Source organism: Magnolia sinica, chromosome 16 (genome assembly GCF_029962835.1).
Source record: "Magnolia sinica isolate HGM2019 chromosome 16, MsV1, whole genome shotgun sequence".
Taxonomy (NCBI): domain Eukaryota; kingdom Viridiplantae; phylum Streptophyta; class Magnoliopsida; order Magnoliales; family Magnoliaceae; genus Magnolia; species Magnolia sinica.
The window spans coordinates 73,203,723-73,347,901 of NC_080588.1; the positions used below are offsets into that span (position 1 = coordinate 73,203,723).

The window sequence follows — 144,179 nt, forward strand, 5'->3', positions numbered from 1 at the left end:
TATAGATGTACTCATAAATTGTGTGTGCATATGTAGTCCCAAATAAAACCAACTAATTGTGTAGCCCACTGTTCTCAAGTCACAAGACCAAGATCAGATTGGTTGAACAATCCTAACCTCTGATTCGTGGACACTTGTTTGTGGGTATAGGACCATTGGATATTTTTATTTTTAACCATCCAATCAATTTGTAGGAAGATTTAAGATTATGATGATGAAAAAAGACATTTTCTGAAATATCTGGATTTTTCAATGATAATTATCTAGAAAAATTGACGGTTGAGGGCTTGGGTTATGTATTCCTTGTAGTTCCCTTAAAACTAGCTGCTCAGAACTCTAGCTTGCATTAATCAATCATTTTGCACAGGGGAAGACATGATGTTGCAGGGCTTCATAGTACCTAAGGAATCACAGGATAAAGTTGCGAATTTTTTTTTTCTATGGTCAGCCTGCGGAACTCAAGCATGGTAGTGTCATTATGGCAGCCATCACCAGTGGCACAAATTCGTCAAATCTGATCCATACCTTATTTTCTTCCCACAAATACGTTGAGATAACAGTTTATTAACTTGAATCCCTTCATGATCAGGTTAAACCTTGGATTAAGACAAGTCTCGATCCAGGTTCCGGTGTTGTTACAAAGGTATTGTGTTAGGATCTGTGGATTGGAAAGATATTGTGAGAATGCAAAATTTTTCTATTACTTTTCCTGTAAATATTGAGATATGGCTTTTGCATTTGTTGCAGTGGGCTGCAAAAGTATTTTGAAACAAGGTTTCCAAATTGTTGGTTATGGCTGCATTACATGTATTGGGAATTCTGGTGATCTTGATGAATTAGGCTCTTCTGCAATTTCAACAAAATGGTAGGCGTGAAATACATGGGAATTTCAGATAATGGCCGCACTACATGTATAGGGGTTTGTTTGGTTGCACCAAACATCGTGATATTCATGATTAATCAATCTACTTTGTTGCAAATTTTCATGATATTTGGTGTAACCAAACAATACTTTCAATCTAATGGGAAACTAAAAAGGTAAAGGAAAGGACAATGTCCAATCTGATGAAAATTGTGGAAAAGGGAATGGTTTCATTTTCTCTAGATCTGAGAATGGAAAAGGAAATAGCCCTTCATAGAGGGAATATGAGGAAAAGGAAGTTGATTTCTTCATTCCTTCCGTCTTTTGCAAAGAAGGAAACCATCACATCTGAGTTTGGTTTTATTTTCTCCATTACTGTTTTATTTCCACCAATCCAAACAGCTATGTAATTCCAACAAGCACACGATATCTCTTTGTAAAAGAATTTAGAAACAAACCCGAAAACTAACTCTGAAGCTTGAATCTAAGAAATTGATTACATATATAATTGCATATGAAAATCTCTGCTTTCTCTAACAGCTCACTAACTCTACCCTAATAGATTCCTCAATCTGTGCTATCTCATCAGCCAGCTGCATCTGTGAAAATCTCTGCTTTCCAAAAACAGCTCACTAACTCTGCCTTTTTTTTCCTTTTCTAATTGCAATTGTATTCTGTGAAGAAGATTTGGATAAGGCTTAGATGATGATAGTGATTTTAAATGTTGGTATAAGGCTTAGATGATCATGGATTGTAACCATTTGTCCTCTCTGTCCTACCGCAGATGCCATGGACAAAAAATTGCACTGCTGGATGATAGAAACTGCACTGGGAGGGGCCATGTTAGGGGAGATTATATGTAGAAGCAGAAGAAATGGTAGGCTAGAGCCATTTCTCTATAGCATGCCTCCCACTGATGTCTCAAATGGGAGATTGATCAGACATTCCTATACATCTAACCAGTGCACCAATTTTTTGTCCCAAAAATTCCATTTGGAGTGTCCAAATGGGGCTTATTTGATCTTGCAACCTGTTTGGACACACCCTCAGAAAGGGCTTTTGAGTTTAAAATGCCATTTTGATCTTAAATGAGCAGATGTTGTGCATGTGTAAGCACTTTGAAAACGCCCCTTAACCCCCTTAACAAAATAGTACTAAAATGCTGACTCTTATGGAAAATGCAGGCTTGAAATTCCCCTTTTCTATAAACCATATTATAATGAAGAGCATCCAAACGGGCCTAATAGAGGGTGAAGGTTGATTCACATGCACACACAAATTGGGCACAATGTGTTTGCCAGTATGTTTTTGTTTGTCCGCACTCATGTGCCGATATGTATATAACTCTGTGTATGCAATTTATCTATGCTTGTATAGATGTGTGTAATATGTTGGGGTTATGCTGATGCATGATCTATTAAAAAAAAAAAAAAGAGTTGATGAAACATGAATCATTTACAGTCACAGAAATTCATGATTCATCCTTCATTAAAAAATTTGTCTATCAATAAAAAGTTAATCTGGGGCAAGCCTGCAGCCCAATGGCAGAGGGAGCATGTTTCGACATTGATGTCTTGGGTTCGAGCCCAACTCACCTATTTTGGAGATAAAAATAAACTGTATCAGCTGATAGTCATGTTTAATCTCCCACTGCTTATATATTTAGGACAACGTGCATATAATTACTTCATTTGTTTCAGTAAAAAACTACATATTTAATAAGCAGAAATAAAATAAATGAAACTTCTAAAAGGCCAAAGGAGCAAGGTCCAAGGCTTAAATAACATATACTGTGGCTTTTCTCCAAATACATCTGACATGATGACTTGGAAGCGTTGGAGGCATTTCTTCATTTTTGGTTAATTCTTATAGAGAAAAATACAGTTAAGAGGGTAATTATTGTCTTGGTTTTGCAGATGTGAATGAAACATCCCCAAACTCCACACACAGCCCATGGCTGTCTATAGCAGAGAATATGCAACAGGACCTACACACTTCTTTTCAAAATGTGATGAATAAGATGCAATCCCAGCTTTCTGGAGAAATAAAACCTTCATTTGTAGCTTGAATCGGCAAAGTTTACTTTCATGGGTAAGAATAGGACTTTCTTTGTGTCTGATTTTCCTGGTTATAGATTTTTCTTGTTACGATCATTGTAGAGTGATTTTCATGGTCAGATATAAATGCTATAATTTGGAAATATAACTTATAGGGGTTGACCAGGAGGATGTCCCCTTTGGTTAGAAGCTTTTTTGTTTCTGTGGTGGTAAACATTTTCTTTTCTGTTTACCATATCCTAGCTATGATAAGGATTCTTTTCACCATTTCCAGTTGTTTTTTTTTTTGTTTTTTTTTTTTTTTTTCTGATAAACTGATTTAACCTATTTTCTGAAGGTTAGTCTTTGCTTGGAAACGGTGTATTTTCAGCTACAAACAATGTTTTCATGAGAGTTTTTTTTTTTTTTTTTTTCATTTACTACTATGGAAAAAAAAAAAAGAGCATCTGTAATTAAAAATGGATTGACAGTCAAATATCTTTTGCATTTCTAATGTAAGCCTACATCTTTGTGATGTTGAAGGCCAACTGTTAGCAAGAACTTTAGAATCATAAGGCAAGTATTATGCCTTCCTCTAATTAATATTTCTAACTAGATACTACTAGTAAAATGCATGTGCGTTGCACTCGGGAAATAATTCAAAGTATGCAAAAGAATAATAAAAACCATGGATCGCTCCATGATTTATATGATCGGGGTTAATCTGTGTATGATGATTGCTCGCTGGGGACCAAAATGTGTCCAAAAATGGATCCGTCCATACATGAGTGAACACTTGTTCTGTCCATTGGATGGTATACATGTCAAAGATCCAGCTCATTCATCAGGTAGTGTACACTTTGCACACGCCCTGGGCCAAAAAATCCTAGCACACTGCACATATATTCAGGCCAAAGATCATCTAGCTCCATTTGTTTGTGTGTGCCCACACACATGCAGGAAGGACTTAGAAGTGTTGTCTATAGATGATCTTGAAAGCCTAAAAACTTGCCAATGACTAGTTTTGAGTCAGAACTTTGGAAAGTAGTTGGCCAGAATTGTTTGCCTGAAACAGACGGAAGAAAAGTGATACTTCTTGCTTGATAACTGTCATTATCATTTACATGCTATGTCTTATCCCATTAAGCCTGAGAAGTCAGTCTCAGCCAATATCTGTTAATTTCACATGGACCATCGGAGGGTTCTTTTCACTAGTCATTCTTCGTGTATATGCATGACTCACCTGATGATACCAGCTTGTCTTCTGGATCTGGGTCATTTTCACTTGCAGCCTCATTTTGTTAACAAGCCCCAGTACCACGGGTTTTCATTACCTCATTGGTTTCAATGTGGTACTGGTTTTACAAACTTATTTTGAATAATATTCAAAGCCTTCCAAAACCAGGAGGTGTGATGTTAAGCAACGATTGGATGTAACACCGCCTTATGGATGCCTATCATGTCCCTTGCATTTTATATCGAATAGGAGATCTGTGACTGAGGAAGAAAAAGAACAAGCATGGCAGTTAGCTTCAGCATTCAAAACTGTCAAGCCTTCTTTTAGAGCAGTCATGCGACCGACTCATGTTTGCAGAAGATTTTATATGGAAAGCTTTAGAACTTTTTCCTCCGTCCATTAGTAAATGTTAGTAATTCTTCAAACTTTTGTTGGCAATGATTTTGTTTCTGTTTATAATCTGGTATTTCTTAAAAAATGATTAAGCATCTGCTAATTCCTTTTTCTTCAATGTTTACTTGGTTACAGGTCGATTGCCTTGAAGTCTTATTATATCCACGTCCATGCTTATGTGACCAGTGTATTGATCTTGAGGTTATTTCTTATGCATTTGGTTTCAGATTCAGTGAAAACATTATCACCGATCCTGGTTTCGTGGATATATTTCCGGCCTAACGAATTCCATAACATATGCAACATCTTCTTAAGCCCATTTATCGCACCATGTCTGGTGCATCAAAGGAACCACTAAGATCCAGAGATATGGTAAAAGAGATGTATGTAATCATCTACAGCTGATGTGCACTTGGTGTCCTGATGACGCCGACAAACCTAGCATGTCGATGCGTCTGTGTGGATTAATTAACAAATACATATGGACTGACATGCTTCATTTTAAAATAAAATAGGCATTTCTTTTGGTTGCAGAAGCACAGATTGACTTGAGCAAGAGCACAATTGACAGAGAAGTAGTGGAAAAGGTCAGTACCATTGCTTTAGTTTATGTTATTAGATGAGCCTATATCTTGCTAATCTTAAGTAGTTTCATAAGGCCATGTTTGGATACAATTCTGATGATTCTTTATGAGTGTTCATTCATATTATAAAAAGGTATGGATTTCTAGATTCCATGTTTTATTAACCTTCTATATCCTTGATGGATACAAACATGTGGTGGTTGTGCTTATGAGATCTGCAACTATTTTTCTAGAGGGATCCAGCCATAGCTGAGCAACAGCCCGAAAGTCACATGGATTAAATTGGACTGATTAAGCATGAAATGTCATGGTATTTGGGCAAAAAAACGCAGCCTGTAAGTTGGACTTGGAAGGAACACAATTGCAATTGGGCTTCTTGTGCATTATGCATAGTAGAAAAAATCCTTTTTTAATTCAAATCCTTGTGATTAAACAGAATGTTCAAAATCATTTTTCTGTTATTTAAGTTATATTTCTTTTTGAAATTTCGGTAAGGATGCATTCAGATGGATCCCTTTTCATGATGGCATAGTTTTCCATGGTTAAGGCATGCTTGATATATGTTATTTTCTGTTTTTCAGATTTTGATGCCAAGGATTGCATCTCACAACAATGGTAGAGCATTTATTGCAAAGTAAAGCTTTTATCAATTCTAAAGGTCATTTAACCAAGTCTTTTGGTTTTGCAGAGTATTTGGATTTGACCCAATACATGGATTTACATCATAATAGATTAGGCAAATCACCAAGGAAAACAAACAAGCGAGATTAAATCCATGGATCCTCTATGTATGTAACCTCTCATGGATTAGATTTGTTAAAATAGAGATGAAAGAGAGTGTGAGTTGATCCAAGCCTCCCAACTCTCATGGGCGCCATTGAAGATGGATATGATGGAGACCGCATTAACCATCTGATTTTGTTATTAGTCATGGACAGCTGGTCATTTTGTTTTCGCCATGTGTATATTCCATGATTCACCACCATTTAAGAAAATGAGATGGTAGTGTAGCCCCACCAAGAAACTACCAAGAAAAACAGAAAAGTAGCAAAGTCTCTCATCAACATCTAGGGGAAGTACACTTAAATTACATAAACCAGAAACATTGGTGTGCATGGAAACTTGACATATATACATGGGGCTAAAGGATGTGAAACCAAAAAAAAAACCCGTGACTCTTTCCCTCCATAGAAACCCATCTACATGATAGAACATGCATTTGGGTTCTCATCACTGAACATGGTGGTGTACTGATCTTCCTGTTTAGTCCCAGGATTAGAAGAGCATGGGCCTCAACATTCCTGACATAACCAGGAGGTGCTTTCTTGTCATAGGCTAAAGGTGCACACTTCCAGGTTATTGTTTTTGTGGATGCTTCCAAAGTAGAGGAATTTTTAGAAGTTGCTTCCAGGCCTTTGAGAAGTTGCTTCCAGGCTAAAGGTGCACACTTCCAGGTTATTGTTCTTATAATGATTCGCCTCAACAGATTTTCGTTTCTTTAGGAAGCCAGAAGGTGTTCCTGCTATTGGAAAATTCTCAAACATGCTGAAGTTCATTGCTAAAGTTCAAACATGCTAAAGTCCAATTTAGCAAATGATTCATACAACACCTCAATTCTAAGATTGGTCAGCCTTGCGAAGCAGCCGTAGATCCAATTTCCAACCCTTACATATCTTAGATTCTGGAGGTTACTTATCTGATTGAGTAGTGGATGCCTTTCAATAAGATATCCTTCTAAAGAAGTCTATGTGTATTGATAATTTCTTGATAGTTGAATTCTAGCATCTTGATCTATTAGCTTACAGGTTTGTCAATTGATGGCATTATCAGATATAAAAATTGGTATGGATGTTGTTTGGATTGAATCACAGAAGTTGGATTCTCTGAAGATGAAGAAGCGTAAGTTTGACCATGTTTTCAGGTATGAATTTGACAGTCCCAATTGGAATAAGTTTTTTTTAATTAAAATATTTTTTCATTGATTCTCATAATCTCATTTGCCCTTATTTCCACATCCATATTAAAGACCATTAAACAAATGGTTCATATTGTCTGCTGATTAGTGTAAGTTTGCATGGCAGTGTATTACATGTGTGCTGAGCCTAATGTCCTAGACTATCTAGAGGGATTAGAGTGACCATTTGGTAAAATCAGTGTTAGTATGATTTATGTGGTAAAAATTCATTTTTTATGGGGAGTTATTTGAAACTCTCGGGGATTATAATGCTGCATACCCAGGCACACAAAAAATTATGCACTTGATCATATGCATTTGTTAACTTTAATTCGTATAGGCATGACTAAAAATGACTACAATGTATTCACAATGTGTTATGTGCTTGATATGTAGGCCTTTGATTTCTCTAGTGTGGTATACATTCAATAAATAACATACTAATGCAATCATTCGTCTTGTTTGTTTGTATGAACTAAAAATATGCATTTTAAAATCTACAGTGTCTTGTTTGACTTACTTCTTGACATGTTCGTTCTCTTAAACTTGCAGATGGAGACTTTGACAGTGACCGTTGTAGATGGGTACCAATGCTGCTTGGTTGAAATGATGCGTGGACAAAGAAGCTGGAGATAGCTGTATTGGACAAGCTAGGAGTGGACCACATGGATGATTTTTTTGATGCATTCAGACAATTTTCAACCTATTATTGTAAATATTATATATCTGATTGCAACATTCTTTGAGTTTCAAATATTAAAAAAATACAGGTTTCAATTGAAAGTGCTCTGGTTTGTCAAGTTACATGAATGTTGAGTTTGTCTTTAAATGAGTTCCAAGACAATGATTTTAAGATGAAGACCTCAACCAGAGAGAAGCTCGAGCGCTCCAAACAGGTAACACAGCCTCACTTCCCTAAACCAAACCCTAAGGTATATGACCCCTATCTAACTTAAAACTTACTTCACAACATCAAGAAATTTCTTTGGTAAGCTTAAGTAAGAAAAACACTTGGAATGTTAGAGGAATGAAAAATGCATTACACTGACAAGTCAATTATATCAATTTGCAATCGAAGATGGTTCGATACCATCGATAAATTGTCCCAACAACAGAATCATCTATCTGCTAGGCATCTCGATAATATCGAATACAGTTCGATAATATCGAAATTCAAACTTCGATATCCATCGAACTGTATTTGATAATATCGACTCAGGTAACTTCCTCTAAACAGAAAACATTTTAGAAGTGTTCATCGATGACATTGAGTAATCTTTGATAACATTGAGAGTAAGTTCTCGATAAAATTGAAGCATACTCGATAACATCGAGTAATTGGAACATTTTGTCTAGCAAGCTATATATACATATCATCATATCAAATGACATCGAAGACCATTCGATATTATCGAAATTCAAATCTCGATAATATCGAAGGAGGCTCGATAATATCGATTAATTGGACAAAATCTTCCGGCAGCCAAAGGTACATAATTGTAAAGAGAATCCAAATGGGATCGATCCTCCTCTCGATAATATTAAAGTGCACGTTGATAGTATCGAGAGGTGATTGATAAAATCGAGCAGAAACTGTTCTACACAAACCTGAATTCTTATCTATAGGTAGTCGATACAATCGAGTATGTCTCAATAATATCGAAGTTCAAATCTCTATATTAATGAAGACTGCTTGATAGTATCGACAATGTCAGTTTTTCTGCCCGTTTTATTACCGATGGGATTCATCTTCTATAAATACCTAAAGCTGCCTCTTGTGAAAATGAGCTAGAATCCAAGAGAGTTTGAGTCTGTTACTCTAAGATCTATATCCCCTTACTCTCTCTCTCTCTCTCTCTTTCCCATTAGAGTTCATCATTCAATCCCTTGCTCAAGCATCAAATCTGTATCATTTATACTTGGATTGAATTATGAACTCTAGCATTCATTGAGTGTCCAACCAAAACTGATCATCCTTGGAACTCTTGAATGCACATAGCTCATGGGAACCTTCTCTAGTGATTTAAATCATATCTTTTAAATAGAGAAGATAAAAACCCTAAACCTCACAACCGCAGAGCATTCGATAAAGCATCATCAATAGGTTGTGGTTCAAAGGAGCTGAAGAGTCTTCGTCATTGTCGAAGTTCTTCACATTGTGCAAGAACGGGACTCACTAACTTACCTTGTAAGTATTTAGAGTCTAAAGTGTCTAAAGCCATTTCCTTGTATAGGATTAGGATTCAGAGTGTGAATGACAGACTCGCTAAGACCTCAGTGGAGGCCTCTGTCGGGAGAGTACATGGTTAGCCTTGTGTAGGCTTCCCATATTGAGTCATTGTGTAGGACAGTTAGCCTTGTGTAGGCTTGGGTTGCCTTTGGTAGGCTCCCAGTTGAGTCCTTGTGTAGGTCGGGTTGCCTTGTGTAGGCAATGATAGGTTGCCTTGTCTAGGAACCTTGTGTAGGTTGTAAAGGTTTATGGTGAACCTGATTTAAAACCATTGGATAGTGAAATCCAGTACACTCTAGGAGAGAGTGCATCCATCGGGAGTGGAGTAGGCAAGTAGTCGAATCACTATACATGATTGTGTTTAGGATTGTTTTGAGTACATTTACCTAGTTATTCTTATGTTCTTCATATGTTTACAATGACGCATGATTTAGTTAAATGTACAGGTTTTGATAGAGTCACATCCCACACACATTATACACTATCCCTATAGGCTTTGCTTTTATATACATATCTTGTATTAGCCTATGAGAATTAGACCCTCTATTAACTTGGAAGTGATAGAGTTACTTTGTCTTATTTCATTTGTATTAAAAGTTAGTCATAGTCTATTGTTAATAGATAACAAGTTTTTGAGAAGTCCTATTCACCCCCTCTAGGACACTTAGTCATACTTCATACTTCAATACTAGCAGTTCTACCGTAATTTCAATTGGTATCAGAGCGGGTTCCTCTTGAAGGGTTTAACAACCTAGAGGGAGATCTTTAAACTGAAGTTAGAATTATGACTAACAGAGAGGGAGAAGTGTTAATTAACATTGAGGAGATAAGTGAATACGAAACACTCATCTCAGAAGTAGTAGAAGAAGAAAACATACATGATGCTTTTGATCAACCCTATTCTCATAGCATCAAAGTTCTTAAAAGGCTTGGCATTGCTGAAAACAAAAACAAATAATTGCAAAAAGATCTTGATAACACACTGGATATTAATACTCATTTGATCAATGATCTTCAGCAATATCATTCCGACAATGACAAGCTTGAAAGAACAACAGCAAGTTAGATTTTAGAAATTAAAGAACTAAACAAACATATAAATCAATTAGAATCTGAAAATGACAAACTGAAATCAGATAACTCTCATCTAAATATTGAAAATCTTAAATTGAAAATAAATGTAGAGAGATCTAGACATTTGGATGAAGTAAGTCACAAGTTTTCCCATAGTAATGAAAGACTAGAAAGACTTCTAGGAATGGGAAGAAATATTAAAGATAAGAGAGGTCTAGGATATGAATCATCGAGCCCTTCTCTTACATCACATGTGACTAAATGTGTTGCATCAAGTAGCAACACAAGAAACACTCTCCGGTTGGAACATGCAAAAAAATTCAAAACAACTAAAAATGTGGCAAAAAGAACTCCAAAGAATATATTTGAGGAAGAAAGAAAAAGTCTTATTCCACCTAATAGGATTGAAAAGGTGGAGTTACTAAAACAGGTAGCTCAACTGAATCAGAAAACTGAAGATTTGATGAAACAAGAAAATTTGATTCAACCCAAAAGACTCAAAGAATTCCTTGTTTATCAACCTCGAGGAGAAAAACAAAAGAAAACATCCCCTCCAAAAAGGATGATAAACAAATGGGTAATAAAGAATAAGAACAACTGCCTCGTAATTCATACCATGCTGAAAGCAAGCAATAGTTTGAAATGGTATCTTCATAACGGTTGCTCCAGACATATGACTGGTGATCAAACTCAATTTTGTGAATATTCTGAATTCAATGGTGGGCCGTCACATTTGGTGATGGGAGCTCCGCCAACATAATTGGACGGGGAACAGTAACCGGGCCAGGGTTGCCCAAAATTGAGAACGTTCTTTGTGTAGAAGGATGAAAGCACAACCTTCTAAGTATCTCTCAAATCTGTGACAAAGAACATTCTATCTCATTCTCTAAAGATATGTGCAAGATCTCAAATTTTCAAGGAAAGCTAATTGTGAAAGGTCTTCGTGCTAATGATAATTGTTATGTAATTGATAGCATAGGAGAGAGTACCCCATCCATGAGATGCCACATGGCATTAGATACCGAGTCCAAGCTATGGCATCAAAGACTTGGACATGTACACTACAGGAATTTGGCAAAGCTATACTCGATAAACTTGGTGAGAGGACTACTTATGATTAAAAAGAAAGAAATGATTGTATGTTTAAGGGTAAACAAATTAAAATTGACCACAAAAGGACAACCACCATTGCAACCTCAAAAGCACTTTATTTGCTACATATGGATCTAGTAGGTCCCACCAAGGTTGAGAGTCATGGCAAAAAGAGATATTTCCTGATAGTGGTAGATGATTACTCTAGATTTACTTAGGTCGCCTTTCTTTGGGAGAAATCTGATGCATTTGATGAATTCCTAAAAATGTCTAAACGACTCTAGAATGAAAAGGGATATTGTATCAAAAGAATAAGGAGTGATCATGGTGGGGAATTTGAGAATGAGCGATTCTAAAAATTCTATGATCAAAATGGAATCCAGCATGAATTCTCAACCCCCAAAACACCACAACAAAATGGAGTAGTGGAAAGAAAGAACCGGGTGTTGCAAGAATGGGCTCAGTAATGCTAAATGACAAAAACATGGCTAAAAGTTTCTGGGCTGAAGCTGTCAACACTGCCTACTACATAGTAAATCGAGCGTATCTTGGAGTAGGATTAAACAAAACTCCGTATGAGTTATGGTGTGGAAAAATGCCTAGTGTCAAATATTTTTGTGTCTTTGGTATTAAATGTTGTATACTTAGAGATAGAGAACACCTAGGCAAAATTGACTCTAAAAGCGACGACGGTATTTTTCTCGGATATTCTCTGAACAGTCATGCTTATAGGGTATACAATTTAAGGACACTCATTATTCAAGAAACTGTCAATGTGGTTGTTGATGACCAACCTCATGACGACAATGGTCCTTCAATTGAAATAGAGGATGATGTGGAACCATGCATAACAAACAAACCTAATGACAAATTCACCTCCCCTCCTGAACCTCAGTTGTTAAGTAATATACCGTTCATTAAGGATCATCCTCCAAATCAAATCATTGGAGATCCTAATGAGGGTGTAGAAACTCAATGACAACTTGAGGGTATATATAGTCATTTGTGCTTCACCTCAAGATTGAACCAAAGAATGTTGTAGAGGCATTACAAGATGAATTTTGGATTGCAGTCATGCAAGAAGAATTACAACAATTTATAAGAAATGAGGTGTGGCAACTAGTTCCTAGGCCAAAAGACACAAACATTATTGGAACTAAATGGATCTTCAAAAATAAATCCGATGGATCTAGGAATATAGTAAGGAATAAGGCAAGACTCGTGGCACAAGGATATACTCAAATCGAGGGCATTGATTTTGATGAAACATTTGCCCACATAGCTCGTCTTGAGTTGATTCGTATTCTCATGTTCATTACATGTGCCCTTAAGTTTAAACTATTTCAAATGGATGTGAAAAGTGACTTTCTTAATGGTATTCTTGAGGAAGTAGTGTATGTAGAACAACCAAAAGAATTTCTAGATCCTAAATCTCCTCAACATGTATAGCAGTTAAGCAAAGCTCTCTACAGTCTTAAACAAGTACCCCGAGCATGGTATGAGTGCTTAACTCAATTTCTGCTCAACTACCAATTTTGTAGAGGGAGTGTTGACAAAACGTTATTCACAAAAAGGACAGGGAATACCTTACTTATTGCCCAAATTTATATAGATGATATTGTATTTGGTTCCATGTGTGAAACTATTGCTCATGAATTTGCTCAACTAATGAAATCTGAATTCGAAATAAGCATGGTAGGTGAGCTGAATTTCTTTCTTGGTCTAGAAGTTAAACAACTAGCTAATGAAATCTTTATATGCCAATCCAAGTATGCAAAAGAATTAATAAAATGATTTGGACTTGAATCTGGCCTCACTTATCATACTCCCATGAGCACCACACTCAAACTTTCTAAAGATATTTCTGGCAAGAGTGTGGATCAACACTTGTACCATATCATGATAAGCAGCTTACTATATTTAACCACAAGCCGACCCAACATTGCATTTAGCGTAGGAGTATGTGCTAGATTTCAGGCTGAACCTAAAGAGTCTCATTTATTAGCGGTTAAAAGAATTATTAAGTTTGTGACTAGAACTACTGATTTCGGCCTATGGTACCCCTTTGACACTTCCACTATTATTGTTGGGTACTCATATGCCGACTAGGCTGAAAATATTGATGACCGTAAATTAACAAGTGGTTGTTGTTTCTATATCGGCAACTGTCTTATAGCCTGGCATAGCAAGAAACAAAATTCTTTATCCATATATACTGCTGAGACCGAATACATTGCAGCCGGTAGTTGTTGTGCACAGCTTTTATGAATAAAGCAACTGTTATTGGATTATGGTATTACTCAAACTGCGATGACACTATATTGTAATAATACTAGTGCCATTAATATCTCAAGAAATCTAGTTCAACACACTAGAACCAAGCATATTGATATTCGACATCACTTCATACATGAACTTGTTGAAGATAACATCATCATTCTAGAGCATGTGCATATAGAGCGTCAATTAGCTGATATACTAACAAAACCATTAGACACCAATAGATTTGGAGACCTTCAAAATTTTGTTGGAGTGTGCACGGTCTAAATCTTGTCAAATAAGCCCACTTGATTTTTTTGTTATATCTAAGGATCTACAGCCTCATAATTTTGTATCTATTTTATATATATTCTTATTTTCCCTTAGATGCATTGATTATCTTTTTTTGCTTATTGTTTCTAACATATGATTACAACACAACATGGTTAAGGACAAAGGCAAGGCACCTGCAAGAGGAGAAACCTCCTCTAGAAGAGTCAATAGTCGTCCTTCTCCTTACTCCAATCCTACTGCCATGGCTATGGAAAATGAAACTGTCTTTGATTGATTGGTCAAATCCTTCCTCATCGTACCATACAGGATTGACCTATATCCTATATCTAGGGTCCATTGGGTGGCATAACATACTATACCTAGGAGGTGAGGTTCAATATGACCTCATTCATCAATTTTTTGAATTCCTGTCATGACACTCAGGATGATCCTCCATCGATCAGCATCAATTACATGAACACAACCAAGGAGATCACTCCTTTAGTGCTGAGTCAACTTCTGAGCCTTAAAGTCACACACATTTCCCTAACTAATCGTCGCTTAAATTATCTAGGTGTTTGGCGTGAAGTAACTAGAACCTTGTGTGATGGCTCAACAATTCCCAGGAACAAAAGAAACTACCTATCTTCCTCCTATTTGGACTCAACTATTCACAACCCCAAGTGTAGGATCGCAACTTAGTAATAACTCAGTAAGACCAAGGTCCAATCCACAGGGACTAAACTCGTGCGTATTCTGAAAGTAACTAGAAGCAGAACTAGAAGAAGATCTAAAACTAAATCTGAAATTATTTGAAAGAGTAATTGTGAATTTGTAATTGAAACTTGTGAATTTAAAGGTAGGAACTAGGGTGTCAAGGATCCACTTGTAGCTATCAAGATGCTACCTTGCTTGATTCAAAGAACACAATTGGAATTGGAGTCATATCCTATCCAATTGGAAGATAAAGCAATTCTGAACTTTCATTGACCTAATTCTCAATGGAAGATAATTGTGATGAGTGGAAGGGATTCCATCACCCTACCATGCCCCGGAGACTATGGTGAACAACGGGATTTACCAATCTCATAATCTTAGAATGGAAAAGAAGATACTCAAAGCAATCACAGCATCTATTGTAATTTGAGTCGCAACAAATCAGAGAAAATTGAGAATATTTCTTAAATTCAAACTAGAAATCAATGAAGTTCAATAAGAACAAGAATCAAAGCAAAATAAACATCCAAATACGCTACAAGCTTCACCTCTTAGCCCTAGTTAAGAGGTTTAGCCAACCATAGACATGATTGAAACCAAATTTCTTAAACAAAGCATGAAAAATAAACTAGGGAAAAAGAAAACCTCTTTGGCGGTGGCTCCACCCATGTGTATGCTCCTTGAGACCTTTCCAAACCTTAGAAAATGCTTTGGAGCATCATAGGGGATCTTATTTATAGTTGTGGAACTCCAACTTTCGCACCTAGTTAGAAAATTCTAGAAAATGCCTCAAATTTACGCACTCTTCGCAGTTTGCTAAATTAAACTTCACTTTGCGTAGTTTTCCAAAATATAGTTCACTCTACACAGCTAAAATAGACCCGAGTTTCAGAATATGCTTTTATAGGACAATTTAAGAAATATGTTTGTTTTCAGGACAATTTCAGGATTCCTTTTCTTCACTTCAAAATCTTTAATTCTCTTCATTGCTCACTTGGTCTTCTTGGATCTTTGGCATGTGAATTTTTCATTAATAACTTCCAAATCTCCAAATCTTCATTTAGTAATCTTTTGAGCATAAATCTTCCTTTTGACATCAATTTTACCTTAAGCTCTCGAAATCACCTCGCCCATGAAAAAATGCATAATTAAATCGATTAAGCACCATCACATTTATAAAACTAAGGTATAAATAGGAAGAAATATGCAATATTTGACCCTCAACTTCAACCACAAAAGTACTTCACAATATACTAAGTACCAATGTGTATCCATGCGAAGTTTCCGAAGATATGCTCTCTCCATTTGTTCTTAATATTTTATATGATATCTTTCAGGGAATTGAAATATGCCTACCCACTCTCATTTTGAGACAATTGATCCTAGTCGTCAAAGGCATTCATTGCACAAGCCTCCCTTTTCCAATCCTCATTTGCAAATTCTCCATGTTCCTCAGATTACCATCTACCCATGATACTGTATATCCTACGGTTTGCTTTACCAAGGAAACTCGAATCCAATTAAATGTGTTTGCGACTATGTTTGAGGACACCCATGAGGGCAGGAGTGGAGAAGATGCTCAAAAAACTCCCATGGCTACTGCTTAAGACTCGTGTCGCACCCCAGTGACTGCTCCAAGTCCTGTCTCACTGGACGCTTCCTTCGCCAAAATGATCTCGTTCGTCATCTTCTTGAAGGTCAATCCAATGTGGAAGCTAGCCTCCGGCAGTGCGAGAATCATCTCTCCGAGATTGAACTGCGTCTTGATGCTTTTCAACATACTAGGGAGCACATCATGGAGTTGCTCCTTACTCGTCACACTCATATCCCTCCTTATGAGGGTGGGCCTTCAAGATGATGTTCCCTGAGATCTATGTTGATGCTGCCATCATAATACTACTTATTTTGGATACTTTTGCCCTTAAGGGCTTACTTTTTGGATGATGTTGATACTACCCAAACTTGGGGTAGTTATTTTGGTTAACTTTTGTCGTTTAATGATGATATTTTTTATGATGTTCATGTCATTCATTCTGTTGATTGATATATCTCCTTCATGACATGATATTATCACATTATGTTCACATGTTTTCTACTTCTACACTCTGAACTTATGTGATTTTACTATTCTCCCTCTAACCTGGATTTAATTGCCACAATTCCATACTTCATTTTAAATAGCTTGTTTCGTTGATTACCCTTTGCCAATGACTGACAAAAAGGGGGAGAACCATATGCTCCCTAGTTTCCTTTTTTTTTTTTTTTGTCTTGAATATTTTATGTATAGGAACTACGGGAGAGCATGAACAAAGGGGGAGCTACAATCAACTCTAGATTAGATTTTTTTTTTTCATGTACTGAGTTGTTTGTAATAACCTAGGATTGGTTAGTTTGTTTTATCACGTAATTGACAAAGGGGGAGATTGAAAGTGCCCAAGTTTGTCAAGTTACGTGAATATTGAGTTTGTCTTTGAGTGAGTCCCAAGACAAAAATTTCAAGAAGAAGATCTCAACAAGAGAGAAGCTCGAGCGCTCCAAATAGGTAATAAAGCCTCACTTCCCTAAACCAAACCCTAAGGAATATGACCCTTATCTAACTTAAAACTTACCTCACAACATCAAGAAATATCTTTGGTAAGCTTAAGTAAGAAAAACACTTAGCCTGTTAGAGGAATGAAAAATGCATTACACTGGCAAGTCGATTATATCGATTTGCAATCGAAGACATCTTTGATATTATCAAAGATGGTTCAATACTATTGATAAATTGTCCCGGTTTGTCTAGCAACAAAATCATCTATCTGCTAGACATAACAATAATATCGAATACAATTTGATAATAACAAAATTCAAACTTCGATATCCATTGAACCATATTCGATAACGTCGACTCAGGGGACTTCCTCTAAATAGAAAACATTCTAAAAGTGTTCATCGATGACATCGAATAATCTTCGATAACATCGAGATTAAGTTCTCGGTAAAGTCGAAGCATACTCGATAACATCGAGTAATAGGAACATTTTGTCCAGCAAGCTTTCTATACATATCATCATATCGAATGACATCGAAGACCATTCGATATTATCGAAATTCAAATCTTAATAATATCGATTAATTAGACAAAATCTTCTGGCGGCCAAAGGTACATAATTGTAAAGAGAATCCAAATGGGATCGATCCTCCTCTCGATAATATCAAAGTACACGTCGATAAATCGAGAGGTGATCAATAAAATCGAGCAAAAACTGTTCTACACAAACCTGAATACTTATGTGTAGGTAGTCAATACAATCAAGTATGTTTCGATAATATCGAAGTTCAAATCTTGATATTATCGAAGACTGCTCGAGAGTATCGACAATGTCAATTTTTCCACCCATTTTATTACCGTTGGGATTCATCTTCTATAAATACCTAGAGCTAGCTCTTGTGAAAATGAGCTAGAATCTAAGAGAGTTTGAGTGTGTCATTCCAAGATCTATATCCTCTTACTCTCTCTCTTTCCCATTAGAGTTCATCATTCAATTCCTTGCTCAAGCATCAACTCTATATCATTTATGATTGGATTGAATTATGAACTCTAGCATTCATTGATTGTCCAACCAAAACTCATCATCCTTAGAACTCTTGAATGCACATAGCTCATGGGAACCTTCTCTAGTGATTTAAATCATATCTTTTAAATAGAGAAGATCAAAACCCTAAACCTCACAACCTCGAAGCATTCGATAAAGCATCATCAACAGGTTGTGGTTCAAGGGAGTTGAAGATTCTTCGTCATCATCGAAGTTCTTCACATTACGCGAGAATAGGACTCACCAACTTACCTTGTAAGTATTTAGAGTCTAAAGTGTCTGAATCCCTTTCCTTGTGTAGGATTGGGATTCCAAGTTTGAGTGACAAACTCGCCAAGACCTCAGTGGAGGCCTCTGACAGGAGAGTACGTAATCCTTGTGTAGGGCAAGTAGTCTTGTGTAGGCTAGGGTTGCCTAGTGTAGGCTTCCCATATTGAGTCCTTGTATAGGATGGTTAGCCTTGTGTAGGCTTAGGTTGCCTTTGGTAGGCTCCCAATTGAGTCCTTGTGTAGGACGGGTTGCCTTGTGTAGGCAATGATAGGAAACTTGTGTAGGTCCTAGAGTCAACCTTGTGTAAGTTGTAAAGGTTTATGGTGAACCTGATTTAAAACCATTGGATGGTGAAATCCGGTACACTCCAGGAGACGGTGCGTCCGCCGAGACTAGAGTAGGCAAGTAGTCGAACCACTATACATGATTGTGTTTGGGATTGTTTTGAGTACATTTACTCAGTGTTCGAGTTGTCGGTATCGCTACAAGTTTCGCTGGCCAGAGATAAAGATATAATATCGTTATCGCCGATAATTGGAAATGCAGGGGAAAAGGGGGAAACATGGAGAAAATGGTGGAATTTTTCAGTGAAACTTCATGACATGTCTAAATACACATATTTACATATTTGGGAATGAAAAAATTATAAAAAGAATGCATTAAATAAGAAGTTTCCATTTAATGGGGGCCAAAAGGCATGCGTTGTTGTAAGAATCACTCAAATAATAATCAAAATGAGTTTATGTAATACAAATGTAAGCTTATAACAATTAAGACATGCAAAAGTAAATGAATTTTTTTAAAAAAAATACATTTATGGCCACATTTCATCCCTACATAGAATGACGAGCTGACTCGTAATCATTGTTCGAATCTCATGGCCGTTGAGAGCAGTATTGTGGCCCACTATGAATGTGCGCAGGTTATCCACACTAGCCATCCATTTTTTCAGCTCATTTTAATAGTTGTTTCGAAATTTGAAGCATGTCCAAAGCTCAAGTGGACCACACCACATGAAACATTGGTAATAATGATTTTCACAGTTGAAACCTTGGTAGGGCCTACAGTGATGTTTATTTGTCATCTAACATGTTCATAAGATCACAAAGACATGGATGAAGGAAAAACACAAATAATAGATTGATCCAGATTTTCTTAGGCCTCATGGAATTTTAGACGTTATAATTTCAATTCACTGTTTCTGTGGTGAGGTCCACTTGAGATTTGGATATAATTGGTTTTTGGGCTAAAGCCCTCAAATTATTTGTTAAAATGGATGGATGGAGTGGATAAAATATGTAAATCATGGTGGACCCCACATAATTTACTCAGTATGCAAACACATATGTACTCGAGTCGGTAGGGACGCGGCTTAGCTACGATGGGTTGAGCAGTGAGATTTGCCACCGTAGTGACGTGTAGCTGTTATCTGGCCCCACCATGGTTTATGTTTCGTATCCACACCGTCCAACCATTTGAAGATATCATTTTAGTGTACAAGATAAAGAATGAGTCAGATCCAAATCTCTAATGAACCACACCACATGAAAACAATAATGATTGGATATCCACCGTTAAAATCCTCCTAAGGCCCACTGTACTGTTTATTTGATATCCAATCTGTATGATTACGTCATACAGACCTAGATGAGGGGAAAAATCAAATATTAGCTTGATCCAATACTTTTATAGGTCCCAAAAAGTTTTTAATGGTCTACGTTAATGCAACACTATTTCCTATAATGTGGTCCACTTGAGATTGGGATATACCTCATTTTTTATCTCATACTCTAAAATTGTCTCGAAAAATAGATGGACGGTAAGGATACAACACATACATCATGGTGGGACCTACAGAACGTTATGGTGGCCCAACGAATTGTTTAATGGTGAAAATCATTATCTCCACTGCTATTTGTGGTGTGGTCCACATGATCTTTGGATATGATTCATTTTCTGGATAATCCCTAAAATAATCTCTAAAAATAGATGAACGGTGTAGATATAATAAATACATCACTGTGGGGCCCACGTAACTTTAATCTCCTTTGAACCGTTCGTACAACTCAGAGCTCGAGGAGCGTCAGTGCTCGTCTGCGCATGCCACGTACCTACAGCAGCTATATAGCTACTGTGTGGTACACCACCCATTCCACTTCCCTTTTTTTGATAAACTGACATCGACCATGGCGATTTCGATGGGTTTTCTGTTAAAACTCCCAAAATTCTCTCCCTAAATTCCGATTTTTTTTCAAATCCCAAATCAAATCCCCGTAAGCCTAAGTAGAATCCAGTTTCCTTTCAAAGCTATTCCATTCGAAGGAAAAAGGGGATTTTAGGTTTTTCGTTCTTGTGAAAGATCCGATGCTGTTGACCATGATTAGACAACCAAATCCAGCCGAAGGCCACTCCTTAGGTAGATCTTGAGTAAAAAGGTAAGAGAGCTTTAGCTTCTTCTTCTTCTTCTTCTTCTTCTTCTTTTTCTATATTTTTTTCCGAATAAGAGGGTCGTCACCTAATGTCGCCGAAAACACGGCATTTGTTTTGCCTATTTTATCGAAATCTACAGGGGAGTTGGCTGATTTGGCCAGTGATTCGAAAATCTCACCGATAATATCGAAAATATCGGCGACATCCGGAAGAGAAACAAAATATTGGGGTTTCGGTATCGCAGGTCTGGCGACACCGATAATATCAGCAATATTATCGATATCTCGCCGATAACTCAAACACTGCATTTACCTAATCATGCTTATGTTCTTCATATGTTTACAATGATGCATGATTTAGCTAAATGTACAAGTTTTGATAGTCACATCCCACACACAATATAAACTATCCCTATTGGCTTTGCTTTTATAAACATATCTTGTATAAGCTTATGTGAATTGAACCCTTTATTAACATGGAAGTGATAGAGTTACTTTGCCTTATTTCATTTGTATTAAAAGTTAGGCATAGTCTGTTGTTAATAGATAACAAGGTTTTGAGAAGTCCTATTCACCCTCCGCTAGGACACTTAGTTATACTTCATACTTCAATACTAGCGGTTCTACAGCAATTTCACCAATCGAAAGAAAAAAAAAATCTGGCTTTTGCCAATAATTGCATGGCTTTTAACGTCACTTCTAAAAAAAGAAGGGTTCAAAACCATTCGTAAATAAGAAAAAGTACTGTTCCCAAAAATGAAGGATTTAGAATTGTGCCAAATTTGAAAATTTGCAATAGTTTTCAATTGTCCCTAATTTTTTGTGATGCCCTATTTTAGGAACAGTTGAAAATTATTCCGAAATTGAAATTTTGCAACGGTTTTCAACCGTCCCTAATTTTTTGCGACACCCTACTTAGCAACGACTGAAAACCGTTCCTAAATAGTTCAAGAACAATTATCAAGCATTCTTTAGGGATTTTGGTGTAGTGATAGTAATCCAAATGGAGGTTTTCTAAAGTAGAGGCTTGTAGTTAAGCGGCTTGTAGTGCAAACAGTTTTCTCTGTGTGCTCTTTTTTTTTTTTCATCTTTTGTATTCTTTTGGCTTTGCCGTTCTCATTAATAAATTGTAATCCTTCAAAAAAGAACAAGAAAAAAAGAAAGAAATCAATGTACTTCATTTTGAGCATCAAGACCACTTTGGTTGCAATTTCAAGAAAATTACCCAATGACCAACCTCCATGTCTCCCAAACTCCATTGAATTTTCAGCCCAAACTAGAGTCATTTGACAACCGAGTTATGGTCAGCCTTATCCCAACTAAATGGGGTTAGCTACATGAATCATGTTCCACCATTCCCCTCTATCAAGTGAGGAAAACATCATGGAAGTTGAATTCTTTTGATGCTTCTATTCTAGTAGACGACTTCTTTCCCCTTTTTATTCCATTTACTCGTAAATTTTATGTATTTAATTTATCTCAATTATTATGGCGCTGAGTTACCCTTTCAGTGGTTGGAGCTGACAATTTCCATGCCTTTCTGCTTTTCACAACTATGTAGAGCAAATTTATTTCATACAATGCCAAGAGGTATATATATTTACTAGAGTTCTACTACGTTGTTTGATTTTTAAATTACAACGGTAAATGACTGTAATTGTGTGGTGATATCACTTACATTTGACAGGAATGATGATTTTAATACATTGTTTGTTTCACCCATAAGTCACACTAAAAATAGTGGTTTTATAGTGTGAACTTTCTTTACAAGTATATTTCTCTCGATTTGCGAGCCATTTCTATTTAAACAAACACCTAAAAACCATAATAATGGCTTATTTGCTTTGCCTTTCATAGGAAATTGGCAAACCAAAGAAGCCCTAAATATTTATTGGTAGGGCAAGTAGATTGCAGTGAATGTGCCATTCCCACTTCAAAAGTCATCATGGTATATTCATCAGGTCTACTGCAATGCTGCAAAACAAATGAATGGATAAAAAAAATTATTCATCTTCGGCTTCCATCTGTTAGCATGCTCACACCCTCAGAGAGTGGCTTCATAATTAGAGTTGTACACAAGTAGAGTTAGCTCGGTAGCTCGCTCGACTCGACTCGGATCAAAGCTGAGTTCAAACTGAGTCAAGCTGATTTTTGGAGTTCGAAATAAGTTCGAGTCGAGTTCGATCTTGCCCCAGCTCGACTTGACTCGACTCGAATACTACTCGAACACGGCTCAACTCAGTACAGGGTATATATACCCTTCAAAAATATCCAGCAGTTTAGGATTACATCTTTATCAGACATTTTGTCAAATATCCAACATGCTCGGTCTATGCTTCCAAATTTTGAGTGTATATGGACCAGGGCATTGGTTGTGACAAGCGTGAGTTCGACGCATCTCTCCTCCATATGTTCTGCCACTGAATCCGCTAAGTCAGCATCCCGTGCAGGCACTCCAAACACCCAAGGGGCACCTTCCACATCTCCCCACATCCCATACCCCGCAATCATAGCCATCCATGACACTGCATTTTTCTCCAGCATTTCATTGAACAGTTCTCTGGCGGCACCAACATCCCCCAAATTCGCATACCTAGCAACCATAGAAATCCAAGGAATGACATTCCGCTCTAGCATTTCATCAAACACTTGTCTCGCATCTTCCATCAGGCCCACCTTAACATAATCTGAAACCATCGCCCCTGCAGCCTTGCCACTGCAGTCAATCCAACGCACGGCTCAAACTCGGCTGAGCCGAGCCCGAGCTGGGACTCGAGCAGTCCGAGTCAAGCACGAGCTGGGCAAAGCTTGACTCAGCTCGACTCGTGTACACCTCTAATCATAATGCAATGAAATAGCTACCCCTCTCGAATCCTTACATCAAGGTGGCGGCCAGTTCTACCTTAGATACGTCTGCCAGGAATCACAATCCAGCGTGTACACCATCCACTAGGGCCCACCTGATGATCATATACTCACCATTCTTTGAAACATCCATCTACTCAGTTTTGAAATGGGATCACCTGCTTAGTGTCATAATGCTCCTCTTTGCACGTTTGAGCATATATGTTACAGTCCTCTACAAAATATTAGTTGATATTTCTTCTTCATTTTCTTGAGCGCTTGAAATTTCTAACATGAAAATCACAAAAATACTAGCCCGACTGACATTATTAACAGTGCAGATTCATCCCACTATGATCTGTACCCCTAGGAATTTTCTCAATGATGATGGTTGAAGGCATGTCTTTTGAATTTTGATCAAATGCCTACAAATAGTATGATCAGGGCAGAGACGGAAAGATCAAAGGACTAACAAAAAAAAAGAAGAAGAAGAAGAAGCAGAACATCTCATCAGAAGATCCGAACAGGTGAACCAACACCAGCATTGCTACATGAGTTCTTGAATGGGAACAATTACACATTAACAGACGAGTTCACATCCACTTCAAAGTGACCTTTTTTTAAAGTCTCTGTCAGTCTCTTGTCGATGGGATGTGGGCGTGTGCATCATAGGCTTCTCCTTGACTTGGAAAATCTGACTGAGATGAACTTGAATAATTTTCTTACAGGGACGAATTATCTCATTACAAGAGCACACAACGTCTTCATGGGAATGGAAACAAACCATAGACACGAGAGTTCACACCAAGCGTTACATCAGGATGGTGGAGGCCTCTTCTTTTGAGGAGGAAATTTCAAATCACCCTCCTGTGTCCTCCAAACGCCCAAATCTGTCAACAAAGATAATGCTCCCAAGCTTGAGTAAAATAGCATTCCAAAACACATTGAACAGCTTTGCTGTCTTAATAATCATTATTGAACTCAATAGTTACTTTGCTAGCTCTCTACTTTCTGAATAAATGCATCGGTTTAAATGTGGAAAACTAACCTTCAGGTTCCTGTCATAACTTCCTGTACACAGCGCACTTCCATCAGATGACAATCCCAAACAGGATATTCGACCCTCATGCGAGTTCTGTAGCGATCCTAAGTTCAGAACTACCTGACATGAGGAAAACAAATAGTTATATATTTAAAAAAAAAAAAACCCTTCTCGCATATACCCCCATCAAATGACAAAATGAAATTTAACTTTCAAGATATCAACAAACACCGGAAAGCAAATAGCATGCATAGACCAATTAGAGTCCTAGAGTTCATGGTTTTTACTTTGTAATTGCATGCAGACGTATGTGACAAAGGTGATGGATCAAGGCCATCCGATCATCTGATCAGGACCCAGATTGGGCCTAATTGCTGGCAGGCATATCCCAGAGTGCATACAAAGTGTAAGCCTATTAAGGTTCAAGACCAACGATCAGATCCATCCAATCATCCAAATTGCAGAACTGGACAACATCAAGGGTCCAGCTTGAATTGATTGATGATCTGGACCCAACCATGGACCCTGATGAAATCTCTGGACCAATTGGACTATGCAACAACTCAATTGGATTGAATCGCCCTGATTGATACCAGTTGGACTGTGTGGTCTGTAAGTCCAACCGTACATGCTTTTAGGATCCATGCACAAACCTTATACATATGATGGTTTTGTTCCACTGTACACCCCCCTGCAACCATATGGTTAGACAATAATGGATATTTTTAGGAATTCAAGTAATGATTAGAGTCCTGAGCTGTTTGGAGTTTTATTTGGGAAAATATTTTGGTGCAACTCTTAGATAGTGGCCCACGCACGGTCTATTGCTAGGCCCAGAGTGATAAGCACATGCCACATTTGTGGTGGTATAGTCGAGACCATCATGGCCTTCAAGACAGTGATATCAAATCCCATCAACAAAACGCCCTGATGCTTTTCTATGAATACCCCTATAAATCAACAACACTGTTGAGGGTCAAATATTGCATATCAGACTCCAGTTATTGCCTGGATTTACGAACATGGTACTGTTTAACGGCCTGATTTAATCGTGTTTGTGATGCAGGGTGTATTTATGAGCTTGGATTGAAATAAGATGCTAAAAGCATGGATTTAACACTCATGAGTCACCAAGGCAAGGGATGGACCCCAGGGGACCGAGATCGAAGAAATTACACACCACTGATTCGAGAAAATCAGGTTACTCATGTTAAACGGGCCCGAAAATCGTCCAGAATGCAAGATCACAGGGTTCCCACCATTCATTCGGCTCGTAACTTCATGCATGGCCTGAGAACCATAAATTAACCGTACACGTCAAAATTCAGCCATCGGATCCCTGTGAAAGTGGCCCAACGGACAAATCAGCCCATAAAACAGTGATTTGGTGTCTGCCTGATATCTGGATATGCTTCAATTTTGGTCCCAACTGTTAAAATGAGCTGAGAAAAGAGATGGTCGGAGCGGATTTATCAAAAACATCAAGGTGGATCTAACGTGTACGGTCCGAGTGCACAGAAGGTGCACAACTTGTGGTGCACCGTATCGCTTGGGTCGGTCAGCGGGCGCTGACCCAACCCAGCTTCTGCATAAGAACAGCATTCGCACCATGCGGACGCTGATCTGCATTGTGGGCCCCACTCATCATCCGGTTCGATGATCCGAACCGTTCACTTGTCTCAGGAGTTGGCCACGACCCTCATCTAGGTGACCTTTCAAGACCATGCAAGCTGTTACAAAATTCTAGCCGTTAAACGTAAGATGGACGGCGGAGTAGACAAGCTCGTGGGCCACACCGATTTCACTCCAAAAATACTCCTTCCCGGATGGTTTTTCGTCCTGAAACCAATGGACGGAGTGGATTTTCCATTTGGCTTCAATAAATGGGCCAACACAAGTAACAGAGTCGACTTGCGGCGACTCTGTTTCGCAACAGGGAGCTGCGGACGAATCATGTGGGCCACCATCATACATCAACGGTTCGATCCAGACCGTCCATTAGGAGCCCAAGGGCCCTATAAACATGGCGTAGGTGTCAGAATAACAGAATGAAGCGAAGGACGGCTTTTGATCTTCCAAACACAGAATAGACGGTGTAATAAAATAAAATGTGGGCCACCATAGTTTTGATCCCAAACTGATCAGGTCTAAATGGTTTTTCCTAAGTAATCCACTGAACGGACTGGATTTTTCGAACAACATCATCTATGGGCCCCACCAAACACTAGCGCAAGAAGAGTTACACATGTCTGCGCGTCCAGACTGTTACACGACTGTGGTGATGATCGCATGGTCTCGATCTGGACCATCCATCGGGTAGACCATCCCAAAACGTTTCAGGGGTCGTTGATCTTTTGGAAAGAAAGCAAGGACAGAAGGGAGTTGGGACGTTGTTTTCTTAGTTGCGAAAAGGCTACGAACCGACTCCTCATGTTGCTGCGTAATGCTTTACGCACAGACTCTCCTCCGACTCCCAGACTCTCCACCGACATTCTGGCTACCTATAAGATGAGAAGAAAGAGAGAGAGCAAAGGGATCCAATCCATTCCTTGGACGTCTGCACAGAGAAAGATAGTTAAGAGTTTTTTTTTAAAAGTTTTTTTCTTCTTTTGTTTTAGAGAATTAGCCTAATCATGTCGAGCTAAACCTCTTAGCTAAGGCTAAGAGGTGAAGCTTGTAGTGTGATTGGGGTATTAGTTTTGCTTTGATTTATGTTTATTGAACTCTCATGGATGCTAGTTTGATTATAAGGAATGTTTTTAGTTTTAATGGTTTGTTGTGACTCAAATTACAATAGATCTGCAATAGCTTGAGATATTCTCTTTTCATGTATTGAGATTGTGAACTTGGGAACCCTGTTATTCACCATCGTCTCATGGGCATGGTTGGGTGATGGAACCCTTCCTAACTTTCACAATTCTCTCATGATTGGCTGTGAGATTGGTAAATTGTTGTTGTTTGTCATAGTCTCCTGGGCATGGTTAGGTGACGGAATCACTTCCAAATCTTCGTCATTCTTATCTATTGATGATTAGACCCATGAGAGGTTTAGAGATCTGACAAATCTCTTCTTACCAACTGGATGGGATAGGACTCTAATTCCAATTGTGTCCTTGAATCAATGCAAGGTAGCTTCCCAATTGCTGCAAGTGGATTCTTAGCACCCTAGTTTTCCACCTTTAAATTTACAAGTTTTAGATTAATATTTCACCATTATTCTCCCATACTCACTTGATTTAGATTTCATCTTAGTCTAGTTCTAGTTCGAGTTATTTTCAGATTACGTACATGTTCTAGTCCCTTGGGATTCGACCTCAGTCTCACCTTGTTTATTACTACATCACAACCCTATACTTGGGGAGTGAACAAACATGTAGAGGAAAATTTCATGCATTAAAACTTTTTGTGCTTTGCTGGCGTGTTTCCATAATAAAATTCTCGTTACCTTTCTCAAAAATATTAAAAAATAAAATAAAATAATAAAAAAATGCACCATTTTCATGACTCGTAAGATTTATTCATGTAAAGTGTGAATTCTAACATTCCCCTTCAATAGTAACTACTCTTTCAGGATCATCATAAAATGTATGGAGTGTTAGTTGTCATGTTTGATACCGACACATGGCGGTGTAATATTGAGACAAACAAGTGTTGAAAGTTCAAAATATTTAAAAGAAAAAAGGGAAAAAGAAAAAGAAAAACAGCATACCTGAGCCACTAAGGTGTCCCATACATAACAGTCACCATTTGAGTACCCAACAAACAGAAGCCTGCCCGATATGGAGAAAGCAATGGAGGTCACGGTAGGGACATCATTATCACCATGCTGCTGATAGTAGTTTTGAAGCTGGTGACCAGTCCTCATGTCAAATAACCTGCATGTACCATCATCTGAACCAGTTCCAAATCTCTGCCCATCTGGAAAGAACTTGACAGTGTTAACATCTCCTTCATGGCCATGGTATGTTTGAACTGCTCGACTCGCAATGCGAGTGTCCCACAATCGAGCAGTTGTATCGCAGGAACCAGAGACGAACATCTTTGAGTTGGAGCTGTTGATCGAAACACTGAAAGAAACAAAAAAGTTCAATGGGAGCACCTCAAAAGTATGAAACTTTAAATACAAAAAGAAAAGGACACAATAATTGCATTAGCTATCGACTTAATACGAGTCATATCCATTGAGATGCACAGTGTGTCCACACAGATTCATGTATGCAGTCACATGACATCCGAGCATCTGCAGTCATACAAATACAAATTGCATACGTTTAGATACCAATCGGGTATCCTAGCAATGGTTAGTTTAATTGGTTTGGGCATACTATATCAATCACCACTGTGGCTCAATCTGCGATCTGCACTATAAAATTGTACAGTTGGCATGTATCTAATATATTTAAACCATCCAGATCATTGGCCTTTACATGGTTTGAAACCCACAATTTCACTGGTTAGATCTTCCGGTTGCCTCATTGGTGGACATCTAATGGGCGGTAATAGCAAATATTCAACGATCTGCATGCAAAAAGAAAATGGCCATCAATCCTAGGCTAGGATGTTCTAATCAATATTTCCTTTTGGGTGATGACCTATCTACGGTGGGCCACACAGCTCAATTCCCAAATCCCAAATGCCTCCCCACAGGCCTGATAAGGCTACATCATGTCTCCCATTAGTTTTTCACTGTTGAAGAAATGGTGGTGGCTCATCTCCTCACATGTGGCACTGATGTACCACTATCCAGACCAACCAAACTGTGCATCTTGGAGCTTATGCTAAAACCACACTGATCAATAAATCCTAACCACAAAATTAGCGGCTATCAAATACATGGTTAAAAGTAAAATAATGAGTTGTCCAAATTCAAAGGGGTAAATTAAATGGTTAAAATTTTCTCACAGCAGAGTTTTTTTTTGTTCTTACTATGCACCATCCTTAGTTGGGTCATTGATTTGGACAGTCTTGATTGCTGTACAACTATGCTACATGTGCGCTTGAAAAGTCACCACGATTTCTTAAGTGTGAAAGTAACACAGGAGTTGACCACCTCCTAGCCTTCCTAGCCCACTATAGTGACACATGTTACAAACTGGTTTCTCCAAAGAGATGGCATGCAGCCTTTTGCAAGCCACCACGTGTGCCATGATGGCACATGGGTACAAGATCCAATCAGTCAATTAGGTGGGCCCCACTCTAAATATACACTTGCACACAAATCAGGCCACTAAACTTGTAAAGCTGGGCACACTTCACAAAGAAAATGGATGGTTTAAAAAATAAATAAATAAATCCTCAAGGTTGTTATAACATTGTGGCCCACGTAAAGAACATATTAATCCAATTTTTAAGGTATCTTCTGTTGCCCTTTCATTATCATCCAATCAACAATCTAGGTCACCAATAAAAAGCCCACAAATACATTAAATAATAAAATAAAATAACTTGTAAATACAAGATGTATTTGGGACGAGTTCCGTTCCACATCACCCATTGTTGTCAAATAGCATAAGCGATTGTATGCGACTCAAGGGGGCTGTCCACACATGCGATCACAGGTCATCACACAGATTTGCATTTTTTAATCACATAAGTGATGGCATAATCGCTCATGCCATGGCATAATGCCCAATGGTTATAAAACCACATATGCCACCATGGAATATGCAGTATGTGCTCCCAAAATGGCGTATGAATGCGATTGCATATGACAACACTGATATCACCCCAATTCAGACCAAGTCAGCTGATACAGTACAAGTCACTCCATGTATCCTCATTTCAGATGGGTATGCCGGATTGCCCATGACACCACAATTCAGACTGAGTCAGCTGATACAGTACAAGTCACTCCATGTATCCTCATTTCAGATGGGTGTACCGGATTGCCCATGAAACCAGTTCGCATTGTGCGATACTTAACGGCCAATACTTAAAACCTCGGATCCTAGTTAAGTATGGCATCTCTAGACTCTCTTCTGGTCGGGTAGATAATCTTCGAAACCAAAATAGTTTACATTAGAACTGCGCATGAAATTTTAATCGGTTCTCACTAGCTACATTGCCATTAACTCTTGTAGAAAAGATATTTGATCCATGCACACCTTCATATGGAAGTAACATGGATTATTGGGAGAAAAAAGAAGCAATTGCAAAGACAAAAGGATGATGAACATCGGAGACAAGGACAAAAACATGGTGCATTGTGAAACTCGCACTTACATGCATACATATACATATAGAGACAGATAGATAGATAGGTTTTTGCTGACATCCCCACCTTATGGGGACATTATCAACATCCCCAAACCTTTTAAATGGCACACCAAGTGGCCTATTGTTGATCCGAATCAGGTGATCCTAAGCTTCTGATCAATAGCATAAAAATGGATAGTCAAGATTGACTAGAGAAACAACATAGGTCCATTCATCATCTTGAAACATCTACTAGATAGATCACACTTTGTATTTTCTGTGATTCTAAATTAACACTTTGATTTGATGATTCTAACCAATTGATTTATGGCTCATAGTCAACAGATGGCAATAACAAATTGGCCCCATTCAAAGGGTTAGGATCATCCAATCGGTGTGATTCTTGCACCATGGCTCGCTCCTAATTGCATGGATGAATGAATGGTTCAGATCAATGATACGTCACCCCGTGTGCAATTTAAAAGGTTTGGGGACGTTGCTAACATCCCTATGAAGGTGGGGACGTTAGCAATATGTGTGTGTGTAATTTATGGAAAACATTCATATGCAGTTGACAATATTTCATCTTCAATGTTGTTGAGTTGTATTGGTTCCACCATGAATCCAGGCCTTCCACTAAAAAATAAATAACAATAACATCTAATTTTTATAGCCCAATGGTCCATGACTCAGATGGGAAACACCACCGGGAAACAGTTGACATGGGACGCCCACCCATGGTTGTACTGGGGCCCACTTGAGATGTAAAATGGGCTGATTTTTGATGTCCCTTTATCCAAGCTCAATGAAGCAAGTGAATGAATTGGGTTTCATACACGCAACATGGTGGGGCTCTAGATAACTAATGGTCAGCGCCCCCCTCCTATCTGTTTCCCTTGGTGTGGCCCACATGAGACATACGTAAAACCACCCTGTTTCAGACAAATTTAAGAAACAATGTGATAAACCCAAATCAAATCAAATAGGAAGATGTTAAGCTTCTACAAGTCTGGACCCTAATATCCAAAAAAATTTAAAATTTTAAAAAAGAATCTAGAAAGTACCAAAGTATAAAGAATTATAGAACATCCTCAAGAAAGATAGAAATAAAATTCTCATCTTTCAGAAAAACTTAAATAAAGACATTTACAACCTTTTCATCAAGGGCTTCCTATTCGGTTGTCCTAATGACAGAAGAAGAAAAGTCAAGATCTAATTTGAGACCAATAGGGGTAGCTCACCCTACATAGGGTTAATATGCCTTTTATGAATTCGCAGAAAGGATTGGGAATCAAGAGAGTAATCCCATCTTAGAATCCATGAAAGGAAATTACCGGCAAAGAAATATAAAGAATGGAATTACTCTAGTGTGGAGAAGAATTTGGTTTAAATTCTTCAAACTTAGGACGAACGGCTGAGGGAAGAAGCTTGTAGATACTCTGGGTCTCTACTCATGGCTCAGTGGTTGACACTCAGTGTTTCAACTCTGAGGTCATAGGTTCAAGAACCCCATTGATGAAATAGGCCCCCAACCCTTTTCTTCTCCCTTCTCCGATGACGCTCCTTCTCTGATGACGCTCCTTAGCCTTCACCGATAATCATCGACTTTCTTCTTATTCATTCATCTATGGCTACAGATCATACCATCCGAGCAGATACAGAGAATCATTACCCTACCCTTTCCAAGGAACCAGAGTGGAAAAGGAATGGACAAAGGTGGTTTCTAGAAGACGTTCCCAGGTCCCGGTAGCTAATAGCCGCGGCAAATATGCTCATTACCCTACCCTCTTCGTTAAAGGATATCCGCAAGGTTGGTATCCTCTAAATCTAGGGAAAAAAAATTTGGCCATGCGGGTGTAGTAATGGAGGTTATTATGCCCAGGGACCAGGGTGTGCCGAATCGGTTACGTATCGGCCGTATCGGCCGATACGTAACGGTAACGGTGTGAACCGTTACCCGTTTCGGGGCCGTATCGGCCGATACGGGCCCGTTACGGGGTGTAACGGCCGTAACGGGCCCGAAACGGTAACTTTTTTTTTTTTCATTTTTAGCTCGTTTTTTGCTGTTTTTTTAAAACCTTTTGCTTTCAAACTGTTTTTCACTCCTTCTACTACTAATTTCGACCAACCTTAGCTAGGTATTTGAGATAAAAACACATTATATCACAAATTTTTTTGAATCAAAGCTCGGTGGGCCATTTTTCAGAAATTCGTCAAAAATAGGTATTTATACTTTTTTTAATATGTTTTGCTGTTTTAATCATGTCATATGATGTGTTAATCATAGTAGAACATGTTAATGTACATTTTACAGATTTGGGGTGCCATTTAATAATTTTTTAATATTTTTTTCTATTTACGCATGAATTTTGGCCCCTTTTTTTAAAATTCGAAAAATCAAATTTTAATGGTTGTTTTGCTGTTTTAATCATGCCATTTGATGTGTTAATCATAGTAGAACATGTTAATGTGCATTTTACAGATTTGGGGTGCCATTTTATATTTTTAATATTTTTTCTATTTACGCATTTATTTTGGCCCTTTTTTTGAAAATTCGAAAAATCATTTTTAATGATTCTTTTGCTGTTTTAATGACATCATATGATGTGTTAATCATAGTAGAACATGTTAATGTGCATTTTACAGATTTGGGGTGCCATTTTATATTTTTTAATATTTTTTTCTATTTACGCATTTATTTTGGCCCTTTTTTGAAAATTCGAAAAATCGTTTTTTAATGATTCTTTTGCTGTTTTAATGACATCATATGATGTGTTAATCATAGTAGAACATGTTAATGTGCATTTTACAGATTTGGGGTGCCATTTTATATATTTTTTATATTTTTTTCTATTTACGCATTTATTTTGGCCCTTTTTTTGAAAATTCGAAAAATCATTTTTTAATGATTCTTTTGCTGTTTTAATGACATCATATGATGTGTTAATCATAGTAGAACATGTTAATGTGCATTTTACAGATTTGGGGTGCCATTTTATATTTTTTTTATATTTTTTTCTATTTACGCATTTATTTCGGCCCTTTTTTTGAAAATTCGAAAAATCATTTTTTAATGATTCTTTTGCTGTTTTAATGATGTCATATGATGTGTTAATCATAGTAGAACATGTTAATGTGCAATTTACATATTTGGGGTGCCATTTTATATTTTTTAAATATTTTTTTCTATTTAAGCATTTATATAGGCCCATTTTATGAAAATTCGAAAAATCATTTTTTAATGATTCTTTTGCTGTTTTAATGATGTCATATGATGTGTTAATCATAGTAGAACATGTTAATGTGCATTTTACATATTTGGGGTGCCATTTTATATTTTTTTCTATTTACGCATGAATTTTGGCCCTCAAAAATAATTGCAAACACCTAAATGTAAGATATTTTCATATTACATTCATTCTAATATATCTATCATTGATAGTAGATAGTTAGAAAATTAAATATATGAATTTTGTAGTCAAATTCAGGTTATCTGGTTCATAAATTCATCAGATAGTCCGATACAACTTCTCACCAAAGAGTGGACCGTTACACCACCATAAACATGTTCCAATTTATAAATGAATGCATATTTGGAATGCTTAGAATATTCCGGATTTAATCCATATTTTTTCATATTTTTTTGACAAAAAAAAAATTTTGCACCGTTACGGGCCGTTACGCCCCCGTATCACCGTTACGCCCCCGTATCCGTATCGGTTTTGGAGGTCACCGTTACGCCAACCGATACCGATACGGGATACCTTGCCAGGGACAGAAATAGTGGAGAATATCGGGGGTTTGCATTGATTCGTATGGGGAGTGAGAAAGAGTTAGCAAGGGCGGTGGATATGCTCCATGGCGACAGTTTTGATGGCAGAAAATTATTAGTGCAAAGGGCTCATTATGGACCCGAAACTCTCCCCAATCCTCCCACTCGCAAAGGACTAAAGCCTACCCTTCTTGCAATTGCTCAACAACAAAACGGGTCTCCCTCTACAGCCGATACTACGTTCATAGCTGCTCCTAATCTATCTTTTAAAGATGCCTTGGTTAAGGGTAAGAGTGTTATCATGGGTCCTTCCTCCCGGCCTCCGACGCCGGAGGAGCCCATCATCTCTTATCCTCAGCAGAATCACAAATCAGAAGGCGATTCTACCTTGGACGGTACTCTCTTCATTGATCAAGCTAAGTTTGAACATAACTAGGCTGAACTGGTCAAATCTATTGTCATCATCACAAAAGAAGGAGCTTCTATCCATTCAGTGAAAGCCTGGATTAAAGATAAAACTGGTTTTCAATATGGGACTTCTGATCCAAAACCTATTGCCTCTAATGCGCTTTGGGTTAAAATTTGTCCCGGTCTTTCCCCCGACCTTCTGACGATGGCAGGGAGCTCCCTCGAATCTGGCCCAATTGTCAATATCATACCATGGGAGTTTTCCATATTTGGTAAAGAGAACATATGGGTTCTAATATGGGACGTTCCGTTGGAATTCTGGTACGACGATTTTCTCATATCCACTGCTTCCTCTCTGGGCTTTCTTCTGGAAATGGATCCCAAAACCAAACTTAGTGTAGAGCTTGGCGTTATCAGAGCAAGGATTCGAAGGAAGAAAGGCATTCCCTTCCCCGAACACATTCGAGTCAAGGCTGATAATCGAATAGTCCTTCTCCCAGTCCAAAGGGAGGAGCCTGGATCCAATCATCTTAAGTGGGGAGACATTTGGAGTTCCAGAGACACCGATTGTCTACATCAGGTTCAGTTCGAAAATCGCAACAGGGAAGAAGGAATTTTGTCTCCATACTCCGGACGAGTACCGATTCAAGGAGCTTTTAATTCTTCTGCTCCCGCAGACCATCATCATAGCCATTTGTCGCCTTTCAGTAAACGTGGCAGCTCCCCGCCTCATTCCCTTGTCTGTCAATCTGAGGAGCCTCGATCAGCGCGTGAGAAAGAACGGCGTCTTACGCTTCTACCAACACGTGGCTCCTCTTGCCCTACTCTGCAACGTTTGACTAATCCGACGATGGAGAAGCAACCACGTATGTCCCCTCCATCCCATTCCCCGAGCATTGACAGTCGGCCCATCTCGCCCGCCCTAGCCCCTGCTACAGTCTATGAGCGCATCCCAACCCTACACGTGGGCTCTCTCGATGCTTCGCACAGACTTACATCTCTCAATGAGATCGGGTCTATGGATCAGGGTCCGCTTTCGACCTGATTCTGTCTCCCACATAACAAATGGCCCTCTATCTCTGTAGTCAACTCCATTCCCCTGCTTCCCAGGACTAACGTACCCCGGCGCCCCGACTTGCCACATAATCTTCACCTCGGGCCCACGGAAGACAATCAGCCCTACGGGGACCTCTCTGAGAGCCTGATTTCAGATTCTCACGGTACTGATTCCTGTCCTTCTTCTCCATCCACTTCAGCATCTAAGGGATAGGACTGGGCAGACATGGGTCCTCTGACCCTATTTCACGAGGAAAGGCCTCCTGAGATCATCAAAGCTGAACTTCTCCAGATGAGAGCTGATTCCTCCCATCAGAATCAGATTGACAATTTGCTATCTCCCACGATAGGTAAAAGTCCCGAGGAAATCTTCAACAAGATGCAAAATAAGAGGTGGATCAGGGACACAGTTGGCCATGTGGGTCGGTCCTTGGGCTTATCATTTGGCACCTGTCCAGATGATTATATTGGTCTCTTCCAATATATTGAAGACAGAGGAAGACCTCTCCCTCCCTCGAAGACTACAACTAAACATCCGACTCGATCTTCTTCCAATAGGGAGCTTTTTAATTTGCAGTCCACGTCTATGGCATCTCCCGCGTCTTCATCTAGACGTGGAAGAAAGGTTACGCGGGGAAGTGTGGTGTCCCAATGAAAATCATCTCCTAGAACGTTAGAGGGGTGGGGTTCAGGCAAAAGCGGTGTCTCATCAAGGACTCCATTAGGCGTAAGAATCTGGATGTGTTATGTCTTCAGGAAACTAAAGTGCCTTCCTTCTCAGATAGGCTCCTGTCCTCCTTATGGCATTCCAATGATGCCAAATTCGTGGCTCGAGACGCTGACGGGTCTTCAGGAGGTATTCTCATCGCCTGGAAATCTTCTCAATGGGACCTGCATCATTCGGTCAAGGGCGTCTTCTCGGTGGCAACGATCTTGCAAGGTAAGTCATCCAATTTCCATTGAATTATTATTGTTGTTTATGGTCCTAATGATGATTCTCTTAGACCGTTCTTCTGGGACGAATTGTCGGTAACTAGACAGTTATTTTCAGGTCCCTGCTGCATGGTTGGGGACTTTAACGTCATCTGTTTCCCCGAGGAACATTCCCGCAGAAGGAGTTTCCTCACACCTATGCGTGCATTCTCCGATTGGATTCAGCAACAGGAATTGGTTGATCTTCCTCTCTCTGCTGCCAAATTCATTTGGTCTGATGGACGCCGCAACTCGACCCAGTCTAGGCTTGATAGGTTCCTCCTGTCCACGGAATGGATCGACGCTTTTCCTTCGATAGCCCAGATTGCTCTTCCTAGATCGACTTCCGACCACTGTCCGATTCTTCTCTCGTCGGAGGAAGTTAACTGGGGCCCAAACCCTTTCAAATTCAATTCTGCCTGGATGGCGATCGATGGGTTCAAACAGAGGGTTGAGGAGTGGTGGTCGTCTTTTCAAGTTGAAGGTTTTGCTAGCCATTCTTTGCTATGTAAACTCAAACTTTTGAAGGAAAAAATCAAAGTCTGGAAGGTAGAAGAGTTCTATAAAAGAGACCAAGAATCTGATGCCCCTCTTTCAGAACTGCAGTCTATCGATTCCATTGTCGACAGAAATGATTTACCTCTTCATCTCCTCTCCAGGCGCATTGAAATTATTCAAGAATTATCTTTCGGGGCCCTTCAAGACGAAATCACTCGGAAACTCAAAGCAAGGGCAAAATGGAATACAGAGGGTGACAGAAACACGAAGTATTTTCATAATGTTGCAAGTATGAAAGCTCGAACTAAAGCTATTTTCAACATGATAGTTGATGAGAGGCTTCTCGATGACAACAACGAAATTGCCGCTTGTGTTGTTTCCCATTTCAGATCCATTTATACGACAGAGGGCTGGAATAGACCTCTTCTTAAGGGTATTCCTTTCCACTCTCTTCTTGCTGATGAAGCGGATTCATTGGAAATCCCTTTTTTCTGAAGAAGAAGCTCAAGAGGCTATCAATGCGATGGGAGGTGATAAATCCCCGGGCCCCGACGGGTTTCCTATGATTTTCTACTAAATATTTTGGAACACGGTTTGCAATGATGTTGTGAATTTTCTCCACGAATTCCACATCAGGAATAAGCTTTCCAAAGGTCTTGGTGCATCCTTCATTGCCCTTATTCCCAAAGTGGCTGGCGCGTCTTCCTTCCCCGAATACAGGCCCATCAGCCTCATTAGCAGCCCTTATAAAATTCTAGCCAAGATCCTTTCCTCAAGACTCTCGGCAGTCATGGGTAAACTCATTTCTAAGTCCCAGAATGCATTTATCAAGGGGCGACAAATTATAGATGGTGCGCTGATCGCTAATGAAGTCCTCCACTATTGTCATAAGTCAGGGCAGAAATCTATATTCCTCAAATTGGACATCGAAAAGGCGTATGACCATTCCGATTGGAGCTTTTTATTCTATATGCTTAATCGATTGGGTTTCGGTGATAAATGGAAGCGATGGATGAAGGCGTGAATACAATCGGCACATTTTCCAGTCCTCCTAAACGGCACCCCTAAAGGCTTCTTTCCTTGCTCTAGAGGGCTTCGCCAAGGAGATCCTTTATCCCCTCTCTTATTTCTCATGATTGGAGAAGCCTGTCTCAAATGATTTCTAAAGGTAAAAGTGCTGGTCTCTTTAAAGGAACTGCGATTCCAGGCATTTCGTCGACAATCTCTCATATTCAGTTCGCCAATGATACCCTTATTATGGTGGAAGCTGACGATGATTCCGTGCAAAACCTACAAAAAACTCTAAGATGTTTCGAAGCCGTCTAAGGTCTAAGAATTAACATGTCTAAATCCAGAGTTTTTGGAGTTAATTGTTCTGACGAGGAGCTATCCTGTTTTGCTGACACCCTCGGGTGCTCCCTTGCTTCCTTCCCGACTTTCTTTGTGGGCCTTCCTTTAGCGTTAGCCCCCCCCCAAAGTCTATGTGGGACAGAGTGATTCAAAAATTTAACAAAATGCTTGCTACTTGGAAGAGCCGATATCTGTCTATCAGGGGAAGACTAACGCTTATCAAAGCAACATTGTCCAACACGCCTGTCTACTTTGTCCTTATTTAAATGCCCCCCTGATGTCCTCAATAGAATCGACAATTTGAGAAGAGATTTTCTTTGGAGCGGAAAGGAAAATCAGAAAAAAAATCCACCTTTTGCACTGGAAAGACGTTTGTTCCCACTTTAAAGAGGGTGGTGCTAGCATCAGGTGTCTAAAGACGATGAATCGAGCCCTTCTTGGCAAATGGTTGTGGAGGTTGGGTACTGAGACGGATGCTTTATGGAATTCAGTGATCAAAGGCAAACATGGGTCTTCTCCCAGGGGTTGGTGGACCAAAGATTCCTCCAGGTACAGAGCTTCCTCTCTTTGGAAAGGAATTTTGCGGGCAAAAAATTTAGTCATCCAGCATATCGGCTTTCAGATTGGAAACCGCACTGCCATTAGGTTTTGGGAGGATCATTGGATCGGTGATACAACCCTTAAAAACGGATTTCACAACATCTACCGCATCGCTGTCCTGAAAGATCACCCGATTCGCTGCTTTTTTTTCTCAAACCGAGGCTGGTATTGTGTGGGAAATCAACAGCTTAAGAAATTTGAATGATTGGGAGTTGGAGGAATTCGCCGCCCTTCTCAATTGTCTATCCATGGCGCCGCCTATAAGGGACGAACCTAATAAATTATTTTGGAAGGGAGATAAATCCAGCCAATTTTCAGTGAAATCACTTTACTCTCCTCTCCCACCCCACTATCCCTACTTCTTTGGTGCATCCATTTATTTGGAAAGATCAGGCTCCCCCCAAGTTTATCTGTTTTGGTTGGTTGGCGGCCCGGAAGAGGATCCTTACGATCGACAATCTGAAGAAGCGAGGCATGCAACTTCCTAATATTTGTCTTTGTTGTATAAACGATGAGGAGTCAGTGGATCATTTATTGGTTCACTGCCCTTTCATCTCTCTCATCATGCTGGATTTCTTTCGAAGGTTCGATGTTTTTGGCTGTCTCCCTGGCACTGCTCCTTTATTAGCTTACTGGCATGGATTTAAGCAGGGGAAGACTAAAACGCGTATCTGGAGGATGGCGATTCTCGCTATTTGGTGGTCTGTTTGGGTAGAAAGGAACGACCGATGCTTTAACAACGCTCAATCTTCTACTCAAGCTGTTGCATCTCAGGCTAAAAATTTTCTATTCGAATGGGTGGCTAATGTTTCTAGTCTTAAGGGTTGTAATCTTGTGTTTTTAGGCGTGTAACTCTAGATCTGCCGCCTCAGCAGATCTTTGTTGTTTTTCCCTCTTTAATGAATCGTTGCTTTTGGGAAAAAAAAAAAAGAACCTATGTGGTGTAAGAGTGTGTGGGTGTGTAAGTGTAAGAGTGTGTGTGTGTGTGTGTGTGTGTGTTGACCTTTCAGAAAAACATAAGAAAAACCAACCGGGGAAGCTAGAATTGAAAGAAGAATAAACCAAGAGTGTTTAAACTGAAGATTTTAACAGAAAAACACATTCTCCCAAGCTTTTACCTTGTAGAGGCCTACTGCTTATTTGATGTTGAATTCCAGTAGGTTATCAAGTACATTAGCACCCAGTAATATTAGAATTGAGATTTCTTGCGTAAAGCATAACCTAGATAATAATAGAAAAAAGAAAAAGAAAAGATCTATCTCACTGAATATTCTACGCAAGAAGAATCTGATGTCATGAGGAAATGTCAGTTTAAGTTAGCTTAAAACGTTTCATTGGTAACGAGTTGGATTCTGGTACCTCTCTGAAATTACCTAATCTGTACTCAACATTGAGATGCTACCTAAAAATAAATTTTTAACTCCATCCATGTCATTGGAAAAAAAAAAAAAAATTTCCAGATTTTTACATGTACCTCAATACATCAGCAGTGTGCCCTGATGGAAATTCACCTCCAAAAACAGAAATCCTCTGGCCTGTAGTAACATCCCATAAAACACATGTCTGATCGCCAGAGCTAGTAATTAGGCGAGTTTCCTCATCCGGAACATATTGACATGACGATACATAGCCCTTGTGCCCACTCAGCATTCTTGAAATTTGAAGGTTCCCATCCCTGTCAACTGGGGAATTAAGATTGAAAATAGAGCATGCACTATCAAGGCCACCACAGGCAACGGACTGGCCATTGGGAGAAAAGGCGCATGTCATGACCCATGCACAAGGTAGTTTTATTGCGTGTGTTTTCTGGCTTGTTAGAGCATTCCATACAATTAATCTCCCATCTTGAGATGCGCTGACAATTCGGTTCTTTTCAAGAGTCCAATCCAATGAGTAAACCTGTCAGATTTTGATACATTATTTTCAAATGCACACATTCCATGTCAAGCTCAACTAGTCAACTGTTAGAAGCTGGCTCACTAATTCAATATAAGCGATGCATTTTCCATCAAATGATCAATATTTATGAAGATCAAGGAATATAATGAGTGAGACTATCTATAATAAGTAATTTTTTAGAGATCTATCTACAATAAGTGATAGAAATCCCTGTCCACAAACACTATTGTACACACGCTATACAAATTCCTGTCAGCGACCCAACCAAGCAGCTTGGTGTCACATACAACTGGAAAAATCCATGCAGCTAAAATGACGAATCTAATTGTGCATGGCAAAGAACTAGGGAAATGCAAAAGAGAATAAATCATAGATATTAAATTAAGAACATAAATCATGCTTAGTTAATAAGAGTGCTTAACCGCAATAATATTAGTGATGTAGGTGACTTTGAATCTTAACACTTTCTAAGTCAACTTAGAGACTGAACAAGTTTCTCCAGAACTCTCATGCTCTACTCACACCCTCTTCTTATCTAAGTTAAACTTAGGGCATGTTTGGATCATAAGACGTTTTGCTTCAACTACTTATGCCTTAAGTAGCCAATCTTGGTTTTCTACTTATTCAGCGTGTAAGTATGTTTGGTAAATAGCACGCTTACCAGCCAAAATGTATAAAAAAAAAAAAAAAAAGTTTGTTTGGGGGTAGGTTTTTAGTTTAGGACCTTGGATCATAATAAATCTATCCTCAATCAAGATATACCATAACGGTTATGTAATGCCCGTTACGTTATGGTAATGGTAGTGCCGTTACGTGATATGAGGTCTGGGATCGACAAAGGAGTGAAGGCACCCACAACTCATGACATTAGGGGAAAGTGGACATATGCGGAGTATTGGGATGTGAAGGTGTACATGGCCACCTTTAGACCCATATTGCAAACCAAAGGATGCATTATTATGTACGACGGTTGGACTGTCCCAACTAGACGTAGTATGATCAATTTCATAATGTGATGCCTTTTGGGAATAGTATTTCGTAAATCAATTGATGCATCAGAGGCAACAAAAAACATAGATTACATCTCTGTCCTTATTAATAAGATGATGGATGACATCGGATTGAAAAATGTGGTGTAAATTGTGATCGATAATGAAGCAAGGAAACGGGAAAAAAGTTGATGGAAAATGTAGCACATTTTTTCTAATCCCCATATGTTGCGCACTGCATCAACTTCATCTTAGAAGATATTGAAAAGAAGAAGAATGTCACAAAATTCGTTAAAAGGGGAAGGTAGGTGACAACATCCATCTACAACCACAACCAACTAGTTGTCATAATAAGGAAGTTCACGAACGGGAGAGCTTCTTAAGCCTGCGCCAACTACATTCGCAAAAAACTTTATAGTACTTGAGAGTTTGTATCAGTATCGGGGAGAGTTGAGCAACATGTTCACTTTCTTAGATTAACTCAACATAAAATATGGGAAGAAGACATTGAGGACACCGATTGAAGTTGTGGCAAACATCAGGGACAACAAATATTGGAAAAATGTTGCAAACATCCTCAAGTTGATGAAATCGTTAACCTCTCTGTCTCCTCTCAATCCCTCCCTCCTCTCTCAATTCATCAATCTCTCTCTTTCTCTATTTCTCTTTCTATTTTCTCAATCTCCCAACCATAGTAGCCACTGGCCGCACCATCCCTAAATCTCTCTTTTTCCTCGTTCTCTCTTTCCTTCCTTTCTCCTTAAAACCCAGATGAAAAAAACGCAAACCCTAACCTTAACCCTAAAAAAATGAAACAGAGGAATGAGGGAGGAATGAGAGAATGAAGGAGGGACACACCATTGGAGAGACATTTAAGCGAAAAGCCGAAAGCTTTTTTTTTTGCTAAGACCATAAGCGACGTTAAGGTATTAAGAAACTTTTAAAAGGGAGTTTACCAAACTAACTTTTAACAAATAAGAAGCTAACTTGCTACTCGCATTTTTTAAAATTAAAAAAAAAAAAAAAAGTTACTTATTAAGGTGCATCCAAATAGGTGCTTATTCTCTTATAATGCCATTTCTACAAGCTACTACAAATCTTGGATCCCTAGGTATTAGGATGTATTATGTTGATTTTTAGGGTATCAAAGCATTTCCACACCACCTTGGGGAATGGCAAAAACCATGAACAAAATGCCACGGGATCCCATTAACATGGCCATAGTGAGTTATCAATATGCATGTATCTATTATGTGTGTGATTGGTTTCACATAACAAATTCCCAAATGTAGTATTTTCACTTAATCTTCTTCTTTTTATCAATCATCATCATTTAAGCCTCATACCAACTAATTGGGGTTTGGCCATATGAATCTTGTTCCACCATGCCACCATCTTAAAATGTCATATTCTTCTTTTTATCAATATAAGGGAAAAAAAAAAAAACCAAGGGTAAAGAAAATTTTATGGAAAAACCAAGGGTAAAATGCAAATAACAACTCGCCAAAGAAGTAACTAAGACATTACAAAAGGATACAGGCCCAGCCCCTAAGATGTTTTCCATATACCCTGTGAATCCCTTTGAAGACAATGCCCAGGGATTGACATAACACCTCCCTCGACCAATCACCTTATTAACCAATTCGCTTTTATTATTGAAAGTCCTATAATTCCATTCCTTCCAAGTGGCACATAGACTTGCTAAAAGAAGTAGGTACCAAGGCGATTTTCCCTTGCAACCTTTACAGACAACCATGCATGCCTCAAGGAGCATCTCCATATGGTCAGGCATCAACTACGAAATCCCAAACTGATCAAAACACCATATCCATAAGCTGGATATGAACAGAAAATGAAAAACATCATAGCTAAAACACATAACAACTTTCCTGTTATGAAAACAGCCAATTCTTAACACCTTATCATGACTGACCAACCAACCAAAACCTGTAAGACTTGGTCACCATCGTCTTAAAAACTGTTACATAATGGCTGTAGTGGTAACGGTAAAGGTGGGCCCATTACACAATATATGGCAGTAATGCCTGTTCTAAACACACACACACACACACACAAAAGACTTGTAACAGGCTTGTAACAGGCCGATATGGGGCCAATACATTTTCTTTCTTCTTCTTTTTTACCATTAACGGCCGGTATCATAACAGCCATAAGGCTGACCATTTCGGCCACCATTATCATTATTGGATACCTTGCTGTGTACCCTTTATCCCGTTGGTATAACCCTACACCCAACAACAACAAAAACAAAACTAAAAAAAACTAAAAAAACAAAAAAAAACAAAAAAACAAAAAAACAAAAACAAAAACAAAAACAAAACAAAACAAAACAAAACAAAAAACCTATAAAGAAATTTGTCTGATTTTATTTTTTTTTAGAATCCCAATTCTAGGGAGTGTTCATAGTATCAGTATCATTACATTTGTCACTAGTTAGAGACATAGAAACATGTATCGATATCACCAACATAATTGCCAATACCTGGAAATGTATCACTACTTGAGGGAACCATTTTCACATTCATTCACACCGTTGCATGATTTCAATTTCATTTACACCAAGATGATGGGATGTTACAAAAATCAAGCCTATGCAATCATTATGTGGGACACCATATAAATTTTTTCACAACCACCAAAAAAAATATATATAGGATTTTGTTTTAATTACGAAATTAGTGGGCCTGCTTTTATAAGCCACCTAAAACTTGGAATTGCCTTATTTTGGGCCAAGGCTGTCATCATCTTATCTCGCACACATATGTCATGTTTAGACTATTTAAGAGCATTCAATTCATCATACTCATTTTCCAAAATAATTTCGGAAGTCCAAAAGTCAAAATCCAGGCTCCCAAACACAATTTCTAAAATCCAGGATCTGGAAAATCCATGCTGCCAGACAGAAACCAACATCCAGGATTTCAATGCCATGCTCCCAAATGAAACAAGGCCTAAAAATCAACATAACTCATACGGACGAAAATCCTAGTTTCCTACTGAAAAGAAACACCGATTGATTCATACAAGTACCTGAATAAAGGAAACATTTCAAGCATCAGACATCAACTTAAATATGTAGTAGAAACCCAATAAGATTTTACAAAAAATAATCATAATTCTACCTTTCCGGTATGCCCCTGCAAAGTCCTACAGCAAACCAGGTCCGTAGGGCCGAAGGTCACTGGCGTTCTTCCATGAGCCCTCGCATAACCCGCAACTGCAACAGACAATACCAAAAGAGGAAGAAGAAGATCTTAGAGCATTGAAGAAAGAAAAATGCAAAATGGAAGTCACGAGATGACGAAATTCTTACTGTCTGTGTCCAAAAGGAGAAGGCGCCTCTCTCTCAGCCGCTCTCTGAGAGAGTTCACTGTCGCCGTGGCGGCAATGTGCCGCTCCTTCAGCTCTGCAACCGACATCTCAAAAACGCTAACCCTGACGAGAATCAAAGTTTTTCGGCCATGAACGGGTCGTTTTGAGCGCGATTGAAGGGCTGACTTTCGATCTGGGAGCTCGAAATATGAGGCAAGGAGGGCAATCTGAGAGGGAATGAATAAGGGTGATGATCTAGGATTAAGATTTTTTAGGAGAAATGAAAGAGAAGAAGAAACGAGCGAAAAGCAAGAACGGCGAAGGGAGGAAGCCCAGGCGACAGGTCAGAACGCAGTGGGTGGGAGCGTCTGGAGGTGGGGTTAATGGTCAGGAAGATAGTGTGAAGGGGTGGAAGCCGCCGGTCCCACCCGCTTCCACGTGTCTTGTTGTTATGGGGAGCGGATTGGATACTGAACGCTTCAGCAGCTAAAACGCTACTGAAGTGACGTGGTGAAATTCAGTTGGTTGAATGCCATGAGCGTGTTCCCTCACAATTTATGCTCTTTTCCTTAGAGTTATGTTTGACGGCTCTCTCCGTTTGCGGTGCACGCACTCGACCAAACAAGGGGTAAACGTTATTTTCAGCTCATCTCTTTTCTTCACTCCCCTAATGAAATGACATCACCACTTTGCATGGGTGTTAGATGTATGTATTGTATCCACACCATCCATCCATTTCGTGATATCAGTTTAAGGCCTAATGTAAAGGGTTAGAAAGATCCAAATTTCAAGTGCACCCCACCATAGAAAACAATTGAAATTGAATGCCTATTATTAAAATCTCTTTGGGCCACAAAAGCTTTGGATCAAGCTAATGTTTATGCTTTACCTTATTCTATGTCTTTTCTAACTTATAAAAAGTTGGATCTCAATTAAACATCATGGTCAGCCACCAAGAAGGTCTCAACGGTAGCAATCACCTCCTACTATTTTCGGTGGTGGGGTGCACTTGAACTTTGGATCTGCCTAATTATTTTGCTCACTCCCTAAATTATCTCTCCAAATAGATGGTTGGTGTAGATATAACACATACATTATGGTAGGCTCAAAGAACGGGTGACGTGACATCGGTAGCAAGAATAGCTACCGTCTGGTTCAGTAGCCAACCGGCGCCCCAACTCTGTTTAATTTAAAGAATTAAAAGTCACATCCGCAGCAATTTACAAAAATGCGGCCACACGAGTATTAAAAGTAGTAACATGTCTAGGTGGCACCCACCGTAATGTTTTTGATAAATCTATACCAGCCATCAGTTTTTTTAAATTATGTTACAACATAGACCTAGCAATGATATTGATCCAAACTTTTAGTGGGCCACACGATAGGAAAAGGTGAGGATTAAGCTTCCACCATTGAAATATTCAAGTGGCCACAAAAGCTTTGGATTATGTTAATGTTTTTATAATTTCAGTTCATCTCGGTAGGAATGACCTCATGAACCATATGGATGACATATATACATCATGGTAGACCCACGAAATTTTCAACCACAGAATTCCGCCACTTACTGTTTCCAAGCTGTACGGCCCACATGAGTCTTATATCTGCCTCATGTTTTTAGCCTACATTATCACATGATATGAAAAAAAAAATGATGGACAGAGTGGATTTCTCACAAATATCATTGTGTGCCCCACCTAGCTTGCCGTGGAAAGAAGCTCATGCGGATGGCTTTGGCCGCAATTGGATACGGATTGGAAAAGGAAGGTGGTTGGCTTCTGAACCAGACGGATGTTACGTCACCAAGTTCTTTGGGCCCACCATGATGTATGTGTTGTATCCACACCATCCATTCTTTTGGAGAGATCATTCAGGAAGCAAGTAAAAGAATTAGGCAGATCCAAAGTTTAAGTGGACTCTACCATATAAAATAATGAGAGGTAACGGCCACCGTTGAAACCTTCCTAGAGCCAACCATGACGTTTATTTGAAATCTAACTTTTTTATAAGTTGAAAAAGACATAAAATAAGGTAAGGCATAAATATTATAAATATTAACTTGATTGAAAGCTTGTGTGGCCAAAAGAGGTTTTAATGGTGGGCGTTCAATCTCCATTGTTTTCTACAGTGGGGTGTACTTGATATTTGGATCTTTCTCACTCTTTGAATTATGCCCTGAAACGTTATCATAAAATGGATGGACGGTGTGGATACAATACATACACTATGGTGGCTCCCATAAAAAGTGGTGACGTGACTTCCACAGGGGAGCACAGCTAAAAAAAAAAAGACTTATGCTAACCCAACCAATTGTATTTCACCACGTTACTTCAGTAGCGTTTTAGCCACTGAAGTGTTCAGTATCCAATCCGCTCTTGTTATTATGAGCAGCGGGGTCTCATCCGCCCGTGAGCCTCGGTATGGCATACTGTACTGTACTCCAACTCCAGCTCAGGGTGCTTCCTGCAAGTGGGGGCCATTTTCGATGATCCGGGACGCGGATTATCTACTGACAGGTTGAGTTGGGAGACTGCCTACTGAAATGACGTCACCACGTTCTTTGAGACGCGTATTGATGTATGTGTTTTACATCGAGAGATCATTTCAGGGGAAGCGTATTGGCTAGTGTACATCACACCACGTCATTAAGTTTCGTGGGTGAGGTATGTGTTATATTGAAAACGTTTATCCATTTGACGAGCTCGTCCTAAGGCTTGAAGTGAAAAATAAGATAGATCTTACTATTAAGTAGACCACATTGCAAAAACCAGTGGGGAATTAAACGTCTACCATTGGAACTCTTTGCGAAGTTAAAGAAGTTTTGTATCAATATGAAATTTATTTTTCTTCTTCATTTAGGTATTTGTGACCTTAGGAACAGATTGGATGTAAAATAAATGTTACGGTGGGCCCTACAAATTGTTTAATGATGAAAATCAATATCACCGCTACTATTTGTGGTGTGGTTCAGATAATCTTTGGATGTGATTCATGTTTTTGGGTAATGCTTTAGGGCGTGTTTGGCTTCACGTATTGGTTGTATTGTATTGTATCCAATATTGTTCACGTATACGTTGGACGATATTCAGAATACATCCAGCGGAGACGTGCCACGTATTACTCTAGCATGTATACAATTTCATGTCAGATCAATGTTTGGAAACGATCGGATAAGGGCCACACGATGTATATACGTGCATGCAGTTGGGCCCACTCACTATTCCATTGAATGATCTGAGCCGTTCATTCACTTCAGAGGGTGGGCATTACCCTTGCCTAGGTGTCCTTTCGTTTCTATGCAAATTATTGCAGAATCTCAACCGTTAAACATGAAATGGATGGCGGAGTAAACACCCTCATGGGCCATGCTGATTTCACTACAAAAGCACTCCCTTCCGGATGGTTTTTTGTCTTAAATCCAATGGACGGAATAGATTTTCCAAGAAACTTCAATAAGTGGGCCACCAAACTTCACAGAGTCGACGTACATCGACTTTGTTGCGAAATAGAGTTTCCGTCTTTTCGTTGTGGGCCACCATCATGCAGTGAAAGGTGGATCTGAACCGTTCATCAGGTAGAGGGAGAAAAACCCATCAAAAGATGTTGACCTGTCATGGCCATGTACTTCCTTATGATCGCTACAATGATCAAAAGAAGACTGTTCGGCCGTTGTTTGAACTTGATTGTCTCAGTGGGCCACATCATCAAATGATCAAAGCTCACCATTCATGGTTTAAATTTCGAGAGGAAGATGATGGATGGTGTGGATTTGTTAAAAGACGGTCATACTAGGCATTACCAACAACACAGTGAAAGAAGAAAATGCTTTCTTCCTGTTTACGTCTAATTGAACGTCCGGCCGGTTGCGCGATACAATTCCATCGATAATGCAAAGTGGTTCTTGGGTGTATTCGCACGCATTGAATGCGTCGCCCGCCGTTCGTTTCCAAACAAGGGACATGTCCCATCAACCCCACTAATACGATACTATACACTCGAAACCGTGAATCCAAACACACCCTTAAAATGAACTCTAAAAAGAGATGAATTGGTATAATAAATACATCACTATGGGGACATGTAACTTTGATCTCCTTTGAACCCTTGGTACAACTCAGATCTCGAGGAGTGTCAATGCTCCTCTTCTTACGACTAATACCTACAACAGCTATATTACACTAGCCAATACGCTTCCATTGAGTAGCGAGACTGCGTATTGAAGTGACGTCACCACGTTCTACAGGACCCACTGTAATGTATTGATGTATGTGTTGTACATCAAGAGATCATTTTAGGAGGTGTTTGGTGCATGGCATTGGGAAGGATTAGAAGGGTTGAGATTAAAAAAAATATAATTATTACATATGGTAAGGATGGTCCCTTGTTACATGGGAGAAGCTTAATTCAATGCTATGTTTGTAATACGGTGGTACATTGAATGGATATACCCATCATCACTTCAAACTATTGAGAATAACACATATGTGTTATTTCCAAACCGTTCATTTGTTTTGTAACCTCATTTTATGCAATGGGCCTAAAAAAGAGGCAGATCCAAAACTTATGTGGCCCCAATGAAATTTTCAACGGTAGGTATTCAATCTTCACTACTTTCTATGGTGGGGTCCACTTAAGCTTTAGATCTACTTGGATTTTTTGGCCCTTGCCCAAAATGATCTCAAAAAATGGGTGGACGGTGTGGATATAGCCCACACATCATAGCGGGACCTACACAACTTGCTAACATTGAGTGGAATTGGCATGGGACTCAATGCAATTCCATCTAATCTGATTCCAAGCTTTTCCATTCTTCCCAAACATTGAGTGGTATTGGCACCGCACCAAATGCAATTCCATCCCGCGTAATCCCATCTAATACTATGTGCCAAACGCCCCCTTGGAAGGGGATTGGCTGGTGTACCTCACACTGCTGTATTGACCACAACAAGTTCTGTAGGTCTTATCATGAGGTATGTGTTATATCCAAACCATCCATCCATTTGGCGAGCTCGTCTTAAGGCTTGAGATGAAAAATAAGATAGATAGATCTAACTATCAAGTGGACTACATTGAAAAACCAATGGGAGATTGAACGTCTACCATTGAAACCGGGGTTATTGAAGTTTTGGATTAATATAAAAATTTTTCTCTTCATTCATGTATTTGTGACCTTATAAACAAATTGGATGTAAAATAAACGTTATGGGGGCCCTACAAATTGTTTAACGGTGAAAATTATTATCTCCACTGCTATTTATGGTGTGGTCTAGATGATCTTTGGATATGATTCATTTTTTGGATAATGCTCTAAAATGAACTCTAAAAAGAGATGAACGGTGTAGATATAATAAATACATCACCGATGCCAATTCGCTTCCATCCAAAGCTGCTCTAATGGACCCTACCACAGAAAATGGTGAGGAGAGTGATGGCCACGGTTGAAAACTTCATAGTCTACCGTAATGTTTATTTGAGATCCAACTTGTTCGCAAGTCAATGCAGATAAAGAAAAGGACCACTGTATACAAAACCTTTTACCCAACGATTTTTACGAAGCAATACAAACTTAAGTTACCAACTTAGACTAGCACCTGCGGAAAGCGAATTTGAGGATGAAACTACCCCTTACATCCTTTCGAAGACGAGCGCTGACGCTCCTCCAACCGAAAGTTGTACTAACGGCTCATAAGAGATCAAAGTTACATGGCCCCACAGCTATGTATTTATTATATCCACAACGTTCATCCATATTTCGAGATCATTTCGGAGCATTATCCAAAAAATATATATATATTCATATCCAAAGATCAACTGGACCACACCACAAAGAGCAGCGGGAAAACTAATTTTCACCGTTGAAAATTTTGTTGGGCCCACCATAACATTTATTTTCCATCCAATCTATTCATAAGGTCACAAAGGCCTGGATGAAGAGGAAAAAAAATAATTCATAATGATCCAAAACTTCTGTAACCCCTAAAAGGGTTTCAATGGTAGACATTCAATTCCTCACTGCCTTTTACAGTGTGGTCCACTTGATAGTTAGATCTGTCTTATTTTACATCTCAAGCTTAATATGAGCTAACCAAATAGATGGACGGTTTGGATATAACATAGACCTCATGATGGGACCCACAAAAGGCGGTGGGGATTACAATAGCAAAAAAATAATAATAATAATAATAAAATAAAAAGGAACCTATGGCTACGGTTTTCTATAGCTACGGATTATAACCGTAGCCATAGTCGTAGCCCCTGCTTTTTAATAACTGTAACTCGGCGATCAATCGCGACTCCCGCAATTCCACCGCAAGTCGCTGTCCCGATCGGCAATCAATCGCGGATTCCGCGATTCCACCCTTGATCTATGGCTACGGATTATAACTATAGCTATAACTGTATCCCTATCCAATTTTATTTTTTTTTATTTTTTATTTTTTTTACATTGGAGAATTTTATTCTACTTACATTTTTCTCTAACACATATTTATATAAATATATATATATATATATATATATATATATATATATATATATATATATATATATATATAAGCATATAAAAAAAATTTATCTCTTTTTTTCATTTCTTTCTTTATTCATATAACAAGAATATCAACACAGAATCGGCAGGAATGACCGTGAAATACATGAAAATGACCGTGAAGTGAAGTGAATTGACAATGAAATGCGTGGAAATGACCATGAAGTTGAAGGGAATTGACCGTGAAATGCATGGAAATGACCGTAAAGTGGAGCGAATTGACCGTGAAATGCATGAAAATGACCGTGAAATGAAACGAAATCGCCGGGATTGACCGTGAAGTGAATGGAAATGACCGTGAAATGCATGGAAAACATACCTAAATAAGACTTTAATTTCATTACTAAACTATGGAGGTGTCTTAAAAGATTACTTTGTGGATCTCCTGAGGAATGCTTTGAATGATGCTTGAAATGTTCGTTCCAATAAGCACATTGCATTGAGAGGTATGTTTTATACTTTATACTTATTAGATGTGTTCTACACTTTGGAGATATCCATGTTGTCACTGCGACTTACATTGGGGATTTGGAGAATGTTGTTGGAAATTCTAATTATGCTATTTTCTTTCCAATCAAAGGGCCGCGATCATTGGCAGATGAGATGACGAACAATGATTTTGAGCGGGCCAAACTGGAAATTGAGGGGGACAAACTAGAAATTGAGCGGGCCAAACTAGAAATTGAGGGATACAAACTGAAAATTGAGCGAGACAAACTGAAAATTGAGCAGGCCAAACTGGAAATTGAGGGGGACAAACTAAAAATTGAGCGGGCCAAACTGGAAATTGAGCGGGACAAACTGAAAATTGAGTGGGCCAAACTGAAAATTGAGGGGGACAAACTGGAAATTGAGCAGGCCAAACTAAAATTTGAGCTGGCCAAACTGGAAATTAAGCGAGACAAACTAAAAATACAGTAGGACAAAGTATAAAGTTCATTTCATCATCCACCAAAATTACAAAGTATGCTACACATCCACCCATGCACTTCCGGCAAATATGAAATTGAGTAGGGCAAACTAGAAAATCAGCGGGGCAAATATGAAATTGAGCGGGGCAAACATGAAATCAGTGGGGCAAACTAGAAAATCATTATGCCCACTGTTTCCCGTGGTATGATCCACTTGATATTTTGATATGCTTCAATTTGGGGCTCAACCTCTTAAATTAGATACAAAAACGGATGGATGACATGAATATACTACATGAAACAGATTGGCTACTCCCCCTGCCACCAGCCAATGGCTGGTGTTCGGTGCTCTATGGGCCCTATCAGATTCCATTGAACTTAAGTGGGGAGTTCCACACATCCAAACAACCCCTAAGGCATTTCATCAAAACCAACTAACTATGTGAGACACCGAGGAAATGAATTGATGGCAGGATAGGCATACTCATTCAACTAAACAAATAAAATAAGAAAACCCAGCTGATCATGGATACAGATTGTATAAATGAAGGATAAAGAAACATAAGATTTACTAATAAAGCGAGCAACAACATGCAAAGTATGTATTTTAGTACTAGTTAAAGTATGCTTTTTAATTAGTGGTAGTTAAAAACTATGTCTCTGCCTAAAGTTAGAACAGCCAGTAGTTGGGCATATGCAACCATCCACCTGTGAATAACTCAGATTCCAATATAACCAGCTAAAAGTCAGTGCAACCAGAACCAGCACGGTGGAAGTAGCTTTCCAACAAAAGGTTAGGTTCAAATTGACACAACAACTTAACCCATTCGATTAGTTTGCAATAGCCTTAAAAAATTACTGAAATAACAGTATTCCAAGCATGCTATGAATTGGACTAAGCCATGTGGCATAATGACTATAATCTTAAAGCTTAGAACAGTCCAAAAGGGTCATACCCTAGCCAAAGGTGCATCTAAAATCTTATCCAAAATCAGGACCACACACTCCTAGGAATTGAGTGAGGCAACATAGGAATTGAACGAGGCAAGATAAAAATTGAGCAAGGGAACCTCGCAATTGAGCAAGACAACCTAGGAATTGAGCGAGGAAACCTAGGAATTGAGCGAAGCAAGCTAAAAATTGAGCGAGGGAACCTAGGAATTGAGCGAGGCAACCTATGAATTGAGCGAGGGAAGCTAGAATTTGAGCGAGGGAACCTATGAATTGAGTGAGGCAACTTAGGAATTGAGTGAGAGAAGCTAGAAATTAAGCAAGGGAACATAGGATTTGAGCGAGGCAACCTACAAATTGAACGAGGCAACCAGGAATTGAGCGAGGGAAGGTAGAAATTGAGCGAGGGAAGCTAGAAATTAAGCGAGGCAACCTAAGATTTGAGCGAGGAAAGTTAGAAATTGAGTGAGGGAACCTAGAAATTGAGCGAGGGAAGCTAGAAATTGAGCGAGGCAACCTAGGATTTGAGTGAGGAAAGCTAGAAATTGAGCGAGGGAACTTAGGATTTGAGTGAGGAAAGCTAGAAATTGAGCGAGGGAACCTAAAAAATGAGTGAGGCAACCTAGGAATTGAGCGAGGCAACCTAGGAATTGAGTGAGGGAAGGTAGAAATTGAGCGAGGGAAGCTACAAATTGAGCAAGGCAACCTAGGATTTGAGCGAGGAAAGCTAAAAATTGAGCGAGGCAACTAGGAATTGAGCGAGGCAACGTAGGAATTTAGCGAGGTAACCTAGGAATTGAGCGAGGGAAGGAAGAAATTGAGCGAGGAAAGCTAGAAATTGAGCGAGGCAACGTAAGAGTTGAGCAAGGCAACGTAGGAATTCATCGAGGCAACGTAGGAATTGAGCGAGGGTAGAAATTGAGCGAGGCAACTTAGGATTTGAGCGAGGAAAGCTAGAAATTGAGCGAGGGAACCTCGAAAATGAGCGAGGAAACTTAGGAATTCAGTGAAGGAACCTAGGAATTCAGCAAGGGAACCTAAGAATAGAGCGAGGGAACGTAGTAATTGAGCGAGGGAACCAAGGAATTGAGCGAGGAAACCTAGAAAATGAGCAAGGAAACCTAGGAATTCAGCGAGGGAACCAAAGAATTGAGCGAGGGAACCTACAAATTGAGCAAGGCAACTTAGAAATTCAGTGAGGGAACTTAGAAATTGAGCGAGGCAACCTACGATTTGAGTGAGGAAAGCTAGAAATTGAGAGAGGGAACCTAGAAATTGAGCGAGGCAACCTAGGAATTGAGCGAGGAAAGCTAGAAATTGAGCGATGGAAGGTAAAAATTGAGCAAGGGAAGCTAGAAATTGAGTGAGGCAACTTAGGAATTGAGTGAGGCAACGTAGGAATTCAGTGAGGTAACATAGGAATTGAGCGAGGGAAGGTAGAAATTGAGTGAGGGAAGCTAGAAATTGAGCGATGCAACCTAGGATTTGAACGAGGCAACCTAGGAATTGAGTGAGGCAACATAGGGATTGAGCGAGGGAACCTATGAATTAAGCGAGGCAACATAGAAATTCATCGAGGGAACCTAGGAATTGAGCGAGGGAACCCAGGATTTGAGCGAGGCGAGGGAAGCTACAAATTGTACGAGGGAACCTAAAAATTGAGCAAACCAACCTAAGATTTGAGCAAGGCAATCTAGAATTGAGCGAGACAACCTAGAATTTGAGCCAGGGAAGCTAGAAATTGAGCGAGGCAACCTAGGATTTGAGCGAGGGAAGCTAGAACTTGAGCGAGGCAACCTAGGAACTGAGTGAGGGAACCTAGAAATTGAGCGAGGCAACCTAGAAATTAAGCAAGGCAATGTAAAAATTCAACAAGGCAACTGAGAAGTTTAGTAAGGGAAACATGAATTTGAGTGAGGCATGCTTGAAATTGGGTGATGACATGAATTGGAATGAACTTTAAATGTAATTGACCTAGCCTAACAATTTGCTCTTTGGTGAATTTGACCGAGCAGTTAATGAAATTGACCAAGATTTACATGAAATTTTCTTCGATGAATTTGACCGAGCAATTAATGAAATTGACTGAGCAGTTAATAAAATTTTCCGTTACATTACATGAATCCGTGGAAGTTCCCCATCATATTCTTATGATATCTCCGTCAAATTTATGAATTGCTTAGGGAATTTCACCAATCATGAACCGAGAAGTAGGTCAAATGGACCAATACCTTTCGCAATTTGGGTTTATAGTTTACTCAGTATGCACTTATAGTGCTGAGTTAACTGAGTTGGGCACACCCAAATCCATAACTCAATTGGCAGACTGAGTGGAGATACCTTGTGTCAACACTTGAGGTTTGGGTATGGATCCCTAGCGGGGGCGGCTAACATGGAGTGTGTGTACTGACATGGGTGTGTACTAACAAGCTAACCCAAAAAAAAAATTAATAGTAAAAAAATAATAATAACAATAATAAATAAAACTGAGTTGGGCCCGCCTTGAATGTATGTGGACCATCCACGACGTTCATCCGTTTTTCCATCTAAATTAAGGGTTTCAGCCCAAAATGGTGGCATATCGAAATATCAAGTGGATCACACCACAGGAAACAGTGGTTCCACCGTAGAAACCTTGTTATGGCCCCACAATGATGTTTTACTTGTAATCCATCATGTTCATAGGATGATTTTTGCATGGATGAACTGAAAACCTAGATGCGAGCTTCATCCAGCAGTTCAATGGCCCACAAAAAATTTATACCGTTTAGGTAAATGTACTACATTATACCTAGTGCGTACTTTCTTTCGTGGAGGGACCATTTTAAAAAAAACGCCCTAATGCTGATGAATAGAGAGGGTGGGATCCAGCTAGAGCGTGGTGCGATCCAAGCAACAGATGTAGTGGTGGAGTTTTCATCTTTTGTTTTTTTTTTCGAAAATGGAGCGAGGAAAGGGAGGGAGAGGTAACGACGCAGCAATGAAAAGTGAAAAGGAGGGGTAGTTTCGTCCTTTAATTTGCTGTCCGCACGTGCTAGTCTAAGTTGGTAACATAAGTTTGTATTCCTTCATAAAAACCGCTGGATAAAAGGTTTTGTCTACAGTGGTCATTTTCTCATGCAGATATGAACGAAGGTAAAGTACAAATAAGAGCCTTTTGGTAAACTTCTGTGGCTCCAAGAATTTTTTTTACCCGTACACGTCCAATCTCCACTGTTTTATACAGTGAGGTTCACTCCTGATCTGTCCAAATAGATAGACGGGATACAAAACATACATCATGGTGGGCCCACATAACTTGCTGACGTCACTTCTACTCAATCTGGCAGTACCTAATCCGCGTCCGTGATCCAGGGACTGATGGATCTGATGGAACCATTGTCTCAGATCTCAAAAAAGTCTCCCGGATTCCTGGATGCTCGACCTTCAAAATTTTCAATCTAGGGACAAACTTGGATACTCTGCAGCGGGTGATTGATGATGTGCAGGAGTTCAAATTTTATTTGGAAATTCCATCGGTGGCATACAATAGGTGACGATGAATGACTCTGTTTTAATGTACGATGAACTAAAGGTTAATTATCTAATTATCTACAAAACAAAAGGTGACGATGAATGACTCTGTTTTATCGTACGGAATAGAATATGGTAGAGCCATCACTCCGCAGCATATGAGGCCGGAAGATGAATCAATAGAGGCCGTCAATTTATTGGACTCCACAATGGACGGCTCATACATCAACAATCATGGCCATTGGACGAAACATGAACTTGGGCTTGTCCCGATTAGCCGATGAGTCAGGATTAGGATGAGTTGATTTGGTAGCCTGACATAGTTTCATAAAATTCAATAGATACAAAACATGGATCTAAGATTTGAGGACCCTGGTTCGAGTCTGAGTCACCCCTCGAATTGAGTCTTGGATGAATCAGCACAACTCAGTCTGGGTGACTCATGGTGTTGAACTGGATCGAGTATGACCGAGTCCTTGTTGATTTAACAAGTCAGCATCCAACTCATCCAACTCGTCAATCCATCGTCAATCCATGACTGCCATTGGCGCCCACTCATCAGTGAACTTCGGGTCAGACACTAACCAGGTGATCCTGAGTACATAATGCCATGGACTGATATCTTTTGGCTGTCCATTTTTTCATAGATATGCAGATAGATTTGTGGGCCCCTCTCATAGATGACAGACCAAGATTGCATTTGAGCTTTGAATTACCTCTTCAGTGGCTTGCATGAATCGCCATCTCACGTGTACCCCACCTGATGATTGGACCAACCTGAGATGTACGCCGGTGAAACGTTCACAGTGGCCCACCTAACGATTAGTTTAATATCCTTGTAGTTCCATGTTTAGGAGGCCTACATGCAAAATCAGATATGGATCCTAACCGAACCCATGCCTCAGAGATGGCCATTGATATGGTGACCCCATCTATGTGCAACGGCCAGGATACCATTCAGTGTTTTTTCTGTGCATGTGGTCTGCAAGCAAGCCTGATTCTAGGTCCATGACAAAAACTCGGCGGGGCCACTGCATCAACGACCTGGATCTCACACAGGATTCAGTATCCTACTTCAGCGAATAGTCTGGTGCATTTTTTTGGCAGCCAGTTATTTTTTCAACAATATTTTACAACAGGCAGGTGAGTCAGACTCTGATTTCAGATTTCACAACTCACATTGGAAAATTGCAAATTCAGTAGGAAAGATACTGATAAGTTATTATTCAAGGAGGTATGATTCTGCACTGATGCAGATCTGGGCTTAAAAGCATCGGGTGCTCTTGTAATTTATGGGACAATTCAGAAGTATGTTCAAAACAACATGCTCTGTGAAGTGGAAGTCCATGTTTCTGGTTATATTTTTGGCAGCTGAGTCGACTCAGTTAAGGTAATACCAGTTTCCGCCTGCAAAGAGGAAATGCAGATTCAACAATGAAGTCACAAGGAGCTGAAATGGAAAACTAGGAAACATTCATGAAAGAGGTGCTCCAATGGTACCAGTAACCACCATAAGCTTACTATTGCTACCAGGAGACGTGGGACCCACATGATGGATGCAGGCTATCCAACTCATCCATTAGATGAGTCACACCTCATATTGCCCCCATATGCCAAAAATCATCTCCCAACAATCAAGTGGGCCGCAACATGAGGAACATTTGTGAGAGAGGACGCCACCCTTGATTTGTACAGGTCAACCACATGAATTGCAGAACAGGCAGAGTTTTGCCCTGACCCTTAATCCGGGTCAGATGAAGGGTCAGAACTGCCTACATTCCATATAAATAACATGGTGGGCCCTGCATGCAAATCAAGGATCAGCATTCCCTTCCAACTTGTAGCCTATGGTCTGGCCCACCTGACTCATGGATCAGCCTAATATCTGGGCTAAGGGTAACATCCGATACCCCCTTGTTTATTATAGGGCTATGGAGTCACTTTCACTTTAAGCTTAAAATGTAAGCATGCTAGCACGTTTTACTAATAGGCTTTTCAGCCTAAGCTTGCTGGCTTCAAAGCCCTTGTATAGGTAACATGCACTGACTCATCTGATGGACAGGTTGGATTTGATTCATGCATCCTGTGTACCCCACATCTATGCGGGACCACCTTAGCTTACAGTGTTACCAGTACCACTTAACTGCGCCCCTTCATGAAAAGATAAGCTTCAAAAAAAAGAAAAAAAAAGAAAGAAAGAAGAAGATGTCTTCATGAAAAGATAAGCTTCAAAAAAAAGAAAAAGAAAGAAAGAAAGAAGAAGATGTAGCCGCATCCATGCATGCAAGCCGTGCATGAAAGCATGCAAATGGGATATGGTTATGAACATGTGATGTATTTAAATGGATTGCAAGATATCGAACCTCAAGATATTTCGTTATCAGTGCCGTGGTACTGAAATTAAATCCCTCGACTGCCTCTCCTTTTGTGCGAGATAAGTGGAGTCGCTTCCTAACTCGAGATGCAAGTGACTGTAATTGCATAGGTAAACATACACATTTCATACATGACAAGAATCAGTTGTGAGACAGAAAGCAGGAGCAGCAAGAAAAAGTAGTACTAAATGCTGCAGCTGGCAGGGCTTCTGTGGTGGGCACACTGTGCTTGGTGTTTGGAAGATCATGGTAAACAGAACCAGTACCACACAGGCTTCAGTTTTCTGGCACTTCCAGACCTAAATCACAAGCAAGGTGCGAAAGGCGAGTCCTTTCCTATTCAGATCTCACCCTGTGATTTGGACCCTTCCTATTCTTGTCTTGCTTGTGATTCAGGTGCAGCACATCCCATCTTCCATAGGAAGCACGGACATTAGGGGTGGCAATGGGTCGGATCGGGTCTGCCTACAGGTCAACTGACCCAACCCGCTTTGGAGGGGGGTCCAGGCCAAGCAAAATGGGTAGCGGGTGGGGCTTGGGCTAGAAATAAGACAAAATAAATGGGTCGGGCTTGGGTTGAATCCTACCAGACCCAACACACATATAGGTTATCAATGGGTTGGGCAAGATGACCCGACCTGACCTGACACAAAACCCAAAATAAAATAAAGAAGAAAAGTATAGATTTTTTTCATGGGGGCATGGAAATCCATTGTTTGGGCTGGTTGTGCATAGCCTGAGTGACATATTCCATTCTTAAACCTGAGTTGGGTCATAGAGGGTTGGGTCAAGTTAGTCAAGCCCAAATCATTTACAATTACATGGGTCGGGTCAGTTTGGGTGGGGCTTGATGAATTTTTAAGTGGGGTCAGGTAGGGTCAGAAGGTAAGGGGTCGTGGGTTGGGTTTGGGCAAAAACTCTTGGCCTGTTTTGTAAATGGGTCAGGCTCGGGCTTGGGCTGATCCAACATAGCCCAAACCCATCCCATTGCCACCCCTAACAAAGACAGAGACATACCCAATGCTATTTAGTGATGGAAGTCGCTAAGATCCAATGCGTAAGTGCTGCCACAAGTAGAAGATTCATGCGACTACAGAAAAACGCATCATAGGCTTCAAAGAGGAAGCTTTAGATAACAAACCTTCCCCAGCTCGACACCCCACTGGTCAAAGGAGTTGATCCCCCATACAAATCCTTGGACCGCAATTCTATGCTCGTAAATTGCCAACAACTGAAGAGCATGAAAAAAGGTCATGATTATTACAATTCGGAAAGCAGATATCTTGTATTTTCAACAAATTAGAAACAAGAAAAGCAACTATTATTATGGCAGGCTAAGGGACAGACACATGCATGCATGTGAATTGCAAACATAAAATGCATTAAAGGTAAGAACTTGTGCATGCACCACACCCTTGTATTATGCCAATTGTCTATGTATGAAGGTGTCTTTCATGTATCAGCAGCAGTACATTCAGGTGTCAGCAGGTAAACTTCGTTGAGATAAGATCAGGACCCTCCTTTCATTTCAACCAAGATTTGGGGCGGTAAAGACACAATTCGAAGTTACAGTTGTGCCTTATTGGAGGGTGCATGTACGTGTGGGCAGGGCAACTTGGTCGAGATAAGAACAGGACCTTCCTGTTTTCATCCCAACCAAGATTTGAGGCAGAAAGATAACAACATAATGATTGAGACTAAAATAAAGATGCCCATTTGTCCTTGACCACAATTCTGTCACTATTCAACATCATAATAATTCCACTGCAGACTCAATGGCAGGTAAAACACATCCCCTTGAATCATCAATCACCTTGTTATTAACACTGGCAAATTTTGATTCTTGCAACCAAAATGATATTGATTTTCCTTCTTCTAAGAAATTATTTAAAAGCAAGCAGGTGATTGGGGTACCAAACAACCACTTGCACTAAATACATCGATATCGACAACAATGAAATGACAAACTTGAAAGTTCCAAAAAAATTCCCCATGATTTGCATTAAAGTTGAAACATTAAAGTGAAAAGAAAAGCTACTAGCTTTTCATAAGACCAAAATGTCAGAAACCATGTACAAACCTGTCCAATATTATAAGCATTTAGAGAAGGAAGTAAAAGGCTGAGGGATGGCCGATTCCCAGAGAATGTCTGCAAAAGGCAACTCAAGATTTAAGTCTAGATGTCTAAAAGTAGGCCATGAAATTTGGAGCAAGAGTGAAAAATTAAATCACCTTGTGAGGAATAAGATAGTCAGGGACATTCTCACTTAGCAGCTCCTCTGGGGTCTGAAAATTATCCAAATTTGAGAAGATATTGTGGTACTTCATGCACTATGCAGAGAAAGTCACAGTTCCAACCAGTTGGACCACAAGTTACAGTCCACCCAGCAAATAACTTCCAACCTATTACATGCATGAGATTTCCAACCCATTCAGTAGTTTTGCTACACCATGAGGATCACTTTGTGCAAAAAATCAGCCATGTCCACTCATCGAATGGTCACACTTGTATTTTATCAATGGATAGAAAATATTTTCAATGGTGTGGTCCACTTGATGAGCGGATAAGGCTGATATTTTCAATTGGTGAACCTCATGGTGGAGCCAACCTATCGGAAGGTTTAGATGTCAAAATGCATTTAACAGGTTGGAAGTTATACACTGAATGAACCATAGGTTGTGGTCCAACTGATTGGACTTGAGACCTTCTCCACCATGCATAAGGAAATAAGCAATAGGAAAGCACAGAGGCTTACCTTCCCATACGCAAGAGCATCTGGTTGTGCAAAGAAGTTTGACATGAGCTCATCATGGTTACTAACCACTTCTCCTGCAAAATATATCAAGAACAAACTGATATACTGGAGAACCGCTGTTTGTATAAATCAAAATATGGTCAGTTGTATCATCTGGACCATTATCAGTTGTACTTTTTCTACCAGCATTCTTTTTACTGCCTTTTTTTAAAAAGTACCTTTCAAGTACACGGGCTGTTGACTCTTCATGACACCAATAAAATCACAAGGAATAACACGCCCCTGAAAGTTCCAAGAAAAGTTCTTCAAGAATCCAATTGGATTGATAAATGATACCACTAATGAATTAGAACAGAAACCACTGGAAACTAACATCAACGAATAGATACAGCTAAGGCTACTCATAAGAGTAGGATTTCAAATTCTACTCTCCAAGGTGTGGGGTGAGTTGTGTGATCTGTGCATCCATGAGGATTCAGGACAGCCCCACCATGCATGTATTTTGGGCTAAACCTCAGGTTGGTACGATCATCTGGTGGGCCACATGTGCATTGAATGCAGACATTTGTCAATTCTTTTTAGTTGTCCATTTTCTGTGTGCATGTGACCCACCTGATGATCAGACCAGCTAGATTTTCTGCCCAATGCACATAAAAGGTGGAGCTCACCTGATGAATGTCCCAGATCTTGCAGGATTCAAAGCCCTATTCTCACAAGCTGCCTTCGGATTTCTCCAACGAATAGTAATCAGGTAGACAAGCATTGCTAACATATATCCATAATAACTCTGGCGATTAGCTCAAGGCAGCACATCTCATAACATAAGAAACAATCATAAATAAACTAAACATTAAGCTCAATGTTCTCCATAAATGAAATCAGACAAAATTTGAAGATCTGAATTGAAATTTGCTAGTAACAGTAAACTGTATTGAGATGCACTTATAAGTACGTGAACATTTCTTCCACAGACATTTGAATTACCTGATGGATTAGCTGGTAAAAGCTATGCTGACCATTTGTGCCTGGTTCACCAAAATCAATTTCACCAGCCTCAAAGGGAAGTGGGACACCATCAATGGATACGCCCTTCCCATTACTCTCCATGCTAACCTATATCAGAAAATAAATTAAGGTCAAGGCCAGAAATGAACATGAAAAATACTTGGAACTTACAAGCAACAAAGAAAGCAATATCACATACCTGTTGAATGTGTGGAGCAAGTTTCTCCAGTGCCTGTGAGTATGGTAAGATTGCCTGGAGAGAGATGAGAAAGTTTTATAGTTATGAGTATGGTTGCTTGACATTTTCAAACCAAATAGAAAGGTTATATAGGTCAAGCTTTGAATTCAATTTCAGAGAACTAATAAATACTCACTCTAGCAGGATACCCCAAAAACGAAACGTTCCATACACTCAACAAGCCCAAGAGCACCTGATTGAATGTGGGCAATGCAAACATTGTCATCACAGTTTTGTGAATATAATATCCCAGAAAATGGTCAAGACTTACAGGTATGTTATTCTCAAATGGTGCAGAATGGAAATGGTCATCAATGCTTGAAGCTCCTTTCAAAAACCTTCAGGAGAAACATCTCAACATCACATACAACTACATGCCAGAACCATGTGAAACTCAAGAAAAATAACACGTCTCAGAGGCAGTTTTGACATATCCAATAGGAAACAAATTGCGCATTGAATATGGTGACACCAGCAGATGAAGAGATTGCAAGTGCAAGTTGTTATGGTATTGGAAAAGCAAATTTAGATTTATTTATTTTTCAAAACGTGACGTACTTCATCAAGAAAAACTGAAGAAAAAAAAAAAACAAAGAGACAGGTGGCCAGCAACAAGCAACACTCTTGTCACTCCACTAACCTGCCATCAAAGAAAGCAAAACAATCCAAAATTCTCTTATCCTCGACAAAACCCACAGCTTCCTGCAACGACTGAAAGAACCTTTGCCAGAAACTTCTACATACCAGCCCACCCTAAGGTCTCTAATTACAGTCACCTCCTCAGTCTTTGAAATAAGAGTATTGATGGTAGCATTCACACCCCAACTCATTTTGGATTTGTGCTGTACTCAGAGAAGAATTTTACAACATCCACTTTTATGGTATCCCAACCAACTTGTAAAAACGCCACAGAGAAACCATCCAGCCCTGGTACTTTTATCCTTTACGATATCAAAGACCACTTTTCTAACCTCCTCTCATCAAAGCTTCTTTCAAGCACCCTAACAACCCATTTGGCAGCAACTAAAAAGAAAAATCATCCAGCAATATTCTCCAATATTCCTCTTTGGTATACAGTTTGGGGTAAAATTAAACCATCGCATCCCTGATTGGATCCTGATAATCAATAAGTGAATCATTAATTTGTAGCTTATGAATGTAATTTGATCTATGCCTGTGTTTTGCCATCCTACGAAAGAAAAAAGCCATATTTTGATCTCCTTCGTTCAACCATGTTGCCCTAGATCTTGACCTCCACAAAGCTTCCTCTCTTCTTAAAAAATCATGTACAACTCTTGAAATTCTCCCATTCTAACAATCCCTCATCTAGTTCAATACCTTCCTCCTCTTCCCTGTGGATTGAATTGATCCAGCTTAAAATTTCTTCCTTTCTTTGCTCATCTAGACGAAATATATTTTTGCCCCATTCTCAAAGTTTCAACTTTAGAATTTGCAGCTTTTTCAAACACCAACACAGGCCTCAGAAACACCGATTGCACCAACCAAAATAAGCGTCTTTCCCAATCCACCAATACAAGAAACTTGTCAAGCTTACGCACGGCAAGACCTCTTGGTTGTTTAACCAGAGAATGACCCCACACAAAGGAATGTTGATCAAATTATTCTTTGCAACAAACTGTGAATTTCCTCATCGAGATAAGATATGGTTGTGCCCCATCTTCTCATAGGGACACCAAGGAAGCTCCACCTTGCCATGGCGCTTGCCAACTCTACCAATGCAAGTGCAAGCTTGGGTTATTTGGGCTGCACACCGCAGTTAATGCCCATTAGAACTTCTCCCTGGCAACTGAGCACACAACTGAAACTGAGAAGAATCCTACCATTCATCCTCGACCAAGACCTTGTCCCTCTTCCACATTACAACAATACCCCCAGCAGTATTGCAACCCACAACTCATCGATGACGCTACTGTTCACAATTTCCAGCTTCCTGCAACACTACTATCAAATTTCTTTATCTGAGGGAGTCTTTGACCACAAGCATCTGATCAGGATTCCCTAGATCCCTCAAATTCCACAAAACTATCTTCATTTGGAACAATTTTACCCCCCTTTCTTTCCTCATTCCTTCTCCTTGACTTTAAATCCTATGCATCAGCAGTCTCAGCGTGATTAACTGAAGAACAAAAACTGCTTCCACCATGCCTCTTTGATTCCCACCATGCTCTACCAAATTCATGAATACGCTGTCCACATCTTCTATCCCTTCAAAAGAAAGGCCAAGCAAGCCACTAATCTCACCCTAAGATCTTCATCTATCTTCCTTCATCACTAATGCATTGGCTAACTTCTTGAGATTATTCTCACCCAAGACTGCCTGAACCCAGCTACCCATCAACCCATTCCATCCATGCTTTTTAGGACCAAGGGAACAACCAAAATGGATGAATATTCCCCTGAGAAGAGTTAGGGGAAGAGGATGATACTGACCTGGAAAAGGTAGTAATTGGAGATGGACGAGAGGATGGAGCCTAGGAAGATGACAGAAATGGTTCTTCCATTGCCATACCAGATGAAGATCATGCTTCTTCACAAAAATCTTCACCACAGTCAATGAGAGCCTCAATCAACTGCACCTGATTGTCTTCTACCACTGGCCCTCTGTCCTGATCTTGATAGACAATAGTATTCTTAACCTCCTCCCTCTCACAAACATGCACATCCCTTTGAGAGCTTTTAAAGTATCACATACCTCTCTCAAACCTAATTTTTTTCCACCTACACCTGAGTCTTCAATCATCCCGCGTCACACATGCGAAATCTCATGAGAAGAAGACAGCTCATTTTCCCCACTAGAGACAATTCGTGGTGAATGGTCATTGCCGGCAAGTATGGCGTGACGAGCTCGGGCAGGTGGATCAAGGATTCATCTATGTACAGAGCCTCCTTTTTCTGGAGATCTATTGCTCATATGGTGGGCAAAGTTCTTCCTGAGATAGGAATGTCAGTCAGCAGTCGGGTTAAGATGAGTTTTTGGGATGACATTTGGTTACTTAGGGGAAGCCACCCTCAGATCCCAGTTTCCCCGTATTGTGAGCCTGCCAAACCAGTCTATCTTGATTGTTAATTGCTTCTCCATCCAGGATAACAACGGGTGTGGCTTCCTCCCTATCGCCAATATTTATCCAAAGTCGAGGTTGAGGAGATGGCGAGATTACTTTCTATCCTGGAAATTATTGGCCCTAACCCAGTAGCTCTGGATGAACCCTTCTGGTAAGGGGAAAAATCGGGTAGCTTTACAGTGCAGTCTTTCCTCAATGTTATTCATGAGAAAGGCCCTGGTATCAGATGCTCTCATGCAGGGTTTATTTGGCAGTATCAAGCCCCTCCGAAGGTGGCAGCCTTCGCTTGCCTCACAGGAAGAAATAGGATACCAACAGTGGATAACCTCCATAAAAGAGATGCCTTTTGTGTATGAAGGAAGAGGGATCGGTGGTGCATCTTTTCATGAGCTGCCCTTATGTTATAGGAGTGTGGGATAGCATTCTCCCTGCTTTCAAAGTGCCATGGGTTATGCTGAACTTCATAGAGGAGCTTTTTTTGTCTTGGCACATAGGGGGGAGCAATTCCAATGAAAGGCGGAATTGGCATCTTGCTTTGTTGGCAGTATTGTGGTGCATTTGGATGGAGAGGAATGAAAGATGTTTCAGGGCTAGAAGTGAGCCTGTGGGGTCCACAGTTAGAAAGGTGTTTTTGTTTTATCAGGGAGTGGGGATTGGAACCCTGGGGGTTGCTTGTTTTCACATTTTTCTTTTTGTTTTCTTTTAAGTCTTTTGGCTCTTTCAATAAAATTATCAATTCTCGAAAAAAAAAAAAGGGTACCAAAATAGACCTCTTTCCTTGAATGGAGTGAGATTGAGAGACATGTCTGCAGTCTGCACTCCACATGCAACAATCTATCCCCATCAATATGACTTGGGAGATTGCGACATGTGTCACCAGCTTTTAGAACATTTGAGATTGTTTTTCACACTTCCCTAATCTCCAAAGAATGAGCATGGAAAACCTCTGCTAATGTTCTTGAACACGCCTCCCCTTATCTGATGGGAAAACCTCAACTGACATTACATTATTGCACCAACATTCTCCTTCGAACCCACAAAGCAGCTAGCATTATTGTTGGCCGGATGTGGGACCTAGTGGTACACATCAGCCCTAGCCTTCACCCCTGCAGCTACACCACTGATTGTCACCTTCAAAATGAATCCAGAGATGAAAATTGCCCCAGACATCTTGCAGAAGACTCCCTTTACTACCTCATCTTCACTCTTGAGTGCTCTACCTTCAACAATGAACAGGACTACCAGCTACCAGTTAACGATTCCATCCCCACTTCATGTCTTCAACATATTTGGGATCAACTTCCAAGACCAGTCCAATACAGGAACCCAGGATATAAACATTTCCACATCTGAAGCATGGAGCAGAACTCCCCAAAATTGAAACCAAGTTGACTTTCCAGATGAACTGGCTGCTTCACTACAGTGATGGAGACTCTTCACTGGTCCTTTGGGGAGCACTCATCCCTCATTCAGGAATCTCACAGATTCCACCTCTGATGGTCACATAAAATATTCAACTTCTTAACCCACTAGAATCACCATTTTCCACTAGTCATTTGCCCACTTTTGCAGATCCTCCACCTTAGACTTCTTCAAATTCGCCTTGCCTACAGAAAGCTTTGGTTATTCATCAAAGAATCCTGCCGACATTGTTTTTACGTCCAAAGTTTCTTTTGTCACCCCCCATGAGACCAGACTACCCTTGCCTCTGCATACATTTCTGAATATTTTTCCCATGTCTCAACAATTTCCTCTACCAGATGCCCAGCCCTTATTTTTGGCTCCTTGCACTATTGGGTCTTCAATCCAATTACCACCCCGTCCATGGAACCTGCAATTTCATTTTCATTCTTACCATATTTTGCTAGATACCATCAAAACCCAGTCTCACACCTTCCGACCTTCTGAGATATCAACGAGGTACAGAAATCTCACAAATGGCAATTCTTTGAAGCTGGCTAGTACCCATATTTCTTGGAATGATTGTTTCAGTAGTCTTCCATACTCCTTAAACAACAACATCATCAGCTCTCCATTGTGGATCATATCCCGCCACAAAAACAGTAAATGCGTGTCACTTTTTCCCCGAGGGATTCTGCTTCTTCACCAGCATCCACTCTCCTTCACTGATAATTGAACTGAGCATCATTCTTCACCGAATAGGCCGTAAGATTTCACAATTAATTCTTGAGGAACCAAGCACTATATATATATATATATATATATATATATATATAAAATCCTATCACCAATTCAGCAGATAAGCTAACATTATTCTTAATCGCAGGTCTCAACTAAGTCAATTCTAGAAGTGGGATGCTGATCATGTGGGTCATGATAGAAACAGAGATGCCAAGGGTGCCCAAATGCTTCTTCTTTTTAATTGCTTATAATTCATGCAAGCAAACAACTGCAACTAGATTTAAAAAGAAAAGAAAAGAAAAAAAAAAAAAAGATAAAAAGAAGTAACTTCATCCCTAGTGGTAAAAGAAGTTTCTCAACGCCTAACAGATTGCATCACTGAAATACTCAAGAATTGATTGCAAAAGCAAAGATAGAGACTATCCGAAGAACACCACCAATTGCATAGTCCTTCCACATTCTTTCCCACCAACGGTTATTCTTACAAACAAAAACGGAAAGAATTTATCCTGACATAAATAAGAAGACTGCTGTAAATGTGAGTGACCATACTTCTGAACAACTGAGAAACCATATTGAAGAGATAAAGGCAGCACGCCCACAGCACTGCAAACTGCAATAAGTCACTATCAATAGGAGACTTGAAATAGACCAGGAACTCCAATGAGCATTCAATTCAAACTGAATAGCTATCAGAAACTATAAAGCATAATGGATATACTAACCACTATAGCGACCTCCAACCCAATCCCAGAATGCAAAGGCATTATTAGGATCTATCCCAAACTTTTCTACAAGCTGCATCAGGAAAACATATATCAATGAGAATAAGAATTTTTTAAGATGAAACAAAAAAGAACGATGTTCCAACAACTACCTACCATGCTCCAAACTATGGACCTCAAGGTGAAAAAAAAAAATGAAAAGAAAAGGAAAAAAGAAAAAGAAAACCTAAAATCACAGCTATAAGCAATGAAATTTTTCCAAAGATAAACAAACAATAAACAGAAAGCCTTAATTAGCATCAGCTATCAGTAAGCTGTAACAGATTATAAAAGAAGGAAGAGTACCAGTCAAAGTGGGAAGTGTGAGTTGAATGCAGCAAATTTGAGACTTTGATGCAATGGAAAACAGCAGACTGTTTCTTTACATTAAGGGCCAAATATATTGCATAACTCACAGCAGACCGTCATGTGTAGGAGCTAACAAACAGCTTCACTCATTGAATGTGCCCCATGGACAGCCACTATTTCGTCAGGATAAGCTGTTGGAATAACTTGGCATACTCGAGAATTAATGCAGTAGATGATGTAATCGATTATTCACACAATGCGATTCCACATTCAGTAACTGCAATACATCAGCAGTGGCTGTTGTTTCTTGATAAACCCTTGTAATAATGTGTAAGATCAGCACTTGGCCAGATGAGTGAGCACTGAGTTGAGCATATTTGCTTCCCTTCTATGCTCTAAAAAACCCTAAAGATAGTCCTGTACCCATTAGCAAATTATATGTGCAAATTTTCTTCAAAGTTGAAGAGAAACATGACTCATGTAATGGCCTCAAAGAGCACTTCATACAGAAAACTAACAATACCTAAGCACCTACGTATTCCCAACCATCAGAAATCCTATGATTCTTTGGGCCAGCAGTTTCCTAGCTGTGTCCAGAATGGTTTAGATTCTTCAACCCCTTCAGAGGTGAAGGGATCAAACAGTTGATAAACAAAAGGTGAAAATTCTCCATAATGAACATACACAAGTCTGCTTCTATTTCATAAGAGGAACATGCCTAAGACAAAGTAACTTCCACCCACCATGTTTTACCATTATAATTTTCCTAATTACAGGCACACTATCATCTTCTTCCTTTCTGTAGAGGCAGTTGTCTCCTTTCTTTCACTGTCTCTGAATTGAAAAAGATTCCAACAACTCTGCCTTCTGAATCCTGCTCAGCCATTCCCAACTCATCCCAGGTTCCATCTTCTTCTCTCTTTTTTTTCTTTTTCTTTTTTTTTAAATAGAAAAAAATCAACATACATATTATTAAAAGAAATAATCTATTAAAAAATAAAGGAGTAAATCCAAGGATGCTCTAACACAAGGAGAAGGAAACAGAAGATGAAAATAATAATAATCTGAAATATAAGAAGCATCTATTGAAGATAATCAGAGGAAAAGTAAAATAAGCACAGAAAACAGTCAATATACCAGGGACCATGATTAACCAAAGTAAGATTGAAACATGAAGGTACCATGAGATTTGTACTGACGGCCACCATGTGCTTTGAAACAGCCTGAGGCCTGACAACAGTAGCACCAAAATGCATGAATTTATTGCAAAGAAAATAGTTATGACAGTCCAGACCCCATCACTAAAAAGTCTGAATTAGCTTATCACACTAACCCCAGAGCAGAAGAGATCCACTCCCTTAATGTTCGAGCATTCAACATAGTTTCAGCTGTTGTAAAAGTCTTCGAGACCACCACAACTGCATTTATCACGAGAAGAAACGCCAATGAATAGGATACAAAGTCAAATAAATAAATTACATGAATTCAGTATTAAAAGAAATAAAAAACTGACAGTTACCTAATGTAGTTGCAGGGTTCAACCCTGTGATACTTTGAGCAACATCAATGGGGTCGACATTTGCAAGACTACAGGGAAATGTCCATGTAAGATAGTGCGTAAGATGTACGCTATGAACCGAAATGCAGCATGACAAGGCCAAAGACATCGTGCAAGATGCAGCAGAGAAATGCAAAAGCAAGGACTGGTGCCCTAAGTGTAAGAACAGTGGAAACTGCCAGGCCGACTGCAAGCAACTAGGAGTGGAAAACTGGAGCATTTTCTGCATCGGTGGATGAAGAATCGCGAACATAAGAATTTCGGTCTGGGGATTTCACATCTTGCAAATTGGGGGATGGGATTATGTAAAAAAATGTTAACTCAAAAGGTATAAGACATCCATTTCACTTGACCATCTCATCATCTTGAATTGCGTTGCATGATCTCTAAGCAAAGAACTTGAAATGAGGTCCCTTTCAAAAGCATGGATTCATCAAGTTGCTAAATTTCTTTTGAACAAAGATAAAAAAAACAAGAAAGATGCTAAATTTCATGAAGAAACCAAAACCAAAATGGTGCATATACACAATAAGACATCTGGATATATGTGAGCAGCCATAAATAGAATAAGAGGGAGCCTTTTACTATAAGCAAGATAACTATGGATGTTCCACAGACAAGCAAGCATGATAGTGGTTAATGTTCAATAACATGAATTTGGTTTTCCCACAGATCATGTAGTAGTATTTTCATGACGCCAGTAAACAGTTTGTGATAACCACAATAACATGCACTAAGAGTGCTGGAGCCTAACATGGAAGAAATAATAATATCCATACTTACAATCGCAGTTGGCGGCCTTTTGCACATCCTGCAGCCTCTGGATCTGTAAGATTTCAAATTAGATCACAGCAATTTTTTATTACAGAAACATTGCAAAAACTTCTACAAGAAAAGCAGAAAAAAACAACCCTGCTCTGATTCATTTCAATATCAGAATAAGAAACCCAGCCTGCACTAATAACAGAATGTTGATACGGAGTGTATAAAACCAACCTGTTTGAAGAGCAGTGTGTACAAATAGGGGACCCAAGAAGCTGCCACCAATACCTACAGCAATAACATCCTTTAATGCCTTTCCTGTAGCACCAACCTGCCACAGCCACCCCATACTTGACATCTAGACATGACGTGTCAGAAACCTGTTTGCAATTAACATGAGTTGATTTTTTTACCCAGGAGCCACTGCGAATTCTCTCGGTAAACTCATTGATTTTGTCCAGAACTTTCCACACATCTGGGACCACATTCTTCCCATCACTGTAGATAACTGCATCCCTTGGAGCTCGCAGAGCCACATGAAGCACTGACCTATTCTCAGTTTTGTTTATCTGAAGTACCCCAAAAGTTATGTAAAAAAGAATGTCACAGACTGAACAATTTATCAAAAAAAAGAACTCCCAGAATTGTTAGTACAAAAAAATAAAAAAAAACACTTATGGGAGGAAGCAAACAGCAACTGGAATCTATGTCTAAAGAAAAATTTGTTGCCTGCAATAGGATCAGTAATTGAAAATAAGGGAGCCTTCCTTTTCATATAAAAGCTTGGAATCCAAGAAGAACTTGACATACCCGTTCTCCATTGTACATGCTGTTGATCTTCTGCTTAAGATGAGCAGCCTGCAGTGGAACACCTGAAGGATGATTAGGATACTATATTGATATGTGTCAGAAGAAAGATAAAAGGAGTCGACCACCTCCGCCAGTTTAAAGAGCTTTTCCATGGTTTCTTGACAGGCATGCTGCTGAGAAGAGTCCAGCAGTAACCCATCAAACTCACTGTGAAAGAAAACCCAACACAGCATACGAAGGTTAACAATACAAGACAATTCAACAGTTAATTCCAATAATTCATCATGTACTCTATCCTTTGCTATATAACAGAAACAGCACACATATTAAAATAAATAAATAAATAAATAAGAAGAAGAAGAAGAAGAAGAAGGTTCCCAAGGATCCAAAGAGAGTCATACACCATCATTGACTTGCACCGTTCAGCATCGCTCATCAGATCACGTAAGTGTGTCTTTTTGATATCCTCGGCATGACCCTATATAACAATAGAACAATATAGTCGCTGTGTAAAAAGTTACATAATACTTTTATAATCTACCCTACATAACATGCAAATTGTACCTTTAAGTCCTTCCATGGCTCTGTGTCACTGATGAGAGTGGAAGAAGCCATTGGGGTCTGCAATCATCACGCAAAATTAGAACAGCCAATTCACCTAAGCAAAACAGTATCTGCAGCTTCTTCTTTTTTTGGCCGTTGACAGTTTCTGGCTTTGGTTTTTTCTTAATGAAACTACGTTATCAGTTAAAAAGTAAGAACGACTTCCTGATTATCAAGTACATGCAACCTATATACCTATAACCAACAAGCCCATCTGGGCACAAACTTGGTATGTCGCCCCTCAACTGATCATCATGGCTTGGTGCAAAACATACGTGACAAAGGCCCTTCAGCAGACAATTAGACTATAAAAGACCCCCCTACACTTAAGGGGTGGCCCCTCACATGTCAGAGACTCAGAGCTCATTTTGCTCAAATGCATTTGACACAGCTAAGGAGAACTAAGGCACCTTGACTTTGCCGTTAGTTAAAAATTCACATGGAAGGAATTTCTAAAGGGCTACCACTTCCTATATTTCAAGTTCACATTGGCATACCACACTTAAAGGCACTTCTGTGGAGCAGCCCAATAGAACTCCCTCAAGGTCACATATATGGCTATAATTCATAATGATGTGTTTCGAGTCCAAAATATAGCACATTGCAGCCAGGGCTGCAATTGAATTTGATCCTAGCTCACATGTACCCAAGGCTGGAATGGAGACAGAATATTGGACATCATTTTGCTGAAACTAATTGCCAATGCCTTCTATCATGAACAAATAATTTCGAATTTTCATACATGGAAAGCAAGAGTGATCTCCCTACCCCGATTAACATTAATTACCAAATAACATAATGCTGATATATGGTGTGCATTTTATCACAGTTTACTAAATTGTGGCCAGTCATCCACAGTATGCATCAAAGGCTATCAACAGGTCAGTTACTGGTGTGCCCGCATCCAAACCTAACTCAAGGGAATTGGATTCAGGTATGTCAGGTTCAGGCACATGTACCATATATGAAGTACAGATTCCAAACCGGATAGGATTCAGGTACCTGTTGGGTATAGAGTCGAGTCTTAGGGTATGATTTTAAAGGCCAATCTATAGGGTATGGTCCCCATCCAGGATGGGCCCATCAGGCCAATGGTCTAGATCACAGAACCAAGTGCTCTATGATAGAAATTGAAAATCCTAACCCTTCCATTGGGCCCATCAAACCAACAGTGCTTCACAGAGCCATGGGCTCCACTTATAAACACTAAGAACCTATGACAACGATGAAGCGGAGGAGAAAGAGGAGAAGAAGATTGGAGGCCATTACCACCTTATTAGCATCCAACTGGTTGGTGAAAATAAGCAGTGGTACCTGTTAGTTTTAGGAATGAGGACGAGGAGGAAGAAGGTTCGGGTGACTTGGAAATTTAGAATAAGTTGTCTTAATATAGTACATATGTATATAATACAATTCAGGTACCCAGTTCAACATAGTATTTTAATTGACTCTAAACCAACTCAAACCCAACTCAATTTTGACAGCCTTGCCTTGGCATACACGCACGTTTATCAAGACCACCCAAATCACTACCCCCATTGGGGGGGGGGGAGCATAGCCTAGACATCATACTGATCAAACAATCTTAATCATCCAAATTCGCCCATGGAATTCAGACAGCTGATCCATTTGATGGCCACCAACTGGGCAGTTAGGATCGTTTGATCAATGCAAGCTTCAGTCAACGCTCCATCCACAGTGGGGCCAACGATTCAGGCAGTGCAATTGCCATTCACATACAGCAAGTGCAGTGGATAAGGGGTCATTTGGATGCCTGTAAAGTTTTGAGTTGTAAACACTTCAAACCTGAAAATAGTTTCATGTGTAAACTATTTACAAGCTATTTTATTTGGCTTTTAAGTGGTAATGTGCTTACAAGTAAACAAATTATGCGTTTGGCAACCTTGTAAACTGTTTACAATGTATCGTGTAGGTTTTCACACCAACCAGAGCTTAAGGCATTATATCCCTACAAAATATACAAATCACATACAAAATGGCTTGATTTTTTGGGGCCCTAGGAGAGCATCAAAGTATGCACATGCTAGATGGACTGGATGTCCTACACCCATCACAATGGGCCCCACACACAATCTGGAAGGATTTTAATGATGTGCATCCCATCCCAAATGTTCACTCTTGTGGCCCATCTAATGATCAATTTGGTTGTTTTCTCGGCACTATCGGAGAGCATCAACGGACACACATGATGTACATATTAGATGTACTATACACATAATGGTGGACCCCACACAGTATAAGTATGTATCAACCATCGTGTTTTACTATGTATACTGTATTTTCAGTTGTAAAGACTTTTACATGTAATATGAAACATTGTTTTTTGCCTAGGAAAACAAGATGAATTTAACTGTAAATTGTTTACTACTTGTAAACACTTTAGAGGCAAATTTTGCCATCCAAACACTTGCCTATAAAGTGTTTACTTGTAAACCTTTACAACTAATGATTTTACAAGCATCCAAATGACCCCTAAGTCACAACATTTTCATCAATTGTAACTCTTAGCAACCCCTCCAAAGTTGCTGATTTTCAACACGTTCCATTGAAATGGTTATTTATAATCAGATATATAAATAAAGGAAAACACCTGGGCACCTCGAGCTAGGTGCCTTCCAAGGTTACTTTCACTAACATAGGAGAAACAACTTGGGGCTTGTTTGTTTCACCAATTACCACAATAATGTAAAGAAAATGTGCAATGATTACAAATTACTTTACCTATCTCTTGACAACAACTGCATTGTACCACTGATTCCCACATTTGGTTTGTCAGCAGTAAAATTGCAATGATGTCATTTTTACATTATTTTAATGTCAAATCATCACCAAAATACATTGATGTCATTGTTTGGATTCGAGATTTTTGGAGTAATTATATGAAAAATCACAATGATTACAAATTCATTTACTTGTCTCCTAAATACATCTACATTTGACCGACAATTTCCGTGTTTGGTTTGATAGTGGTAAAATTATAATGATGACACATTTCTCTTACATTACTAAGGAAATTGGTGAAACAAACAGGCCGTAACACATGTATGAAATCCGCACCGTCCACCACATATACCACCTCTTTTTAGGCATTGATCCCAAATTCCAGATGATTCACACTTGTGGGCCATCCCAAAAAAAAAAATGTACCTAAAACCTCAAAGTTCACATGTTATGGCCCACCTGAATTTTGGAATATAGCGATTTTTGGGATAATTCTTTCATCCTGATGAGACACATCAAAAGAATAGATTGGGTGCCATATTAACACCAAGGCGGGTCCCACAAAAAACTAACAGTGGGTGTTCGATCCCAACAATTTCTTGTGGTGTGGCCTAGCAAAGTTTTGGATGATCATGATTTTTAGGTTCAATGGTCAGAATGGCGCATCGTACCTGCTGGACGGGGTGGATCTCATGAAAGATCCATACACGTGGCTCTAGGTTTGTGAAAGTAATGCCAGTGAGTACGTAGAGCAGCTCATAAATAAAGGGAGCTGCTATTTACACCCAGCCTTATTGATCGATAAACCCTTCTTTCAGTTGTCGATAATTGAACAAACACATATTGGTATCATCACAGTCATCAGCTGTACGGAAAAGAGTGTATTTATCAATAAAAGCTGCTGATTTTCAACGCATTCCGTTGAAATGGTTATTTATAATCACACAATCCCACAAAGGGAGCTTCTATTCGCACCCACCCTTATTAGATACACCCATTTCTCCACTTTACATCGGTATGAAAAAGGGTGTATTTATCAGCTAGGACGGTGAAGATATAAAAGAAAATGAATCAAAATCAAAATCGCGAGAATTTTGGTGTTTGATGGGATGAGATGAAGGAAGATGAAGTGGAGAGGATACCGTTTTTAATCTGAAACAGAAGCCGATCGGATTTAGATGGAGCTGAGGCGAGTCGTTCTCCGCCCGTTTTCTTCTTTATTTAACTGTTCGTCGACGGGATTGAGCTAAAGCTACTGGGCCCCACGTCACGTGACTTCCGTGATGTGGGGCAAACACATCACAGTGGGCCCGCCCACAGATCTTGCCGTTCGGGCTTGGAGAGATGCCGGGTGCGCGTCGGCGGATTTACTTCCAAAGCCTTCGGCAGAAAGTTCCTGCGATGGAAACTTAGGTGGGCTGATTGTGATGTTCGTGAGAAATTCACCTTGCCCATCCATCTCGTGAGCTCATTTCAATAGATGGGACAAAAAAATGAATCCAATCTAGCACTTAAGTGAGCCGAAAATATGAGAATCGAACGTCCACGGTTGAAATATTTATGGGATCACAAAAGTTTTAAATCAGAGTAATATTTGTGTCTTCAGTTCATCTAAGTAGTAATGACGTTATGAATGGTATGGGTATAATTTTAGCATCAAGGTCGAACCTGGGAGGTTTCAACTGTAGAAATTTTCTTACCCACCTTTTCCTTTAGTGAGGCCCACTTGAGTCTTGGACGATGCTTACTTTTAGTCACAAGTCCTAAAATGAGCTCACACAACGGACGGACGGATCAAATTTCTCACAAACATCGCGGTGGCCCCACCTATGTTTCCAGCGCAGGAACTTCCTGCCTAATCTTTCACAAGAAATCGGCGTCCAGTCAGGTCGGTGGTGTGTGGTCATCCGCTTCGTCGTTGGCTTTCTTAGCCGGGCCCCACACGAGCGGGTGCGAGTTTCCCGCTGTTACCAGGAATTCCTGCAACACCAGGATATGTAGGGCCCACCCAAATGTCCAACGTAATCCGTACATCATCTTCTCCAGATCATTATAGCATGAGATCCAAAAATTAAGGCAGATCAAGTACATAAGTGGGCCACACAATAGGAAACAGTAGGAAAGGAGACACGCCATTGAAATCTTCCTGGCATTCACCGTGATGTATATATGGCATCTAACACGTTGATAAGGTTATTCCCACCAGTATGACTGGAAAACACAAATAAAAGACTTAGATCAAAAATTTCTTTGGGCCCAATAAAGCTACAATGGTGAGCATTCAGTCCTCACTATTTCTTGTGGTGTGGCCAACTTCAGCCTTAGATCTTATTCATGTTTGAGATCTCATCACAATATAACCTTTAGAAACTGATGGACGGAGTGGATGGTGGACCATCCCTGGAACCCACAGTGCATATTCATCGAACATGTGGCCGGCATCGTGTTTACCGTCCTAATATTGTTACACGTGGAGGTTTGCGCGAATACATCCCGGGCATGCTAGGTAACTCGCGGTAGTACTTACCGGGTTACTTTCTCAAACATAGAACCATTTGGATGGATATTTCTTGAGATCCACTCTGTCCATCAGGTAGGATGCCCTATTCGAACCGTTGATCCTAAAATTCATAATCATCCAAAACCTGGATACGTGACATCATAAGAATTAGTTGCGATAGAACGCGCACCCAGTTTTGTATAGGATCGGCGGTGTTTACATCCCATCCACTCCATCATCGCCTCTTTAGGACGAAAGAATTACCCAGAAAGATCATAATATTTCAAAACTCAGGTGGGCCACATCATGCTTCGGTATAATTTTTTTGGATGGCCCACTCAAGTGTTGATCTATCCTAAATTTTCGGATCAATTACCGAAACGGGGTGCTGTACGTTGTATTCACACACGATAAAATCATTTCTCCCACTTTCGGAAGCGGATTGCAGGTGTACCACACACCAGTTATATAGCTGATGTATTGACGTCAGCAAGTTCTGTGGGTTCCATCATGAGATATATGTTATATCGAAGCTGTCCATCCATTTTTCGAGACCGTTGTAAGGCTTGAGAAAAAAAAAAAGAAAAAATCTAACGATAAACTGGACCACACTGAAAAAAGCAGTGGGGGAATTGAACGTCTGCCATTGAAACTCTTTTGGGGTTCACAGAAGTTTTGGATCAATATGAAAATTTTTTTCCTCTTTATCCAGGTATTTGTGACGTTACGAACAGATTGGATGGAAAATAAACGTTATGGTGGGCCCTATGAAATTTTTAACGGTGAAAATCATAATCCTGGCTGCTATTTGTGGTGTGGTCCACTTGATCTTTGGATATGATTCGTTTTTTGGCTGGTTCTCTAAAATGATCTAGAAAAATGGATGAAAGGTGTGGATATAATAATTACATCATTTTGCCGCCCATGTAACTTTGATCTCCTTTGAACCGTTCGTACAACTCGGATCTGGAGGAGCGCCAGCGCTCGTCTTCGCACGGCACGTACCTATAGCTAGTGTGTGGTACACCAGCCAATCCGCTTGCCCCACTTTCGTGAACCCGTAGGCACCCAGCCCCAGGTATTGTAAATACAAGGGGACTTTAGCCGTTGAATCTGGGCAGCCTTTCAATGATCCAAACCGTTTACCCAATGTATCTTACCTTGTAAGCTGGATGGATATCTTACCCAATGCAATTAGTTCAACCGTTTGAAATTTGCCTCGTTCCCTTTGAAAATGGACGGTCAGCATAACACATTTGTATAATCAAAGGCTTAAAATATTGTATCCGAGAGATTTTTGGGGCATTCCCCATCCACACGAGAAGCCCTATCATATAAACGGTTCGAGTCATTGAAAAGAACCAATTACAATGGCTGAAATCCATATGTATCACATACGTCGGGATTTCAGCCATTGGATCTGGATCCTTTTCAAACGATGGTCGCCGTAGGTAATAAAATAATTACGAAAAAGAAAACCTCTTATATTGAAATGCTTGATTCAAGGGAAGGCCTGTCACATACACGGTCTTGTTCGTTTCAATATGATCAGACAAATTTAAAGGGGAAGTACCGACGTATGTACATCGCGATGTATTCTACCAAACATCTTCTCCGAATCGGCGGCGTTTGCCGTAAACCAGGTCAAGAGACCGGAAAGGAGATATTTGCTACCAGACGTTTACTCCAATAGTTACAGAATACGCATAGATAATATCCGTTGGATCTGGGTCATCTTCGGTGACCCAGATCGTTGGTTCGATGAAATGAAAAGCTGATGGTGACTGAGTAGAAAGTAATTAAGGTTAGAAAATTATAACCTTTAGATCTATGTTCTACAAAGAGAATTGAATGGCCAAAGTATCAATATGGGATTTTATTTGAGTTATCCCATATGCAAGTCGAGGCACGTCGTATGAACGGTCTGGATCATGGAAAAATGGCCCCAGATCTAAGGGCTACTGTCCCTACCTACCCTGTGACGAATAGTCGGGGTGTACTGTACCAAGCCTCAAAGCCCGGGTTCGTGCTGTGGCTACTCGCGAGTGTAGTGATTCGAATCCTACTCTAAAACACATGCCGGTTTCAATAGACACGGTATGATTGAACAAACAGCTCGAAATAGAATATAGTTTGGTACACGCACGAGGGGATTTCCTGATAAAAGAGTGGGCCACCCTCGCTTTCGAAAAGAGAGAACGTGCAATTTGTAACTTTCTTTGGCTTAACTTATCAAGATCTGATCCAATACATGTGGCAGACACCATGAATCTCATGATTATATGTCGACTTACCATGGATGGCCCAATGTCAAGAAGAAAATTAAAAAACATGTTGATCAGAAAATCCTAACCGTTTAACTAGATAGCTTAATTTAAAATTTAAAAAAATAAATAAATTACGATCAATGAAATTTTGTTTGCCCATCCATTTACTTATTGGAAATCCATGGAAATCCATGGAAAAGAATCCTTAAATAACCTGTTTGGTTTGTAGACATGATTTCATGATTTCACTAGAAATGTGGAAATGGTCAAAAAGTGAGAGTTGTCTCTCAAAATGGGTGGAAATCTCATTTCTTAGGCATTAAAGAGGAAAATGAAATGACCCTTTTCTAAGGAAAACTTTCCAAAGGAAAACTGATTTCCTTAGTCTTTTATAAGTGAGGAAAACAGTCACATCAGAGGAAATTAATTCCTTTTCCATGATTAAATCCTGTTTTCCACTAATCCAAACAGGCCTTAGATTTTATAACATGCAAAGGAAATAAATCATTCACTAACAAATTAAAAAGTTTTGAACTCCCCGGAACAATGGACTTCAAAATACTGTAACACAACCAAAAAACGAGTCTACTAAAAATCACGAACTCGGTACCTGGATCGTGGGTTGCTTTGGTATGTAGTATGGGAGCGGGTACACAGTACAGCACCTCCTCCAATATGTGGTACTCTAGGGGTAGGATCATGTGCGTCACTTCAATACATAGACTGTGTATGCAACATAGTTTTCACATATGAACTTGCATTGCAGTTTATATGAAATGATGAATGTAATTACTGTATACCCCGCATGCTTAATGTTATATTACAACTAAATAGATAAAAGTATAAATCAGTACATTGTAAATAGAAATTTGTGTTGACTTAATTAATTGTAAGAATAAAGAGCAATGATTTTGGGTCGCCAAAAATAGTGACCTGGATTGCAAATGACATGATCTGGAATTGCAAATGACATGATCTGGAACGGAAATCGTGGGGGGTTTAGTGTTTTAGGTAACATTGATCATGAATATGAAAATTACATTCACCAATAACTTCATAGAATCTCTCTCTCTCTCTCTCTCTCTCTCTCTCTCTCTCTCTCTCAAGAATCATGAACATGTGGTCAAGAAATTAGAGAGATGAATATGCTGCCATTGAATTGCTCACTGATCATAAGACTGGGGTCCCAACTCCACTTCTTTTTCCTGTTTTCTTCCATATAGGTTAGAGTAAGACAATTAAATTAAAAATGCAAAATCTCAGTAGCTACCCTACCATGGGCACTAGTCTGGTCATTACCCCAAATGACGAGATTCGATGGCCTTCAATTACAAATAATAAAAGGCATACATTTCTTACACGTGGAATTAGTCTATTGCACCAGGGAATTTTGGACTCTTAACAACTCTTCCACGGTCTCCTAAAACTGACCGTACGTCCACCGTAGACAAGATTTGGGGTACTGACATGCCCCCCGAAATAACTATTTCTGCACAACATGAAGAGGCAATCAGGAATCATTAATCATGTTTATGAGTTAAGAGGGTTGATATAGAGAGAAACAGTAAGGCCGTGTTTGGAAACTGTGGATTCCATGACAAACAACAGAAAAGGAAAATGGTTTTCCTTTGATGTGGCAGTTTTTGTTCTTTGGATAGCAAAGAAAAGGGTGGATTCCACTTGGAAATCATTAAACTTTTCCATAATTTGGATCCTTGGCATAAGAAACTAGGTGAGTATTGTGAGAGGAATATGAGATTTCTGCTTGCTATCCAAACAAGAACTCAAGATTGGAATCCATGTTTTAATAGTTCTCATGGAAATCATCACTAGATAATTGCTATTTTCTCTTTCTTTTTCCTTGGATTCCATGTATCTGCCATATTGAAGAGACGATTCATACTGCACATGCTAGCATGACACACTTATGCGAGATTTGGGCCATTCATCTGGTTGGAACTGTGGTAAACACTCCCATAATCTGCAAATCAGGCTGGTCCATTCATCAGGTGGGTCATATATGAATGTTGGATATAGACCATTGGTAATGTTTTTCTGTCCATTTTTCTCAACTTGGATGGGTGGGCTGGCATGATCTTTTGGGCCAAGGCATGGTCACGGTGAGCTCCCACTGATTAACAGCCTGGATCTTGCACACGATTTCCATGTTCAAACATGTGAGGTGAATTGCCTCTTCAATCTTTCCTGGCGGAGTCAAGTAAGCATTTCTCTAACATAGATGTGATAATCTATTCTTCCTGATTTCAAATTTATGTTTCTTGCTATTTTCTTTGTACTAGTTATTTCTTCTTCTTCTTCTTCTTCTTTTTTCTTCTTTTTTTTTTTAAATTTTAATTTTTTAATTTTTTTTTAAAATATTTAAACCGTACATGATGCACGTTTTCTGCCAGTTGAAACTAACTCCAGCCCATGAAATGAAATTCAGTTCAGAATGTTTACCAAGCCCTTCTCGAACAGACAAGTTTGGCCTGATAATATCCTTTGGATTGATGAGAAAGATGTCTCCGATGTAGAGGTGGTTGGTGGGTATATAAACACAGCAAAGCTCCTCTTCACTGGCATTCCTCTGAATGATTACATTAGATGTGATGAAGCCGAATGCATATTCACCGATGCGTGGATGCCTTATTATGGCCACTTCCTTGAAGGCTTGAGAAGTCTCATCTGCAGAATCACCATTTGATGTACTGGAGTTGATAACAGGAGCTCATGCTTTGATAATTCATTTCAGAGAGAAATCGAATATAGTCACCTGGTGATATTGCGGCGCTAATTTGCTTAAAGGCAGCATAGATATGACATATGAGTGGCATTTTCTTAATAAACAATTCTCCGAGACCAAGAACAGAAGCTCCCAACCACGACGACATGAACACACCCACCAAGAAGATGAAGGTAATTGAAGTGAGGAATCCTAGACCTGCACGTGGACCCCAAATCAGTTAGCGGGCACTTTTGGACTTGAATGATGACAAAGATTTTTTAATCACACTGATTAACATTCGAATACTCGTATTCAACTCAGAACTTGTTTGAATTTCCAAGAGTTCAACTTGGATGGGTAGAAGAAATATTTGCGGAGTTTCTTTCTTTTCATACTCTGCTTGGTTTGTGGACATAACAAGACCACTTGGCCAAGTCCCAAGTTGGCCAGTGGGTTTTGAACACTGACTGATTATTGTTACACCAAATCAACAACTTAGATCTAGTACTAGTCCAATCACTTGACATGCACAATCGCCAGTATCATGTCTACTTTTTGGTAGTTAACAGAAAAAAATGATTAACAATAAAAAAGAATCTCTACCTTGTAATTTGTTGAGACTCCCTCAACACCCAAAGGTCATGTCTCTAATCAAAAAACCAAAAAAAATTTAACTTCCTTAAAGGTGTGGTGGATTTTTCCATTGTGCAGTCAGTCTCGTCTTCTTTCCACTATCGACTACTACCACCTTCCAATTCATTCACAAATCAAATACCAAACTTTTAATTGTATCTCTAAATTTCACCATCATTGCTATCACACCATAAAAGATTCTGCTCTTCCTTTATTTCCATACCCCTCACACATTAGAAGCTTTCTCCACGATACCACATGAATCCACACTATTGGCGTGTAATCAAAGCAACTGGGATATTCATCTAGATTTCTAATCAAGTTATTGGTACTATGCAGGGAAATCTATGTTAGTATTAAAAAAAAAGAAAAAAAAAGAAAAAAAAAGTATAGGTTTTGTTGAAAATGCCTACTTTTCCAAATTGTACAAAAATAACCTTGATTTCATGATTCTTTGGTTAATGTGCAATGGGAAACATTGATTGCATGCTCATCATCATCATCTAAGCTTATCCTACTAATTGGTGTCAGCTACACAAATCTTGTTCCGCCATTCCGCTATCAAGGATCATATCCCCAATTAAACCACAGGTCAACAAGTCTTTTCTTACCCCATTCACATCCTTTTGGGCCTCCCCCCTGCCCTTTCAGAGCCTTCAACTTGAACCTCCCTACTCTTAACTAGTGCAGTTCTTGGTTTCTATTGCACATGGTCAAACCATCTAAGCACACTACCCCTCATCTAATTACCTATTAGTGCTACTTCAAAGTTCCCTCGAATGCATTCATCTTCTAATTCTATCCTTGTCTTTCCACTCATCCATCTCAACATCCTAATTTCAGCTGTGCTCATCATATGAACATGTTGTTCCTTGACTACCCAGCATTCTGTACCATAAAGAATGGCTGGTCTCTTACCTATCCTATAAAATTTTCCTTTCAATTTCATTTGGATGTGGCTATCGCATAAAAGTCTAGAGCACATATCCACTTCATCCACCTATCTCTAATTCTACGAGCAAACTTCTTCTCAATCTCTCCGCCAGTGTTACCCGGACACTTCTACTTTCTAGGATTTTTCCATGCTGACACTCGGACACTCATGGACATGGCACTTCAAAATTTGCAGACAAAGTGTCCGGGTGATGTCATCGAAAAGTGCCGCATGTTGGACACTTCAATTGAGTTGTCCAAATATTTTTCTGCACAAAGATTTCATTTCACCTTCCTCGATTATTTTTTTTGTTATATAAATTTCTTTTGTCAAGCCAAAGATCTCTCACTGTTAGAACTCGAGCTTGCCTCCTTTCTCTCGTTCTTGAAGATTACTTGTAATGACTTCCTTTCTATCTAGATTCCAGTTCATTTTCCATTATAGGTACCATGACCAATAAATAGGTGTTTTTTGTTCATTTTGTTCCTATGTTCTTTTGTTTCAGTACCAATATTTTAACAGAACAAGTGATGTTCATAAGAACTACCATATTCTAAGATGATTATCCTTGATTTTTTTAATGTTTTTTAATTAATTATTTGTTAGTTGATCTTTCTAAAAAAAAAATATTTGTTAGTTTGAACAATTGGTAATTTGTTTATACTGGAACTATGTGAACACTTTCAAATTTCCTTCTTTAATGTTTTTATTGCTTTATTTAATTTTACTTAAATTATTATTTACTTGTATACGGAAGTGTCCCTGTGCGTAGATTTTTCGAAGTTTGCTTAGCCTGATACTCTAGGACACTGTCACTAGGCATCTGTGTCACATATCTAGGTAACATTGCTCTCTGCTCTCCTAAATTATTGACCCATGATATTGAAAGTGGTCATTTTGGGGAATTTCTTGGTCAACAGTCTTAACTAATTCCTCATTTCGACTCTTACTGTTAATAAAACCACAATCCATCTGTTTTAGTCCGACTAATTTTAAAACCTTTAGATCCAAAGCATCCATCCATAGCTCTAGTTTTGTGTTTATCCCTTCCATCTCATCAAAACTATGTCATCTGCAAACAACATCAGATGGGACCTCTTCCTATAAATGCCTCGTTAACTCATCCGTAACCAATGCAAAAAGACACAGGCTCAGTGTTGATCCTAGTTTAATCATACATAATTGGAAACTCACTTGTCTCTCCACTAGTGGTTCTCACCTTTGTTACCACTCCCTCACATGTATCCTTAATAATGTCAATATCTCCTCTCATGACTCCTTTCTTTCCCAACACCCACAAGATAACTCTCTAGGAAACCTATTATATGTTTTCTCTACGTCAATCCTTCCTCCTTTCCCTATATTTCTCCATCAGCTGTCTAAGGAGGAAAATAGCCTCAATGGTCAACCTTTCTAGCATGAATCCAAACTGATTTTCTGATACATTTTTCTGATGCCTTAATCTTTGCCTGATCACTTTGCTCTGCATGTCTCCTTCATTCTTAGAAATAGGTACCATAGTACTTTTCCTCCATTCGTCTGGCATTTTCTTTGTGTTGAACAACTCTATCAACCAAAATCCATGATAAAAGTTCTGACCAAAGTTTCACGTCAGCTTCTTCTTATAATTATCACATTATGTTCGAAGAGTTTAGATTTATGGTAACTGTGTTCCCACCTCCTCTTTCCCCACCCGCGCTGCACATTGACTATTAGATGTGAAACATGCTTATTTAGAAACAATAGTTGTCATTGGATAAAATGAAAATGTGAAGCGATTTTTCTAAATATTTTTATTTAGAAACAATAGTAGTCATTGCATCACAACAGATGTTTAAATTAACCATCCACTTGGATGTTTGAAGAACTGTCTTGAATCATGTGCGCAGAAAGATTTTCCTAAAATCAAAGTGCAGAGAGTAACATAAAGGAACTCCATTGGTTGGACAAGGTCAAAAAATAGAAAATATTTACAGCCCAACTTGACACCATTCCTTAAATACCAAATCAAGAAAAGTGGGCAGAAGAAGAAGACACATACCAAATACATTGATCCCAAGATGAGCATAGATTGGGGAAAAGAAGCCGTCCACAAAACAAATGAACCACCAGGTGATGTAAAATGTTACGGCTAGAGGAAACAGAATGACACTGCAAAAATGACAAACGTATCATAAAACTTCCAGTCTTTTTACTCGCTAATCCAAGAAGGATGTTTTATTTTAGGGCTTTTTTTTCTTGAATGTGTCCTACAGCCATTTTACGTGGCTATTTGTCCTCCATGGATTCAGTGAATTTATTTTACCAGAAAAATTGAAAGAGAAAAAATCCATTCTCTGTGATTTTGAATGGCATGTGGATAATTTGCATTTAGATGATGGCATCTACATAGTTGGCATAACACTTAGATGATAATGATGATGTGCATACTTTGGGTTTCAAGGTATACTATTGTATATTTCGTAATAAGGATAGGTATAATCTGGTGGGAATTGATTTTATTCTTGATATAACCGCAGAGCCCATTGCTCAATCAGTCAGTATGGAATGGTCCATTGTATGGGTTCACACTTTTCCTTGCCTATTTTTCTCAATGATCGCCTCGATTGACTGGTGCTTAATGATGGGCTGGTTTCATCTGTGCACGTGTGCCACATTGGCATGTTTACTACATGGATTTAAGTCTTTAAAAGGAATCAACTTATAATTATTAGAACTTTAGAAGTGCTCGAGGGTTATTTCTTAGGGAAAAGCTATTGGCCCCTACTCTGACTGCTAAATACACCCATATTTTTCACTATGGGCTACACAATTATACAAACTTGTATAAGTGTATGACCAAAAGTGGCAATGATGAGTGGATTTTGTAGTCAGAGTGGGTCCTGATAGTGGCTCACTTTTCTATTTTGTTAACTGTGCATTTTGCTAGGTAGCAATAGGCAAGGTGGTCCCAAGCCAGGGTAAAGGAGGGTTGATAGTGTCAGGTGGGCAGCTAGTCATCGAACTTTTGCCAGTCAATCATGAATTCCAGTTTCAAAACTTGCGAATTGTGAGACATGTTTCTTAAAGCCGATCCCAAATAGCTGGGACAAGGCTATGATGAAGATGATTGTGTTTACTCAATATAGAATACGACACTGTTCACGTAATTTCCTAGGGTGGTTAAAAATACGAAGTCACGGATTTGCATCATGGTCATAAATCATTAGTGCAATTTATGGCTTAAAAGAATGCAGTTACCATCTATTGTCAGCAAAGAACTCACCATCCAGAAACGAACTTTTTTGAGGTCCAGCTCCGAATTACTTTAGAAAATGCCTACACAATAGCATAGGGAAAAACATCTGGCTTAAGATAGTTTTAGAAATTCATAAAGAAAAATTTTGAATTCTATGAACCTGAGATATCTAGAACTCTAGATATTGCAAGATTCTTAAAAATATTAGTTAAATAACTACAAAAAAGCAAGGCATGACTTAGATCAATACATGATCAGAACATAAGCTGGGATACGATGGACCAAAGTGGACTATGCACCACCATCTGGAACAAATTGCTCAACCTTCTGAATCAAGTCCAACTCTCCAGCCTCCTTTCAATACAAAAGACTAATAAATGGGAACTTGATATTATGACACTTAAATAGAATTGAAATCCATGCAGTGGATTTTGTGGTCACTCACAAAGTTCTTCCTTTGAGAGTTGTGCTGCATATGCCATCTTGATGTTGGAAGTGGTCCATTCAATGTCTGAAAATCAGCCTCCCCGATCACCGGAGAAAACCAACCGGTCCAGACGACAAGCATGGCTATGGGAATGACAGAATCAAGATAATCAAACCACCACAATAGCGTAACCTCAATGCATGATAACAAAAACCCGTTTTGTCTTCATCTCTCAGGGTGCATTTGATTCCGGATTGAATTGATGGTTACTAGTCTAATAAAGTAGAAAGAACATATTTCAATTTCCTTCCTTAGCATTCATATAAAGAGACTAGGATCCAAATTGCAATGACATTACTTTGAAGTTTGACTTGAAACAAACACAACTGCAATTTTGGGGCTATTTCCTTGCTATGAAGACCAGGGAGCATCATTTACTTTTATCATCTTCTCTTGATTAAACTCGATGTTTGCAATTCAATTCACTAGTGCACCCAAATGTAGACTTAATCTAGAACATTTTTAAATGGAAATGATGCTAATTACCTTTTATTAGTAGCTTTTCTTTGTTTGTTTGTTTGGTTTTTTTTCTCTTTTATCGGCAAGATGGGATTGAACCCATGACTTTGACACTCAGATGCAGAGCACCATGTGCTCAACCCTCATAGGTATTTCAAGAAAGCTGAGTTCAGATGGTCTCACTGGAATCCTGACGGAAGCTTAGGATATGTTAAAAGCCTCTTATATATGGGATAATCTTTGAAGTAATTATATATATAAAAAAAGAGCAGACAAGCCAACCAGCCCAGTTTGGTGTGGAGAAACCGATGGATTTAAATGTGAAAAGGTTACACGCCCAGATATTATTACCAGAGTGCATTTATTTTTATGGTCATTTAGCGCCACCATACAAATTTTTTAAAACATCCATCCCAAGGTTTTTCTTTTACTTGTTCTAATTATTACAAAGGAGAAAACTATTTATAGAGGGGACCAAACTAATGTTACCTAAATTGCTAAAACCCTACCTTTTTTCATTCCAAATAATGTGATTCACGTATGGGTCATTTAAAAACCAGATCACTATTTTTACGCCCCAAAACTTTTGTTCTATACTTCTTAGTATTGATTAAGTTGTAATGTAAATTTATATTTAGAGCATAGAGATTTATGGTTTGATTTCTGCAATAGCATGCATATTATACTATGCATGTGGGATTGACAATAATAACATTTTTTATTCCATATATCAATTCCTATATAAAACAATACTTCATATGCTTGATATATGACCTGGAGTGAGAAACATGACCCTACCCCTAGTGTGCCAGGTATTGGAGGAAGTAGTGTAACATGTACCCATTCTTGTACCATGTACCTGAGCAACCCACGATCCAGTTAACCTTAGATACAACACGTTTACTGGGTTCAATTTATTTGTATAATGGATAGCAGTTCTTAGATATTTGAATTCGGTGAAGAGAAACAACAGAGACGAGGAGTTTGAAACAACTGTAGTTGTAAAATTCTCACACAGATAGGCACAGGATGGTTGCTTTCAATGGTTTTTCTGTGGATTGTATCTTTTGGTAAGAAAAACATCTACATTTGAATCATGAAAAGACAATGAAAATCATCTCTCTCTCTCTCTCTCTCTCTCTCTCTCTCTCTCTCTCTCTCTCTCTCTCTCTCTCCATTGAATGATTTCATCAACTACCCAAATCCTCAAAATCCCAAAAGTACAAGTTTTTATAGATTCAAACTATCACAACAAACCTATGACATGTCCTTTTTAGTTGACACAAAACCCAAATTCTGACATTCGAGTATAGATATTCCAAACCAGTCCAATCCAATATAAAAGACGAAACTTGGTCCAAAACAATGAATAAAAGGAAGAAAGGAATCCCAAAAAAATCAATCCCTGCTGAAATTACCATCCGAAACATAAAACACCACCCATTAATCTGCTCCCCATTACGATCAATTTCAAATGACAGAAGCTAAAACCATGAAAGCTAATGGGCGTTTCTCCATCAGAATCAAACAAGATAAAACCAATGTGTGTTTCTATGCAGCAAGCAAACACGATGTTGGGGATCTATACATCTATCGGAATTGGTTCGAAAAAAGAGAGAGTAAGATTCGATTCAAGAAAATGAAACAAATGAATTAGAGAAGGTAATAATACCTCTCTGCCTGCAAGATGGGAAGAAGAAGAAGAAGAGGTTGTAGCCAATGGAGGTTTAGATCCTCCATCTTCTATATTTTCTCCCACGGGAATGAGAAGCTCTCGATCTTTCTCCCACTCTCTCGTACCAGCCATCTCTCTCTCTCTCTCTCTCTCTCTCTCTCTCTCTCTCTCTATAACTAACTGTAAATCCAGGAGTTCGTTATGCCTGTCACAGACTCACAACTGAGGATCGCTCCATTGGAGTCCACATTCAGAAATGGTCCGGTGATCCGAACCGTCCATCACATTCAAGCTGCCATAGACGGGCCACAAAAAAGGATGATTATGGCCATCTGAACCTATTGCTAATGTGGACCATTAAAAAAAAAAAAAGCTTTGTTGGCTCGTATCCAATAGAAATCAATGGTTAAGATCATCCTTTCGGCTTGATAGTTGGATCATGGTTCATTCAGGTAGCTCCGGGACAATGGACGGTTACTATCATCAGAAAATCTCTGCATGTGGGCCACATAGAACAAGACATGCTTATTGAGTAATTGTCGTCAGTGAGCTGTGGGGATGGATATCTGAAAGCCGCTTCTCTGTTAGCAATTAACGTCGGGCGATTCGACTCGAGGGACTCGATACTCGGGAGTAGCTCGATTCGAACAGCCACCGTGATGTATGCGTTTTATCCACACTGTCCATCCATTCTTCCGTATCATTTTAGTGTTGGATCCCAAAAACGAGGCAGATCGAAGGCTCAAGTCGACCACACCACAGGAAGTAGCAGTAATAATGACATCAACCGTTGAAACCTTCATAGGGCCCAAGGTGATGGTTAATTTCCATCCAACCTGTTCATAAGGTCAAGTGAACCATACCACAGGAAACAGTGGGAATAATGATTTCGACCGTTGAAACATTTCTAGTGCCAATAACCATCTTTATTTGTCATCCAACATTTTCATAAGATCACAAAGACCTGGATGAATGGAAAACAAAAATATCAGCTTGATCCAAAACTTCTGTGGCCCCCCAGAAGTTTTCAACAGTAAATACTCAATTGACACTATTTCCTGTGGTGTGGTCCACCTAATATTTTTATATACTTCGTTTTTGGTATCTTGAAATGAAATTAGCTGTTAAAATGGATGGACGGGGATAAAATACATAAATCAAGGTGGATCCCACAGAGTTTAGCGTAAGCGTGCTGAGTTACTCTGTACGCAATCCGCTTCCGTGTGTGGTACACGAGCCAATCCGTTCCCAAATATAAGCTTGATCCAAAACTTTTGTGGCACCAAAAAGTTTTCAAGGGTAAATCTTTAATCCACACCGTGTAGAATTTCAAGTGGGTAGGGTCAGCTAAAAAGCCTAATGGGTCATGGGTTGGGCTAGAATTTTTAGCCTGTTTAGTAAATGGTTCAGCCTTGGGCTGACACTGACCCACCAGAACCGAACCCATTGCACCCGTATTTGCAAAGCATAGGAGGGAGAGATGTAGAAGTGATTGTACGAAAGAGATTTGATACTTTGGAAGAGTCTGATTTTTTGTTACGCGTAAATCGGTCATAGTTACAAATTCATATATTGCAAGGCAATCTTAACCTGAACAGTACGCACTTTTCCGCTAAATTTAGACCATTGAATATTTTCACTGGACTGGATTGCATGTTCCCCTACTGGCTGTTTGTATAATCAAATCATGTTCTCCTAAAGCATAGCAGGTTTCCTCTATCTAAAAAATGCAGCAGACTCATACGGTAGTTTTGCCATTTTATTTTTATTTTTTGAAAAAATGGTGATGACTCATCTTACTCACATGCGGTACTGATGTACACCATTTAGAAGGTGATGAAAAGAAACTGAAAATGGCAATGGACGGTTGATATGACATGCACACATGAAGTGGCATAAATCTAACAATGAGACTGTCCAAACAGCAAACTACACATTAGACGTTCATAAATCGAAAGTGACACTAAATGAGGGTAAAAGTGCATGCATATGTAAGTAAATACATGTAAATGAAATGAAATGAGAATAAATGTGTATGTAAATGAAATCCTCTCAACAAGAGGGGATTTTGAAGTAAATAGGAGTGAAATGCCTTCCGTTGCAAAGCACGAGTGTAACGTTTTGAACAGTAGCAGCTTGTGTTGGTTAGTTGTTTAGTCAGCGCATCTATTCCTTTCCTTAATACTGAACTCCGTGTAGGCACGAGTGTGTTGGTAGCTGGGTATTCGGAGTGAGGCTGTTTTGGGTGGGAGAGGGAGTGAGCCACCCATAAACAAATGTGCCATTATGCACATATATGCCATACATGTATCATTCTAATGATACCGCGAAACAATTCAATCATAGGCACCTCACTAAAATTATGTTAAAAGAATGATTGAAGCTGTACAAAAGATGCCCATTTAAATGGAATGTTAAAAAACATTGGCATGTTACTTGTTTGTGATCCTTACATTTATAACCTACCTGAGGCTAGTAATTTCCTTACACACTCACACTAAAGTATATATTTTAATGGGCTTGTTATAATGACTCTATTAAATGGGCATATGTATAATAAGTTGGAATATTAAAGTAGATTTGGAATATCACATATATTCCTATAAATATATTAAAATTTTCAAATGTATTTCAATTCCTCCCATTTACTCTCATCCAAACAGAATATTTAAATTTCAAATGCAATTCATTTACTTCTATCCAAACACAATGGTGTAAGCCATTAACTCCCAATTCATTTACCTCCAATTCCATTTTCCATTTACCTCCGTTTACAATCTCCCAAACGAGCCCAATGGAAAATGGTAAATTCAACAAATCAAAGTCAGAGATTAGACTGTTTAGTCATTGTTGATTTCACTGACCGTTTAGTCATAATTGATTTCACTGTCATGGCAGCAGAGTCATTCTCTCACAATTAAGATAATTTAATTCGAGTTACATAACCAATTGCATACAATTAAGGGTGGCAATGGGCCGGGACCCAACACTTAAGACCCAAGGCCCGATTATAGCACGGCCCTAACATAGTAGGCCCAAGCCTGGCCAAAAAAGTTGGCTGGGACCGTGCCATACCCACCCCAAAATTTGAGAAAATCCTATTTTCTATTCAATTTTCCTAATTGATCTGTTTATCAAGTGGGCCACACATGCACAAAGAAATAAACTTTTGCAATGAATGAAACCAAAAGTTTGCGTTTGAGATCGATGGTTGCCTAAGGATTAGAGTGGCATATTTGCAGATTAACACATGTACATAAACAGTGGGGGTGGGTTAAAATGACTTGAACCCAAGCCCAACCTGAAAATTGATCAGCCCATGCATCTCACGGGCCAAGCAAGTAGGTCCAAACCAGGGTTGGGCAGGCTACCCAGCACATTGCCACCCTTGCATGCGATATGTCCATTTTCTTTCTGGCTAGGTGTGCAACTCAGGTGACTTGGATCTGCTTGAAGGTCTACCCAAGCCCAACCCAACCTCAAAGAAAAGTCACTCTGAAGCCCAACACAAGCCTGAAACCCACCCCAACTACCAAACCAGAGCCCAAACCCTAGGTATTGAATACTCAAATCCTGCATCAATTACCACACTAGTGTTCCCCATGTATAATTTATGTATGTAATAAATGTTACATTGACAGTCGGGCCAGGTTGTCCCAGTCCACCCAGAATTTCAGAACAAGCCCAGCCAGAACTCAACCCGAACAAAACCCAATATAAAGTTCATGTTAGGCTAGTTGGGCTTGGGTTAAGCCCAACACAAATTCGTTTACGAGAGTATCAAATGAGTCAATGGTAACGTACATAGGGGCGTGTTTCGATTTCGGGCCCACGTGGTAGTGTAATGTAAAGTGGCGTAAATAGTATGTTTCAGGTGTTTGATTTCGAATGAAAAACGGGGTGTCCACGACCAACCTGAGTACCACGCCGAACCAACGCTTCGCTTCCACGCATTACTGCTGTTAGTGTACAGTGCGTCGGTAAGAGCAACGGAGTCATTGCACTGCACCGCCATTTCAAGGGGGAAAAAAAAAATTTCAACTTTCTTATTCCCGCGGATCATCATTTTTAGGTGATCTCTCCATCACCCTACCTCTCCATCCTCACGGTCCTTGCTTGAGAAGTTCGCGTGGATACCTAAAGATCAGAGATTGGAAGGGGTTGCGGTTGTGCATATTCTCTGCATGTCATGGTTATCGAGTTGTCTGTGCATAGCATCATTGGCTACTCGACATTGACATTTCTGTGATTCCACATCCGTTCGGTTTTACAGTAGTGTCGTAAGTTCAGGTTCCCACTGGGTCCAGGTATAATGCATCGAGACATTCTCAAGATGGGTTTGGATCATACACTGCCTTTGCCTTGATGGGGAAGACAGGTTCCTTCCCCTTCATTGGGGGATCTTATCCATTGCATCTTCTTCCACGAAATCACGGAAATATTGCACGAATCACTCATTTTTGTTGTTTTTGTTTTTCCTTGCATGCACATTTGATAGGGGAGAAGACGGTATATTTCCTCTCCCTACTACGATGCCCACAGCTCATGCAATACTTTTGAAATTATCTATCGCTCCTGCTGTACCATTGACTCATTACTGTGTATCTATAAAAAATCTAGCAGATGGATTCACCTCCAGTAACCTGTGACATGACTTGTGCATGTCAAATGGACTGGGAGTTATGATCGCTTCTGTACTTGGAACCATATCGAAAATGAATATATAAGAAAAACTTCAATGACGGTGATTCACCATTAGCCCATTCCTTTTGAAATACGGTTGGTTGTCTTGTGAGTCCCATCTGCTGAAGTTCAGCTAAGGTAATATTCTAATCTCAAATTTACAGAGATCTGTTATGGATCATCTTGTTCTGGAGAAAAAAAAAGTTTCATATGTGCCAATTATGAAGGCATTGTTGGCACATATGAAGGCATTCTTTGAGATAAATGTGTCTTAATATTAAGAAGAAATCTGCGTTATTATGAAGTTTGTAATTTAATATTGTATTTTCAGTGAAATACCCCATCTTCTTACCACATTTTACACGATTATGTTCTTTCCACCTTACTGAACCATCATTTTTCCATTAAGCAAGGTCTAATTGTAGCCCTTTCCTGCATTCCAGTCTCGTAGGTGTGCTGATAATCAAAGTTATCTTTGCTTTTCAATTTAAAAACTGTTAACAGGTGCGTATGAAACTGGTCATTGTGGTTTCTTTTACTAATCTGCTTTTCGTTTTCGGTATTTGAAAATACTTGTGTTGATTGACCGATTACTGTATCGGATTATGTATATGGTACCATCGACTCTATCATATGTTACGCCCGAGTAAGAATAGTTACACTATGATTGAATGATTATATGTATCTTAAATAGTTGAACGTACCTGTACGGTTCCTGTAATGTAATTTCTGTTTTGCCGTTATTATGATTGTTTCGATGTTATTAAAGGAAATATATTTCTTAACATATCTGAAATAATGAGCCACTAGGAAATGTTTGAATGTTAGTGTATCTCTGTACCATCATTATTTTCTTGTTATTACACCTCTATAAGGAAGGTAACATCAAATAGAAACCGGTCACTACACCATTTTCAACGATGGGGTCTCACAGTGGTGACTCTAGCTAGGAGGGGTCTTCCAATCGTGATTGGAATGAAACTAAAATAGCAGCGGCATTAACTGCAATTGCAGCCTCTGCTTGTGTTATAAGAGCGCTGAATACTATCTTCGTTATTGTATGAAATTATTGCCTCGAGAGTGTGAAATATATAGAAATAGATCTATTAATGGAATCATGAAGAAGAGCGACGTAGACTGTCTTGCACAGCTACGAATGGGCCGTGATAAGTTTTTCGAGTTGTGTTCTTTGTTAAGAGATAAAAATTTGCTGTCCGATACAAGAAGATGCAGTTTAGAGGAACAAGTCGTCATGTTTTTGTATACTGTAGGCCACAATGTGCAAAACCGTGTTATTGGTAATCGATTTTCACGTTCTAGAGAAATCGTGGGTCGACACTTCAATAGAGTTCTTAATGCAATAATTAGACTTTCTCCGGAATATGTCAAGTTCCTTGAGTTACATACCCTGAAAGAGATATCTAAAAATTCAATGTGGAGCCCATATTTTCAGGTAATATAATTTAGAATTTTACAATTACTGAATGATTATATTATTGCATCATTAATATCAACCTAAAAGTCAAAACTATGTTGCTTGTAGGACTGCATTGGGGCACTCGATGACACTCACATACCGGCCTATTTGCCCAAAGAAGCAAGTTCAACTTTTCGAAATCGAAAAGGTTACCTATCCCAGAATGTAATGGCTGCCTGTACATTCGATATGAAATTTGTATATGTGCTAGCGGGTTGGGATGGGTCTGCCTCTCACGCTCGTTTCTTGCAAAATGCATTAACTCGTCGACCTAATTGTTTTCTTGTGTCTCAAGGTAAAGAAAGATTGTTGACAGTTTAATATATATATGTAGGATGCGATTTGGCTGTTGCTTAATATTTACATATTGTTTTGTGTAGAAAAATATTATGTTGTCGATGCCGAATATACCCATACTCCTAGATGTATGACACCTTATCGAGGTGTTCGTTATCATTTGAATGAATTTCGTATAGAGAGGAAGCCTGGTAATAAGAAAGAACTCTTTAACTATTGTCATGCCCAACTGCGAAATATAATTAAGTGGTGTTTTGGTCTTCTAAAAGGCCGATTTCCTATACCCCGTATAGCACCACAGTTCAAATTTAAGACTCAAGTGAAAATTGTTATCGCTTGCTGTGTTTTGCATAACTTCATTCGTGTTAGTGGTGAAGATGGATTTGTTAAAACAGTTAAAGATATTGCCGATAATGTTGAGGAAATTTCGCCATCACCTATAGACGTTATTAATGCCAAAGAAGAGTGCGCAGAGTCTATTGTGACGGAGTGCGCGAGAGAGCAATGGGCAAAAAAGAGGGACGACATTGCGGACTGCATGTGAAATGATAGCCTTCCTTGGACCCGGCAACGATGTTGATTTTGTTGTAATTTCAGTGACTGTTTTGTGCCGTTCATGTAACAGCATTATTGTAAACTTGGATATTATTTGTTTTGGATTGTTGGTCTGTTTGGATTGTTTGTTACTTTTATTTGGATACTTTACATGGATTTCATTATATGCCAACACTTATCATATTTTATATTTCAGGTCTCACTGATTTAATCCCCCTGTTTCTGTCTGGATCGTTAATTTATAACTTTAGTTGGATCATGATATTATCGACCCATTGACTGTTATGAGCATGCGTAGGTAAGATGAATTTCCTACGGAGCTCAAACAAGATGGGGAAAGATAAGAAACAGGCTGCCACCCCCTCAAAATGTTCATCCTCTCCCAGGAAGAGTATGGCATCACCAAGCAGTAACGTCGGTACACCGGCCAAAAGAAGCTTGTCAACGATACAAATAACTCCATCCCCAGTCAGTTTGAATATCCGCACTGTAAGGAGTAAACAAAATAACAAATCAGTGCGCATTCAATGGAGCGAACCGATGGATAATGCTTTGGTAGATGCATCAGTAGAGCAGGTAACTCTGGGTCGAAAAAGTGACATGGGCTTTAAGCCAGAAGCCTATAAGGCTACCATCATTGAAATGTTCAATAGATATGGTGTAGAGTTAGAGAATAAATATATCTCTAACCGTTTCCATACATTAAAGAGATTTTACTGAGTAGTGAAGGATATGCTGGAAGCCAGTGGTTTTGGCTGGGATGCCGACGAGAAAATGGTGATTGCTACGGATGATGTTTGGTTTGCCTACATTGAGGTATAAAGTAACAATTATATTACAGTCGTCAATGATTACCCATTTAATGCTATATTTGTCAGTTCTTACTATGTGCTCAGGTGTTGTTATATTTATATCATCCTAATATACTAATGTGACCTTGCAGTCTCACCCGTATGCCGAGAGAGTGCGCGATAAACACATCGACAGATACAATGATTTGGCGATTATGTTTGGAAATGACTGTGCTTATGGCTCTTATGCCAGCACAACGTACTCATCTCCTCTTTCTGGCCGACATCGCGATAGAGCTGACCTTGATTCTGATGATAATGGGATTGATACTGTTCGTCTATCTTCAGATGAAGATGGTGACGACGATTGTGGTCCGGCAATTTGTCCCAATGACGGAACATATCAGCGGTCAAAAAGGGTTAACACAGGTTCTATGAAGACCTCATGTGGACCTATAAATAGTCAAAGCACCGCAATTGGCATGACCCGTGGCCGAAGGGGTAAACCAAGCGAACACATTGGTGACAAAATGGGTGAAGTGGCTGAGGCCGTCAGGTCCTTTACCATAACGATGGCACAGGGCAAAACTATGACCCGAGTACAGAAGTTATTGGGTATTCTAGACGAAGTTGAGGGCCTCAGCTATGAGGATTAGGTCCGTGTTGCGCGGTTGTTACAGGCAAATGTGGTTAATGCTAGGTTTTTCATCAAAATGGGTCATGAAAAGAGGAAGGAGTGGGTGCAGAGACTCCTCGACCGCAATCCTCCTGAGTGAAAAAATTCTGGGTTTGGTGCATTGGGCATCTAAAACAACTAAACTTTTATTTTATTATGTGGTGTGTATATTTTGGTGTGGTTTTTGGGTGGATATTTTGGGTACTCAATGAGTACATAACTGACTGCAATATGGGTGAACTTGAAACATATATAACTGATGGTGACACCATCTTTCATCTTTCCTGCTTGATATTCTGTTTTCTTTGTTATCTGACTAAAATGGGGTTACATTTGAGGTTCATATGTTTAGGTACATCAGAGCCTCTGCCTCCGAATATGAATAGTCAACTGTTAGGAGAGTTTGATTGTCATGGTTATTTCATTGGTCTGAACATGCTATGAATTTGGTGATGATATGTTAGTTTGTTTTGCGGTGAACAGAATGAAATGTGATGTTTCCCGGTTCTGTTTTCTGATATATGAATTCAAATAAATATATTTTTCTTTGGATTTGTATGAAGCTTGTATCTGTAACAGTAATTGTATTAATGTTGTCACAACAAAAAAATATTAGATTCATGAAATTGAGGAGGTGGGACGATTCAGCTAATCATGTCATGGAGGATCTCCATTCATTCTTCACAGAAATAACAATTAATTCAGTGATTCATTCTATAAATTTTTATTTACTATCCTGTTTACGAAGCTATAAAAAGTGCACATTAGACAGGTCTGATAGAGCTTGTTTATTTTGTCAGGAAGGTATGAAGAAGTTTTATGTTGTCTTTGTGGGAAAAGTTCCAGGGTTGTATGACAGATGGGAGGATGCACATGCGCAGGTTGATCGATACCCAAGATGCAGACACCAGTCGTACAAATCATATGATGAGGCTAGAAGGGCTTGGGAAAATTTTTAGGTACGTTATAGGCTTTTTCATAGTTGAGGTGAGTAACAGTCTCAGGAGTTATTGTTCAATGAAGTCGAATGTAACTCATATCAGCAATCCTGTCTTTTGATTCAGTTTTTAATGATTACTATAGTCCAATTGGCAGAATGATCGTGATCAAACAATTTCCAGGAGATTCAAGCTGGAAGCTCGACATGATCATGAATCTGCTATAATTGAGGAAAAGATTGTAGGGCGGCAGGTTTCGGATGCAGCAATGTCGGACTTGAAAAGGGACAACAATTCGTTTGCTGATAGTTCTGCTATATGGAAAGTGGTGATAGGAGTATTGCTTATATATGTGGTAGTTGTTTGGATTATTTCAAATGTCATATCATAGGGGAGGAATAACAGGTCACGGCAGCTGATCCAAGACAATAGTGAAGCATAGAGATGATAGTCCCTGCTTCATGTGTTATGCTGAGGACTTTGAAATATGTATAGACGTTATCATTTGATCTGTTTTGAATGCCTGAATTGAAGTTAACAGTGACAACATGATTTCATTTTAGTTCAAATCACAGTATCGTTCATTCCATAGGCATCTATAATATGAATATACAAGGACAAGTTGTATGGGGTAATAATTAGAAATCAACAGTTGAAAGCCTTCTGAGGCCAACTATACTCATGATCTGAAACATCCAATCCATTCATGGGTACATATGGACCATAAACTTTGTTTTATATTGAAGATCGGTTTGATGCAGTAATTGTACGGTGACGTTTGACTGTGACGGTGGGTCCCACTCTGGTTCCAGATTATCAGATTTTCGATGCTGCCATGAAATCGAATTGGCGAGATGACCTTGCGACTGACCTCGTGGCAACTGGTAGGTCCTTTGTGGGCCCCACCATAGTGTATTCGTTTCATCCATTTCGTTCATCCATGTTTTGCAGATCATTTTATTGCTTGCTGTCAAAAATGAGAGGGATATAAATCTCCTGTGGACCAGACGATATGAAAACAATAGTGATTGGATATCCCCCATTAAAATCCTCGTAAGATCCACTGAACTATTTATTTCATATCTGAATGTGATCATTAGGTCATGCAGGTCCAGATGAAGGGAAAAAACAAAAAACTTCATCCAAAACTTGGCCCCGAAAGTATTTTTAATGGTCCACAGTGAGTCAAAACTGTTTCCTTTAATGTGATCCACCTAAGCTTGGGATATGACTTTTTTTCCGTATAGTGCCGTACAATGATCTGTAAAGATAGATGGACAGCATGAATGAAACCCCCACATTCGATGGTGGGGCCCACAGAGGGCCCATAGTGTCAAGGGGAGTATCGTATCCGTTCGCTGTAACAATTTGTCGTATGCTATAGTAATACATGTACAATAGCAGAATAGCAGAACCACGACTCAATTCCCAAACGTTGGCACTGTTATCCGCAACGTATACATGGACTTAATAACTCGTAACCAAAAACCATGGTTGTTGACCGTCATTTCAACATGTACCATGCTACAGTGACTGACATACCGTGACTGTACAGTTGTACAATGCAAGACAATACTATAGATGAATCCAAACACGCCCTAATTGCACAATCAACAGGCTATAGCCCAATATTCGCTCACCGCAAACCCACATTCATTCTGACCCCAGGGTTGCAAACGGGTAGGCCTAGGCTAAGCATATCCGATTCCAAGAACCCGAGGGCAGCACCAGTCCAGTCCATGAATCACAGAGAATCAGGTGCTGGCACAGCAGGACCAGCTTTATCATGCATTCAGAATCAAATCAGTTGTTTGACCCAAACTCAGGGTGGCCTAAAGGCTGATCCGAGACGCGCATGATTAAATCAGGCTGGATTTTTGACATGCCAGGGCAGGTCTAAGTCAATTACTCCCCTAATTCAATTAGGCATCTCTCTCTCTCTCTCCACGAAAGTTTCAGTGGTGGGCATTCAATCCCCACTGTTTCCCGTGGCATGGCACACTTAAAGAGTTTTGGATTCGCCTCATTTTTCAGCACCTCCTTGCATAATCTGGCAAAACTGATGAATGGAATGATGTGTCATGGTCAGTGCGCTGGGCTTCACAGCTTCCACCTACAGAGCACTGTAGCCAGGGTTTACATGAAGTACAGGTCCAAATCATGCCAGCTTGCCCATCAGGTTGACCATTCACCGTCGCAGCAGAGTTGACGGTGAAAGCAAGCATCTCTGCTAGATAAGATTATTTGGTAAGAACTGACCGAGAGAAAATCCTGCTTTAAGACTCGTGTTTATGTACAGAATCTAAACCCCGCTGCACAAACCACTGATCTAATTCAAGCTAAAAGAACAGATACACCATAACAAAACAGGCAACAAACACCCAGCAAATCTACAAACCTTAGGGAAACAAAGGAAAACCATGTTGTCAAAAAAAAAAAAAAAACCACCACACCGGCACAGGATAATTATTTTGAAAACCCTTCGATGCATCAACCAAAAGAATAAAAGAAACAAAAGGAAACAGATTACAAAGCCTCGGCTATTTATAAAAGCTCAAACCCAAATCTCTCGATCCTCACATGCAAAATAAGAAGACAAAAGTAGAGACTGCATAACCTCCTTGCTCCTTTACTAACCGCCGGAGTGCGCGAGAGGAGATGTTACAAACTGGCCATCCTTGAATACGTGAACATACTGCTGCGGTAAAGCATGCTCCCCCTGCAATGTTTCCCGATCATAGTTCAGTAACATCACAGAATCCCTAGCAACAAATCGAGCTTCCTTGTTTTAATGTGTGGAAAGAGAATAGATAGTCCTAAGGCTGCTCTCCACATGAAAGGATCAAAGATCAAAAGGCCAAAAGTTGATGTGCTTCATGATGGGCACTAGAACCCAACTACCTCTGGATTTGCAAAAGAAATTAATGGAGCAAACAAGCTAGAAGATAATTGAGTGTGCGCTTTTTAGAGGGTTATTTTTTACTGATAGTTAGAAGACCATTTGCAGGATTTTGTTTTTCTTCCTTTCTTTGGAGGTTGATGGAACCACTGAGATTTTATTAATAAAAACAAAAGGAATAAAAAAATGAGGGGCAATGCTGAATACCCTATTGTCTGATGCTCAATATGCATGGTCTGATGGCATGCTAATATCAAGTGTGATGCTTGATACTACATATTCGCTTAAGTGCGATGCTCTAATCAAACTTGGGTTTGCTATCTGTATATGAGAAGCAAGATCTATACCCACAAATTAATCATTATTTATTTATTAAATTTATCACCATTATGGTTCTATAAGCTCTGATATTTGAAATTGTGGGCTGATTGAGACCCCATCCGACTGTCAGTGGCAAGATTTGTAACAGATCTGCAAATAGATAAACAACAAGCACACTCACAAAAACATTGCTGCCCTCTATCTGACACTGCTAATTCTTATTATTATTATTATTATTATTATTATTTAAAGTAACATAACTTTATTAAAAAGCCCAAGCCAAAGCATGTATAGGGCACTGCTATTAAAAGGGCAGTTTGCCGTTTCAGCCATTGGCAGAGACATTTTGCCAGGTGGTTCCTTCAAAGATTCTTGAACTGACTTTAAAACCTAGGGAATGAGCATAATGTTCTACATATGTCACCATGGCTAACACGCAACCTTTTTTTTTTGGTGATTATAGACATAGTCATTAGCAGGGTGTTAGAGGGCTGGCTCTTGTAGAGATTGCAACGGAGACTATGACCCAACTCAAAACACACATATCAAAGGTGATTTTTGGGACCTACATACTTGTGAGGTAATGAACCCTCGAGAGTATTAAAGGACAATCATGATGATAGAAGCAAACTCTAATCACTAATTCTATCCAAATGGAAGAATGCAAGGCCATGTTAATTCTGTTCAATGAGAAGAGAAGGGATATGTGATCAGTGGGAGAACAGAGAGCTATGCAAATTCTGTTCAATGGGAAGCTTATGCTAATTCAGTTCAAAGGGAAGAATGTAGGGCTCTACTCCAGAAAGGCTTCCATTAATCAGCAGCTAAGATATTAAAAATAAAAAATAAACAGCCTTAGTGAAAAGTGAACCCAAAGTTTCCTAAGATTTTTCCACCTATCTTATGTGTCCCTCCAATATCTTGTATTTGTCAGGAAAATGGTTTCCTAATAGAAATTCTACCTAGAAATTTCACTTTTGAAGATGCTCCTAATTGACTTCAGGTATAAAAAAAAAATTTATGAAAAAGAAATCTTACATATCAGAGGATACCGATTATCACATACGGAATCACATCAATTCTGCCATTTCACACTATTGAAGGAAACAGGAAAAATCACCTAGAAAGCTCCAAGACAATGACTTCGCAAGTACCATGAAGATCACCTGGAGCAGGAATCAGGACGTTCGCTCATGTGAGTGGAGGGTCGTGATGGACCACACAACACATGTGGAGGGTCAAGATGGACCATGTGTGACATTTTCCATCTCAAATGGAACCTGGTTGGACTGAGGGACCCACTTGTCCAATCAGATGTTGCTAAGGATTCTAAATCTAGCTGCTTGTCATTTTTTGGGCTTGTATATTAAACAGTGCAGCAAACCATGACCATACAGTTATAAGCAAGGCCACACAACTGGTCTACAGAGTATTAAATGATATGCATATGTGCATGTGTGGGTGTGCATCTGCGTGTGCATGCGGACAGGCGCGGGTGTTGCTTCACTTGCTTGGAGGGAGGGAGGGAGATACAATTTTTAATTATAATTAATGAAAGAAGTTAGTTAATCAGGGAGGGAGGGAGATACAATTTTTAATTATAATTCATGAAAGAAGTTAGTTAATCAGGGAGGGAGGGAGATACAATTTTTAATTATAATTCATGAAAGAAGTTAGTTAATCACAAAGTTTTTCTTTTTTAAATATGAGAAGTTATTAGTTTTAAGAATATTGGTTAAAAGAAGAACTATTGTACTTTCAAGGCCTTCTCTAAGAAGAGTAAGAAAAGAAAACCAGAACAATACCACATCAACTGAAAATTTAGATTAGTAAAAAGCTTTATCCATACCCAATCTCCATCAGGGCCTTCACTAGGTACCAGTACATTAATTTCACTTGATTTAGCAGTCGTTATTGATGTCCCCAGGGAATCTTTGCTTAGATACAGCTGGCAGCCTCCTGTATTGTCCACTGAGATAGTTGGTGCTGAGCCCTGCAAAGTAGCCATGGGAGATAAGCATCATTTCTAGAAAGAGCGCTCAACCTAACTCTTACTGATTCTGACACAAAATGCCTCAAATGGAAGATGAGAGAGATATAAATGTGTAATGTTTCATCTTAAATTCTGGTTCATACTCTCTCAAACCATGAAATGCAGCCTTTCCAAGCAGTAGGAGTAAGAGAAACAGAAAAACAAGGAGGATACCTGACATTGCACCTCAACACCATTGCAGTTCACAATCTCACAAGCTGCCACAACGTCCTGCTTGCCAAAAGTCAAGACCCAAAAAACAAAATCATTTGTTGCACCATTTATATAACAATCTTATCAACTTCATATATGAAGAAGAAAGCTACTAGGTGAGGGTATGCTTCTGTACTGACCGAAAATACAATTCCCATCTTGGAGCATTTATCAATTGTTATGTTGTTCACTTTCCCTGCAAATTATGAGAAAGGTACAAGCTCCTCAATTATTCTTTAGAAACAGAGGGGGCATATGCCATCCTCAATTAGGTATCCAGGTCTTACAAAGCACAAAATAATGCAATAGGTTAAACCTAAAAGAGAACACCGTATGTGTGAGAAGAAAGGCTGAAAATTACCTTTGATTTGCAAAACAGAATCTTTGCATCCAAAAACATAAACTGACTGTTTTGAATCACAGTCATCAATAACCAAGTTCTTCCTTCCAATTTGATTCTCAACCACCCATCTGCACAAAAAGAAAAGGCAAAAGAAAGAAAGAAAGTACCCATAAATCAATATCTAACTTTCAATTACTTTTCAAAAGAAGAATTTTCCATGAAAACCATGGTCCAAAATATTGACTAATAGGTATCAGTCCTTTTATGATTGGTGAAACATGACTTGCAAAGCCAAACCCAATAGCCAGGACAAGGCTATCATCATGATGATGATTTTTAACAACAAGATACCAGTACATTTTTGTGATGTCACTAAGTAGGTCCAATTCACGCTGATGTGTCTGATATGTAGGGTGTATAAGTTGATACATACCAATACCTATCAGTTCTCGGGCTGACTGAATGATATTTTGAACCTTGGTGAAAACAAAATCAAATTTCAGATTTTGCAAAAGCAATGATCTCAGGCATGCTCACTTGCGACCCATTTGAAGCTCCAACTTTGGAGGACCTGCTTTTGAGAAGGAAGGAGAACCAGTACGGGCTTCTTTCTCACTTCCACTAACAACGCCACTTCTATCAGAGCGGTTCTTTGTCTTCATGTCATTTGTAACCTTTCTCAAACCTGTGAAGAAAGGTTCAAATTACAAACATCCAGTCTACCAACTAAATGAAGAGCTGATATCTATCCTCAATAGAAATCCTTGCAAGGCTTACCAGAAGTCACAGGCTTGCCCGAACTAATTTCCTGAAATACAGCAGCCATCCCTTTCTTTGGGAGTGATGGTGCGACATCAGCACTGAGAAGAGAAGCACGTGGAGGAGGTGGAGGGGCAGGGGCTCCTGAGGAAGGAGTTTTTGATGGTGCAGATGTAGTGGCAGAAATGGTAGTTCTGCCAGTTGGATTCCATACAGGACCCAAAGGATGGAAACTCTTAACATAATCCCTCAAACCAGGCAAATAAAGCTCCTTCAAAGCTTTTGCCCACTCTACATGATCTGGGTCTTTATTTTTGTACTCTACAAGAATCTGCATTTGAAATGTGGAAGGTCATTGCTTACTAAATTCATGCACTCCACACTTTAATTTATTTAAACTGAATTAATGGACACCATGCATCTTTAGTTTTTTTTAATGATCGAGAACATAATTCATAAAGCTGACAACAAATAGCTGGGACAAGACTAGATGACAATGAACTTATGTAACAAGGATACACCAGTTTTAAAATTTTCTCACATCCAATAGTGTTGGTCACGTGTCTATGCAACCGGTCACAGTTAAACAGAAGTATCTTTCTTTTGAACCTTACTGTTGTTTGTATACTGATTAGTTTTTGTCAGTTGTCACTAGTACTTTCAAGGCAACACATGCCATCAAGCAACACATGCTCACATGCTGAGGAAATAAGTTCCTTCTAAAAACAATCTTCATCACATAAAGGTCAAGATAATCAAACATCCAAAGAAAGCATTTTATAAGAATGAAAGCAAGAAGAAAACTGTAATGGTAAAGGAAAAGTCGAAAATGCATTTACTTGGCGCCCTTATTTAAAGCACAAAAAAACTAACCAGAGCTATCTTTCCTACACACGGCCATGCAGAGCCCACACATGTGACCATGTTTTTAAAAATCAGTTACAATACACCCATATCATAAGCATGGGAGCCATCTGCATTACATGATACGAGTTGAGCTGGTCCAATTAAGAAAGGGCTGTGTTGATATGATCGATATGAGCTGATATGGCCAAGAAAAGCCCCCTTTCAAAATGTTTCCAAAATTTCTCACTTCTTTCTTCATTTCAATCACAGAGGAAGCTTAGAAACTCAATTTAAACTATATATTGGCATATTTTTGGATTTTTTTTTACAAAGAAGAGATTTCGGTGGGATTCAAAAAATCAAAGTGGAATTTACCATTTTGGGAAAAATTAGTAGGGGGTAATCCAACAAATTTTTTTTTTCTCTCGCTTTTATCTTCTTTTTGTTCTGTTTCAGTGAATGGGTCCTAAGGCCCCTACCCACAAAATCATGTTGATTTGTGTTCAATTAGAGCTTATTTGGTTGAACTTCAGCAAGTAAAACAGATAGAAACATTCTTATCAATGAGTGGTCTGATACACCATCGAGCACATGTTTAAAACACGCGTGCACGCACACACATGCACACACAAAGACTGGACTCTACATCCTTTCTTATTAAAACACACGCGCGCATGCACACACATGCATGCACAAAGACTGGAGTCTACATCTCTCTCTCTCTCTCTCTCTCTCTCTCTCTCTCTCTCTCTCTCTCTCTGTGCGTGCGTGCGTGTGTATATCAGCCCGAAATTTTTTGGCCAACACATCTGATATGCCCAGTACGGTACTAATTTTAGGTTGGCCGACATGCCCCCAAGACCGATTTTAAAAATTGTGGGACCCACATGTGATCAAGTGGGATCTACATGTGGGACTGGAGATCTACTTGCGTCACTGTGATCTTAGAAGTTTATACTAACGTTCTTAGCATAGGTCATACACAAAAATAAAAATTAATGGAAATCGAAAGGTGAAATTATAGTTCCACTAGATAATCAACTGTTTGAGTTAGTCACAGATAAATCAAATGGTATTACAAACAATATTGGACACAATGATGAAAGGCAACCAACACACTGCCATGGATGCAGAACAACATAGAACATCTCTCGGAATATCTTGAAATATGTACAGATTATAGACTCTGGGAAGGATCAACAATTAGGGTTATATAGTGGACGCTACTGCTGTCTGAGAAAGATCAGGTCAGTATTTGCGGGGCAATTGGACTATGGGGCGCACTGATCCAACCATATATACAATAAAATGGTCCTTTTGACCTGTGGGGCTCAAAAAGTCAATCAGATGACTAGATATATAAAAAAGATGTTATATGCGGACTTAAATACCAAAAAGATGCTAGTTTGGTTTCATGCCTGGGAGGTCCAACACCGAAGCTATTGTCCTACTAAGACAATTGATGGAGAAATATACAGGGAGGAGAAATGATGGTCTTTATTGACTTAGAGAAAGCACTTGATAGGGTTCGTAGAAAGTTAATCTAGTGGGCGTTGAGAAAGAAAAGAGTTCAAAGTGGATATTTTGACATGATTAAGGATATGTATAAGGGAGCGATGACAAATTTCAGGAACATTGGTGGAGAGTCAAGTGGGTTCCCAATTTCTATAGGCTTGTACCAGAGCCCATACCTTTTCGCATTCGGTTAACGAGGCATTTGCAAGAAGACATCCCATAGTGTATGTTGTTTGCAGATTACATAGTTTTAATTGATAAGACAAGGAACGACGTAAACACAAAGCTATATTTATGGAGGAGTGCTTCAGAATATAAAGGATTTAAAATTAGTCGGACTAAAACAGAGTACATGGAATGCAATTTTAGTAACAATAGAAGTAAACGAAGAATTAGTTAAGATTGTTGACCAGGAAGCTTCCCAAAATAATCACTTTTCGATAACTTGGGTCTATAATTCATGAGGGTGGGGAGATTAAGAAGGATGCTAGCCATAGAATTCAAGCTGGATGGAAGAAATGGAGATGTGCCTCCAGAGTTTTATGTGACCCTCATGTGCAATTCAAACTGAAGGGAAATTTTATAAGATAGCTATAAGACTAGCCATACGTTATGGGACAAACTGTTGGCTAGTTAAGAAACAACCTGTTCATAGGATGAGTGTGGCTTAAATGAGGATGTTGAGATGGACAAGTGGCAAGATGAGGTATGATAGAGTTAGAAATGGATGCATTTCTAACTCCTGGTCAAGGGTTCGAGTATCCATAGGTGGTGAAATTCCACTAGTGTGAGTGTGTGGGGTGTGTGTGCATGTGAAAAAAAAAATTAAAAAAAAAAATGGATGCATTTGAGCGAACTTAGGAGTAGCACCAATAGGTGATAAGATGAGGGAAGTAGACTTAGATGGTTCAGTCATGAGTGCAACAGAGAACAAGAACCATGCCGGTTAGGAGTGAGTAGTTACAAGTCGAAGACTCTAAAAGGGCAAGGGGAAGGCCCACAAGGACATGGATTCTTGTAGTAAGAAAAGATTTGATGACCTATGGTCTAACAGAAGTTACGGCCCTCGATAGAGTGGAATGGTGGAACAAGATTCATATAGCTTACCCCAATTAATTGGCTTAGATGATGATGATATGCAAACCACATAGATGGAATACATTGTACGGTTGAGTAACACAGCCCATACAGTTGGTGTATCATGTATGACTTCTATGGCCAGCATGCCACATGTAAACCACAGGTCATCAAACCACATGTATTTTTATTTCAAATTGAGATATTTTAGGATAATTGTATGTCTGAGCCGATAGGATTTTGAAATTGGCTTTGTGATTTGAAGTAGGATTTGTATATGGTTATATAAAGTCGTAAGTATGGATTACCAGAGACAGAATGAGAAATTTGAACTAATAGCTTCAGTCTTTTTTGTTTCCCATGATGGGATTCAAAAGGCAAGAACAATGATTCTTCTATGCCCTTCAGTGTGATTCCTTAGGATCTTTTGCAGAGTGATACCACATATTAATCTTTATTTGTTGTTAGTTCTTAATTTCTTGCTGGTTATTGGATTGATTGGAGCATATAAAGATGGAATTGATCATCAATAGTGGTGAACATTACGATTTATGCTCTCTCAAGTTTAATGTTTTCTTTGGTGATTCATTAACAGAGAATAAAACTGATTTTCTATTCCTGACTTTGCCTATTTGATTTCAAAAAGTAAGTGTCCTTGTTAGTGGGATTACCAATTTTTTCCTGAATAATGTTCGCAATTCCAATATTTACGATTGAGATTGTGTTGATCGTACCTTGTTGTTATAGAATTCAGCCATCTGCCAACTTTCTTCCACATGTGCAATTGGAAGGCTCATCCCTTGAAGAAGAAGACAAAAAGAAAGTAAATAGAAAACCAAAAAAGGTGCTGTCAATTGAAAATCAACGTGTCTAGAAAACCAAACCAGAAATTTTGCTCACCGCAATCTTTTCCTGTGTAGGCAATCCAAAATAAAGCTGCAAGGCTGTCTGCAGAAGTCTTCAAGTGGTTGAAGAAATCAGGACGCCTTCCTTCCGTCAATGCATTTGCTTTCATTACCACTTCATTTAGAGGCTTCAGAAATTCTGCCAAACCTGCAAGTTCGGGTTTCTGCAGCATTGATTGCGATAATGTATCAAAATTTGTAAAAAGAGAAATGTAATTACAGATACAGTTTGTAACATACAACTGAGAACTAGATAGCTAAATACAAACTCAAATTCTCTGAAGGAGGAGTTACAATATGTAATTTACTGAAATATTCAACAGCTAAAACACCCTCTTTTGCATTCCATTCTGATGCAACCAAATGACCACACAAGCTGGTTGATCAAAAAGATCTGACAAATCCAACCATTTAGATTGTCTTGATTGATTTCTAGACCAGATCAACGGTCATCTAGAACTTTGGGCCTTTGGATCAATCAAGGGCCATTAAATTTATAGAGTTAAATTATTTGTAAGTCATTTCAGGGTTAGATTTAGTCAAATTAATTAATAATTTTCCTTTGTATTTTCATCACCTTTCTAATGGGCTACCTTTTGGAACCAAACGATGTCAGAATGACATGAAGTTGGTTCCTTTTAATACCCTATCGGGTTAGCTTCTAAATGAGCCTGAAATTAAGCGATTCCGATACCATTTGAGTAACTTATGGCCCATTTACATAAGGCCCATAAGCTTGTAACTAATTTTAGAGGTATTTTGGTCTTTCCTAATTTAGCGTTTCCTCTTGTTTAAGCCTATACAGTTAGGGTTGTTAATGGGCCAGGATTGGCTGTCCCATGGGCTTTTGGGTTGGGCAGGTTTTTGGGCCAGATTTGGGTATGCCTTTCGGGCCCATGGGACGGGCTTGGGTCAAGTTAAAAAAGCCCAAACAATTTTGGGCTGGCCTTGGGCTACTACCAGCCATGCCCATGCCCATATATATCTCTAATACATTATACATATTATATTGTATATATTACGTATTATATTATACATGTATGTAGTAATGATGGCACTTAAATGTAAATTCTTTCCAATTGTTTGATGATATGAATGTGCGAGATATAAGCAAAAAGCCCCTTGGAAGAGCTCACCAGAGCCCTTGAAATGAGGTTTTGGCCTTTTGGGTCATGCACAAAATGTACATGGGTGAGATTAGATCCATGATTTAGTTATTTACTTGGAATGGGAATTGCTTTTTTTTTTTTTTTTTTTTTCATTAACTCAGACTGAAATCGCTTACAATTTCCAGCTTATTTTTACATTTGGCATGTGCAAGTGGTCATAGGCCAAGCCAAACTAGTCATGGGCACTAGGGGTGCAACTTGGGTCGAGCTCAACCTGAGCCCGACAGGCCTGCCCAACCCAAAAATTTGGTCGGGTTGGGCTTGGGTTGAGGGCTCAGGCAACCTGACCCAACTCGAACCTGACATGGCATACAACGGCACTGTGGCGAGTCTACTCATCAAGTGGGTCAATCTTGTGGGCTGCATAGAGCTCAGCACAAAGCAAGTGTGTAGATAATTCTAGTCAGAAAGTAGAGGAGGGGTAATTAAATGCAGGGGCAGGTGCCAGAAGGTGAGTCTCCTTGCTATATTTTATTAGGGAGATGATAAGGTGTCGGCCGAAGAAACAGAATATGTAGAACCATTTTGTTGCTGTACATATGGAACACATGGCTGAGATCAAAACCATTTCATTTGATAGGGAGAATAGGGAATGCTCCATATTATCAGAATCACTGTTTGGAAAAAATATTTTGACACATATTGGGCAGTTAAAAAATGAAAATTATCCAATGGTCTTATTTCAAGGAACAAGTGCACCCTAATCAAAGGTTAGGATGCTCAGTCCCACTTATTTCTGGACTATCAGTTATAAACATTGGATCCAACAATTTAGCTGGTTGAATTTTGACTTAAGACATGTCACTATGCAATCACTAAGTGCATGTGTATCAAGCGTCATATGAACCCAGAGTACCAAATAACTCCTAGAAGTGAAAATGAGAGGGAAACTGAAAGGAAGAACTCTATATTTAAAAGAAAAGAGAAAAACTCTTGTACTTGTGTCAAATTGTAATGGATCATAAGCAGGCACTCAGCAATTACTTACAAATCACATACTTGGAAAAAATTATTTATTAAACTGTCTAAGCTACGGGTACTTGTTTAAGGAGTCGTTTGGGTATGTGAATCGGTGTGAATTGGGATGTTTGGAAAGAGTGTAATTGATTTGAATTGGAATCCAATTCATATCAAATACACATGCACTTTTTTGAAATCACAGCAAAACCATGTGATTTTGTTTCACATGGATTTCAATTACCATTGATTCGCAAGTCATCTCTCTCACTCTCTCTTTCAAATACAGGCTGCCAAACACAATTTAGTGATTCCAAATCTGATTACTGGATTGCCGGATTTAAGTGGATTCTGAATGCAGGATGCCAAATGCAACTGGTGATTCCAATTCACATGAATTCCATGGCAATTGTCAATGCATATCAAATTCACGCTCCCAAACGACCCCTAAATGCATCATGGATGAAAAATTAAGATTACTTGATCATATGATTATTATCGGATTGGTGACATTTTTGTTGGACAGTTAAAATGAAATAATTCAAAATTCCTATTTCAAAAAACAAGTATTCACAAATCATAGTTTAGGATTGTTCAAACAATCTGGTATTGGGATTGTGATTTATAGATGATTGGGTCAGTCATTTAGAAGGTTTACATTCACTTAACATATGCCATGTGTACAATTTTGGAATGCCTGCATATCGATTGTCATATGCAACCATAGCTTCAAATAAATCCAGGGGTTTTGGGGAGTGTGCTTGCACTCGAATTCAACCTGAGTAGCTACTTGCCTACGTGGTTTAATCGCACCCGTAAATTAAGGATCGGAAGGTAGATTGGGTTAACTAATCTACAAAGCTTTGTAGCAGATCCAGCCTCAGGTCTCCTTCTCAAGGATCGGAAGGTAGATTGGGTTAACTAATCACTTCTTCCATTTCTTAGTAGCTTAGGGCCAGTTTGATGTAATCCAAAATGTAGACAGGATAGCCCATATGCCACACAAAACGGCAATGTTATTGGCTCCTACCCATATCATTTCATCTCATTTTGGAGAACTTCGAAGACGGGACAGTTCAACTCATCCTGTCACCTGCATTTTGAGGGATGTGTTAAAAGGCTCCACATCCACAGTATGCAGATCGGAGGATAAACGAATGCTGGCATTCAGATTCTAGAGTACATCCAAAAAACCATTCAGATCTACCAAAATACAAAAGATCTGTTTAACTGTTCATATACCATTTCTTTTTTTTTTTTCGTTTTGAAAGATAACGAAATTTCATTAAAAGAAAGGAAAAGATACGTAAACATGTTCATATACCATTTGAAACGAACTCAACACTTGCTGTAATTTGCAATTGATATCACAGCAAGTGGTAATCGAAATCCATTTAATATCCAACAATCAACAGTCCACACCGAAATCAATTAGAAACAGATGCTTCGATATTAAATGCCAGACTCGAAACATTCCTGATCTAGATTAACCCAATTCCACCAGATCCAATTATCTCAACAAAAACTATGAATATGCATCCATGAACATTGGCAATACAGAAAATCAAACAGAAAATTCAGAATTCCTAGACAAATACAGATTGAGAACAAACACATGAAAGCTAAAATTCAAGGAATCAACAGCCTTCATGGTATCAAACAATCGAGTGGATGTAAAACTGACCTGACATTGCTTGACCTTGACAAGCAGGTCTTTCTGCACGGAAAACGCCTCTTCAAGGATCTTCGTCACCTCCTGGACTTTTCCACCGATCTTCCCGGCAGCTGCAGAAACCCTACCAACGAATTTCTCCACCAGATCATCGAAGGCAACGATCGACGGATCAACAGGCGTGTCCGACGCATCGTCAGGTGAGATCAACGACCTGGATCCAGCGGAAAAGGCTTCGAGCCGAGCAACCGCCGCTTCGAGCCGAGCAACGAGCTTCTCCTCCATTTCTAGGGTAGATGTGTTCTTTTTGTTGCTTCTCACCTGGTTACGCCCCAGATAAAGCAGTAGAGAAAAAAACGAGAGTCTGTTATTTAACGGGAACGGAGATTAGATGGGTTGCCAAACCTCCGGCCTTGGTGCGTTGATGTGTTGGGCGCTGTGGGGCCCAACTTGATATATTTGTTATATATCCACACCGTCCATCCTCTTTTTCAGCTTGTTTCAGTTTGCTAAAATAAAATTGAGGAATATCCTAATCTCAAGTGGACCACACGACACGAAGCAGTGGGGATAATGATATCCACCGTTGAAATATTTTCAGGGCCAGCCGTAATTTTTATTTGTCATCCAACCTGTTGATAAGGTAACTCAGACATGGATGAATAGAAAACACAAATATCAGCCTAATCCGAAACTTTTGCGACTCCCAAAAAGTTTTTAAGGGTGAGCTTTCAATCACCACTGTTTCCTGTGGTTGGTCCACTTGATCATCAGATCAGCTTTATTTTTGGGTCCATGCCTAAAATGTGGGGGCAAAACGGAGGGACGGCGTGGATAGAAAACAAATACATCAGGTTGGGCCCACATCGCCCAACACATCGACACACCATTGCTGAAGGTGGTGTTGGCACATGATCCGCATCCATTCATCGCTTGGGAGAAATGGGACAGGGATAGCCTGGTGGCGGGGGGACTCCCCGATGTTTTTGAGAAATCACATCTGTCCATCAGTTTTTTCAGAGCCTGTTATAACATGGGCCAAAAATTGAGGTAGATTCAAAACTCAAGTGGGCCGCACGACACGAAAAAGTGGGTAAGGAAATGGGTACCGTTGAAAAGTCCTTAGGTCCACCGTGATGTTTATATGCATCCATGCCGTTCATAAGGCTACTGTTACTGACACGAACTGAAAAGATAAAAATATTAGCCTGATTAAAACTTCTATGGCCCACGAATGATTCAAAGGTGGACGTAAATCATCACAGTTTGCAGCCGTGCGGCCCACTTGAGTTTTGGATCTACCTCATTTTTTGTTCGATGCCATGGAATGATATGAGAAAACAGGTCACGGTGGGCCGCCGTTGCTTCCTGTACCTGGAAGTTCGATGGACAGGAGTCCTGATCTGGATATTAATGCGTGGCCGCACTTTAGCTGGTGGTCCCACCGAATTGCTGGGACACGAATTTCCAATCGTTGTTGTATGGAGCCGGTGAGACAAAAAACTGTTTGGGGACCACCATGGTGTGTGTGTGTGTGAAATCCACTCCGTCCATCTTTGAACCAGCTCATTTTAGGACCTGGGCCAAAAAATCAGGGCAATCCAAAAGCACATGTGGGCGTGATGTTTACATGCCATCAGATCCATTCATAAGGTTTGTCCAAGTAAAACACCAAATAAAATATTTACACAAAACTTTGGTGGGCCCCAGAAAGGCTTCAATGGTGGGTATCATTTGTGTTTTGGATCGGCCTAATTTTTCATCTGACAAGCTAAAATGAGCTGGTGCATATGATGGATGGAATGGATGTCACACACGCATCCGAATTGCTGACGTGTCAAACGAAACCAGACTTCTGCGTACTTGCAAACTGTGGCCCACCTGGCTAGTGCATCAACCTGATTCCTTGGCTATAGCATCAATATAGTCTTTCTGTTCTGCTTGGATGGAGTGGATCGCAAACCTATGATGCTGGCACACGTGTGGCATGCACGCTGGGTGGGCTTGTCAGGCCTATTTGTAATGGAACATTCACGCCAAAGTGTGATGAGTGACACCGTGCACACGTTTTGAGACCCAGCCATTCATCAGGTTGGGCCCGTGGTGAACATCTTCCGGAGAAAAAACAAGCCCTGCTCGGCATGCGCCCACAATTATGGACGGTTAGAAAGAGTAACCAACGGCCTACGTTCAACAAACAGGTATGGCCTAATACTGAGTGGACCATGACGACTGGACGGCAATCTTCTACAACACTCAAGCACTTTTATTGAAACGCCGAAAGGCGAAAGCGGCCTCGCATCTTTCCACCTTTTTGTTTTTTTAAACCCTTTCTGCAAGGTTAGGGTGCCAGCCAATGGCGGATTGATAGAGAGACAACGAGAGTCGCTTGTGTATGAGATCCTAACGGTTCATTAGACCGACTTCAAAGTGACTAAAAGTCATGCGGCACGATTATAAAGTTGACGACTCGTGGGCTGTTGGATGGGAGGTTAGAAAGTAGCGGTGGAATATATTTGAAACGATTTGATTTACAAACCCCCCTTTTCCAGTACATAGCTGGGATAGAACTTGTAATCTCATTCCAACAGCCGTCGCATGCCAGTCGCCTAGTTTATATTTTGAGATATGAAAGCTAAACATGCGGGAATAAGAGCAATGCACCTCGATTAATTTATAGACTTGACAAAAGAACAAATTGAAAATTCAAAAGTCTGAGATTTTGTATAAACGGATCCAGTTGATGATACTCACCTGATGGACTAGGTGGATGTAACTTTACCAATGGTGGGCCATAGAGCAAGGGTGTGGGACACGAAGCGTCTAACAGGCAGTGCAGACGATTACAGTCCTCCAAGGGTAGGGCCTATGCTATAAACATAGGTAAATGCGGCGCTTTCATTTCTTGGTAAGCACAATGGAGACACCGATTGGTAGGAAGGTGGTAGGTTGAGCCGCACTTTGGAGGTTGGTCGGCGGGGCTTTCCCATACGGCTGAATGTAGACGTCCAAGAAATAAAAATAGGAATAGGATCTTGGTGGATTCGAACCACCACCCTCTCAAATGTGTGGATTTGAGCGCTCTTACCGTTTCGAGCTTAAAGATCCTCAAATCATGAACATAGCTCCTTCCTGGAATAGCAATGGCAGGCATGGGGTTGGTCTTTATACTTAACCCATCCCCACTCAATCCAAGTCGAGCCAACAACAATCATATAAATGTGATCATCCCCAACCCAACCAAAATGTGCTCAACCTGAACCCAACCAAAATTTACATTGGGTTAGTCTTTGTCAACCCAAACCAAACCAGAGGACCTTGACCAACTGACCTGATCACAGGTTGGGTTGATTCGAATCAAGTTGGTACCCTAGGTCCAGATTTTTGAGTCCAAGCTGATTCGAACCAACGACTTTGACTGGCTCAGGCTAGGCCAATGGCCAGGGTCCAGCCCTCTATAACCAAATTCAAGAATTATTCATATTGATTAATTTGGGCCCACATCCAAGGGCCGGGAGAAGAGATGATTATACCCAGTCAAAACCAAAGCCTAACCTTCCTCACGTAATATCGTAAAATCAAGCTTATTCATCACCTGAGCCTCATGTATGTATTAAAAAGAAAAGAAAAAAAGATGAGAAAAATGGGACTCCGATGGTCAGTGGCCAACACTTTTTAGTAGGCCCAGTCACCAAACGGGATTGTATTCAAAGCCCAACAAACATCAAAGCAAGGGAAAGCGCCAATGTCCAACATAAGGAATTGGTCACATCTACCAGGTGCAGCCCAAATGATAGTATCTTTTGGCTCAGAAACCCTGCGGATTCAACCGCTGTGTAGGCCACAATGCAGAACGCACATCAACTGTCTCGAGATCTGCCATAGAACTAACATGGCAGCCAAGGAACAATGGTTCCTCGAGCGTAGCTGGCAAAATGGCATCAAAATAGGTACGGAAATAAAATACAGGCAATCATTGTAAGTTCCGGTTCAATACACTTTGAACAGAAAAGGAGGAAAAACAAATGAATAAATAAATAAAGGCAACATGCATGTGATGGTACGAATAAAAGTGGGAATAATTCACAAGTATTCTTATTTTTTTAAAATCAGCTAATTTTCACAGCTTTTACTAAATTAAACTCTAATTCAATATCAAAATTACCCCTCAATGAGAAGTTGTCCATGGAAATTTAAAGATGTTTGCGTCCATATATATAGCAGGTTCGTTTCTACATTTCCTTTGCGCTCCAGGCACTAGTAAATTAATGAAGTTGTCCACGTAAATTATTTGGTCATTTATCAGATTAGAAGATATTTATTGGATGAATAAAAATATGTAACGACCTTATCTTAACAAACAAGTGGTCCACGAATTAGAGGTTAGGATTGCACAACAATGTAAAATTAGCTTTGAGCCCAGCATTTTGTAAGGCCCCGATGCCAAACCTCTGCCATACACGCATCTGAGGCAAGACGATAAAGAGTACAATCGAAATAAGACACTCATCATAGCCTTGTGCCATCTTTCATCAAATCCATGCATCATGTTTGACATATGACATACGAAAATCAGCCGGATCCAAAATACAATGAGCCCCATTGCATGAATTTAGATGTTTTAAGCACAACCATAAACTGTTCTCGTTAGTGTGGCACACTCAAAAAAAGTCTTTATCAGGATGAACTTTTATATGTACGGTGAACATAAGGCAGTGCATTTTACATATACAACATGGTGCCCGGCACTCTTAAAACAGACTTTGTACAGTTGCATAGAAAATTTCCCATAACCCACCTGGTGGGGTCCACCTTATATATATAAAATGCACTCTGTCCATACGGTTTATCCTTGATTCTTAGACCTGGGGCAAGAAATAAGCAAGATCCACAACTCAGGTGGGCCACACCACATTGTTCATTTGGGATACCATATACCAATATGATCGTCTGGGGCCACCAAGTTTGGCATCTTCCATCAAACATGTTAATTAGGTGCAACGACCAAGATGAAGTGAAAATACATCCTCACAGAGACAATAGGGCAATTTCACATGGTTCCCGTCGGTGTGACCCATCAAAGGTTACTATGAGACTGATATTTTCTATTGGGATTGTAAATACTGATTCTCACCTGATGGAACTTGAGTGGATATTTTTTTTTTTGTGTTGATTAGCACATAAAACGTGGTGGACCACACACAGCTTGGGCGTTTTAAGCAGTTGCATAAAAGTAGTGGTGTTGTCACGATTCAGGTTAGAATAGTCTTTAAAAAATGCCACAAGTAAGACATAAAACACGAAGCCGTTTGGACCAACAGGATCCGAGGCCCTGTGGCTAAAAATCAGTTGAGTCTCACAGGGAACAATGGGGATTAAACACCAGAGGGGACCATCGTACACCATTTCATGCACGTGGACGATCCAAGCCATCCACCAATTAAGTGCCCTCACGTAGACTCAGTTGCACAACAATCTGGGCCGCCCGTTCACAAGGAGAGCTACACTAATGTAAATTTATGTATAAACAGCTAAGGCAACTTTCTAACAACGTGACAATTTTACTAGGGTACATGCTTAATTTATTACTTTGGCATCTCTACAAGATTCAAGCCAGGTATGGCTTGGATTCTGCATAGGTGGTGCATAGGTGCGTCTCCTCGTAGAATTCCCTAGAACCATTAGTTGATGCTTGCTATCCAATCAATGACTCAGAAAGAACAGCCAATATTAACTTATAATAATATTTTTGATTGAAGAAATGACTGTCAAGTGCTTAGCACGGTGCATTTTACCAACATATATAAAAGGTTAAAATTGAAAATTAAACTAAAAAAATAATTAAACTTTGGGTGTATACTAATGCATATAGATGCGCATTAGATCGTCAGTGTTTTTTTCTTCCCACGTCTCGAGTCCTCATTTTTCAAGTCTAATATAAATTAATCATCTCTACTAAAAAATTCACCCTCCACTCGACTCTATGGATGGGTGGGAACCACCAATTTCTTCTTTTGAAAAGTTGGTCCACGGAGGCCTGCAGTGTATTCATATATAGTTGGTCCAATTGTATAGTTACCAGAAGCTCTACCCATTGGATATGCTCACAGAAAAATCTAGATACGTTCCTTTTATTTGAAGATGCCTGCAGCTGACAGGCTATCTATGACACGTCCATGCTTGTGTAGATGCGTCATAGTATTTTGTAATAGAGTGTACACAGTAGCATGTCCCGATGCAGGATACACAACATCCTTCCAACAATAAAAAATTGCATTACGATGAAAATCATTAAGAAAAGCATAATACCTTACCCACAACACACTCTACTGCCCATGCAATGGTTGAAAGAATCCACGGAAACCCTCCTGCAAAACATCAAGCTGAAACCTTTTGTGTTGAAGAATTCTCCACGTTGTCTAATGCAATGCAATTGGAAAGCAAGTCGATCCTCAGCTACCATCCAGCTGCTATCCCGCTCGTGAAATCAACCCAGGTTTCCAGCGCTGTTCTTCATCAGTATCAACATATCCAGCAATGCTTCTGTTTATCATTTGCCTCCACTCAACCAACACCCCTTCATTACAAGAGAAAGTCATCACCTACAGGGAAGGTACCACTTAACTTGTGGTGCGATACCATCATACGTGCAACTTGATTATGGACCATCAGCCACCATGACCATAACCTGGCACATGAATCAGGCCGGTCTGGTCATCAGGTAGGTAGGCAGTTGGAATCATTGGATTACCAATGGTATAAACCTAAAGGTTTAGGCCACCTAGTGATTGGATCAGCCCAATTTTACCATAATGGTTGATTTTCATGTTATGGCCCATTCATTTTATGGTAGTGATTTCTGACAAATGGCATGTTGGTGTGGAAAGATGGTAGGGTACCACAAGTTAGTGGCATTGGTTGCCTGTAGGTGATCAGTTCCCACATCCCAAATCAAACTGGTAAAAGCACCTACCCCCCCACAACCCACACAACTTAAATGGAACCAGAATAATACGTGCTACAAAAGATAAAAACATTTACAATGACATTACATGCCACAAGCAACAAAGTCCTGCAATGTTCTTGACATCTAAATAGGAAAAAGAAAGGAACACAGTGTAACAAGAAAGAACAAGGATTGACAATGCCAGAACCATAATAAGAAGGGAATTTGATCGTACTGACCTTGAAGATGGTCATCAACCACTGTCGCTGAACATGTTAACCATGCAATGTTATGAGTTCCTTGCTTTTGTTGCAGGACGAAAATTTTAACATTCTCTGTGCGAAGATGCTTGCATCAATAATTGTATGCAAAGATGCAACATGCATTATAAGTTCTTGCCTCAATTGTTTTTCTGCTAGAAATATCACATTCTATCCATTGCATTGGAATCATTTTACTGAGATTTTAAGGAGATAACAAAGATAGCTGCATCAATAATTGTATGCAAAGATGCAACATGCATTATAAGTTCTTGCCTCAATTGTTTTTCTGCTAGAAATATCACATTCTATCCATTACATTGGAATCATTTTACTGAGATTTTAAGGAGATAACAAAGATAGCTGCATCAATAATTGTATGCAAAGATGCAACATGCATTATAAGTTCTTGCCTCAATTGTTTTTCTGCTAGAAATATCACATTCTATCCATTGCATTGGAATCATTTTACTGAGATTTTAAGGAGATAACAAAGATAGCTGCAGCTTACAGTTTATATATTAGAAATGCACATCCTACAATCATATCCCACAAGGAAAAAAAAAAGAAAAAGAAAGAAGAAGAACAGATTCTTTTTAAATCATCAACGCATTGAAAGCTAGACACAATAGCTGATTTATACTTTCCAGAGAAGTTTGCAGCAAAAGATCCCAGAAGTATGACATACTCATCTACAAAGTTAACCCAATCTGCAGTTGGGAACAGATCTGAGTTGAATACCTTCAAATTAAAATGATTTTTTTGAGGAATTATTTTCCTGATTGTTGAAGAAAATGGGTACATTATTTTGAGCAATTACTGAGACCACCTTTAAACAAAAAAAAAAAAAGTTCAATTGGCAAGAAAGCAGAGCAACTGATGAAATCTGCAGTTTTCCATTCCCTCATGATTCAATGTTAGTTTTTTGATATCCATGAATTCATTCATCAATCTAATCAACCTAGTTATTAAATAATTATTAAAAAAAGGAGCTTGGTGGAAATACCTCATTTCATAGAAAACAATCCGTATCAATGGCAGTAGAGAGTGATTAATTCGCCTTTGCAGTTCGTCTGCCTAATTGAAGATGTTGGTTGCTGTATGGGTGTACTCGTCATGTCGGAATTGAGAGAATTCAAGATGAAAATAAAAAGAAAGAAGCAGCGACACCGTAGGGAAGATGCCGGGGCAAAAGAGCCCCATGCCATCTCCCCTAAAAACCAAAAAAAGGGATTTTATTAGGGTTTTTGACCTGCCATACAAGCGCACCTGTCATGGCAAAGGTCTGGTAACAAATTCATCACTAGCTAACTTTCCTAAGATCCATCTCTTACAACTCCATCTCGATCACACTACCCTTTGATTTACAGCCATTAACCACAATTCTACAATACCGATCGCAAGGGTTGTGTAAAGATCTGGCAACAAACACAACTTAGATAGATAAAGAGAAGAATCTTTCCATCAGGCGCGCAGATCCAACCTGTTAAAAAAAAAATCGTCTTCGTCCTTTTCAAATCGCTTCAAATCCTGATGATCCGAGAACGAGGAGTTTCCTGCAAGAGAAAAGCGACACAGAAAAAGAAAACAAAAGAAAACAAAAGAAAATCGGCAAAATCAGTCAAATTGTAGATCAGCAGGCCAACTCCACGAATCAGCAAGAGCAGTCGGTATTTCTCCTAAATTCGGTTGATCTGCCGCGAAAAATCGATCTGACGGATGGAAACCTCTCTGACAGAAAGAACAAGAACTAGAAAAATATATATGTTGGAAAGTAGATAAGAGAAGGAAAGGAAAGGAAAGGCTGGGAGACATGCGGACGATGAGAGAGGGAGCATAAATATACTGAAACCCTAGTGTTGGGAGCTGAAGATCAACGGTTATTATATCACCACGTGGAGACGAACTAAGGCGGTTGTTGGCAAATCAACGGCCAAAATTTCTCCATGGACATCTGTCAGATTCCGTAAGTATCACGTGGTTACGCAGGGTTATCGAACCGGCTCTGCTGGGTCACGTGCAACACGTCGAGCAACAGAATAGGCGCTCGGAGCCTCGGAATATACGGCACGACGTGGCCTGTGGGCACACCGTGATCCATGTGTTTTATCCACGCCCATCGTCTCTTTCGCCAAGTTATTTTAAGGCACACAATGAAAACAGTAGAAATTGATCACACCCGTCAAAACTTATTAAGATTGCAGAAGTTTTGGAGCAAGCTTATATTTAAGTTATCTTCGTCCACTCTGCGTGACCGTATTAATGAGTTAGTTGTCAAATAAAACATCGGAAATTTTCAACGGAGGCTTTAAATCTCCCATTCTTTTTCATGATGTTCACTTGGGCTTTGGATATGTAAAAAAGAACGGAAAATAGGTGCTAGAAACTGATTGGCTACTCCCTAGCCGATAGTCGGTACTCCGTGGGCCTCATGATGATGTGTGTTTCATTCATTCTGTTCATTCATTTTTACAGATTATTTTAGGGCTTGATCCCAAAAAGGAGAGGGATATAAATCTCAGATGGACCACATCACAGGAAAACAATAGTGATTAGATATCCACCATTAAAATTATCTCAAGTCTCACTGTACTGTTTATTTGACATCTAATCTATTAATTAGATCATAAAGACCCATATGAATAGAAAAAACAAAGATCAGCTTGATCTAGAAAGTTTTTGGCCTAGAAGAGTTTTTAATGGTCAATGTTTATTCAACGCTATTGCCTAAAATGTGGTTCACTTGACATTGGCATGTACCTCATATTTTTTTTTTTTTGGTTATAAAAGGACCTAGAAAAAGACAGAAGGCATAGATGAAACACATATATCATGGGCACCATGAGCACAGACCATCGGCCATTGGCTGGTGGTAGGGAGAGTAGCCAATCCGTTTCCCGTAAGGCTTGGCCACGTCATGCCTCAGTCCAGGAATTCGGATTCGTATTGAGTTACTCACTGAGCTCTTATCGTACCGAGTAAACTCTGCTGGCCTACAGTGTATGTCTATTGTTTATCCACATCCTCTGTCCGTTTCTCCGGCTCATTTTAGGGGTTGAACCCAAAATGGAAGCTTGTACGAAGCTCTATAGGATCATGCCACATGAAACAGTGGAAATAATGATTTTAACCGTTGAAACCTTACTAGGCCCCATAGTGATGCTTATTTGTCATCCAACTTTCTAATATGATTACACAAACATGGTTGAATGGAAGATACAAATATAAGCTTGATCCAAAACTCCTATTCCCCCAAGAAATTTCAATGGCAGACATTCAATTCACACTATTTCCCGTGACGTGGTCCATTTTAACTTTTTATATGCTTCATTTTTACTATAAGGCCCTAAAATCATTTGGTAAAATGTACGGACAGATGGGATGAAATTAATAAATTATAATAAACCCCACAGAATCTACTCGTACGCCTAGCGTACTGGGTTACTCAGTACGCAATCCGCTTCCCAGAGGGAGGGGACGCGGATTTCCCGCGCAGGGATTCTGTGTGGGCCCAGTTAAATGTTTGTGAGAAATCTACCTCCTCTATCTGTTTTTTAAGCCCATTTCATGACATGAGAGCAAAAATGAGGAGGATCCAAAACTCAAGTGGGCCACACTAGAGAAAACAGTGGAGATTTGGTGACCACCGTTGAAACATTTATATAGCCATAAAAGTTTTGTAACATTCTAATTTCTCGATGTTTTCACTTTATCTGAAATAAATGACCTTATAAACAGTTTAGACGGCACATAAACAGCAAAGTGGAGCCTAGGAAGGTATCAACGGTCGGCATTCTTTTCCCCACTTTTTCATCTCCTATGGCCCCACTTGAGTTTTGGATACTTCTCATTTTTTGTAGCACGTGTTAAAATGAGGTCGATAATTGAATGGACGGGTTTGATTTCTCACAAATATCACAGTAGGCGCCAACCAGAATCCTTGGCGCAGGGACTCCCCGCGGTAGGCTTCGGCAGGAAATCCACGTCCAGAGGGACACGATGTGAATTTTGTACCGCCGTTGTTGTTGGAAGCTCAGGAAACCAAAGGCTGTAGGGGGGCTCACCAAGAGTCATGCTACGGTGTGAATTAAAAAAATGAGATCTGTCCTATGGTCATTGGAGTATGGAAATAGATGCCATTGAAACCTTTCAAGGGCTGTCATGATGCTTCCTGGCTATCTTGTTCATAAAGTGGTTCCATCATGGTAAAGGGAAAACACATGTCAACATGGTTCAAAACTCGTGTGCTTAAAAAGTCTCAATGGTAGATCCTCGATGTTTCTTGTGTTGTAGTCCATAAGTTTCCAATCTGCCTTATTTTTGAGCTTTGTGCGCCAGCATTAGCTGGCTTAATGGATGGAGAGGATGGCCATCACAGTTATCATCTCTGGTAATGTGTCACAAAGAGTTCTCAGCCCAATAACTAAGGAGTCATTTGGTGCCATGGATTTAGGGGATTTGAGAGGATTTCAAATCCTTTAATATGTTTGACATCATAAAGAAATCCGCGTTTCAAATCCAAAATATTTCTCAGGTTTGAAATAAAGCTTAGGTTACAATTAAAATCTTTTCAAGAGTTTCATGTGTAACATGTGTGTCACTAGCCTACTAATCTATTAGGCATATGACCTAGTGATGATATCCCAAAATAATTAGATTATCAATTACATCATTATAATATTTTTAATAAAAAAAATTTTGCCATCCAAACACTATCTATGTAAATCAACAATTAAAATTCATTAGTTAATCGCTTAGATATGATCCTACGCTTGTATCCCATCTAAGACTTAAAATTTCATCATTTTCAGACAAAATATATATTTTAATGGGCTTATTACAACCATTGTGTCAAACATTGCATACATACATTAATTAAATATATTAAAGTTAATTTAGTAATTAAATTCTAACCCTTGTAAATATACTACTTTTGGATTAGGGATTCTGAATCCAAGGTGTCAAACACAATGGAATGACTCCGCATCAGTTCTCCAAATCTACGCTCCCAAACATACTCCAAGTTTCAAAGGCCATAAATAATGCAGGTAGGTCTGCAAACTCAATTTTATGTTGATTGGCACAACTCGATTCAAGTTGGGGTGTCAAAGTCCTTGACTTGGTTTCAGGTTGAAAAATACACCCTAATTTAAAATCAAGCTGTATTCATGTTGAGCAAATTTGGGTTAGGTTAGGAATAATCAGATAGTGTAAGGTTCAGTGAGGATAGGTTTGAACTAACCTGAGTCGTGTTGAATATAAAGGAATTTAGGTTCAGCAGAGGTGGGGCAACTTAGGAATTTGGATTGGGTTGGCTTGTAAGTTGGGTCCTCTTGAGGTGAGGTTGGGCTCAAGGACTTAAACCTGCCAAATTTACATCCTTAATTCTAAGGCGGTGCAGGAATGGAATTTGTTTATCGACATCTACAATATATATTATATACAACGTGAGTAGTGTCTGGACATTATTGCTTATGTAATTTGGGAAAACTTTTGAATTCTAAGTTTGGGGTTTTTTCAAGAAATTGAATGAGGGGCTGCTATCCAACGGACAGCACCTCAGATTTTACGCATTTTAAGGCCAGCCAACACCTTATGTTTATCTTAGGAGCCTCTCCCGGTGCTGGCTGTGCTTATTTTCTGTTGACGATTTCGAACAAGCTCCAGTGACAAATTTCATGGATGCATGGGCGTTACTTTCCCTGACGTGGGCAGAATGACTGCATGTGGATGAGTAGGGTCCATTTGGTACACTCAATGTTTGTACCGGGCCTTAAAATCAACACAATTCAACGTTCAAGTGGGCTGCACCATGGAAAACAATGGCAATGGCTGCACCACCAGTGGTCTGTTATATTCCATCCAATCCACTCATATGATGTTACACACGTGGAGGAATGGATTCCTACAGTAGCTGGCCCATTGGGCTTTTAGGATTAGCCAACTTGTGGCCAGCATTGTGCTGGAGAATCAGGCTCGAGGCTTATAATTGATCAAGCCCGTTTTTCAGTTGGCCTGAGTTTGAACTGTGTACAATAGCACGCTTGGCCCAATTGAGCCCATTTAAGGTTTGGCAGGCAAATCGGCAGTAAAAATCCTCATTTACTCATATTATGTGAATAGTGAAAAGGACTAGCCTCCACTCCCCTTCCTCCTCCTACCACACCAACCCTCAGGCTCGAGCCTATCATAAACATTTCGGGTAGGACTTGGGCTAGACTATTTAGGCAAGTCATGGGACAGGGCCAAGCTAAGAATGTTGTTAAATAATAGATGATGTGCTTAGAATTCAAATCTTATGTTTGAGAGCTTGTATTGAAAGGATATTGGAATTCTTTAGTATATTCACAATACTTGAATTTGAATAATTAAATTAAATTTCACATTCCAAATTAGTGTTATATATATATATATATATATATATATATATATATAGCGGAACGCTCACCTGCGAACCAGGTCGTACTGGCTACATACGAACTTTTTTGAGAACTCTTTTTTGAGAACTCATCATATCTGATGAGTCTAGAAAATCTGAACGGTCCACATGAAGCAGAACCTCGTGAAACCCCCTAATACCAATTTTTACTTTGAATCAAAACTTCAGTGGGCCATGAAAATTTCAAACAATTTCTTCCCTTGATTTGAATTTCTCTTTTCTATGGCCCAACAGAATCTTAGATCAGGGTGAAAATTCAGTTCTTAAGGTTTCACGGGATTCCGCATCTTATGAACCGTTCGGATTCAACACCCATAACACGTGTACAAAGATGCGCACGTGCCTAGGTGCGCATGCCCCCCCTCTCTCTCTATATATAAAATATTTGATAGAATGATTGTAACAAGCACATTAGAATATATACTTTAGCCCAAAAAAGAAATTCTAAGCCCCATGGCCAACAAATGTAAGGATTACAAACACATGATTTATTGGCTTTTTTAACCCTCCATTCAAATGTCCAACATTTAGATTGTTTACATCATTCTATTGATGTGATTTTATTGTTGTAATGATGTAATTTTATTGTTGTAGAGTATCATCAGCATGCCCTGTCCAGTGAATTAGCACCTTTATTACATATGCGTATAAGGAAGCAAAAAGGTAATTTCCTTGGATTACTATTAAATCTTTGGGTTAAGATTTCGAATATACACCAAAAAGATAAATATGAAATACCTCAGATTTCGTTTTCCTCCGTATCGAAAGTTGCCAAACTTAAAAAAATCCAAGTTGCCAAGCATTTAAAAAGCAGCTATTTCGATTGAAATACACCGATTTACCACCAAATGCAAGGTGCCAAACGGGTGAAAATGGTGTGTGAACATTGCTATATGAGCCTAACTAGTGCTTCAATGGAATTTTAAGTCAATAGGTTGGATTACACTCCTGCATTAGTTCCTCACCGTTCTCAACTGGGGTCACTCACCAATTGTATATACGGCCTAAGTCATATGGTAGTCTAGACCATCCATATCATTGGCACAGTTGTAAGTTGTATATTATCCAAAATTCGCAAAAAGACAACAAAATTAACCATGCCTATTTTTATTTTTGAATTTGGAGCACACAATATGTTACCTTAATCATCCACCTTGAAAGTTATCAATTGGATGGTGAAGATAATCAATCCGACTTTAGAGATACGTTTCATCCCACTCATATAATGGACGTTGAAATGGATATTGGCCATCCAAAGAAAATCTAATATTGAAAACATCACAACATCGATATGATGCAACGCATGAAGAGATGCTTTACTATGCATTAACGTAGTTGCTCTATTAAATTAAAAAAAAATAAAAAAAATGAGTAAACAAGGCCTTATGCATTGAAAGCCCGTAAGACTAGGACAATTGTAACGTTGGGATTGTTAATAGAAAATCATGAAATGCTTTGGTTTTTTTATAAAAAAATAAAATAAAATTTAAAACCATCTCTCTCACGATCGTCCAAGTCTGGCGTGTCCCGTGTCTGGGTCTTCTGGCCCATGATTGTTATGCATGGCCCCGGTTTGAGTCATAAAATCCAGGCTATTAAGCGTGCCAATCATCCATGATACAGACAAAAAATGACCTTAAAGCAGGCCAACTTGGGATTGGGACCCATGCTAATAAGCAGGCTTACATTTTAGGCCAGGGTCCAGCCTCGGGCCTAGTATTTCAGCCCGAGCCTGGCCCAGCTCGAAAGCTGAACATGCCAGCCGTGGACCGTCTTAAATCTTTATTTCAGACCAGTGTAACCAAATACCAGGATGTGGTTGCTACCAAAATATTAAAAAGTCCTCATAGCTCCATTCACACATGCCATACAAGGTGTGCGGGTGTCCGATTACGCAAAATCCATGGCCAAAGGGATCCATTCATTAATTAGATTCCCAGTAGTAAGAAAAAAGATTTTTTTTTTTTTTGCCCCTCCATAAGTGGATGAGAACGTTTGTACCAACGATTTCCTTCATACATTTCTCATTTCACTCACCTTCCTACTACATACTAATAACCATTTACCAAGTTTCCTACAAGCATCAGCAAACTTTATTTCTAAACTGAGTTGGGACTCTAAAACACTTATATAGAAGCCGAAACTGGTAAGAGATGATATTCTTTAGGATTTGGCCATTTTTTGAGGCTGATGCCTGCCTTTCTCCTTCTCCTTTACTTCACTGCCCTGTGACTTGTCGTATTCTTCAAACAGGAATCGTCGTGAACATGATAGTACAACAACAGTCAGTCCCATGTCCTATGAATAAAGGAGAGCCTAACAAAAAAAACATACCATATTAGAAAAAGGGGATTAGGTATTGCCTCTGCCTGGACCAAGACCGCTCCGCCCATCTGAGTAGGAATTTTTTATGAATCGTACCAGCAAAGCATGTTTGAAGGTTGTTCAATATTCTAGCACGCTGTCTAAATGTCAAGGGCAAAGAGATCTCGACCCAAGCTGAGTAAGTATCCATAATCCAATCCACATCCCATCTTACCGGGATGTTTTTCATGTATGTCCTCTCCTTCCTCTCGCTTCCGAAAGGCCTGATTTCCTCCATAGACACCTCCAAACCCTTCTTCATCCGACCGCGTTGAATAGCCCTCACCGAACGATTGTGACATCACGTCCCTATATTAATAATGATTATTAATAACAATACTAATAGCGAAAAAATTATAATTTTAATTTTCAGATGAAACATCCCACGTTATTAGTGGAACCACAAGAACCTCATTACCCCGATTCGGCTCAGTCATGCAAGCTCATGCCTAAGTGAGATCTTGAAGCATCAGAACTACACCGCCCATCAAGTGCACTGCCTCATGTTCAAGATTTCAGTCGGTCCAAAAAAATAAAATAATTAAAAAAGGTCACGTCATAACGAGGACGGTTAGTTGTACATGGGCCCACCTTGGTAATTATATGCCATCCAATTCATTCATATGACTGCTCAGAAAGCGATTAGTCATACAATCTGCGTACCTATGAATATAGTCTATCTGGGATCATACCATTTTAGATTTCTCTATTTTGGGTAAGGTTTTGACTGTCCACGAAAAAGTAAGAAAAAGAAAATGAAATTAGGAGGTGTTTGTTAATTACCCGTTATCTGGGTGTTCTTTTTTGTTATTCTCCATCTCTTCTTCTCTGTTTCCTTGTTGTGATGATTTTGACCTTACTTTGACATAAGCCGTCTCCCGACAGGCGGACCGCTGAAATGGTGACCGTACACGAGGATGCAATTGAAGACGAGCTAGACGAATTGCAAGTAGCATGGTTGGCGTGGCTGTGATATTTATACCTATTAACTGGAGTAGAACAGAGAGAACGGAGTATTGTAATGTAAGACTCTCGAGAAAGAAAGATTTGTCTTATCCTTTTATAGTTCTCTTGAAGCTACACGTGTGCAAGTGGCAATACGTGGCGATATGTTAGGCAATACGTGTTGCCTTTTGGTGCTGCTACGCGTTTGACGGGAGGAGTTGCTTGCTATGCGCTGGCACTGACTCCTCCCTCTAAAGCAGCTGACAGAGGATTGTGACCCTTCCGGCAACGGATGCGGATTTAGTGGTGACTCCAGTAGTAATGATGACCAGTCTTCGTGACGTATGCTTTCTATCTACGCCATTCATACTTTTTACCACTTAATTTTAAGGTATTAGCCCAAAATTAGAACTTATTCGAATTTTAATTAGACCACACCACATGAAACAACGAGGATATATGAGGGTCTATCGTATTGGTAATTTGCCATCTAACATATTCATGACCCTACACAGACGTGGATCGGGTTAAATTACAAATATCGGTCTCATTTATAACTTATGTGGTCCTAAGAAGATTTCAACAGTAAGCGTTTATTTCCCTCTATTTCTTTATATTTCATTATGCTTTGGTCCACTTCAGCTTTGGATATGCTTCAATTTGAACTTACCATGATGTATGACTGAAGCATATCAAAGCTCAAGACCACACCAAGGGAGATGTTATATATGGGAAAATCTGGCCTGACTTGTCCTAAATTGAAGTTAGCTTGGCTTGGCCACATCTCTGAATGAGTCAACCGAACTCCATTCAAGGTCCGGTTGGGAAGACGAGCGGCTGCATCAAGTACTTCAACAAGCAAGATAGTAAAGTTACACAGCTGATCCGCGGCACGGTATCAGCTCATCTAGACGATAAGTTGAGATAGTGTCTAGCTACCAAGTTTTTTGTTGTAGAGCTTTCACATCATCCTGGAACCCAAAAAAAGTCATTACACCTCAGCTCTACCGTTGACCCCAACTACATCCCGGTCTGCGAGCAAGTACGCCTCGGCCTATCCATAGGCTCAAATCATTTTAGGTTGGACTCAAACTCTCTCTCTCTCTCTCTCTCTCTCTCTTACACACGCACTCACACCACCACACACTCACGCCATGGTGGGTTTTCACCACCTATGGGTACTCAAACCCTCAACCATGTGTTGAAACTCCTGAGAGTCTACCATCAGAGTAAGAGTAAGGACCTGGTTAGGCATAGACTATAGGATCAGCTCGGACAAGAGGTAACCTACAATCACGTTCAGAAATTGATTCCAGTAATGCACAATAGCATTAACGATCACACCACAATCATAAAGTAACCGACGACATCAGCGCATGCATGTAAAGTTACTGCTTAATGGCAGAGATCATGCTAAGAATGACAGACACATTCACTCCAATCAAATGGTATAAAATAGAGATTCTTCTACAGAAATAGGTACACAATATGTCTCACCTGAAACCCACCTACGCTTCTTAGACCCGGATTCCTAACCTGACTTTGACATCAGAGGGTCCTCTCCTCTAGCACAGGTCTCCTTTGTTTTACTCTTGTGCAGGCTTACAGAGCTCGACACAAGTGCACGGAGCTTAGAGAGGGTGGGCTGGAGTTCTGCATCAATAGGAGACAAACGTCAACTATCCACCGTTGAAAACTATTGAGGCCCACCATGATATTTGGTTGCTCATAAGATCACACCGCCTTGGTGGATAAAAGGAAACCAAGCTTGTAGTCCAAATCAACACATGGACCAGTCAAAACCGAGCTTAAAACCCATTTATGGTGAAAAACATCAAAACTGAGCCCTACACAAAACACATGATTTACAATCAAAATTCTAGTCATGAGCCACAACCTTAACCTAAACATCCATCGAATGGGCCCTCGACAAATGTTAGCCTCTAGGTCACAATCAACTAAACCTGGTTACTCGAAACCCGTAATGGGTCGTCAACAACTGTTAGGTCCGAGTCGCAATCATCTCATCCTGGTTACTCAAAAACCCTTGGTTTTGAGTCCCATTAGTACTATTTCAGAGTTCGTCATTCCGTTAGTATTTGCTGGTTCAATTTGTGGATGTTATTAATTTGCTAGTTGTTGGAAGAGAGAATTTGTAGTTGAAAGGGAAAGATAAGTTGGATCCAGAAGAATCAGACATTCCACCATACACATGCATACGCACACGCATCCTAGCATAGTTGGCATATGTTTAAATGATATGGACAATTAAATAATGCTATCTATCATATTTCTTCAATTCATCCACTGAATATTTGGCCAATAACAATTTTCTTTTTCTATCATGGCATTGATAGCAGCCAACAAGGCAAATGTGTTTAGCAGATATGATTTTCGATTGATAAGCCATCCTTTCACGGCAGTATACTGGTGGGCTCTATTGGTAGATCACCCTGCTACATGGATTGTTAGTCTAGTCCGGTGCTAAAAAATCAGCAAAAATATAATTTATAGAATTTTATAAATAAGATATTAATAAAAAAATTAAACTCAATAATAATAATATTAAGAAGAGTGCACTTGATGACGTGAACCAAAACAAGAGATATGAAAATGAAGAATGATAAAGACAGTGGCAACGCATAAGTAGGTAACTTTCCTGACAATTTGCGCCGAATCAAGTAATGGCATATATGCCCGGCTGTGACCATCTTTTGGATATAACCACCGATGGAAGAAAATTGCTGATTCCACCACAACAACGGTTGATACTCAATATACCGATAAATATAATTACAAAAAAACTATATATTAAATAAAGGAAATTGAGGATCAGGAAATTTTTGTTGTATGTAAAATAGAGAATAGAGGGATGCGATGGGTGGGGTGGCATTTGTTTTTCTCTTTTCGATTGATTTTTAGGTTTTTGAAAAAATTATATATAGGAATTCCAAAGAACACGTGACAAACATGTGGCGCAGAGGTGGCAGCCAGTCAACACCGTTGCTGTAACATGTAATGTGAAACCGAGTTATCACTGCAAGACTCGGTCATAGCATTATTATTATTATTATTATTTTTAAGAAACAAAATTAATCATGGAAACAAGCCCGAGCCCAACATATCATACTCAAAAGCCAATGCACAAGCTAGCCATTCTCATCAAACTATATATAAAGGAATAAAACTCTTTCAGCAAATTCCAATATATGATTAGTGCAAATTTTCAAAAGAGTATCAAAGACTCCTCTCTCTCTCTCTCTCTCTCATTTTTAAAAACAAAACCAAACCTACATGTATTACTGTAGATAGACCTCCGGCTCTTTTATGTTTCGATTTTGTGAGCTCTACCATCACTCTATCAATCTTTTTTTTTTTTTTTTGGTTAGCTTCTTAGTACACCCCATTGTCAGTTGACACTCAATCTACCACTTGAGCTATGGATCGATACCAAGACCTCAAGTAAGAGCGACATCCAAAATGAGACTACAATTTAAATGTTTGGTTAAGCATGGATCGACACCATGTCTATAATGGTTGAGTTCAGAAAATGTTGCAAATCCTGCTTTGGTTGAGTTGAGAAAATGTTGCAAATCCTGCCAAAAGCATGTTGTCATTTAGTGGAAACATTTCGGGTCATTTGCTAGTGGTAGAAGTTCAATCCCTAACTATTTAGCCCGGCACTGACAACCCGTTTTGGTTGTTTAAAATTTTTCACAACGATCAAGAAAAGTGAGAACAACTTATTATTTTTCACCATCCAAGAGCCCTTGTTGTCCTTCAAAGATGCTTGAGACTAACCTGTCCATATCATGGCACACGCTAGTCAATTTGCTACCGGGGAGTTGTTGTCCATATTAGCATTGTACATGTACTATATATATTCAACCTTCAAGTGCCTTTTATATGCTCTATGGCGTACCATTCATTGTTCACCATTTCAAATGTATTGCATGTGATCTCATGTACCTTCAAGTGCTTCGGATATTCCATATGTGTCATTTTATATTTTTTCAAGTATCACAAATGCGCCACATGTACCAAGTTTGAAATGCGTACACTAGATATATGTCCAATAATCTTTATTTCTATTACTTTTCTTGTGCTAAATAAAATTTCCTTATTCCAGGTGCTTAGCATACAATCTTCCTAATGCTATTTGGGATATCTCTTCCTCATAATTTCTCAAGAATTCTAAATTCATTAGAAGTCATGGATTTTTAAAAGATCCAAAATGCTAAATTTCCCTTGTCTCTTTTTCATTCTAAGAAGATTAGTCGAGCGCAATTTACACCCACATGATGTACAAATAACATCCAAGTAATCAGACACAAAAAAGTAAGCTCATCCGATCATTTGGTGCGCCACATCATAATAAATAATATACACTACCCAAAAACTTCAATATCCATTTGTGGCCCACCGGAGGGAGGTTCGTATGATCACTATGTGGAACGAACATGTTTGCCCCACTAGATGTCATACATGCACCACATGACCCCATTGTGCTGAACTCCACTTTTTAGAAAGATTAAGTAAGTTTGGTTTATGATTAATTATAAGTATATTTTTTAATTTAAAGTTGCTTAATTCAGTTTAATAAGTTGAAATCAAGATGAGATCCTTAAGTCATAAATAGCTTATCTTAAGTGACTATGCAAACACCCCTAGAGAGTCTCCGGGACGGATTGCGTTCTGAGTAAACTCTGTGAAGCCTACCATAATGTAAGTGTCTTATCCACGTTGTCCATCCCTCTTTTCAAATCCTTTTAATGCATTCGCCGAAAATTGAAGCATATACAAAGCTCAAGTGGACCACTCTACAAGAAACAAGGGGAATTGAACTCCTACCAATAAAAACTTCTCATGGGCCACTAAAGTATTGGATCAAGCTGATATTTGTGTTTTCCCTTCATCCATACCTATGTGACCTTACCAACAGGTTGGATGAAAATTAAATAAACATCACTGTGGGCCCCAGGAAAATTTCAAAAGTGTATGCCTTTATCACCCACTTTTTCCCATGGTGTGGTCCATTTGAAATTCGGATGTGCTTCAAGTTTGGGCTCGTGGCCCAAAATGAGCTGTTAAAACGGATGGACGACATGGATAAGACAAATACATCAGGTGTGACCCCAAGAAAGTTTACTCACTACTTTACAGGGTAACGAGTTACTCAGCACGCAATCCGCTCCCGTCTCTGCCATGTTTCGATATTTTATCATTGAACTGTTATCCTTTGGGTGTGTGGATCATATCCTTGACCAACTTTTTGTGGGCCATTGATCAAGAAGGCTAAGATCTTCCAAACACAAAATCCATGTCAGCTTAGTATATAAGTAGGTCATTGGATTGGATGATCCAATGACCCAGAACGGCATGTAGGGAATCAAGCATCCATGTAGGTCATTGGATTGGATGATCTAAGTACCCACAAGCTCATGTAGGGAATCAAGAATCCATGTAGGTCATTGGATTGGATGATCTAAGTACCCACAAGCTCATGTAGGGAATCAAGCATCCATGACTTAAGGATTTGCTGCTTAGCAGGACCTTTGAAGTACTCTGTATCTTCTACTGCTAATTGCCACCAAGCAACAGCCCTTTGACGAGACTCACGCGACAGAGGTAAAGAAAGGGCCTGGTGCATCTATATGAATCTGTGAGATACAGACCACTGATCAGGTGGGGCCGGCTTCTGACCTCTACTGGCAGAAAATGGCACTGTCCACTCTCCAGGTGGGCAGAACGCCTAGAACAAATCTAGTGCATTTGATGGCCGCACTTTTTAAGTATTAATTAACCTATAAGGCATGCTGTGGACCCCTTGTGAGGAATTGCCTGGACCCACACACATGCACCACATTGGCATGTCTCCACCTCCATTTTATTTGATTGGATCTACAATAAAAGTAGGCCATTCCGGTTATCAAGATGACCCCACCTACACTATTGATCAATGTAGACTTTTGGTTTCAAGTTGTTGGTTACCCATCTTTTGTAGGATCGATGTGAGCTCCAAATGACTTGGGTGGCCTGATTATTGGTTAAGGTCACATTCTTCATAGCCAACCACTGAACGAATCAGATGCAAGGCAATTTGGGGCTTGCAAGGCTAGGAAAACACTTAGTTCAGTGAGGCCCTGGCGAGGAGGGCTCGAATTGGTCTAGCCAACATTACCGAGTCACTTTTAAATATGCTTTGCGTGTGAGGTAGGGATGAATGTGATGAGGTCAATCATTGTCTTCCTCAAGGATAACTACTCCGAATCCACGGAACTTTTTTGGATTCCTCACACAAACCTTTCAAATCTACGAGAAAAAAGTAAGGAAAATAGAAATAAGTTATATAAAATTTGTAATTTGATTGATGAATGAAATAAACGAGTTCACAACCCTTTTAGTAAGGATACCAGGAGAAATTTCATAATCAAACTACAACTAAAACTCCTAGAATTCGCAACTTAAACTTATATTTATGGACGGTTGTGATGTCTACTTGTGCGTAAGGTTTTTGGGTTGGGTGACTAAAGTAGCTCGTTATACTCCAAAATTATATATTTTACATCCAATAACTCATTCTGAATTGCAAGATACGTCCAATTTAGAGTCTGATGGTCCGGATCACTTCTGCAACCCGCTCTACATCAGCATGGCTTTATCTTCGATAAGTGCACATTGTCCAATCAAATCTTTCCAAGTCATAGCCTTACCAAACACAAATTTCCCTGGCCTCCTTAGATCCAGTTTCAATTTGTACCTGAATGACAAGCAAAAGGATATAGTTGAACAGTAGTTAAGTCCTTGAAGAAATCCAAAAGAGAGTGAAGGATTTATTGATCCACACCGTTGATTAAATAGGACAAATATTCCAAGACCCACTATTTTGAAAATACTTCTATACGTTCCAAAGACAACAATTCTACTCTCTCCATTCAATAAACATTTTCACTGAGAAAAGATGCAATATCAGATTGAAAGGAATCCGAGGAAAAGAGTTCACAGTTATATAATTTTGGAAAATGAGTAGGAATTGCTTCTAACTAAGGTCACTGAGCATTTACATAACCCTAACATGGCCTAATAATAACATGCCACATGTGCCTATCAAATGCTGTGCTTTATCAGTAGGCCTTTTACTTTTCACCGTGGAGCTTGCGGGCTATAGGTAAACTCTAGTCATTAGCTATTCCTTTGTGGGAGGCAGATTGACTACTGACACTGCCAGTAGCAACATTGAGAATGTTCTTAAGCCCACATAATAATATATATGTTTTATCCAGCCGTCCATCTATTTTGCATAGTTACCTTAAGGCATGAGCTAAAACATAAGGTAAATCTAAATCTCAATATAATGTTTATTTGACATCCAACTTGTTGATATTAGGTCACAAAGACCCAAATGAAAGGAAAACATAAATATTTAGGTCACAAAGATAGGAATGAAAGGAAAAATACAAATATCAACTTCATTTGAAACTTTTGCAGCCCTAAAGAAGTTTTTAATGGAGGTCGTTCAATCACCACCATTTCTTGTGGTGTTGTCAGATTTAGATCTACCTTATTTTTGTTCTCATGCCCTAAAATAAGTTGGCAAAATAGAGGGACGTTTTGGATAAAACACATACATAATTATAAGTCCACATAGCACCATCGGAGTTGCTGCTGTCAGTGTCAGGAGGCAATGCACGTCTGCAAAATACTCCCATAAACATAGGTACCTGTCATACCAACAGTCTTACAAAAGAAGCGGAGAAAAGTGGCGTCCAGTTCTTACATTTGTCCTAACAATTACCCCACTAGTAAATGGTGGTAAATTGAGGCAAATGAGTAATGATTATTCCCCAAATGTAATTGCTTGTAATTCCAACAGTGTCCCAAAGGTTGACTTTGAGAGGAAACTTGGTTAATACATTCCTACAGTATTGCAATGTAAAAATGGTGGGGCTTACTGTGATGCATGTGTCTTATCCATGCCATCCATTCTTTCTGCCAGCTCATTTTAGAGAAAGAGCCAAAAAATGAGGCTGATCTTAAGCTCAAGTGGACCACACTATAAGAAATGGGCGAAATTGAATGACTAATGTTGAAAACTTTTGGGGCCACAAAAGTTTTGAAACAAGTTGATATTTGTATAAACCCTTCAAACGTGTCAGTGTGATCCTAGGAACTGGTTGATGATAAATACACATCTGTGTGGGCTTAGAAAAGTTTTCAACATTGAATGGTGGATGCCATTATCCATTCTATTTCGTGTGGTGTGGCTTACATGAACTTCCAATGCATCTAATTGTTTGACTCATGCTTTAAAATGCAATGGTAAAATGAATGGACGGTGTGGATCACACATACATCACCGTGGCACTCAAATATTTTACTGGTCTTCATTTCTTACTTTTGGACCCCGATTTTTTCAAGTATAACGACTTGCTTACTTTTTTCTCTAACAAACATCCTAAAGAATCTAGAATGAGTATTTATCCCAATTTACCCCTCATATACCACCATTTTCCTCTCAAACAAACAGCCGAGGACTTTGAGAGGTCGCAGGGAAATGTAAGAGGGCTGCCCGTTCGGAGCGGGCAGTTGAGGGCACCCATGAAAAGATTGAAATGGATGGACAAAGTGACGTGGCACTGAGATTGCCCATTTTCTGCCCTTTATTAACAGATATTTGAGAAAAGGCGCCGATTTATCTGCTGACACTTTCACCTTAGTGGATCTGACGACACTGATATCGACAGCTCACATGCCTCTTTGCCGGACGCGGATCAGCTACTGACAGGTAGGTTGAGTAGCGAGACTTCTACTGAAGTTACGTTTCAAGTTCGGTGGGTCCCACCATGATGTATGTTTTGTATCCACACCGTCAATCCATTTGGAGAGACCATTTTAAGGCATGAGGCAAAGAATGAGTCAGATCCAAATCAGTGGGTCCCACCATGATGTGTGTGTTGCATGCACATCGTCCATCCATTTGAAGAGATAATTCTAATGCATGAGCCAGCGAATCGGGCGGATCCTAAGTTTTAGTGGACCCTACCACTGGAAACAATGGAGAGAGTGACGTCAACCATTGAAACCTTCGTAAGGTCCACCGTGGTGTTCATTTGAGATCCGCCCCTTTTACAAGTTAAACACATACATTGAAGAAGGGAAAACACAAATATGCTTCGATCCAAAGCTTCTGTAGCCCTTCTAGGTTTTCAAGGGTGGGCGTCACTCCCTCCACTTTTTTGTGGTGGGTCTAAGAGAGATTTGTATCTTGAATCATTTTTTGACTCATGCCCTAAAATGGTCCCTCCAAATGGATAGCCCGTGTGGCTACAAAACATACATCATAATGGGACCACCGAACTGGGTGACGTCACTTCAGTAGCTAGTCTCGCTACTCAACCTGCCAGTGGCAAATCGACGTCCCTCTTTGCCCTACTCCTCTCACGACTCCTTCCAACACTCTTGAAGTCGGGTTGAAAGTCCAACACTCTCTCCAACTATGGCTAGTTAAGTCGGGTGAAAGCTAATTGGAACGGACCTGTGCCAAAAGAACCTAATCCACAACCTAACCTAACTCCAAAACCAAGGTGCCTAACCCGCAATCAATCCAAATTCTTTTGTACTCAACTCAAAGCTGATCCAACCTGACCCAATTGCATGTGATCATTTTAAACCTAATCTAACACTGCATAAATTGGCTCAACCCAAACCCAGGACCTTGACAATTCCACTCAATCAATTCAAACTTGGGTTGTTGAGCCCCAGTGGAACCAGGACTAAACTCCCTTGCCTACTCTATCTATTTTGAGCCATGTTTGATCTGGCCCAACCCAATCCATATTACAATGACGGTCACAATATTTTCCTTCTAGGAATGAATTCGGTCCAACCCAAGTCCACTTCCTCAGCTAATGCACTGGACTTGCACATATAAATTTTGATGGTTGCTACGTCATGGACATGGCATGTACCACATATTGGAGAGAAGATGGAGAAGAGAATTTGAAGAGAGGGATGCTTGCGACTGAAGCTTTTTCTTGTTTGTTGGATTGCTTTTTTGGAAAGTATGAGTTGTCAAATAGATACCAGCTTCATTTCATTTGAAAACTAGCTAGTTGGGGCAAAAATGTCCAAACATCAGTTTTATTATATATATGAAGTTTTATCTTCATCACATGCTGTATATTATTAATGTATAAAGAAAAGTGAAACAAGATTGAGAGGCTTTTTACCATATAATAGCTTAGTAGATTGCTTTTATAGAAAATTCGAGCGATTCAATGCACACCAGCTATATTCAATGGCAAAAATAATTGCGTAGGTAAAAATGTCCAAACTAAATATGAGATGTTAAAAAATCCCCTTTCATTGTTCCATATTTATCATCATACACTATCAGCTTCATGGGCAAGTGGCATTTAAGCTTTTAATTTAATTAAATATTACACTTTTTAAGTATAGGTCTTAGGAGCCGTTCAAACCAAACCTAATTTCTCCTAACAATTTCAGGTTAGAGATGTTGTCATTATCAAATACCAAAGCCTGGTTTTTGAAAATCTCTCCCACTAAACAAGTCTTTATTCTGATGTCATTAGATTACGACACTATTTATTTATTTATATATTATTCTTTTAACACTAGCTTAATGGTATTTGATAGCGAAAATTATTTCTTTACAACACAACAAGAGGAATCTCATTGTTATAAACTTCTAACAATGAGCGAATTACAAGCCATGCCATTTAACTGCCACGTTATGACCATCTACACTGGCCCACCAATTATTATATTAATATTATCAGGTTTCATCTTGTTTTATCATCTCTTAATCAATTTGGTTATCATATTCCTTTATTTGTCCACATCTCAACAAATTAGGATGTCTATTCATGGTTTGATCCGTGTTAGCCGTATTTTTTGACATGTGTAGTTGCATCAATGGCATAACTTTTGAAAATAGTGATGAACTATCACCTTATAAAGCATCATCCTTACATTTTATTTACGTAGGATGATAGGGGAGGGAAAATTAATTAAAATAATCCTCAATTATGACATAATAAAGACACTGGCGCCATATATTTAATCTATATATCATTTTTAGCCCCCGTCACTTTTTGGCTTTTCAAAGAACAAAAATGACCCCCTGTAAAGCGCCCTCTTGTACGGCGCT

The 144,179-nt window shown here is 39.4% G+C and overlaps 6 protein-coding genes and 1 long non-coding RNA gene across 10 annotated transcripts; all 7 read right to left on the reverse strand.

The window, feature by feature from the left end:
* Positions 1–10,146: 10,146 nt before the first annotated feature.
* LOC131228939 (pentatricopeptide repeat-containing protein At1g14470-like) lies at positions 10,147–23,685 on the reverse strand. Its single transcript, XM_058224773.1, has 3 exons — positions 23,350–23,685; positions 17,321–17,373; positions 10,147–10,234 (listed from the first exon to the last, which is right to left on the reverse strand). The coding sequence occupies exons 1-3, from the start codon at positions 23,683–23,685 to the stop codon at positions 10,147–10,149; spliced, it is 477 nt and encodes a 158-aa protein (XP_058080756.1).
* An 809-nt stretch (positions 23,686–24,494) lies between these two features.
* Positions 24,495–46,332, reverse strand: LOC131228548 (guanine nucleotide-binding protein subunit beta). The gene is made up of 6 exons (XM_058224283.1): positions 45,948–46,332; positions 45,757–45,851; positions 41,200–41,624; positions 28,584–28,941; positions 24,881–24,994; positions 24,495–24,722 (listed from the first exon to the last, which is right to left on the reverse strand). Exons 1-6 carry the CDS (start codon positions 46,051–46,053, stop codon positions 24,687–24,689), a joined length of 1,134 nt encoding a protein of 377 aa, XP_058080266.1. The 5' UTR covers positions 46,054–46,332; the 3' UTR covers positions 24,495–24,686.
* A 12,728-nt stretch (positions 46,333–59,060) lies between these two features.
* Positions 59,061–78,298, reverse strand: LOC131229810 (glucose-6-phosphate isomerase, cytosolic). Of its 2 annotated transcripts, XM_058225851.1 has the most exons (25): positions 78,155–78,212; positions 75,540–75,584; positions 74,232–74,288; positions 74,069–74,145; positions 73,793–73,874; positions 73,668–73,715; positions 73,271–73,426; positions 73,092–73,188; positions 72,879–72,921; positions 72,057–72,124; positions 71,871–71,955; positions 71,719–71,767; positions 70,190–70,262; positions 70,017–70,077; positions 64,511–64,577; positions 64,376–64,432; positions 64,201–64,254; positions 63,981–64,109; positions 63,215–63,278; positions 62,997–63,070; positions 62,473–62,526; positions 62,321–62,389; positions 61,382–61,471; positions 60,229–60,336; positions 59,061–59,272 (listed from the first exon to the last, which is right to left on the reverse strand). In XM_058225851.1, exons 3-25 carry the CDS (start codon positions 74,280–74,282, stop codon positions 59,222–59,224), a joined length of 1,707 nt encoding a protein of 568 aa, XP_058081834.1. In that variant the 5' UTR covers positions 74,283–74,288; positions 75,540–75,584; positions 78,155–78,212; the 3' UTR covers positions 59,061–59,221. The 2 variants fall into 2 exon arrangements, with proteins under 2 accessions (XP_058081834.1, XP_058081833.1); XM_058225850.1 differs by lacking the exon at positions 75,540–75,584 and having other exon boundaries at positions 78,155–78,298.
* Positions 78,299–82,744: 4,446 nt separating this feature from the next.
* LOC131229563 (protein CONTINUOUS VASCULAR RING 1-like) lies at positions 82,745–92,671 on the reverse strand. 3 transcript variants are annotated; one of them, XM_058225566.1, is made up of 7 exons: positions 89,755–91,383; positions 89,612–89,663; positions 89,337–89,389; positions 88,113–88,222; positions 84,553–84,720; positions 84,240–84,464; positions 82,745–83,268 (listed from the first exon to the last, which is right to left on the reverse strand). In XM_058225566.1, the coding sequence occupies exons 2-7, from the start codon at positions 89,612–89,614 to the stop codon at positions 83,147–83,149; spliced, it is 681 nt and encodes a 226-aa protein (XP_058081549.1). In that variant the 5' UTR covers positions 89,615–89,663; positions 89,755–91,383; the 3' UTR covers positions 82,745–83,146. The 3 variants fall into 3 exon arrangements, with proteins under 3 accessions (XP_058081549.1, XP_058081548.1, XP_058081547.1); XM_058225565.1 differs by having other exon boundaries at positions 89,612–89,679; XM_058225564.1 differs by lacking the exons at positions 89,612–89,663; positions 89,755–91,383 and adding an exon at positions 91,928–92,671.
* Positions 92,672–103,660: 10,989 nt separating this feature from the next.
* On the reverse strand, positions 103,661–116,402 carry LOC131229033 (cyclase-associated protein 1). The gene is made up of 10 exons (XM_058224890.1): positions 116,068–116,402; positions 112,253–112,421; positions 112,087–112,151; positions 107,933–108,245; positions 107,693–107,840; positions 107,174–107,283; positions 106,953–107,008; positions 106,774–106,830; positions 106,417–106,560; positions 103,661–104,066 (listed from the first exon to the last, which is right to left on the reverse strand). Exons 1-10 carry the CDS (start codon positions 116,338–116,340, stop codon positions 103,980–103,982), a joined length of 1,422 nt encoding a protein of 473 aa, XP_058080873.1. The 5' UTR covers positions 116,341–116,402; the 3' UTR covers positions 103,661–103,979.
* Positions 116,403–123,697: 7,295 nt separating this feature from the next.
* LOC131228687 (uncharacterized) lies at positions 123,698–125,305 on the reverse strand. The gene is made up of 2 exons (XR_009163063.1): positions 124,268–125,305; positions 123,698–123,971 (listed from the first exon to the last, which is right to left on the reverse strand). It is a non-coding gene; the product is annotated as an uncharacterized LOC131228687 (long non-coding RNA).
* Positions 125,306–131,640: 6,335 nt separating this feature from the next.
* Positions 131,641–133,035, reverse strand: LOC131229076 (uncharacterized). Its single transcript, XM_058224937.1, has 3 exons — positions 132,848–133,035; positions 132,240–132,373; positions 131,641–131,943 (listed from the first exon to the last, which is right to left on the reverse strand). The coding sequence occupies exons 1-3, from the start codon at positions 133,018–133,020 to the stop codon at positions 131,864–131,866; spliced, it is 387 nt and encodes a 128-aa protein (XP_058080920.1). The 5' UTR covers positions 133,021–133,035; the 3' UTR covers positions 131,641–131,863.
* Positions 133,036–144,179: the final 11,144 nt, after the last annotated feature.

Excerpts from the sequence above, each read along its gene's own strand:
- LOC131228939 (XM_058224773.1), bottom strand. The coding sequence starts at position 23,685 with ATGGTTTCAGATTATGTTAAGGTGGGCCTGATGGAAGATGCGAGACAA. Across the intron at positions 17,374-23,349 it reads TTGTCACAACCAATGCCCTG|GCTAAGTGTTTTTCTTACTT; the intron begins GTCCATATACAC and ends TTCCTCTAACAG. Across the intron at positions 10,235-17,320 it reads ATATTTCTTGATGTTGTGAG|CAATGCCAAGCCTTTTAAGA; the intron begins GTAAGTTTTAAG and ends TTTTGTTTTCAG.
- LOC131228548 (XM_058224283.1), bottom strand. The coding sequence starts at position 46,053 with ATGTCGGTTGCAGAGCTGAAGGAGCGGCACATTGCCGCCACGGCGACA. Across the intron at positions 28,942-41,199 it reads CACACTGCTGATGTATTGAG|TGTTTCGATCAACAGCTCCA; the intron begins GTACATGTAAAA and ends TGTTTCTTTCAG. Across the intron at positions 24,723-24,880 it reads GTTATGACAGGAACCTGAAG|ATTTGGGCGTTTGGAGGACA; the intron begins GTTAGTTTTCCA and ends CTTTGTTGACAG.
- LOC131229810 (XM_058225850.1), bottom strand. The coding sequence starts at position 74,282 with ATGGCTTCTTCCACTCTCATCAGTGACACAGAGCCATGGAAGGACTTA. Across the intron at positions 63,279-63,980 it reads TTTACCAGCTAATCCATCAG|GGGCGTGTTATTCCTTGTGA; the intron begins GTAATTCAAATG and ends TGGAACTTTCAG. Across the intron at positions 62,390-62,472 it reads ACTATCTTATTCCTCACAAG|ACATTCTCTGGGAATCGGCC; the intron begins GTGATTTAATTT and ends TGCCTTTTGCAG.
- LOC131229563 (XM_058225564.1), bottom strand. The coding sequence starts at position 92,062 with ATGGCTGGTACGAGAGAGTGGGAGAAAGATCGAGAGCTTCTCATTCCC. Across the intron at positions 84,721-88,112 it reads TCTTGGGATCAATGTATTTG|GTCTAGGATTCCTCACTTCA; the intron begins GTATGTGTCTTC and ends GTCCACGTGCAG. Across the intron at positions 83,269-84,239 it reads GTCTGTTCGAGAAGGGCTTG|AAATAGTTATTTCGGGGGGC; the intron begins GTAAACATTCTG and ends CATGTTGTGCAG.
- LOC131229033 (XM_058224890.1), bottom strand. The coding sequence starts at position 116,340 with ATGGAGGAGAAGCTCGTTGCTCGGCTCGAAGCGGCGGTTGCTCGGCTC. Across the intron at positions 107,284-107,692 it reads GAGCTTCAAATGGGTCGCAA|ATGGGTGGTTGAGAATCAAA; the intron begins GTGAGCATGCCT and ends CTTTTTGTGCAG. Across the intron at positions 106,831-106,952 it reads AGATGGGAATTGTATTTTCG|GACGTTGTGGCAGCTTGTGA; the intron begins GTCAGTACAGAA and ends TTTGGCAAGCAG.
- LOC131229076 (XM_058224937.1), bottom strand. The coding sequence starts at position 133,020 with ATGCTACTTGCAATTCGTCTAGCTCGTCTTCAATTGCATCCTCGTGTA. Across the intron at positions 132,374-132,847 it reads AAAGAACACCCAGATAACGG|GGACGTGATGTCACAATCGT; the intron begins GTAATTAACAAA and ends TTATTAATATAG. Across the intron at positions 131,944-132,239 it reads CATACATGAAAAACATCCCG|AATACGACAAGTCACAGGGC; the intron begins GTAAGATGGGAT and ends TCCTGTTTGAAG.